Below are 144,179 nucleotides of genomic sequence, written 5' to 3' on the forward strand. Positions count from 1 at the left end.
TGTGGGGCCGTTCTCACACTGTGGGGCAGTTCTCACACTGTCGGGCCATTGTCACACTGTGGGGCCGTTCTCAACTGTGGGGCCGTTGTCACACTGTGGAGCAGTTCTCACACTGTTGGGCAAGCGAGAAGCAGTATAATTACATACATGCAAATTCATATACATAATATGACCCTTTTTAGGAATATATACAGGGGAGGTCAAAGGTAGGTTTACTGTTGTTCTTATGGGAAATAATATAATCACTAATAAATCATAATACAAGAATAAACTGTGTTTCACATACTGACAACTGGAAACCTACTTCTCCCACCCCTGTATATAGGTATACATAATTCATGTCTATAACACACATACACGTACACATGTGTATAGGTAACATTTTTCCTACAGAAATGGGGTCACAAATACATGTGTCTGGAATGCAGTCAGATTGTCAGTGGTTACCTTCAGAGGGGGCTAAGCTTGGGTTAGGAGTGAAGTGGTTTGACGGCTTATGTTTTTATTCAATATATGGTTGGAACTTCATGCATATTATTCTACTATAATGTCATAGTTTTAAGCAGAACACCTGGCTTTCCAGAAAGACAGTACTTCTCTCTTTAGCCTTCTCTTCACCCTCCACCATTGTAAACGCGGTTCCTGAAACTCCCTTCTGCACCCCCTGCCTTGCGGCTCTCCCGCTCCCTGAGTCCCCCCGAATCTGATGGACACTCTTGTTATGACCTGGTGTCATGGCCTGCCCCTCTTCTCACGGCCGTTTCCACCACACCCCGCTGTTGGCCTCCTCACCCAGCTTGACTCTGAGGTCGCCCGTTTCAGTGGCTCTCTCACCAGCCCCTGGGTTCTCTCATTCTGGGGTCCCCCTGTCCCCCTTGCTTTGTCAGCTCTGAACTGTCTGCTGTCCTGCTCCATTCCAGGCTACTAGAAGAGAGACATTAACTCCCCTGGCTAGGCCCTTGCAAACTCCTAATAGCCAGCCCAGCCAGGCCTTCACTGTGTCCAGCAGTGTTCTTATTCTTCTCGGATTGGCTTTTATTACACCACCCTCATATACCCCTCTCCCTTTCTCCCTGTTTATATTGTAGCCTTTGCCCGTGAACTGCCCCAGGTGCACACCTCCTTCCTCTGTCCTCTCAACGCTTTCACGCACCACGTTCTCCCGATGCCCCATCTTGTTTCCCAGGCAGGCTGTCTGTGTATGCCCCCCCCCCGCCATTCATCTCCGTTTTCCTTTCTCTGGACTCCTCTATATTAGCATTCTCTCGTGCATCTTTAGTCTCTTCCACCCTAGTTCATATGGGTGTGACCCGGAGCTCTAACCTGGGCTTAGTCCGCTTTAGTAGTTTCTTTTCTCCCAGTGACTGAGGAAACTGAAGGCATGCCTGGAGTCTGCCTGGACTCCCACCTGTCACGGTCAGCCCAGCCCTTTCCCCAGTAGTTGGAAGCTTTCCAGTGGACATCTCTCAGCTGAGTCCCCCTGTGGGGCTTGCTTAGGACTGAAGAGTGCGGTCCCCAAGTCTGCCCCACTCTGAGCCAGTCTGCCCTCAGTGACTGGTCATTACAGAGATGTAGCCAGTCCAGTGACTGGTTGTTACCTGATGCCCTTGCTCCCACACAGCTCTCAAGGGCGATTCCTGCTCTGCAGGAACCAGCTGAGGACTCTCCTGGGTCTGCATCCCGGCCCACCCCTGCCCCTGCCCACTCCTGTTCCCTCACTCCCCGCCCGAGTGGGTCCTGTGAGCACGTCCCACAAGCCTTCTGCTCGCAGATCTTTGTCTCAGAGTCTGCTTCTTGGGAATTGACCTGCTGCAGCAGGCTTTTCGAATTTCGGGAGAAATCTTGAATGCGGATGGGAAAGATCAATCAATATTCAGATTGATTTCATCTGCTGGAACATGGAGCCCAGTCTGAGAGGATAAAGCTCCTTGGATCAGTGTAAACTTTTGGATTATGTAGCTTAAAAGAAGTCAACTGTACAAATACAAGATGGGAGAGATTTTTGGCAGATGCTGATTTGAAAAAGAACTAACAGATTCCTTAATTTTCTAGTTCATTCATCCACTCACATAGGAGTACCCACTCTGCACCAGGCACTGTGCTGCATGGTCAGTGGGGGTGGGGCAGCAGAAACTTAAGGAGGAGGGCAGTAGACAAACACTTACGATGACAATCTGTGAAGTAAACAAACAGGGCAGAGTTAGGGAATTAAAGGTGTACCTCTCAGAAGAGGGGACATGGGAAATAAGACTGATGAGAAGAGATCGGCACTATTTTTGTGCGACAGACGCTTGGTGCAGTCAGAGGCAGCAAACTCAGAGGTTGTGCCCCGCCCCACCCCACGCTCACCTGAGGCCTCCAGATGTTGAAGGAATGTGGGGGGGCATTGCTGATGGCCACAGTGCTCAGAGTGTGGTTCAAGGACCAGTCCCAGGCAGCCCCAGCTGGCTCCTAGGACAGCCTCTCACTCCTAATCCTGGACCCAGCTTGGAGTCTGCATCTTGCTGGTTCCCAGGTGTATCGGTTTCCCACAGCTGCTGTAACAAACGACAAACTCACTGGCCAAAGACAACACCAACGTATTATTTTATAGTTCTGGGTGTTGGGAGTGTGAAGCGGTTCTCACTGGGCTAAGCTTAGGCAAGGCATTGGCAGGGCTGAGTGCCTTTGGAAAGTCCTAGGGCAGAATCTGCTCCTCCCTTTTTCTGACTTTTACAGGTTTCCTACATTCCTTGGCTCATGGTCCCCTCTTCCGTCTAAAGCCAAGATCACAGCAGCATCTTCAACCCCCTTTCTTAAACCCTGACCCCTGCTTCTAGCTTAGTCATTGCATCTTCTGACTCGACTCTCCTGCCTCCTGTTTGCAGGGCCCCTGAGATTATAGCAGGACAACCCCCAAATCTCCCCTTTTCAAATTGCTTCGTTACCTCATCTAAGTCCCTTTCACTGCAGTAAGTAACATGCTCACAGGTTCTGGGGACGAGGACATACTTGGGGGGCCACATTCTGCCCACCGCACCAGATCATGCGCACCCGAGTTACAGTTTGAAAAGCCCTAGCCTCAGCATTTAAATGGTTTCCTTTCCTATCCCCCCAGATGCTCATGTATTGTTGCAGCCTCGCAGGTTCCTGTACAATAATCTTGTTTTGCTCATTTGCTTGATCCCTGTACATATGTGGTTATGTGTGGTTTAAAATAATCCTGATTTTTAATATTACACACATGTTGCTTGAGGAAGGAGATGAGGGCTGGGGCCCTGTGTCTGTCTGGTTCCTGTCCTCCTGGATGTTTTACGTGGTGAAAGCTGTTGTATGTGCTGATGCAGGCTTGAATGTTCAAGAAAATCCACCTTTGCCAGTTTCTAGCAAATAGGACCTTAGGGAAGTCACCTGACTTCTCTCAGGCCACCCTTTCATCACCTACTAAACAGCAGGTCCACCCCCTATGTCATGGATATGGTGTGAGGACAGTGAGATGAAGGCTTTCATTTGTAGGGGACTCCTGTATAATTATGTCATTATTTCATTATTTGCTGAACCTTGGGGAAGGCAAGGGAACCTCTCAGATTCTTTTCCCTGAGATGAGCTGTCCCTGCATGTGCTGCCCCCTTGTGGTTAAAGTTCTTAATTACCTTTGGCATGGATCAGAAGATTAAGGTGTGCTGGGCATTTAGATCCCTCATCTCATCCCTGTGAAGGAAACCACTGGGACATTATTTGCAGAAATCTGTATGCATATTAGAGTCACCTGGAATGGATCTAAAAGCAAACCTCCCAGGATTCTGCCTCCAGAGGTTCTGACTCACTGGGGCCGAGTGCCATGTAGGCATCTAATGTTAATAAATCTCTCCAAGTGACTAAAATGTGAGCTATTTCCTGACTCAGCAAGCTGATACAAGCTTGGGATCTGTCACTAGAAGTACAGTAAGTGAACAAAGGGAGGGACAGTGCGTCAGTGCTGTGAACAAATTACAGAGCAGTAGCGGACGGCTGGAAGGAGATCTGGCACCCCACTTCCAGGCAGATTTGGACAAAATCTTCACAGCAGCAAGACCCAGTTGGTGTGGGGACCCGAAGCTACACTACAGAAGGAAGAGTTGCCCTGTGAAATTTATCAACAAAAACACTTAGAAAAGAAGAGAGACACAACATTTCTTTTTGCTTTAAACCAGTTTATTTGATCACACGACCTAATACTATAACAATGAAAATGGTTGAGCACCAGATTCTGTCTTTCTTGCTTAAGTAAACAGCTTGCAGATCCCATCTTCCAAAGGGTTACCCAGCTGAGAGTGAGGACAGAAATGCAGTGTGGGTGGTTTAGGTTGTGTGCCTTTGCCCGAGGTCACCTAAAGGGGTCTGTCTGGTTGTCTCTGAGGACACGTGGGTCTGGTTGTACTGCAGTGCACTTCCTTGTGGGCTTCCGCTTGGAACTGAGGCTGGGTCTCTGTAACAGTGACAGGCACATCTGTGTGCCCTTCCTCCTTGGAATCCTTCAAGCTCTAGAAGATTAGTGATTGAACGCGAGCGCACGCGCGCACACACACACACACACACACACACTTAAAAGATTCGTATAAGAGGAAAACAAACGCCTATAAACACTTTTAAATTGAAGCCTATATAATTTTATTCACCAATGTCACCCCAATAAACTCTAGAACTTTAAAGTATTTATAATACGTTAAATATTTAAAAATCTTCACAACCATTTTGTGAAGTAGAACTTTTTGTTATCTTCATTGAATAATAATAATGATAATAATAATAATTATTATTACTAATACTACTACTTACAAAGGGGGAAATTTGTGTAACAGTGCACAACTGAAAATGGCAGAAGCAGGATTTGAACTCTGGTCTGCTGATCACAAATCTATGCCCAGACTGACCACTGAGAGGTAGAAGCCAACCTCTCAGAGTGGTGGCAAGATTTCTGTTACCCTATTGGCCAATAACTAGCTTTGCTTATTCTTTTGCCTGGAGAAAAAGGAAGACAAACCCAGGACTGGGAGGTGCTAGGGTGGGAAAGGGTGTGTCCTTCGGTGTAATCCATCAGACATTCTAGCTGGAAAACTTGCCAAAACACAGAAGTACATAACATAACAGGACATCATGTCCCTTCCCCTTCCCCACCCCACTACCCTCCCTCACCTACAGGAGCTCGGGGTGTTGCCTGCTCTGCTCTCTGCTGATCCCTGGGCCCCGCCCAGTGCTGGCAGCCTGGAGAGGGCACTCGATGTGTGTGTGTGTGTGTGTGTGTGTGTGTGTGTGTGTAGGTCGGGGAGAATCGGGTTGCCACCATCAGGTTGATGGGATCCTTTTCCTCCACTGTCAAACTCACAGATGTGGTCCGGTTCTGTACAAAAATGCAACCATGCTGTATGGACTGTATGCAAGCTGCTTTAGGTTTTGCTTCATGACACATTTCAGACCCTCCCTGGACTCTCTACCTAGACCTGTTTCCTTCGTTTTCACTGCTGACTAAATATGCCATTGTGGCTCGACCCCTCCCACACTGCTGGGTGGTTCAGTTTCTGCCCTTTCTCACTGTTTGCAGCCCTGCTGCCTGCCCAGGCCTCCTGTTGCCCAGGAGAGAGGAAAGGCTGCTGAGGTGGGCTCCTCCTGCCTGTCCCTCTCACGGGGTCAGATGCCTGAAAACCTGAATCTCCCAGAAAGATAGGCTGGGCCGAGAGAAATTCCTTTCCCTGGGAGTGGTGGGCAGAGTCAGCCCTGGGCTTGCATCCTGCACTTGGGGTGCATGCACACCCTGCCCCCCACCCCCACCTCTCCCCAGGGACCTGACCTTTAGAACTCAAGCTGCTTCACGTTAGCATGGTTTGTGGAAGCACGCAGACCCGAGAGTCCTGGGGTCTGAGTTCTAATGCAGGCTTTTCCACAGAATCGCCTGAAAGTGTAGAACAAATGTTTTTATCTTCATGACCCTGTTTCTCTATCTTTAAAATGGGTTGGGGCAAGAGCAAGTCATAGAGGAGCAAACAGATCACTGTTTAAGGACACGTTCCCTCCTAACCTCTCAGGTGGAGGCTTTGGTTGCCTGCTCTTGACCCCGGGTTTGCTGTGGGACCAAGAGTGGGAAACTGATGTGTTGGAAAGAATAGTCAGCTCTTCCGGGTGAGGTCAGAGCCAGCGGTGTGGTGACCTTTTCCTGGTTCAGCAGGTCAGCAGCCCCACCCCCTTTCTGGAGCTGCTGGGCCAGTTCCTCTGCTGACCCTTGGTGAGGGCGTGGGTCCCTCCCTTGCCCAGGAAAGTCTGAGGAATGCCTGGCCCGTGGCCTGGTCACCCGCACCTTCTGCTGGCTGGTGGGGCCTCTGCCCCAGACACTGGCTGGATGTTCCTGACAGGGCATCAAGGACCATGGCCCTGGAATCACGCTGCCCTGCCTTGAACGCTGACTTCACCGTGTCAGCTGAGGGAGCTGGGCTGGGTCACCAGACTGAGTTTCCTTATCTTTTAAGTAAGTGGAAGAAGGTTAGATGTGGACTTTTCACATGAGCATATAATAAAAACTCAGTAAGTATTTATTATTATGGTTTTATTATTAATGTTTGATGAAAACTGGACAAATAATGAGTGAACCAGAAGTTAAGAGGCTCACATTTTTGCCCTTGGTTCCACCTAACGTCTTTCTCCATCTCATTCGGATGGAGTGACTGTTCCCTAGACTTGTCTCGGACGCCATCGTAGCATCTTTGATAATGGCTTTTTCTCAATCTGGGATGCCCTTCCCACTGCCTGCCAAAGTGCCATGTTTCAAGGCCCTAGTCACATGCCACCTCCTCCATGAAGATTTCTTTGCTTTTTCCTTTGGGATGCACTAACTTCCTCCTCATATTGCCAGTATTATCTCTGTATAATGATGCTTTCCAAGTTTATGTTTCCAGTAGGGGATGAACAGGTGACATGTTTCCTTATGTCTCATGGGGTCTGCATTTGTCTCCTAGAGATGCCCTTACTGGGTGGCTTAAGACAGCAGAACTTTATTATGTCATAATTCTGGAGGCTGGAACTCAAATATGAAGGTGTGTGTGCGTGGCCACACTCCCTATGACACCTAGGCAGGAGCCTTCCTTGCGTCTCCCCAGCCTCTGAGGGTTCGTAGGCAGTCTGGCTCACAGCCACCTCATTCCGGTCTCCTCTCCCTTCACTGTCAAATGAGCTTCTTCTGTGTGTCTGTATCTCTTCATAAGGTGTTTTTTTAAAAAAAAAATAAGGACATGTCATATTGGTTTAGGGGCCTGCCTGACTCCAGTATGAACTTATTTTAATGTAATTACATACAACTCTATTTTTAAATAGAGTCACATTCAGGGGCACTGGGTATTAAGTCTTCAATATATTATCTTGCGGGGGCACAATTCCACCCATAACATGGTGTTTTAGTTTTTCTTTTGAATTATAGTGCCCAAGAACGTATTTTATTTTTTCAAGAAGATTGTAAATTTTTCCAAGGAAAACAATCCAATTTTATACCTGAAGTGGGAAGCAGGCTGCTCTTGGGCCGAATCTGGCCGGCAGGCACATTTGTCTGCCCTGGAGTGTTGGCTCACCACAGTGCTTGGGAAGACATTCAGAGTTAGTTTGAAAATATGAATGTCTGGGTAATGATTTTGTCATTTTCCGTGACAAATCAGACTCTCTAGTCACATGCCAGGGTCCAGGGAATATTCCAGCATATTCCTCATTGCCTGAAGCCTAGCAGGGGCTTCTCTTTAGAATGGGCGGTGCCCTTGCACCACAGACATACGAGTATATTCTGTTGGTTCTGCTTCTCTGGAGAACCCGGACCAAGATACTCTTCATTGGAAAATACGTTCGATACCTAAGCTGCCATGACCACTCCCACTGACATCACCCCTGTTAGAGCGATCATCTCCTCTCTCCTGGACGTTACAGTTGCTGCACACCTGGAATCCCAGTTGTAGCCTATGGTCCAGGGAGCAGCCAGGGTGACCCTTTGAGACTCCAGGCCAGTCACGTGACCCCTCCATTTCATGTTCCCCATTGGCTCCCATCTGACTCAGAGTAAAAGCTGAAGTCCTATACAACCTGACCTCCTGCTGCTTTCTCTGACCTCATCTCTGTACTGTGTCCTGCCTCCTAGGTTCCAATCATACATGCTTTTCCTTTAACATGCCATGCATGTTCCAGCCTCAGGCTGTGCATGTGTGGCCTTCTTGGTAACCTTCATACCTTTGCCCCCTGATCGAGTGCCTCTGTCTGCCTCAGGGCCTTTGGACATGCTGCTGTCTCTGTATGAAAAGCTCTTTGATCTGCTCAACTCATCTGAGCTACCCAGAGCAGAACAGCACTAATTTCTTGTATCTCAGGAGAAGCAATGACTTTATCCAGAATGGACCATCCATTTCAGATTTGACAAAATATCTGTCTTAGTCCATTGCTCCAGGGTGTCATTTATGACAGATGACCTTCCATTGGTTGGTCTCTGTCATTTACAATTTCTGATCTCCATTACTGCGCCTGTATAACAATAGTGTGCAGGCAAGTAAAGGGGAAATGGCAAGTCTGAGATTTGCTGTCCTCTGCAAGTTAGACCATGGTTTCTCTTCTGTCTGATTGTCACGTACCTCCCTGAGTTTTAGGTGGTTGCTTTCTGAAGAAACCCTTGCCCTTTTATCTTGGGCCCAAGAAAACATCCTAATTCATACTTAGCCTATACTTTGGTGAGGAGAAAGGCATGGGACACCTTATGGGAAGTGGACACTTCAAACATCCTGCCTGGTGGCAGTGTGATAGGAGACCCTGTGCCTCCTGCACCCCCCGCCCCCGCCCCAGCCTAGTCCTCCCTCCGTGTGTTCGTGGCAAGAACCTGTAAGCAGAAAAGAACCTGTAACCTGCCACCGCTAGCGGGTCCTGAATCTGACAGTCCTACATGGTAGGGCCTGAGACGAGTTACACAGCCCTGCTCGTCAGCTTCCTCCCTTACAAGCAGGGACAACGATGCCAACCCCATGGGATTTAAGTGAGGTGTGTGCACTGAGTGCCTGCTCTGTAGGAGCTGGGAGTCAGGCTGAGTCAGTCTGCACCTGGAGCCAGACTTCAGACATGAGGTTGAGATGCTGTCCCCTGGGTTTGTGCTGGTGTATGAGGTGGACACTCTGGACCACTCCAGTGAGATTGACCCCCACGTCATCCTTCACATTGTCACCCCAGTCCTACTTCCAGAATTTGACTTCACCTGGCCACCTCCCTCCTTCAAGTGCTTGTGAGAGGGACCTCAAGTCCATCCCGCCAGTGGTCAGGACCCTGCTTTCTCTTGGTCTGCGTCTCCTCACTCTTTAGACCACTCACCACTGACCTTTGCTCTTGGCATTAAACAAACACTAAGGGATGAGTGATCCTTGCGTGTGGTTGTTAGATCACCCGTGCCCCTGTCCAACCTGGCTGGCGGTCAGCCCTATTTTCTCCGTTTCCTTTGGGCGATGTCAGGGGAGGTTTGCTGAGACTCAGCCACACTGAGTCAGTTGCATTGCCCTGCTCTGTTGACTTTCCAAAATGGAGAAGAGGTTGGTCTGTGTGACCAGTATTTTGTGCATACTTGTAGCCTTCACATACCTGGTCCTCCACCTTCTCACCTGTGAGATGCTAGCCTACATCAGGCGACTTCCCAGATTCCCTCTGACCAAGGCCTTGGGCGCCAGGGCTGGGGTGTGGCACCTTTCCCAGCAGGCTGTTGGCTCATTGATGCCGCTGGGGTGGAGGTGAAATGCCTTGCCCAAAGCTCCCACTTCAGTTTCACGAGGATAGCCAAGACCGGTGTTTGCAGAGAGCCTGGGTGGGGAATCCCTTTCCTGAGGCAGACAATTCAGTGCAGGCCAAGTCGGTCCAGGAGGGAGCAAGACCAGCAGCCTGGTTCCTGGGGTGCTCTCTGCCCTTCTCCTCCACCCTTGCCTCCCCCGCAGGAACCGAACTGTGTATCTCAGTCTTAGAATGCCAGGAATGTGCCACAGCCTGCTAGGCATGAAGCAATCTGTAGAGAGTCAGGGAGGAGCTCTGCTCCCAGGCAGAGGCCTGGCAGTGCGAGGGCGAGGGCGATGGGGCCTGAGGGACAGGCAGCCCCTCCCATCCTCCCTGGGCCTCCTGCTGCAGCCAGGATATCAAAGGCTGCATTGTGCACTGAGCCGGGGCCTTGGTCCCTCGTGTGCTGGGGTGGAGGCGGGAGGAGGAACACCGTGGGGAGGCTGTCCCCTCCCTGTGCTCTTCTGGCTGGTGTTCCCAGGGTCCTCGGCCCCAGGAGGATGGTGAACACATGGGTGGCTGCTTCTGCATCCCCAGGGAGCCGACTCTGTCCTGGGGCCCAGGTGAGTTTCCTGGGGGGGCCCGGCCTGTGTCTTGGCTGAGGTGGGTGGTCCAGTGAAGGCTTGGGGGTCTGCTGGGTTGGGGAAGCTGCTCTTCTAAAGAACGGGGAGATGGCTGTGCCTTCTGGCTCCCCACTCCCTCCCTCTGTCAGTACTTGCCATTCTGGCTTTGTGAAGAGAGTGCGAAGACTGGGAAGCCTCTACCTTTCCTGAAGAGAGAGGCTGTGAGCTGGCTCTGTGAGGAGCCAGTGCTGTTTTTGGCTGCCACTCTCAGGGTGTGACTAAGCCCTTCCTTCCTTTCTTCCCAAGATTCTCTAGGTCAGGAAAAGAGCTCAGGCTGTGAGTTCCTCTGGGGCCCATGGGTGGTCAGAAAATTGGCCTCCGTCCCTCAAACCCTACGTTCGTCAGGGTTGCTGTTACTGAAGAAAAACAGGCAGTTTCCTGCCTCCTGCCTATTACCGTGTGATGTATTGTTTCGGTATGTCAGGTTGAGACCACAGAGAGTTGTTGCTCTAAGACACTGTCAAGCCACTGAGACCCGACATTGGGTGACCAACCATCCTGGTTTGCCTGGGACGGGGGGTTTCCCTGGATGCAATCAAGGCTAAAATTGGGACAGTCCCAGGACACCAGGATGGTGGGTCACCCTAATGCAAGCTCCTTGCTTCTCTTCAGACCAGGACCAGGGTGAGGCCCTGTGGTCTCACAAATGTCGTTTATCAGGGTGAGTGGCGGCTTTGGGGGTGGGGGTGGTTGAATTGAGACCAGTGAGGAGCTAGAAGAGCATCATACCAAGGAGCCATTCCCAACCCAAGTTAGCACCGTGTCTGCCTGGAGCACTGCCGTGGTTCCTCAGAGGAGGAGCCCAGGAGAGCCCCTAGGCCAGGCTTTCCAGTCTCTGACAGAGGATTTCCCCTGGGAGTCTTGCCAGCTGGGCTCAGCAATGTCAAGGTGAATGGGAAGTAGCCATGTTCTGCTTCCTTTTCTTGAAGTTCTAGCCTAGGCCCTTGGCACCTCTAGCGGGGTGAAGCTCCCAGATTAAGGCCACCCCAGGCTGAGAAAGTATAAGCAAACCTGCAGATGAGGCTACCAAGGCAGGCATCATCACCGTTCATCACCTGGCCTTTACGGCCAGAATGCCTGGGTGTGATCTTGGTTCTTTGACTTGCATTGGGCAATTTGAAGTCAGACCTAACAAACCTCTCTGTGGTTCAGTGTTCTCATCTGTAGATCTTATGATATCATTGTGTCTTCCTCCTAGGGTTGTGGTGGGGATTAAGACTACACGTGCAACACTTAAAACAACCTGGTACACAGTTAATTAAGCACAATAAACATTAGCCACATTAATTACATTTCTATGGCCTTAGCACATCATGCTCTCTCCCCAGGCTTCCGTTTGCTCATCTATAAAATGAGGGGCGCACAAACTTGGCCTGTGCAAGTTTCTCGGGACCCCTCCTCCTGACCTTTAGCTTCAGATCTTGTCTTTCAACCAGAATTTCATGGAAGGGCATTATGTAGCTCAGACGAACAAACAAATATCGAATAAACATCCTCCAAGTTCTTCAATACTATCATTCAGTTATTTTATTGGTTTTCCTGACTTTGTTATTAATAATTGGTGGGCATCCTAGATTCACTTTTTCACCGAGAGTCAGCTTGCTATTTATTTCTGTTGAGGCTTTTCAATGACATCATTTCATATTGTCCCCCATCCTTGCCAGGGCCTCTTCCTAGGGCGGTTGATGGAAGTGTTGTAGGTCTGAGGCCAGTTGACATAAACATCACCTTCTAGGTGCTTTTATTTGTCCTAGAAAAATGGAACGAAATAGGAGACCATCTTGGAACGACTTCATAATCATGTGATGTTGGGCAAGTCTCTTATATTTTTTGAACCTGTTGAATGAGCATAAATGCAACAGGAGGCTGTGGCTAGAAGTAAAAGATAAAGATTTATTTGAGGGCCTTAGGGTTTCCAAACTAAAAACACAACTATGTGATACCCAGAGTGGTTGGAAGAAGAAAGAAAAGCTGAGGCTTCTTACAGTGAGGGTTATGTTCTGGAGAAGAATCAGGCCTGTGTTCTCAGCCTCTAGGTTGGTCTGCGATGGAAATCCTCTAGGTGCCCAGTGGCCTGGGTGACGGATGTCAGGTGGTCTGGCTGTGTGAACGTTCTCTCCTTAGTCCTTTAGGGGTGACTGGGGGGCTATCTAGAGGCTTGATGGATACCATGTATCGACACAAGACTGTAAAGATCAAAGGTTTAGGTTCCTGGGCTCATGAAAAGAAGAACAGGATTGCTTCCCCATACCTCAACCTACTTGATTTTAGTAGTTTAGCATCTTGACTCTTCATTGTATTTCTTCACTCTATTCTTCAGACCTCCGTTTTCCTGTCTATAAACTGCATCAAATGGTAGTATCTATTACTTGGAGCATTTGTGTGTCTTAAGTGGGATAATTCATCTCATGGATGGAGCACAGGGTCTGGCTTCAGACAGCCCCTCAGTGACTGTGGGCTGTGTTATCTGTAGCGAGTAAGGAGCGCCCGGCATTGCTTCTTCCTCGTGCATGGATGCTCCGGAGCAGGCTCTGTGCTGTGTTTCTTTGGCTGCCTCTGCCATTGTGTCTGCTTGAGTGGGAGTAAACGCCGAGGACCAGCAGTGCCCAGGGGAAAGGGAGCAGCAAAGGGGAAGGTTCTTGACAGAACTGAGCCCTGGACAGCCGCCCAACTGGTTTGCTGCTGTGTGACATGATGACTAGTGTTGGTCCTGATGGCCACAGGCATGCCACCTTCTCATGCCTGGATGCTGCCTGCAACATATGTTTCTTGTGATGTCCCTCATTTGCTCATATAAACCTCCTGATTGCACATGGTGAGAGGGTGAGTTTCTGGTCAATTGCCATCAATTCTGACTTCTGGGACCCTTCAGTGTTCTTGCCATTGTTTAGTAAACTACAGTTGCTCACTTAGGATTACAAAGCAAGCCATGTCCAAGTTTGTGGGTCCAAAACCTCCTAGCACTTTCCCCTTATCTTCAACACATTCTTGAAGGAGTTTGGCAGATATATATACCTTTAAACAGTGGATGTGAGAGAGATACATTTGCCTATATTGATTGTTAGTTTTTCTATCTTCCTTTTCAACGTTTGTGGTCAGTAGTGATCATCAGTATGATAATAGGAGACCAAAGGTGAATGCCGACAGAAGTAAATGATGCTTCACATTTGGACTTTAAAAAACTTGTGAGGCACTTTGAACATCCTGATGATAGAGAATATTAGAACAATAAGCCCACCATCTAGCTTTAGTAAGTTTTTACTTTATGCCATATTAGCTTCAGACCTTTTTAATCTTTCTCATACTTATTGAAAAAAAGAAACATTGCAGATACAATTAGGGTCCCCTTGTAGTTTTCCCAATCACATTCCCCTTTTTGCTCCCCAAAGCTAATCACTTTTATGAATTCAGCGGTTTTTTTGCTTTTTTACATTTTTGCATATTCATTGCAAAAAGCAATTTTGAAGATTTAAAAACTTGAGCAAAATTCTATCAGTATGCAACTCACTCCCCCTACTCACCATTATTATCTAAGCTACACCTATGTGGCCATAGCTCTAATCTGACCTTTGTGCCTATAAGGACTGGGGCTTACATCATAAAATTGCTGATTGTATGCTTGTCAGGTCAGAGGAGGAAGAAAAATATGTGAGTAGAGAAAAAAGTCATACAGGGAAATGTTTACTATTTAGTTTTTTCCTTAAAGTTGAGGGTGGGGGAGGAGAGACAGAGGAGGAATGGGAGTGGGTTCTCATTTGCAGCGAGTTTCTGTGAGTTACATGTTTCCCGGATCAGAGACTTTGGAGATCAGATTTTTGAGCTCAGGGTAATGTGGTAGAAACAGCAAGGTCTACCTACACCTGCACTCTGTGGCTGACTTTCTGTGTGACCTTGGATAAGTCACTATCACTCTCTGGGGCTCAGGCTCAGAAGCAGTAAAATCAGAGGTGAAACTGAGTGATCTCTTCTAACATTCATTTTCTGTAATTATTACCCAATTAAAATGGAGCAAAATGTTTGTATAGACACTTTCATTCAGAAAGTACGGAAATGGCAAACAAGCACATGAAAAAATGTGCAGCACCAGTAGTTATTAGGGAAATACACATTAAAACAGTGAAATAAAACTGCACCTATAGAGTAGCTAAAATGAAAAAGACCAGTGCTCGTCAGTATTGGTGAGGATGTGGAGCAACTGGAACTCTCATACGTAGCTAATGGGAGTGCAAAATGGTACAGCCACTTTGGAAAGAAGTTTGACAGCTTTTAAATAAATCTCAGGGTTTTCTGAATTAAGTCAGTAACCTTTTCTAACCAAAAATAATAACAAAGCAACTAGCTTCTAGAGAGTAATTTATTGACCCATACATGAAAAGTCCAGAGGTTATTTGCTTCAGGTGTAGCTTGATCAAGAAATCCATGATGTTATGAGGAAGTTATCTTTCCGGGGCTCTGTTTGTACTGGGTTGGCCTCAAGCTCAGGCAGGCGTCTCTCTGCAGCTGGGCCCCACAGCTCCAGGCTGTCATGTTCACAGCTTCAAGTCCAGGGGAAGAAATCCGCTCTTCTCTAAGAGTGCTGATGAGCATCCTATGACTACTTTTCATTGGTTTAATTTGGTTATAAGGCTGTGGCACAGCATAATGTGATTCACTTTTGCTTCAGTCATGTGACCACTTTTGCTGCCAGGGATGAATGGAGTCAGCCCCATCTGAACCACATAGCCTGGTTCACATAGGTCACATGGCTAAAGAAGATGCCGGGTTCCCATCCTGGACCAACTGGTTACAGACCCTTTGTTCCTAGACACTTCTTCACCTGCCTCTAGTGTGCCCATTGCAGAATGCTTGGAAAGTAGACAAAAGTATGGGAAAGTCATTCAAAATGACTCAGCAATTGCCACCATGGACCTTTTGGGTTATTTCCTTTTAGTCATTAAAAAAAATCATATATGTTTCCTAAAGTACTTTATTTCTACATGATAGTTTTTTTGTTGCCTTCAATAGTGCCTGGTTCTTTCTCAAAGCCCAGCTCAAGTCTTGAAATTCTTTCGTGTCTAACTATAATTCTGTGTGAAAAAGCTTGGTAAACTGTAAATCCTGTGCAACTATTAAGTGCACTTCCTGTCATAAAGGTCAATGTCATGTTCCAGACCCCTTACTGTTTCTCAAGGAGCTGGCTCCTGGCTCGTGCGTCCCAAGGCATCTGCTGCATTGGCTCTGTCTGTGCGTTCTCGGGGACCAGAGAAACGCCCCAAGTGCTCATTAAAAATGCACTTCTCCAGCCTCCAAGATATTCTGAGGTAGAGAAAGGTGGTGGGAATACTTTTACACTCATCCTGTCATTAAAATTTACCATTCATGAAGATCTGTGCATGAAACTAGATGTACGCAGTGTGTTGTGTTTTCACAAGAGGAGCATGTCCATCTGCACTGCTCTCTGGGGCGGTAACTCATTTATTCTCATTGCTGCATTGTATTTATTGTACGCAGACCTTTCACTTACCCATTGTAGTGTAGATGGACATTTGCATCATCACCAGTTTTTGTCTGTTATTGACACTGCTGCTCTGAATATTTCAGTAGATGCATTTTGGTGAACATATGTACGTGCTATTTTGGATGTATACCTAGGAGTGGAATTGCTGAATATTATGCATATGTATATATGGATATGTTCAGCTTGAACTGATACTGTCAACAATTTTCCAAAGTGAAAATTTTCAAAACTTATTCTCACACTTGCCATATATGGAGTTCGAGTGTCTGTGTATCCTTGCAAACACTTGGCTTTATCTGCCTTTTTCATTTAAGCTACGTAGTGGTGTTTCATTGTGACTGTAACTTTTACTTCCCTGATGAGCTTGAAAGAGTTTTTACGTATTCATTGGCCATGTAGATATTGTCTTTGATAAAATGCCTATTCAAGCCTGTTGCCCAATATTCTAGAAGGTTCCATACTCATTAAAGATCTGTTAATATTCTTTGTGTATTCTAGATTCGAGCTCTTTGATGAATGTACATATTGTCTATATTTACTTCTACTCTGTCACTTAACTTTCACTGTCTTAATTGTCTTTTGATTAACACAGTTTCTAATTTTAATGGATTGTAATTTATCCATTATTTATTTTATGAGTAGTGCTCTTTCCATCCTATTTAGGAAATCACTGGCTACTTCAAGTCATGCAGATATTCTGTATTTTTCTACAAGTTTTTTTGTACAGATATCTTTTAGAAAACCAGCATATTGTGTGAAAACTCTGTGATTTTCTGCTCTGCACCTCACACATCTTTATGAGCCGTGCACTCCTCCCTCTCCACCCCCTACAACCAGGGCCATCCTCCTGGACTTCCTTCTTCAGGGGGGACTCACCTCGTGGGTCCTCATCGTCCTCAGGCTGCCTGCTCATGCAGCCCTACAGCAGGCACGCACTCTCCGACCTAGCCAAGGCAGAGTGTGAATGAGTGGCCTGTCTGTGTGGGGACCGTGGTGGCCGGAGGGCAAGTGCTCAGCAGAGGAGTCCCGACCACCCAGCCTCAGCTGACGGCTGCCACATAGAGTGAGGGCTTCAGGCTGCAGATCTTCAGTCTCAAAGCGAAGCCAAGCATCCAAGTTACGCAAAACATCCTGATTTCTAAATGATGTCAGCCATTCATCCACACTTTAAAAGTTCACTGTGTGGGGAAAAGAAAAGAAAAAGAAAAAATGTTTGTGGGTTTTTTCTGCCTGTGGCTTCTGGCTTACCAGTTTCCAAACTTTGTCCTGGAGCAGGGAACCGGGCTGCCACTCCAAGTGCGGTCCTGGGACCACATTAGAAATGCAGCACCTCAGGCTTTCAGTTATGGAGGCAGAATCTGCATTTGATCAATATCCCCAGGTGATTCCCAGCACATTAAAGTTTGAGAACGGCCAGTGTAAGCACGTGGTTCTTCACACTAAGTCAAATTAGAAGCATTTGCGGAAATTTAAAAAATACCTGTGGCTGAGCTGCACAACAAACCTCATAAATCAGCATTCATAGAAATGAGGCTAGGCACTGGTATTTTCAAAAAGCATGTTGGCTGTTTCAAATAGGCAGCCAGTGTTGAGAAGCTCTCTTTTAGATCAGTTCCTCACTTAGGGATGGTAAAAGTGAAATCTCAAAATATGGACACATGAAATGTCTTGGCCAATGTCATTTAACTAGGTCAGGGAGAATCTGATTGTGCTGAACCTCCGATCTCATGATTCCCGAGGCAGTCAGTGTCTTTTTGCTACAGTTACTTTTGGTTGCTGAGGGCAGAGCTATGAAATGATCCCGTTCAACCAGAGATTATTACTGCCAGCTTTCCAGCTAAGCTGCTTAGCGTTCAGCACCAAACCCTACTGAGACTTGCGGAATGAAGAGCTGTGGGCTGGTGGGCCCTCTCTGCCTATTCAAGCCCAAATCCATCTCATTCTCCCTGTTCACCACACACAAAAAAAGTGCTGTCTCACCACGAAGAAGTGGAAGGTCCTCCACCTGGATCGCAAAGTCCTGCTTGTGTGGCAGAGAAGGCGGCATTGCCTCTGAGCCGCAAGGTGTGGATTTGGGCCCCGTACTCACCAGCAGTGACTGGATGGAGCATGGTCCTTCTGACACACATCAGGCTTGGGCTGCATCAATGGCAGCAAAGGTCTAGGAAGTGAACCTGGTGGGCCTGCTTGGCTTCGACCCACCACCATCTCACAAGTGAAGAAACGGGGAGGAACAAGTGAGGGGCTTGAACAGTGGTTGTCAGAGTGGCTGAGCCTCTTTCCAGGACCAGGGAACATTATACTCAGACCCCATGCTACATATAGTCCTTGAGCAGTGTCATGGTCAAAAGGACAGAGTGACAAAAAGTAATGTGTTAAGGACTTGAGTTCTCTTGTGTTTTGGGGACACTGTGAAGGAGGCCCACGTTCTGTAGCCATGCTTGTGGAACCTCCTTTAAGTTTTAAAAACACCTACTGCCTCATGCTGTGCCTCATGCTTTTTAGCTGCACTCTCTTCTCTTCTCAGCGCTCCGCCATCAAAACAGCCTCCTCCCTGACCCTAGATTTTGCCACAATCTTCTTTTTTTTCTACTTCTCATACCAATTCTACAGCTGCAAAGACAGGGGTGTTTTGGAGAGCTGGAGACAAGAGAGGCATCCCATACAGGATACTATTTAGTGGGCAGAAGGAAAGACAGTCTGGGGACAATCATACCTTCCAGGGCCGTTACAGCCTTGCCCCAGCCATCTGCCTGATGACACCTTCTCTCTTGTTCTGCTCCAGCACCTCTGTTCCCCACCCACTGACCCCGAGCCATGCTGCAGTCCCGTCTGTGCTGACCTTGTTGGCTCCACATGCATCAGGCCCCTTCAGCATCCTATGCCGGGGCACTCAGCTTGCCCCGGGGGTGGAAATTTGTTTTTATTTTAATAAAACAGGGATACCCCGACTGTTGCATGATCAAGACAGCATGTATGACAGTTTTTTTTGGATAACAGGTAATTACTAAATGATTATAACATGATGGGGATAGAGTTCTTCCATGCTGCCAGCCCTGGAGAAGAATTGTCACTGGACAAAAACTCGCAGTCTGTTTGTAACTTGCTTACATTCTCACAAATGGCCTTTCATTTGATCTCCTCCAGGTAAAGAAACTCCTTCCCAGGATCTAGCCTCATCGAGCGAGTTTAGATCTGCACCCAAAGACAAGGAAAAATGTTTCCCGCTACAGAACATGACTCCAGGTATCCAAACACCAAAGACAGGCCCTGTTTTTGAAAAAATGGTTTGCTTGTAGAATGCTGCAGTAAGCTCCTTGTTTGTTCCATCAGCAGGTTCCCTCCCTCTGATCCCTTTCAGGACCATTGACAAATGCATCTTTGTAGGCATGACCTTGACAATGCCATTCACTTGCTCGCAAATCTTCCAATACTCTCCATTGTCTACGAGCTTAAGTTAAACCTTTTCAGGTTTAACGCCCAAAGCTCTTCACAATCTGGCACATATCAGGAGCTCTACACATATTTGCTGTATTAACAAAAGCACATCACTGGTTAGAGTTTAAGGTGCTGCAGATCAGGAGTGATATTTTTGAATAATTATGTACTCTACATGGTATCCCGAAGAATTACTTGCACATAGCTGGTGCTCCAAAAAGTCTGATAAATAAATAAAGGTCTAGTTGAATAAATAGGTAGAAGTCACATTTGTACTCTATACAGTACCTAACAGTACCCTGTACAAAGTAGGCTCTCAATAAATATTTGTTCAAATAATAAATGAGTGAATAAAGTGTTGAACATGTGAGGTGGGGTTGGCTGAGCAGAAGGGCATCTGTGTGAATCTTTCAAAAGCAGGAAAAGATTTTGAAATTCTGAGAAAATTCTTATTCTCCATACAGGCCTCTCACAAGTTTCCCCTTAAGAGCCCTCAGTGAAGCTCGCGAGGGGCGGGTTGCCCTCAGAGAGAGCTGCACCAGAGTGAGCCTTGTACCGAAACTCTGAGGATAAGCCTGCAGAAGACTCAGTTTCTGTCGTATAGAAACTGGGACCACTGTTGAGGGCAAACCTTGTGCCCAGCAAGTGCTAAGTGACTCATATGTTCTTTCCATCTGCACGCGCTCATCTGTGGGAGATGGCACCACACTCCCCGTTTTGAAGGTGGCAGAGAGAGCCTCAGAGAGGGGGGTGACTTCCCCGCAGCCACAGTTAGTCTGTGATGAGAAAGGGATTCAAACCCCAGTGCTTGTTCATAACCGCGATGCTCCCGGCTCCTCCAAACATACACTTCTCTCCAGCAGATGAAATACAGATTTGTGAAAAAGGTTTACATTATGCATGCTTCAAAGAACATAAATCACATAAATTGATATTGTGTAAGTGTTATACTAGGTTCTTTCTTTTTCTAATTTCAAATTCTGCCAAACTGCTTGGCTGACAATAAGCAAAACCTTGCCCTTCATTTCTTTTTATTGTGTCAATCTGCTTCTCTGCCTGTCAGCTTGGGCCATCCCGTCAAAAGCTGAATCACCATCTGTTCTTTTGAGAGCACAGTGGAGTCAGCATTTTCCCTTATCTGTGCACGAAGACCAGTGAGCAAGGGGACAGGGGGAATATGTAGGTGAAACTTAATCCGCTGAAGCTGAGCTTGTTCGTCTTTCAGTGTTTTCTGCCACGAGGCTGTTTTAAGGAAGGTCATGGAGAGAGAAGGGGAGACTTGGCTCCCGCTGCCAACCTCTCCTTTATAAGAAAGATTTGAAGACAGAATCAGTCAGGTATATTATCATGAATAAAAACTGGTTTTCAGAAGGACTAAAAAAATAACAAAATGCCAAACTTGACTGGCCCCTCTGCGTGGTGTTGCAGAGGGCACTGTGGGTCCCACAGTGGGCCCAGAGGCTCTGCTCTGGAGTGTCAGCTCTCACTGGTTTAGGTCTCAAAAGCAGTTTGCTTATTTAAATCCATGTCTTTTGAGTTCCGTATCCAGGGATTCATGTGTATGTGTGGCAAGGAGATTTACATCGAAGGGGCTGTCATTCATCAGGGGCTATTGGAGAGAGATTCTAGGGGCAGTTTGGATCAGGTTTTGCAAGGACAGAAGAGACAAGTTTGGTGAAATCACCAAGTGAAGGTTAACCATGGGTGTGGCAAGATATGGGCAGGGAGAGCAGCAATTGCTGGGGTGAGGGGGGATTTGTGGGGGGCAACAGTGCATGCTTTATGTTGTTTAATGAACACAAAAATCTTTACATGCATAATCTCATTTAGTAAGCCTCTGAAAACCCCTGTGGGATAGGAACTCTCAAAGCCATTTGCTAATGAGAAAAGTCAAGCATAGAGAGGTAATTAACTGCTCAGGGGGTACAGCTGGCGAGAACAGAGCTAAGCCTTTAGCCCGGGTCTGTGTGACGCCTGCCCTGGACTTCCCCTCCTCCTTGAGACTGGTGTGCAGAGAGCCTACCAGGTGGAGAGTTGGAGCTGGACTACTGAGGATGGAGGGCTTGGAGGAGATTAGAACACAGGTCAGAGAGGAATGGAAGGGAGCAAACATCCAGCCGAAGTCCACACCAACGTCAGGTCAGTGGGCATGCCATACTGGAGCTGGTCTACAGCCACAGCATTTTCAGGCCTTCCGGGTTAAAGACAGGCCTTTCAAAAGTAGGGTCCAGGGCTGCCCTGTGGACCCAGGCCAGTGTGATAGGGGCCGTCTCTCAGGAATTCGCAAAGCCCCTGGCAAGTTGAGGTTAGAAGAGAGACTTCTGTGATTATCCAGTCCAACATCTTGGTTCATTGTGTTTGGTAATTCTATTTAACGTCTGAAGAAGACCAAGGGCAAAGTGCAATTGTGAGATACACTTCCTAAGTGCAATCAGTGTTTCCTGACAGTGCAATCCAAAGGCCTACCCCACCCTCCAGTGGCTCCATCACTGTCTCTTTACTCTGTTGCATTTTTCAACAGCACCTTCTTCCTCCAAAATTACTGTGTTCGGAACTGGTTATTTGCCAAGAATACAGACTACATGAGAATAGGGACCATGTCTGTTTCGTTTTCTGCTGCATCATAGCACTTAAAACAGCTCCTGTTCATTATATTGAATGAGTGAATGTGCATTTTGAAGAAATTAAAGATAGATGTTAATACATTGACCAATTACCCTGACAAATATTAATAAATGCATTATCAGAAAGAAGCAAGTTAGAGACAAACTGTATGTGTGTATGTATAATGCATAAGGTATAGAATATCTGTTATATATTACAATTTGATATGTAAATACATTTTCATGAATATGTAAACAGTTTGAAACTTACAAATTACCTACAAGAGGAAATACATGTCCTGGCTGGCTGTACAGCTAATGCTAAATGTGTTTAGTGGATGTTTAGTGACATTGTTAGCGCTATCATCTAGTGCCAGGCAGCGTGGGAATCAACCTTGCTCACAGCAGAAATAGCCAACCCAAGTATGCTGAGTCTTGGACTTCCAGAGCATATTTGGACTTGAGCATTTTTTCTGGGGGGAGACAGTTTAGAGGATTGTTAAATCATCCACAATCTCTGAGAAATGAGCACACCTGCTCAGGGTTTAGGTATGAGAAACACTGGTGCTTTTCTTTCTTCCCCTGCACTGCATTAACCTCACCCTTCCCCTGTCCCCTTGCAGACCTGATGCTCTCCTTCAGTGTGAAGAGCCGCTCCAGGAGGTGTGTAAATGGCCCCTTGCAGGAAGCGGCCAGGAGGCGGCTCTGGGCACTGGAGAATGAGGACCAGGAGGTGCGTGCACTGTTTAAGGTGAGCTCCGGTGGAGTGGTTTGGACTCCCAGCCTGTGTTTCTGTCTGCTGTAGGCTCCCCGGCGCCTCAGACAGTGCCAGGAACAAAGGAGGCCCTGGGAAAACATCTGACTGAGCAAATGAATGAAGGAAATGCACACATTCTCTGATCTGCCGGAGGCAGGAACTCAGAAGCAGGGGAGCCCCTGGAGTCTCAGAGTCAGGGAAACTTTTTCTCAAATCTGCCACCCTTAGTGGCGTGTCCTTCTGAAAGTTGACCTCTGTAGGATGGGAGTTATTATAATACTTATCTCATTATGTATATGCACTTAAATTTGGTGAATTTGAATTTTATTGTTTTTTATTGTGATAAATGTGTGTAAAACAGAAGTTTTCAAGTTTAACCACTTGAAGCGTACAATTCAGTGGCATCAAGTGCATTCACAGTGTTGTGTGACCATCACCCCTCTCCATTTTCAGAACTTTTTCACCATCTGGCACCAAATCTCTGTACCCACTAGACCATAACGCCCATCCATCCCCTTCCCTCAGCCACTGGTAACCACTAGCATACATTTTTTTAAATGTACCAAGCTTGCTGATCAAAAATTAATTACTATAAATATTAGAATGAGAGAATGAAACAGCAATTAGGTAAATAAGCCAGTTTCTGGTCTTTCATAGTGGGAAGATATTATCTTCAATTGGTAAACCAAAGAGGAAGAGTAGGATTGAACTGTTCACTGTTTAGGAGGTATTTCCCAGGAGAATGGAAGTGAAAGTTGGTTGAAGGTTGTTGCAGTAGAGGTGGGGGAAGGAGACTATCACTTTATATAACAAACTATTATGTTCTGGTTATTTTTACCATCTCCACACTCATTTGATACAAATTAAAAAGAGAGTGGGGAGGACTGGGGGTGTGGGCTGGGATGGGAGTAAAAGACAGAAAACTGTACTTGAACAACAACGCAAATAAAAAAAATAAAAATAAATTAAAAAATAAAAATAAAAAGAGAAACGAGCTCTGTTAGCCTGTCATGTAACTAAAACGACCTCTGCTTTGTGGGAAGGCATGTGTGGGGTGGTGTTGGCAGAGAGCTTGGCACCTGCTGGGGTGGTGGTGTATGGCCCACACATAGTAGGTCAGTTACAAGCAATGGAGTGTTTTTGGTTTTGTTTTGGAATTTCTAGAATTCAGGCACTTGGAGGCATTAGTTGCTAACTGGCATCATAGTGTCTTTTTTGTTTCTTTTCCTTTTAAAATATGGTACGCTCACCGGTTTGCGTGTCACCCGTGCTCAGGGGTCATGCTAACCTTCTCTGTATTGTCCCAGTGTCACTATCAGTGCTGCTGAAGGGGGCACAGAGTTGTCTTTCATTTGAGTCCCTTTTATCCTGGGCAAGGGCTGCATTCAGTTGAGGAGCTGGTCTGCTGGGCCAAGCCCCGGAGTCTGCTGGATCCAGCCAGGGCGCCACAGAGTCCTCTCGGGTGACCTTGGGCAGGTCGTTTAACCTGTCTCTGCTTGGGTCTCCTTGACTGCAAGATAGACACAATCCCATTTTCTATGAACTCTGAAACGCCATTTGATTATACAATGCACCATTAGCTTGTTTACCTCCAAGAAAGAAAATAAATGCTGCCAATTAACTGTGATGTCTTACTTCCTTATCTTTTGTTTCAGAAATTGTTAAAATGGTGAAAGTGCATTTTAGAATGGATTAAGTACTGTGATTGTGCTCTTTCCACAGGGTAATTATGAGAGTTAAATGAGGTGTTGCTCGTAAAACTCTTGGTGAAGGGCTCAATAAGTAAATTCTCTGTAAATCAATTTCTGCCTGGAAGGGCTTCCCTGAGTACTGGGACCTTCATCCTTCAGGAGCTGGGGCCTCCTGGGGCCTGGTGTGGCAACACCAGGACTCTCACTTTGCTGACCTGGGGGCTGGCTCCTCCTGCGGATCCTTGTGTCTTCTTTCCCCAGGTTTCTCCCAGATCAGGGCTGCAGGGGTTGATCTTTGATGGTGGGACCTGGCCTGGGGTGACAGGGACTTTCTGATTGTCCCTCATGACAGTCAACTCCAGGGGCTTGGGCAAGCAAGAGAGAAGGATTCTAGGGGAAAACCAGGTTTGGGCAGTGACTCAGGTCTGTTTTTTAAGGCATTGAAAAAGGGGGTGGGGGCTTGCAGGCCTCCTCTGGCTCTGCTTGTGGGCCTGTACATGGCACCGCCTTCAGAGGGCACTGGGGCTCCTGCATCACAGGACTGAAGCGTGCTATCCTTCCATTCCCAATGACACTTCTCGAAATCACAGTCCAGGATGTGTACAAAGGTTTGGGTGGAGGATGCTTATCACAGTGCTGTTTACGATGTTGAAAAAATTAAAACAACTCAAATGTCTAGCCCTAAGGAAATGTTAAGCATTAATTGTGTTAATGCAACAATGGCACATGTACCCATTCAAAATAATGTGGATTAGTCAATGACGTGGAAAATGGTTCACAAAATATTGTTTAGCAACAAAAGATGACAAAACAATTTGAGTGATGTGATGCTATTTATATTAATATAGTTACATAGATACTCATGGGTAGGAAAAAGGACTCAGTGAACCAATTTTATTTTTGTGTGCTTTTTCTGTTCGCCAGCTTTATAAAAATAATCATTATACATAGATTCACAATCAAAGTGACTTCCATGATTTATCTTCCACTCTCCCCCACAGAACTTATTTACACAGCAGGTACCATTCACTGCTTATCTATACCTGTTTTTTTTCTTTTGGTTACTACCATTGTTCCTTTTAGCAGAGTATATTTAGAGGCTATATCAGTACACAGAGAGTTTTTCCATTCTTTTTTATGGCTGCATGATATCATAATATTCCATTGTCTGGATGAACCGTAATTCATTTGAACTAGTCTCCTATGATGGGCATTTAGATTGTTTTTTTTGTGTGTGTCTTCGATGTGAAACTCAATGCCACAATCAAGAAATTCATACCGAGTGTTTGGTACCGATATGAGCTGGTTCACAGGGCACTGTCATGCCAGACTGACTCACTGTTCTCTTCGCTCAGGACCTCTCAGCCAGGCTGGTAGGCATCCAGTCCCAGAAGTCCCAGTTCCTCATCACCTTCAAGACCATGGAGGAAATCTGGAAGTTTTCCACCTACCTGAACTTAGGTACGACACAGACCAGGCAGGTGGACACATCAGCCAACTTGGAGGGTTTGGCATTAAGGAACTGGTCTGGCTCAGACGATTAAGAGGTAGAGCCCCAACATGGGCAGCTAACCACAAAGTGCCTGAAACTAACTCTAAAGCAGATATTGACTATGACTCTAAAATGCCATGTGTAACACTTCTTTGTATTCAGGGAGAGACTTCTTTATTAGAGAATCAATCAGCTGGCAAAGAGTTATTGGTCAAGACTAAAATTCAAAGTACCAAGTTAGATGTGAACTTGATGGTTTGAAAAAAAGAACCAGTCTTGAATAAGATCAAAGTAGCTACTTAAAATAGTGAAGTTCTATATTTCCATTTTCCTGAGAGAGAGAGAGCCAAAGCATGAGAGGGAGGAGTTATCTGCTAAAGGGACCTTGGTTGCAGGGTTTTCTGGAAGGTAAAGGAGGATTTGGGCGTACGGCATTGCATTGCTGAGGTGGAAGGTGGTTCCCCTACCTTCCCCGTGGAGGGTAACTTGTGACAGGGAAGTTACAAAGCAAGAGGAGGCCACTTAGTTGACACACATTGTACACATCCCAGAAGATGCTGGTCTCTGTGCGGACTGACACAGGAAGCAGCCTTGTGTAGGGACTCACATTCTCTATAGTCATGGTGATTTCCTTCTCTCTACACCACACATGTCCTTCTGCGACCATTAGAGACCCTCACTTTTCCAAGTGTGCTCCGTGTACCGGCAGTACCAGCATCACGTGGCAAGTGTTAGAAAGGTGGACTCCAGGCCCCACCCCAGACCTACTGACCCAGCAGCACCTGTATTTCACTAAGGTCCCCAGGTGACTTGTGCGAACACTAGAGAACGAGGCGCACCATTAAAGAAGATAGGCGAGGCCTGAGTCGGTATAACACAGAGTCAGAGTGTAAAGAGACGTACGTGCTTTGCCACTTTTGAAAAGAGGAAGTCTCAAGAGGAGCAAAATTTTAATATAAATTTTAATGCAAATTTTAATACAAATACAAACATTCCATTTACTGGCATGTTTAAAGTACTGTCCATAATTGTTAGAATTCTGCAATTTGTATAGTTCCTAGTCTGATTTTAACAAAGGAGAGCTTGCTGGTTATGGGTGAGGTGGAAGGTCAGAGCGGGGACATAGAAGTTAATCCCAGCTCCTCTGTGAGCCATGGAGAACCCCCACCCCTGCCGCTGCATCACCATGGGTACAGGAATTTGAGTCTCATGTCACATTAGTGGGGAGGCAGGAATGAACCAACATTGTCATCATGAAGATTCCTCCACAGATATGTTTGGAAAAGGTAGTGCAGTTTGCTTATTTCATTCTGCACCCATGGAGACCCATAAATATGTTGGACAAGGCAGAAAGCATTTAAAATGACTTGCATTTCCCCACAGATACTGACAAAAATCAATTCATTCTAGAAATTTCTAAGCTACCCCTCTCATGCTCTTCTAATTCCAGTTAAATGGGAACAAATTGGGGATCGAAGTTGGGGAGGGGACTTTAGGCAGGAACTTGCTCACCCTCCTCTGGCTGCTCAGGAACCTTGTCAACTTGACTTCTCAGGCTACGTGTCTGCTTGTCTGGAGCATCTTCTCTTTGACCACAAGTACTGGCTCAACTGCAGGTTGGTGGAGGATACAGAGATCCAAGTGTCAGTAGATGATAAACACCTGGAAACAATATACCTGGCACTCCTGACACAGGAAGGTGAGCATGGAGTAGGGGTGGGGATGAAGGTCTTATCTGGATACTTATCAGAGTCCCTGAAATAACCAGGCTACAAAAGAGGCAAAAATCATTCAAATGTGATAATATTCTCAAATGAACCCACCTGTTATATTATTCCAAATATCTCTCTCAGTTTCACGTTGACATCACAGGAACAGCTCTGCTGGCCAGTCTCACTGATTGTCTGAGGTTTGAATCAGTTGGGGAGTTTTCAGAAGGTGCTTTTGCCAGGGCTCACCCAGGCAGGTTAGATCTCCAGCAGTGGGGGACCAGGCTTTGGTATATAGTGAAAGTTGCTCAGGTAATTCCAATATGCACCCAAGATTGAGAATCACTTTTCTGAACATATTATATAATTTGATTGTAAAATAAAATTGCAAATCTTGCAAAACCTAAAAGATTTCATGAGACTGAGGAAAGGTATGTTAGAGAACCATATGAAACTCCCAGAAGATCTGTTCACCAGGAAAGACCTGACCAGTGACAAATGATGACGCCATCGACACTTAGAGAGTAAGATTTTCATTGAATCTTCTGCAAAATGATTCTGTTTGTGCCTGCATTACACAAACAATATAAGAAGGAAAGAATTTCTTAGTGTGTTACTATAAAATTTACTTGAAGAAATATTAATTCAAATCAATGTAACTCATTCTTTGTTGGTCCTAAGATTGAGCATGAGGTTGCAATTATAACTGAAGTTCTGTTAAAATATATTTTCATAGGTTTTTGTTTCATTCTTTTTCAAGGTGAAGTCCCAGATAAACCTAAGACTCACAAATTGCTCAGAAGTTTTGGTGTCTGTTTTGGTGTGAATTCCCTTAGTGGCTTCTTTCCTGGTACCAGTTTCCCAGGGTTCTCAAGGACTTCTTGTCATACCTCCCTGTCCCCAACCTTGACCAACTGTGTACTTTTCTCCCAGAAAGAAAAGTGTCTGGGCCACAGAGACGTTGCCTCGTGTGATAATCCCCTTCACTTCCTGCTACTCCTTGGGAGGGCTTTTCTCATTATCTGCAGGCCACTTCTTCTGCAGAGCCACGTGCCCTGTGGCTCAGCCGGCTGAGAAGGAAGGGGAGTGTCTGATACTCTGCAAGAACGAGTTAATCTCAGTGAAAACAGCCGAAGGCGAAGGCGAGTCTGAGTGGGAAGGCATGTCCTTGGTGACGGGTCAGCGGGGCCCGGTGCCAGTGTCAGCCCTGGAACCTCTGCCGCTCCCTTTCCACCAGTGAGTAGCCACCTGCCTCCCGGGAGAGGGGCCCAGAGCAGACCGAGGTCTGGGCTGCATGGAGCGGGCGTGCCCACACATCTGGGCATGCTTGGTGCCACGGAGGGGACAAAGTCGGGGTGGCTTTTTTCTTTTGTCATTGTTTTGTTTAGCAACCAAGATTTGCACAATTTGGTGAAACTGGAGACAACACTAAATTTCAGGTGGGCAGGGTACCTAAGCGGTAGTATACCACCTGGTCTCCAGTGTAGTGTTTTTCAGTGTAGGGATTGGGCACCGTGGGTATCATAGCCACCCAGGCCCTCAGACTCTTCTGGGGTTGGATCCAGGAACCTGCATTTTTCATAAGCTCCCCTTAAACATAAGGGGATGTTTTTCACACTAGAACGTGAGAATCCTTGCTGGAAGATATTTGAACTCATACATTGTGACAATAAACATTACCCAGCTGTGGGCTGTGTGTGGCTGTGGCAGAGAAGCGGACAGAAGGGAAAGGGATCCTTTGTTAGTGATTTAACTGACAGATTAATAGCAGAGGCAGCCGATAGGCCCCGCACGCTGGCCTCCTTTCCTTTCCCAGTGCCCGAGCCCAAGTAAGTTCTTAGTAAGCTCCTGCTGGCGTTACACTAAGTCAGCAACAGCATTTACCCTCATCACCACCATGGGTATTTTAATGGACCATTCTGCTCACTGCTCTGATTTTTCGAGACCCGCTTTTGCAAACCTTGTGCTTCCATTGACAGATGGTTCCTGAAGAATTATCCAGGAAGCTGTGGCCTATCCAGAAAGAGGGATTGGATGGGCTCCGATCAGATTGGTAAGGCTGAGCTGGAAATATGTGGTGTTGTTAGGGAGAAAACATTGCTCCGTCTCCGAATTTTGTCTGCATGTTTAGAGTTGGTGGATGTGAATTCCTGTCCACTCCAGCTACCGACTGGCTGTGGGGAAGCCAGTTTCTGTCTGTGCATGTGGGTTTCCTTGCCTGTGAAATGAGAGTCTGCACCCCAGGGCCACAGGGGAGATGCTTCAGGAGCAGGTAGCACGCACGTGCTCCAGGGCCTGGAAGCAGGATGCTAGGGAGTGGGAAGGACCACAGGGATTTAAAGACGTATGGGGGAAAGCAGGCTGCCTGGTCCAAACATTTTTCATTTCCCTTAGAGTTTTGTGAAATTAATCTTGAATTTGGGAAGAGTAAAAATGCCTGGCACATAGAGGGTATGTAGAAAATAATTTTTGAATAAATGAATGAAATACACACATATACACACATAATTAAAATATAGATGTATCTAGTGGATAACAAACTTCATAGGTGTCTAGAATATATATTCCTTTTATCTTTATCCCTAGAGTCCCCTGCTCCCACCACAAAGTAAAAATTTGTAAGTTCTAAGCCTGAATAACATTTAAGAAAAACAGGAATAGCAGGAACTATGGAAATTAAATCTAAACAACAATTCACCATAAACAAGATTTTTAACTCTCTGAGGCAGTAGAGCCTTGTGGTTAGAACACAGGGCTGTGACGTCTGTTCTGGCTCAAAGTCTGACTCCACAACTGAAAACCAGTGTGATCTTGGCCAGCTCCTGTGCCCTCTCTGCACTGCGATTCCTCATTAGTAAGCTGTGCGTAGAGCTGACTTCAAATGTCCCGAGGTCCGAACCAAACGACCGCTGCCGCTCTCTCAGTGCGGCGTCCCACACTGCAAGTGTTCACGCACTGTGTGTCCTGCTTGCCCACCGAGGAGTGGGAATTTCTGGTCTTAAAAACATGGTCCATGGAAATTTGACCAAAAATGTCAGGAAAAAAGCTAGTAGTTTTAGCAGAGGAGCTAAAGCAAATACGGAAACCAAGGCACATAGGACATCGTTAACTGAATCAGAGGAGAATCAGGAGAAAGAAGAGTCACCAACAGTGGCGATCCAGCCTTGCCACCGAGTTCCTCAGGCAAATCCTGCGCCTCCCTGTGCCTCCCGCTTTGTGCTCTCTAAGACGAGGATGCTGGTAGCTGGCTCTACCAACCCTGTGGGGTCTTGGGGAATCTGAGAAAACAGACAGAGGTGTGCTGTGCAAACTGGAGTGCACTGCTCATAAATATACTATGGCTAGATCTTAGCTGGGCAGTTTGTCAAGCTGGGCAATGACCACAGCGTGGAGACTTCAAGATCCCTCTGGGTCAGTGGTTTTCTGCTCATCGGTGCTATGAGGCTAACACTTATTGAAGGTTGGCTAGGCAGCGGTCACATGACTCTTCCTAATATTTGTAAGAGACAGGTACTCTTGTTATTCCTATTTTATAGTGGGGGAGACTGAGTGGCTGAAGGAGCTGGGAGGGAATGAAGAGATCCTGCAATGGACCTTGCTCCGCTCTGTGGGCCTGTGTCGGCCGTGAGGGAGTGTTCCCATGATGATGGAAGATCGGCCTCAGTGGGATGGCACAGGGGGCTTTCCAGTTTTCCAGGCACACTAACTGTATCTGGTTTTAAGGGAGATCCAGTATTCTGAGGTTATCTTTTCTACATGTGTTCAAACACCTTTTCTTTTATGAAATGATGGTGGGAGTGGTTGGTAGTTCCTTTTATTGAATGTCCTTGTTTGGCAAAATGAAAAGCTAATTCTTTGTCATTTTGTGTATTTCTTCTCTGGGGGGCAGAATTTACTGGTCCTTGGTATTCGACAGGGTGGGACCCCTGTCCGCTGTGAGAGCTAGTGGAAAGCTCCACTGTTTCTGCCTGGTTCAGGGGACCCGTGTGCTCTCCCCACAGGCAGTGGGAAATGTAAGGCCTGGAAGGGCTACGAGAGGGAAGAGCAGGATGAACTGAACTTCTGCCGGGGAGACAGCATCGAGATCATCGGCTTCGTCATACCTGGGCTTCAGTGGTTCATTGGAAGGTCGACGTGCTCTGGAGAAGTGGGCTTTGTCCCCACCGGGAACATAGATCCTGATTCTTATTCCCCAATGTGAGTATGGCAGAGAGACCTTTGGATTCGTCCTGGGCCTGGGCCACCTCCCTCAGGAGTCCCACCCTGTTCTGAATGGGTTTGTAAATGAACTTCAGGTTCCCTGGGAACACAGGGCCAGAGCAGCACATTCTGGCCAGCAAGGCCAACACGGCAGTGACAGGAAGGACAGGCAGGCTGAGTGATTGAGGAAGGGGTCGGTTTAAGTCCTTTGGACAGATGGCCACAGGGGCTATCCTCTGTGCAAGGAGAGGAGTGCCACCCTAGGACAAAGGCTGCTGCTGGGCACCTGGGAAGTGGGAAGTGTCCTCGTACCCTGCCACTCATCCTGTCTGATCAAGAGGCCCCACCAAAAGCCCCCACATGCAGGGGCCTATAGATTCAGCTTAGTCGGTGAGAGTCCCATGCATGTCTGGCAGCTGAAAACCTAATGCGTGCGGCAGTGCTGGCTAGGATGATTGAGTGCATCTTCTCCATCTGGAGTCCAGAGGGCCGCTTCTGGGGTGCAGATGGACAGCCTGCTCCATCACCGTGTCACAGAGGGACAGAGCCCATGAGCACTGCCCTGCTGTCCGGGCTGGGCTTCCTACACGGGGCTAGCAAATGGTAGGAAGCCTGGGCCCAGGAAGAATGAGAGGGAATGCAAATCTGGCTGCTAACACAGACACTTGAGACCTCCACACCAGAAAAATGTGGCCCATGGGTGTCAGGGTCTGAACACCGGGAATGGAAACCCTTCTCTTGTGGGAAAGAGCCAGTGAGGAGAGTGGACCAAGGGCAGAGCCCTCTTGAAGCCCTGCCTTTTGTAAGGAGAGTAGACAGAAGCTCATTTTCCCTACACAGGAATGGGGAACCCAAGGAACTCTAAACAAGAAAGATTACCCCCTGAGCTCCTGGAGGGGCATGGGGTACAATGGGAGTTTGTAAGGAAGAAAAGGGTATCAAGAGAACTTCTGCAAACAAAGTGACATTTGAGTTCAGTTCTGCGTGATGTAAGACGTTTCAACAGATGCACACAGGGAGAAGAGATGACAGGTGGGAAAGCAAGGGGATGTTGAGGAACAACTCGTGTCCTTTGGAAGGCAGGTCACTGGGAGGGCCCTGGTCTAGTACAGGTTTAAGAGGCCACGATGTACAAGACCAAAAGTGCCCATGCCGAGGCCCGTCTTTGACCTGGGGAGCCACTAAATGTGTCTGAGCAAGGACTGGACATGACTGGAACTTCTCTCTGAGAAGCTGACCTTGGCTTTGGGTGAGGCATACATGGGCAAAGGAGGACCTATAGCAGGAAACTAGTGAAAAGGCCCAGGCCAGTGGCACCTGGAGAGGAGAGGGGAGGGCACCACTCAGAACTGACTGTGTTCAACCTTGGAGGTCCCATCTTATCAGTCTGGGTGGGTCTGGGCAGTGATGGGTATGAAAGCTCTCTGAGGGGCAGTGTGCAGCCAGGGGGAGACTGCAGGGGGAGGTGAGGACCTAGGAGTGAGAGAGCTGGACTCAGCCCCTTGGGCCTGGAGCCCCAGAATCCTGCCATTAAATCCTGCCATTAAATCCTGCCATTAAATGCCATAATGAGTCCTGGAGAAAGGGAGAAAGAATACAGAAGATGGGGCCATGGTGGGGAAGAACCCTTTCCAGGGCAGAGGAATGCAGCCAAAGAGACCAAGGAGCCCATGAGAGGGTAGGACCAGCCACAGGGTAGTGGGGGGCACCCAACACTGTCAAAGGCCTTTGGGACTGGTCACCAGGAGGTCACTGGTCATGGCAGCACCATAGCTTAGTGATTAAGAGTTTCAGAGCCCACTTCCAGAAAGTCACCGATGGCCACGGGGGCACAGCCTGTGTCCCCCTCAGCTTCCTAGCTGCGACTGGGGGTGTGTTCATTTGTCTCTCTATGCCTCAGTGTCGTCATCTGCAAAATGCTCACCGTATTTATAGACTCCCATAGGACTGTCATGAGCTGAAATGAGCAAATACAAACAAAGCACTTAGGATTGCTGCCTGACAGTGTGTGTGCATGTGTGTGTGTGATAAATATGTGCTAGCTCTTACTATTGCTGTTACCAATGGTAACCTCTGAGAGACAGTTTAACAGGATGTGATGGGCAGATGTCAGGTTTCATAAATTGTGTTTGAACTTCACCTCATACCTTGCCCCAAATGACAATAATACGGTACCACTAAATTTATCCCATTTCAGCTGCTTAGTTGCAGGGGGTGCACTCTCACCCTGAAGAACATCAGACCCATACCGCAGGGGCGGCCTGAGACCTCCTTATTCCCACAGTACCGTCGCTTGTCCTGCGCCTGGTCAGCTGTGGGACCCGAGAGATTGCACACTCCGCAGGGAAGGCGGAAGGGAGCCAGGACACAGGGAAGGGTGGAAGAAGGAGAGGAGAGGGGAGTGGGCTCCGTGCATCCTCACAAAGCACTTTCTAGATTACAAACGTCCTGGGGCACAGAAGTTGGGAAAATCCCACAAACCCACAAACGTCCTGGACACAAGCAGCTGCCAGGGTTTGGAAATCCTGGGGATCCTTCCCGTGTGTTGTGCTGGTGGTTGGCCACTGGGTGTCATGCTTAGTTCATGTTTGGTCACAGGTTTCTGCAGCTGGTCCCGCATTTGCTGAAGTCTCCAGCCTTTTCCCACACATTCCCTCACAGTGTGGGATACTAGTCCTTAAAGTGTCTGTCTGTCTGTCTGTATGTGTATGTGTATGTGTTAGTTAGCTAAGTAATTAGGAACTAAATTGGCAGTGTATTGAAAGGGAAATTTTTCAGAAACTGTTTTCTTACTCATTTATTCCGTGTCTCTGGCACATGGGAAAGGGATCCTGCTTGTCCATGTGAGCAAATGTGTAGGTTCCACTTTTCTGGAGCACAGGTCCACCATCAGCTCCCTGGTTTCACAGCCACAGCAGCTGAAAAACCAGGCCGTATATCTCATGGCAGGCATTCTGTCCTTGCATCCAACCAGAGTGACTTCGGGGATCTCAGAGCTTTTGAGAATGACAGAACTCCACACTTGTCCTTTGAAAAATAGTCAGTGTGTGTGTGTGTGTGTGTGTGTGCGTGTGTTAAAGGAATAAATGTCTTTAGATGCAACTGAAGATGCCTCTCCCCCCTCCATTCTGATTCCTACCCCAGAGGTGAGTGCAATTTGGAGGTATTATATATGTTTCCAATCATTATTCTGATACATTTTAAAAATAAATACTTGTTCACAAACAAAAAATGTTCAGTTGTTACAGGTCTGTGTATTTAAAATTTTATATCACTTTTTTTTCTTCAGCTGGACTTTTTCTCAATTGACTTTATATATTTAGGATTTACTCCCATTGTTGTAGACATAGGTCTTTTTCATAGTGTTGCTTAAAAGGCATTTGTGTACTTAAATGCCTAAATTTAAAAATAAGCAAGATTAAAAAGTTAATGCACTCAAAACCAGAAAAAAGAATATAGATGAAAAGCTACTATTTCATTGCATGAAACATTGTTAGAAATATCTTTCTTGCATCCCCTCTTTTATTCTCTATACTGTTTAGCTGTGTCTTCTTTATGATTCCTTTTCTTGTGGCATCTGTTTTTGCTGATGAGACATTTGCTGCGAGTCTCATAGCCATTTCTTTGCAGGTAAGTAGCATTTTTCCAAATATGGATAAAAGTATGTATATCATGAGGTTGTTACAAAGAGTAAATGAAATAGTAAATTCAGGAATGCTTTGTAAAATTTAAGACTTGTACAGAAATTTGGAACTGTGCAATTCTTTTTATCTCAAGTGAGTTCAGTTGTAGGTTTCAATCAATTACATGCTCTTTGGAGTATGGACTCTGTTGTGGAGAGTCCGGGTGTCAGGCCAGGGAGGTGGGGTTCAGTACGTGCTGTGGAAGGAACCCTGGGCCAGAGGTCAGGACGCAGCTTCAGAGCAATTCTGCCAGCAGTCAGTGGTGTGACCTTGAACAGTTCATATCAGCTAGTGTTCTCATCACTGGCTTTCAAACAGCCTATGTCTGAGTTCTGGGGACAGGGGGTAGGTGCCTCATAAGTACTTGTGTATATTAAATGATATTATAGTATCTAACTGATAAAAATCCACCCCAAAATACTAGCTGTTATTAACTCTTGGGATTCCAAGATATTTTTTGTTCAAAAACAAATTTATAAGCAAAAGAGATCTTGAAAATTGTTTAGATGGATACTAGATCAAACACTTCCTAAGGCACCTCTAGTTTTCAAATTCTTTGAGTCTAAGGCAAATTTCTAGCGAGCAAGTTAGTTTTCACAGTTTATAAAACGGGTGAATATAAAGATTCTTATTTTTTGTAATTGTTTCTTCCAGGCTCCTGGTCCTCTTCCCACCCACTGCTCATCCTTAGCATTTATTTCTCTCTTGAAATGACACTGCTGTTCGTGTTATGGAGTCTGGTGTCAGGCAGCTGTGAAAGGTCCCCCATGACCACAGTCACACTTTCTTCATTGTGTCATTTGTCCCTAGCATTTTCTTGCAACAACCCAACAAAGAAACTTCTTTTAATGGTCCTTTTCCAACCCTTACATTTAGGGCAGCCAGTTCCTGTTTCTCCCATTAAAAATGGGCACCATGTGGTCTCGAAGAATATGTAGAAGTTGAGAGAAGGGGTGATGTTGTTCTTGGGAGAAGGAGTTTGAACAGGAGGGGTGTATTCACCGTGGCCTTGTCCGGCTCAGTAGCACACAGCTGTTTGCTGTGGCTGTGCCGCTGATAGCTCTCCTCCTTGGCGGTGTGAGCAAATACATCATTACACAAGGGAGGGACGGAGTCTGATTTCAGTTCCGGGTGCAGGGGCCGATGGCTTCTCTAGGTCTTTCCCTACCTTCTCGGGTAGAGGGAGAGAGGGCTGTGTCTGGAACCTTTAACTGACCCGTGTCACCATCTTTTGTCTCAATGCAGGAGCAAGAACTCCGCCTTTTTCAGCGAGGAGGAAAGATGCTCTCTGTGGGTCTTGGGAAGCGACAGGACGGCTGAGTATGCCAGCTACCTCCGCACGCTTGCTCACACCGACATCACGTCTGTCTACAGGCTTAGTGAGTGTTTGTCCTCAAGCCCCTTGGAAATCCCAGGCTCCTCAGGATGAAGAGTGTGTCTAACCAAGAATAGAATACCTTTTAAAAAATATTTTATTATTTATTTTTTAAAGAGAGGGGAAAGGAGGGAGAAAGAAAGGAAGAGAAGCACTGATGTGTGTGAAAAATATTGACCGGTTGCCTTTCTCACACCCCCAGCTGGGACCTGACCCACAACCTGACTGGCACTGGAACTGACAACCTTTCAGTTCACAGGCCGATGCTCAACCCACTGAGCCACACCAGCCAGGGCGGGAACAGAATATCCTTAAATTCTAATCCCACCCATGAATCTGGGTCTGTGGCCACTATTCACTGATGACCTGAGTTGACCATATTGGATTAGCAGCACTTGTACTTCAGATCTCAGCCAGTTCTGGGTTGGGTGGGGCTTGTTGCCTAGAAACTGAGAGGTACATTGGGGTCAACTCAACTATCACTTGGGAGGCCAGCCCTGCCCTCTTTGACCCTGGAGGAGAAAAGCTTCCTGAGCTGTGGCTGTGGTCCCTCCTTCTAGGACAGAAGTAGTCCATGTTCCCAGTGATGAGGGTGGGGGCACAGAATGTTGCAGGTGGGTCCTTCCCCCATCTGGGGAAGGACCCCAAGAGATGATCTCTCCTTCCATTTCACAGATCAGGAAACTGCGGCCCAAGTGAGTTAGTGCCTGAGCCTGGATAAGAACTGCCCACCCCCATTTTCTAGTCAGCACAGTCCCTGCTTCTCACGGTGACCCTGACACAAATGGCAGTGGACGGCTGGGCACATCAGACCTGGGTGGGTGAGGGGTCTTAGCGCCTGGCATGGTTCTAGCAGCGTCAGGATGACTGACTGAGTGGATGAATGGTGCTCCTTTCTCTTGCTTTGGGAAGGGCCCATCGCCCTATGTCAGGAAGCACATTCTCCCTGTGACAGCAGTTTGAGGAAGGGTTCTTGTTTCTCCTGTCTCTTCAGCAGCAGCACTGTTGTGTCCACTTTTTGTGTGGTGAGGTTAGTTGGGGCGCATTCCATGGTGCAGCCAGAGATTCTGCAGGAGGGAACCCTGGTCAGAACCTGGGAGCAGAGGTGGGGGCTGGCGACTTTCTCTAGCAAAAGGAGCATTTGAGGGGAGCCCCTGGAGTGGACATCCGTACCAGCCCCGGCAGATCACACTGAGACTGGGATCTGAAATTATGGGTGCTGGCTGGAGGGGAGTGGAGCCTTGAAATCCAGCACCACTCGGGCTGTATCGTGGGGCAGGGTGGGCCACACAGTTGGATCCAAGGTGTCTACCAGCTATCGACCCCGGTCCTGGGAGAGATCCAGGGGCAGGTTCCAGGCAGTCCAGTGCCTCTTATCTAAAGACCAGATGAATAGCTCAGCTGGCCACAGAGCCATGCCTGTGGCTGAGCCAGCCACCCCTGATGCCAGGGCTACTGGCAGAGGGAGTGGCCTCTGGGTGAGTCCCAGCTCCCCCAGGGCCTACCCCCTGGGGAAGGAGTGCCCTCTGCAATTCCTCCTGGGAGAGGACACCAATTGTAGCTCTGGACTCTGTGCTCTGGGTGTCTGCGCCTTCTCGGTCTCCTTCCATGGCTCCCGCTGCCAGCCCTTCTCCTGCCAGTTCCATTTCATTCTCTGTCTAGAGCTCCTGCAAGTACTGCCGACTCAGAATAGCTGAAACTGGGTTCAAGACTGCCCATTCACCTGCCTCATCCACTATGTTGCTTGTGAGAACAAAGCTGTGACTCTCACACTTCCTTGACTTCTTTCCTTTGTCACTCGTGTTTGGTCACCTGGTGCACATAGTGGGCACTAAATCAGGGCCTTTTGAGTGGTGGGTGACAGAGAGAAGAGGAGGATCTGGGACATGCGGGCAGGGGAGGCACTGCTGCGTGCTGCACAGCGCACAGTGCTTGGGGTTTTGTTCACGGCTCGGTCGTAAAGTTGCTGAGAGGTTTGGAGCTTCGAAGTGCATCGTCTTCCCTCCCCACACCTCTTGGCGTAGAGCTCATGCCTTCAGCTTTGTTTTCTGACTCTGGGTCTAGTTTCTATGTCAGTCCCCAGCGGCAAAGCAAGTGGGTTGAGTAAGATAATCCCCAGATTCCAGCAACTCTGAACGGACGATAAAGGGGACTATTCTCCCCAGTTTCTTAAAGACGGCTGATGGTCTGAAACGTTGATGGTGACCTAACACAGGTCTGTCCTTCATCTCTATCCAGGTGGCTTTGAATCCATTCAGGATCTGCCAAACAATCTAAGCGGTGAGTAGAGATCCTGCTGAACCTGACCTCCAGACCCTCAGGACAGCACCCTGTCCTCTTGCCAAGAGCCAGCCACTGCAGTTGCAGGTGCTTAGGGTGGCTCAACATTGCCTGTCCCTTACAGTGTTCCAGCCCGAAGGCTTCAGGGAGGCCCGGCCTGGTGTAGCCTGGGAGGAGCGTCGGGCCACAGGTTCCAGATGGTCCAGCAGTTCCGAGGACTCCAGCCTGGAAGAGGAGCTCCTCTCAGCTGCCTCTGACAGTTACCACCTGCCAGAACCAGATGACCTCGATGACCCGGAGCTGCTCATGGACCTGCACGCTGGTCAGGAGGAGGAGGAGGCTGAGAGCTTCATCCCCATATTGGCTTTCCTGGATCACGAAGGTTACGCCGACCACTTTAAAAGCCTCTATGACTCCTCCTTCTCTTTCCTCACGTCTTCCTTTTATGGCTACTCTGAGGAGGATGAGCTGGTGGTCTACCTGGAGGCCTCCAGGAAGTGGGCCAAGCAGAGCCACAGGACCTGGGCCCATGCCCGGCTCTGCTTCCTCCTGGGCCGGCTGAGTGTCAGGAAGGTCAAGCTCTCTCAGGCCAGGGTGTACTTTGAGGAGGCCATCCACATTCTCAATGGGGCGTTTGAGGACCTGCCCTTGGTGGCTGCTCTCTATATCAACTTGGCGGCCATCTATCTGAGGCAGAGGCTGAGGCATAAAGGCTCAGTCCTGCTGGAAAAGGCAGGTGCCTTGTTGGCCTGCCTGCCAGACCGTGAGTCCAGCGCCAAGAACGAGCTTGACGTGGTGGCCTACGTGCTGCGCCAGGGTATTGCATCAGAGAGCTGCCCCCTGGAGGCCAGAGCCTGCTTCCTGGCCATCCGGTTGCTCCTCAACCTCGGTCGGCACGAGGAGGTCCTGCCCTTTGCTGAACGGCTGCAGCTTCTCTCTGGACACCCTCCTGCCTCGGACACTGTGGCCGCTGTCCTGAGTTTCCTCTATGATAAGAAATATCTTCCACACCTTGCAGTAGCCTCTGTCCGGCGGCACAGTCTTCAGAGTGCCCAAGGGATGTCCCTCCCTATTTGGCAGGTCCACCTGGCCCTCCAGAATGCCAGCAAGCTCCTTGTTGTTCCCTCCTTGAGCTGGAATGAAGTTTCCACCCTGGCCTGTCCGGCCCTCAGGCAGGCACTGGCTGCCTGTGAAGAGCAGGCTGATTGGGGCACCCAGAGGGCCCTGTGTCTCATTATGTCCAAAGTGCACCTCCAACACAGGTCTCCTGATGGGGCCATCTACTACCTGAGCCAAGCCTTGGTGCTAGGGCAGCTGCTGGGTGAGCAGGAAGCCTTTGAGTCTTCTCTCTGCCTGGCATGGGCCTATCTATTGGCCAGCCGGGTGAAGAAGGCCTTGGACATCCTCTATCCACTCTTATACTCCCTGAAGGAGGCAGAGAGTGTTACCCAAATTGGGGTAGTTTATAACCTTCTGGGACTTGCACTTCAAGGTGAAGGCCTGGTGAACAGGGCAGCCAAAAACTATCTCCGGGCCTTGAACAGGGCTCGGGAGATGGGCAATGTGCGTAACCAGGCAGTGACTTTGGCCAATCTTGGCCACCTGTCCCTTAAGTCCTGGGCTCAGCAGCCAGCCAGAGACTACATCTTTCAAGCTGTCCGACTCTATTGTAAACTCCAGGCCAGTGTGGAGACAGACATGGAACTAGTACAGGTGTTCCTCTGGGTGGCCCAGGTCCTGGTATACGGACGCCAGCTGGCCACAGGCCGCCTTTGGTATGAAATGGCACTGCTCTTCGGCTTGAGGCACCGACACCTAAAGAGTGAGTATGCCCCCTGCTGGGGGCTCAGAGAAAACTGTTAGAGCACGGCTTCGTCCTTGTCCTCTCTCAGGTCGTCTCATTCATGTCCCTGCTTTGTGTTCAGGTCAGCTTCAGGTCACCAAATCCCTCTGCCATTTCTACAGCTCTGTGTCCCCAAACCCTGAGGCATGCATCACCTACCACGAGCACTGGCTGACACTGGCGCAGCAACTCAGGGACCGGGAGATGGAGGGGCAGCTGCTGGCGTCCCTTGGGCAGCTCTATCGGAACCTGAACACGGCCAGGTGAGTCTGGGCCTAGGGACAGTCCCAGAAACATCTTTCCTTTCCTAAGCAGAAACAATATTCTTTCCCTCAGGAAGTCAGGCCCAAATGCCCGTGCTGTGTGTATGGCATCAAGGAGGCGAGCATGGGCTTTGCAGCTACCACACAGTGCCAGCCCAGGGCCATCCATCACTTACTAGCCGTGTGGCTTTGGACAAGTTATTCACTTTTTCTGTGCCTTGGTTTCTTCCTCAGTCAAAGGAGAAAAATGATGGCATCTATCTTATAGTATTTTTGTGAAGAATAAAAGTTAATGCACATGGAACACTTGGAACAGTGCCTGATACAAAGAAATGGCTCGGAAATGTTGCCTGTGTTACCATTAGTTGTGTGTTTCCGTAAGAGCCCATCACATGACCATGACTGAGGATGCATAATTCAGAAAGGTGGTGGCTATTCCCAGGATGGTGGGAAATATCTTCCTTATCTGGAGATAATCGGTATCAGAGAAGGAACACTTAAAGTAGATAAATTCGCTGAAAGCGGGGGTGTAAAACTTCATGGTAAAGAAGTTGGACCTTACCTTTAACATGAAACTGGAAATTATAAAACTAAGTTTATGTCACTTCTTAGTTAAGAATATTTAGGTTGTAACTGCAACTATGCAGTAAGTCTTGGGATAAACAAAAGAAATACTGGCTTTTAGCTCGAGTTGAGTACAATGAAACATCCTTTGTCTTGTGATTGACTTCTCAATAATCTCTTTAAAAAGGTTCATTTTTGCAGAAATACACCAAAACCTAACTGTTTTACCCCAAGACCTCTTTTAACCCATTAGTGTTTAAATTATTCTCAAAGTGCCTTGTCGTCTCCTGTGATTTTTCCCTTCCCTGTCCCCTTGCTGGCCTCATCTGCTCATTTGCCAATGGCGTGTGGCCTGCTGCTCCTCTGTCTAACAAGCCTTTAATGCATTCTATTAAATTCTCCATGGCTTCCAAGATGGCCAACTTTGTTTTGCAACAGATTAGCATTGTAGCATTGAATTCATCATTATGAATGAATTCTGAAATAGAGCGAAGATAATGACTAGTGTTGATCAGAGAGAGGTGGTTGAGGAGAAGCTAATTAAATTATAATTTTGCTTTTCTAGGCAACATAGTAATCTGGTGACCCTAGACACCCCGACAATCGGATTAGGAACAATCAGATAATGATCTCTCTCTCTCTCTCTCTCTCTCTCTGTCCTCCTTTCCCTCACCCCTTTCCTTTCTTATGAGAATCAGGTACCCTTCAAATCTCCCACCATCTATGCCTCAGTCCCAGGAAGGGAGTTTTTGACCCTTGCTGCACGTGAGGAGACAGGGGGCCTAACCCCAGCTCTGCCCTTGCTTTTGTCTGAGCACCCCAGCAGCTAGGATAAGTTAGGAGCAGATCCAGAAGTCGGGCTTGAGTTGACCGTACAGATGAAGCAGTCCTGGACAAACACCCCAAGGAAGGGCATTCTAACTGAGTGAGCTCTGAGTCGGGTTAAATAAAAACAAGCCCTGTGAGGGGGGCTCTCAGGGAACTTCTGGGCGTGTCAGGTATTGACAGTTCACTGTGGATGGACTGCTAGGGAATTCCAAAGTCACTGCGCCCCTTCCAGTGGCTGCTAGGCCGCTGGTTTTCCAGCTTCTGTGGCTGCGAAGTGTTTGGTTCTTAAGGCTGCCACAGAGCTGTGGAGAGGAGATGCCTATAGTCTAGAGCAAGTGAAAAAGCAACAAAACTCAGTCTTTGACAGGATTCAGCTGTCTTCTTGAACACACTCTCCTCAAACAGTTGCAAGCCTTTGGTTAACTTTGGAAGTTCTGAGAAAACTGACTGTGACCATTTGTGCCAGTGTTCTCATTGGTTTTTATGCAGGAGTGGATTTTTGGAGGTCTTCACTCCACAGTTCTGGAAATTGATCCAGATTAGACATTTTAATCCTAACGTTCTATAATCTAAGATCTGAGACTTTTACTTGTATAATCGGAAGGAAATGAACATTCACTTCTTCTTTACCGTCAATATGAGTGAGACTGAGAGGAAGATCATGAAGTAGGTGGCAGATGCGTGGCCACTCTCCCTTTATAGAATGCCCAGGTGACCAAGGAGAACGTGTGATAAGGTCATATTTATTTAGCATGTGTAAATCGTCCACTTCTATGAGCACTCAAGGAAAAAAGAGGACAAAACCAGTTAACAGATATAGAAAAACAGGTGTTCCCAGGCACCCAGGTGATTACCACAAGTTAGGGCTAAGCTTCCTGGTGGCTGAGGTGAAGGGGAAAGCCATGTATAATGTCACTGTCTGATAAAGGAACATAAGCAAATGCATCTGTTGGAGCGAAGTTTTCCTTGGCACTGATTTTTAGGAGGCATTTTTTAAGTGGGTTTTGATGTAATGGACACATTTCTCCCACTGAACTTCTCCTAAGGCACTTCCATTCTCCCAAAGCCACAGCAGGCAAAGGTAGGATGCATCACAGGTGATGGCAGGCTTCTGCAAGCCTAGGTTTGGAGGGACAGGAAGGAACTGAGGGTCCGGGGAGACTTCATGAAGCTGGTAGCATTTGAGGATGCCCTTGAAGGATAAGCAAGATTTTTGTGAGTGAAGTGAAAGAATGGAATTTTGGGTGGGAGGAGTAGCAGTAGCAATGGAAACGTGGGGAAGGTGGGGTCACGTTTGAAAGACATTGTGCATGTTTAAAAGGCAGAGTTTGATGTTCCCCTGGATGTGGGTGCAAAGGGAGAGAGGATTCCAGCTTGTTCCCTAGGCAGGGATGTGGAGCTTGGGGATGGGGCGGGATTCACAGTGGGGCTCCAGATCTTCCCAGTGAGCACCCACTGGGGAAGTGGTTGTCACAAGAGTAATGGCAGGCATTCAGTGCAATGCACTGTTTGCCAAGCAATGTGTGATCTCAGGATACCCACACGAGGTAGGAAGAGTTACAGCAATGGAGAGCTGAAGAAGCCTGACTCGCAAATGTGAGGATTCTGACTGGGCCAGTCTGAGGTGGTTTGGGGAGGCTGTGTTTTAATAAGCTCCTTAGGTAGTGCTGGATCAGGTGGGCTGTGAATCGAGCTTTGAGGAATGTGGGTCTTATGGGACAAGTCCTGGGTTGGGACTCAGGAGAAGGGGTTCTAGCTTTGAGTCTTCCCCTAATGTGCTATGCAACCTTGTACAGTCACTTCCCATCTCTGGGTCAGTTTCCTCTATAAAATCAAGGGCTTGGACTAAGTCCACAAGTCTCAACCCAAGCTCTACAATGGACTCACTCTTGGAGAGCTGAGATGGAATGCTGGTGCCCAGGCCACACTCCCTGAATGTCCCAGTTTAGCATGGCATGTCAGCACACTGAGGTGAGTTTGCCTGTGTATGTAGGTTTAACAGACTTCCAGGTTATTCCAGTTGCTCCTAGATGATGCCCAGTGCTCCCTCTTGTCCTAGGATTTTCAGTCTGTACAGTACTACATCACCTATGCCTTCTTTCTTCTTCAATCCCTGTCATGGGGGAAGACTATCCTACAAAAGGCATTTTTTTCCAGATTATTAAAGGGCTCTCTGTTGAGCACCAACCTTTTAAAACTCTCACTCTTCTTTGATCCTTCTTCTTACAACATCAAAATGGTTTTGCTGATTGAAATTCCTCGCTGTGGTCATTCATTTGTGCCTTTATTCAATCAATAGGCATTTGGCACCTACTGTGTGTAAGGTGCTTATGAAAAAAGTGTTATAGTGCAGCAGAAGGGTGGACGGATGGACAGTGAGATGGTAATGATAATGGCTACTAACATTTAAATATTCACCAGGTGCTTACTCTGTGGTAGGCACTGTTCTAAGCACTCTAGTTTCATTATTACATTTAATCCTACGCCAATCCTCCGAGGCAGGGACAATTATATCCTCATAATACAGATGTGGAAACTGAGTCACAGAGAAGTCCTGTACTTTCTCAAGGTCATGTTGCTGTCTGAGGCAGAGCCAAGGTTCAGATCACATCTGGACCTCCCTGTGTGACCTGAAACAATGTTGTCCCCTCTCAGAGCCTCAGTGTCCTCCTGTGGTAAGGGACTCGGAGGCCACTTTGAACCCTCATGCCTTATGAGTCCGTGTCTACCCCTTAGGTCCCTCAGGAGGTCCCTCACCTGCATCAAAGAGAGCCTGCGTATCTTCATCGACCTAGGGGAGGAAGACAAGGCTGCCGAGGCCTGGCTCCGGGCTGGGCGACTCCACTACCTCATGCAGGAAGATGAGCTGGTGGAGCTGTACTTGCAGGTAGGCCTCCTGCAGGGCTCACCTGCTGACCTGGGCCATTTGGGGAGGCAGCTGTACCCTCCGAAGTGACCATCTGGAGCTGGAAAGAGGTGATGTCCTCTCCTTGGAGGGCAGGTCAATGCTGGGTTGCTCCCTGGACACAAGACGAAAATTAAGGCAGTCTGGCGGGCTGCAGACAGGTGGCGAAGGGCCAGTGTCCAAGTCCACACACATAGGTACGCTCCCCAAGAACGTGCTGGGAGCGTACCTGTGCTCCTCACCTGTCCTGTCAAGTATGTCTATCCTTCCAAAGCTTGACACATAGTTCAACTTGAGGGTTTGGCTGCAATTTGAGGCAAAATTGTTGTGTGGGGGGTGTTAACAGTATTGTTCCCAAAACTGTGTAACCTTGGACTTGTTAGCTGAGCTCTCTAGACCTCTAATAAGGATCAGGTATATCACTTGTGTAGCAAATGCAAATGTATAGTAAGCACTTACTAAGTGCTGGGGACTTAGTAAATGCTCAACAAATGCTATTTCATTATCATCACTATTATCTGCAAATACTGACGTTATGATGGTATATACGATTTGTTTCATCAAAAATGCGCTTATTATCTTTTTTCCTTCCCATTTCATATTGTCTTCCTTTTCCCTCCCCCTTATTCCATTACTTAAACTTGCATGAACTCACTTGCACAGGGACTGAATGGTAACACTGATTGAATGCTTATTATGCACAGGAAACTTTAGTGAACACATCACATGCATGATGTAGTTTAGTCCTCATTACAAACACAGCAGGAGTTCCTACTGAAATTCCCATTTTACAGATGAGGCTCATTGAGGCTGAGTAACTTGCCCAAGGTGATACAGCAGTAAGTGGTGAAAATGACCCACTGGCAGCGTGATTTAAGCTTTCACTCTCACACTATGCTGCCAAGGCTTTGTGGTGCTGGCAGGAGTTTCAAAGAGCCGATAATTCCATCTTGCCGCTCATTGTCCAGGACATGGAGGCTATTTGGGTTGTACAAGGCTTGGCGGCAGAGCCTCCTGACTCTGGGACTGCCTCTCACCACAGCTCTCTGTGCAGCTGCACACGCAGTAACAGTAACTGTGGCAGTTCACTGGCCAGAAATGGCCTCAGGCCCACCCCACCCCAGACTACCATCCAACGTGAAGTTCTGCAGGTCATTCCCACAAAAGTGAACCGTTTTCTGTCTGAGGCTGTGGGATGCCCCGCAGCTGTGCTACTGTTGCTGTCGTGTGCTCTTCACTCTGCAACTTCCTCACCACGTTTCATTTCGATGCAGTATGAAATAGCTCACTGGGGAGAAAAGTCATGGGGGCCAGGAGAAGGGTATCGGGCTGGAAGACACCAGTGTTTGTTTGCCACTCATGGCCAATGTGAACGTGGAGAGGTTTTGTGATATTCCTGGGCCTCGGTCCTTCCATCTGGAAAGTGCAGGTGTCGGTGAAATCAACGTTTTCCGAAGTTCAGCGGTTCAGATGTTGAGTTCACGGTTTTGCCATATCCGTGTGCCACTTATATCACTATTTACTTATTTTTCTTTGACTTAGCTTCAAGCCACCTTAGCTTTTTTACACTAAGTAATACTATCTGAAATCACAGGTTGATGTATTACTAATCTTTTTTCTTAAAACACATTAAAATAATTACTTGTTTATTAAAACATAAAATGTTTGCACTGCTGAAAATTATTCTATCATTGTACTCTGTTATACAACGATAGGAACATGCTGGACTAGGGACTCTCAAAGGCTTCCAACCAGCTCTGTGAGTGTGGGGACAGTTTGGGATTCTAGGGCTTTAGCAGAGGGCTAGACTAGGTGTCTAAACTAGACATAGGGTCTCATGTCTGCCAGGCCTATGTGCCTTTGAGGGCCTTTTCTCGCTTTGACAGTCGTCTCTGTCCCACCCAGGCAGCCATCCAGAAGGCCCTGAGGTTGGAGGAGCCCGCCCTGGCTCTCAAGCTCTACGAGGAAGCTGGTGACGTGTTCTTCAATGGGACCCGCCACAGGCAGCGTGCGGTGGAGTATTACCGGGTAAGTCCCAGGCCTCGCAGTGTGCCCCACCAGGCCCTGCAGGACACAGATATGGGCGGGGCCACATGGATTTCAGCCTGGACCCTCCTTCCCCTCTTTTGCTGGTAATTCTTTTTCTTCCATTTGTCAATGTAAGAAACATCCACGCCTGGAGAGAATTTTTATTAGTTTAGGGTGCCAAACTGATGACAATTCCTAAGAAGCAAATCTCAACATATTGACAAAATGCTCCAGAGAATGACAGTGTTGCAGCTTATTTTATATGTTAGAATCAGAGGAGGAGATGCAAGGAGGGTTACCTGAAGTCCATTGGTGGTAGATTAAAGGGATGAGAGAAAGCAAAGCAAGGAAATCTTTGGGATTGAATAAAAGGTAAAACAGAGAGACACATTTCTTTTACATTGGTGGGCACAGGATAGTTAACAGTAAATATTTACAGCATGTGGAGATGGTGTGAGGGGGAACAAGATGGTCCTGTGGCCTCCTGGTTTGTGGGTGCACTCTGAGGGGTCTGGAAATGGGAATTACTCTAACATTTCAAAGGCCTGTCATTTTAGATGCAGAAAGGCACTGGACAGGCTTACTTAAGGTGAAGACTGATCTTTGCCAAGGAAGCCACAGGCCTAGGATGTTCCTACCTGCCACGACCCACTTTTGGTGAGGAATTTTTATGCTGAGACCATCCTATGTGGTCGCTTTCAGTCTCTGAGTATGTAGGACCCACCACGCAGGCCTCCCCTGAGCTCACAGGTTAGCAAGTGGATCCTTTCTCGTCCCAGACCAACAAACCTTCTCTCTCTTCAATCTGTCAGGCTCCCAAAGAAGGAGCTGATACACTCTGTCATTCTCAGGCTTGATAACTTACTCTTCCCAGGAGGACAAACTATAATAACTACATCTCTTGGGTGCATGGTTTGCAGCACACTTCTGTGCCTACCAGAATGCGCCCATGAGTCCCTGGTAGCCTGGGGGGAGAGGACTGGTCTTGCATGAACACTCCTGTTTACTGTATTTTTATTAAGTGTAACACCAGCTCATCAGACCCCGAGTTCACCAGTATTACTACAAAGGATGAGGCAGGATAATACAAGGGGGGTGATTTAAAAAATAATATTAATTAAGTAAATGTCTAGATGTTAAACAGATATGTCAAAAATCATAATTTTTATCACAGACTGAGGTTGGAAACATTATCTGATCCTAAAATCTTACTTATTCAGATATTCATTCATTTGCTTGTTCAATCGATTATTCAGTCGTCAAACATTTATCAGTCACCTACTATGTGCCAGGTGCTGGACAGGAGACACATCTGTGACTGTTGAGGTGCTTGTTGTCATACACATTTTTACAGGCTCAGAGAGGTGAAGTGACCTGCCTAATGTTCTATTTACTGGGCACTCTGGTACGGCGACACGCGTGTATGCTCTGGAGATGAGCACTATGGGTGCTGAGGGAGCACATGGGTGGGAGGCAAATGCCTATCCTGCGCTCAGTTTCCCAAACTCAGGAGGTCCGATGTCCGCCAGTGCTCCCACCTCTGAGATGTGGGCAGAGAAGCCAAGAGGAAGGACCAAGAGAGGGAGCTGAGAAAACCTGTGTGTGGAAACATGGCGGGTTCCCGGGTTTTAGTCCCTGCCATCCACCAACCTGCCAGCAGAGTGCGAGCCTCATAGAGCAGTGGTTTCCGGCTGTTTCTTCTCATGGCGTAAACTAATGCCTAAAATTCTGCAGCACATACAAATATGATGTATTTTTTGCCAATTGACAAAAAATAGGTATAATTTTGATTCATTCACACTGGACAGCTATTGTTGTGTTGGCTGTTGTCATTTTTTCAATTTGACAATCTAAGAGAAAAGAGGCTGGTGCACCTGACTAAAAAGTCAGGTGCTGCATGTTTTAAAAATTCTTGCAGTGCACCAATTGAAAATAGAAACCACTCTCCTAGAGTATGGTATATCCTGGAAGTTCTTCAGAGTTTAAGATTCCTGTGCCTCTCTTCTCAGGCTGGGGCTGTTCCTTTAGCAAGGAGGATGAAGGCGGTGAGAACTGAGCTCCGGATTTTTAACAAGCTGACGGAGCTGCAGATCAGTCTGGAAGGCTACGACAGGGCTTTGGAATCTGCCACCCTGGCAGCTAGACTCAGCACAGTCACAGGTAGGTGGTCCCCCCTGAGTTGAAGGGGCCAATACTCCCCAAGGAGACAGAACAAGGCAGCCCCAGCACAGGCTCTGGACACCGACGGCAAGGGTTTGAATTCTAGGTCCAACCGCAGGGAGACCTTAATTAAGCAAGCTCCTTAAGTCTTGAGTTTGTCTTTGGCAAATGAGGGTTAAAACTAGTACCCATCACATGCAGCTGTTATGAAGACCACTGCGAATCCATGTAAAGCTATAGCACAGTGCTGGGCACATAGTGCATCCTCGATAACTGTTACCTGTGCTGCTCTAGTTCCTATGTTGCTGTTGGTGTTCCATGAGGACAGGGCAAGTGGTATTTCATTCCATGCACAGGCAACACCCTGTTACAAAAAGACTATGCCCTAAATTTTTAATTGGTTGATTGTTAGTCAAATGCATATTTTCCCCATGGAACTGAAATGTCAATGAAGGTCAGATTATTAACTAACTGAGTATGTAGCCAAAATAGTTTGCATTTACCACAAAAGCTAGTGGAAAACAATGCAAGTCATTAAAACAGAAAGAAGGCAGGATAGAAAACAATACAAACCCCCTCATTTTGAAAGTTGATGCTTGAAGGAAAGCAGGTTCGATTAGAGGAGCCGTGATTGGATGTGGAGGCAAACAGGGTCTCCCGTGACGGTTCTGAAGGGGGCTCTGGGCACACTCAGCAGCCTGAGATGTGGGTGCTACTGGACTTTATTGTGTGTAATTGCACTTCAGAGCTCTCTACCTGTCTTTTTCTTTACTGCAAAAACCCTCTGAGCGACTGTCTGCTGCACTCAAAGGAGACCTTACCCCTCCCCGCCCGTGGCAGCAGCTCCCCACGCAGCTGCCTCTGGGAGCAGGCTTTATCCTTCCCTGGACAGAGCGGAACACTCAGTGGAGGCTGTTTCCCCCTTTTCATGAACTTTTCTGTCACCGAATTTGACCAATATCAGAGACTTTTCTCTCCTTTGGAGTTTCTATTTTAATTTGGGCTTTTGGCCCTTTGAAGCTTTAAAGTGAGGTTTTTAGATTGTATCAAACAGCCACCTTGCAAATATTAAAAAACAAAACAAAACATTGGAAGCCATTGTGCTCTTTAAAAGTCCACTTCGTATTAAAGCAGTTGCGACCACCCACCAAGACCCCAAACCACGGGACCTGGATTCGAGAGAATGACAGGTCTGTGGTTTGGGTCTCGGAAACTCATCTGAGCCCCAGGCTGGTGAAGGAGCCACTGCTGGGGCGGCCCCAGGGCTCTCTGCCCAGGGAGCTTTTTGTGCAGGAGACATTTGTTATGTGGAGTTATTTCATTGTAAAGAATTCTGAGTTATTCCATCAAGTTGGTCGTGTCACCATGTCCCATCACAGGAATTTAGAAATAATTATTTCCCAGAATCTTGAGTTAAAGTGACACCTGTAAAGAGGAGAAATTTTTCCTCAGGACTCAGCCCAGAAAATCTTGCCCAGCACACGCTCAGGGAACTCTGTGCTTTCTTTTGCAGCACCAAGCCCGGGGTGCACTCTTGCTTTTGTTCGTGGGGCTGTTTAAGACAGTAACCCTCAGCTGAGCAGGGACCTCTTCCGCTTTGTTCCTTCTGTCCCAAGCACAACCTCTGACACCTCCAAAGAATTGCAAAGGATGAACAAGGGGACGAATGAGGTGAGGGGGTGGCTGCTGGGTGTTACTTTCCATCTTCCAATTCCTAGGAGACCAGAAGCAGGAGCTGGTGGCCTTTCACCGTCTGGCCACAGTGTACTATTCCCTGCAAATGTATGAGATGGCTGAGGACTGCTACCTGAGGACGCTCTCCCTCTGCCCAGCCTGGCTGCAGAGTCCCAAGGAAGCTCTGTACTATGCAAAGGTGTATGACCGCCTGGGCCGACTCACCTTCCACCAGCTGAAGGTAAGAGCCAGGCTTTTAAGGTCATGTGAGAGCTGCCATTCAACTATGCTCGTCCCTGACCCTGATCCTTCAGGAGAGACCCGAGATAACCCAGATGGGGAGTGACAGGGCAGGGAGTGACTCCACTGGGGACCCAATGGCTCTTTCTACTCAGCCTCTTTGGAAACCTCAAAGATGTCTTTCATTTCCGAGAACAGAACCTAGTCCCCCTATCTCCTTGCTCTGCTCTGACTTCTGCAACTGCTTTATCTATCAGGAGCAAGTGTCCTGCTTGAGAGCATCTCATTGACCTGTGAAAATATACAGTAGGAGACCCAGATCAAAAGAACTATAAGCTCCAAAATTAAAATCAAAATTAATGCTGAACCATTACAAGTAAATGCTTAAATGTTATAGACAAACTAGTCAAGTTACATAAAACTATATTTTAGGAGAAATCTGTGTTTTTGAAGTGATGGGGCATGGGGTCTGTGAATGTCCATACGCCTAGGTTCTCAGAAGGTCTTCGTCCTGACTGTCCTGTTTTCTCGGCTGGGACTGAACCCAGAACTCATTTTCCCAGCCAATTCTAGGCAAAACTATGTTTTGACTGAAACTCAAAGTTTCAGGTGACCTGAAACTCCCTGCTACAATCCTCAACTCTTGTCCCCAGACGTTGGCTCCCCTTGGCCAGAGCCCCCTGTCTGCTTCAGCATAAGCCTTAATCTCTTAATGCTGGGGCTTCCGAGTTGCACGCCTGTGTTTGGCCCTCAGGGGATCCTCAGACAACTCTGCTGTGTATTTCTTATTCACCAGACATTGTTTCTGGCCTGAATTAATTACTGAGTTACGGGGGTTAATGGGAACCAGACATCCCTTTCTGAGTCTCACCCAAAGCAGCCTCTGTTCCCCTCCCTACCATGTGGGGAGGGACAACTGGTGTGAAAGACTCCCCTGCCATCTTGCTGCTTAGTCAGATGGTTCAGGAACAAAGTGTGTGACCGACTGTGTGAACCAAAGGCTCCAGGGGTTGCTAGGGGAAGGACTCACTTAAACTAGCTTATGCGGAAAAAAAAAAGGAAGAAAAAAAGAAAGAAAGATAAGGCAGTCTGTTGGCTTAAACAAGGGGAAAGTTCAGGAGTAAATTCAGTTTCCAGTAGCTCTGGATGCTGGTACTCAGATGCCATTTCTCCACCTCTCTCTGCATCTCTCAGCTCTGTTGTCTCTACTACACTGTGGTTCTTGGTCTCCTTCCCCTCCCACTATTGGCAGGCTCTAGCCCGTATGTAAGAAGGTAAGGGATCAGTTTCTCTGTTAGGTCACACTGCAAGGCCCCAGGGTAGGACTGGTATAGGTCAGCTTGAATCATTTATGTGTACCCGAAGCACTGTGCCCAGGGGTGTGCTGCTTTGCGGTTTGCTGGCTCTGGGTAAGGTGCCACCCCTGTGCCTAGGCAGGAGGGTACTAGGGTTAGCAAAGTCCCAGGCTGCAGTGGAGTAGGGAAGGGGCTCCCCCTGCACCCCCAACCAGGAGATGGGATGGGACGGGTCAGGCACACAATGGCTAGGGCTCCCAGCACTGCCTCCCAGCCTGTCCTGGAAATGTTGCTAATGCTGTCTTTTCTTTGTCCCCATGCCATGGGGATAGGATGCCCATGATGCCACTGAGTACTTCTGGCTGGCCCTGGCAGCAGCAGTCCTGTTGGGTGACAAGGAGCTGCAGGACACCATTAGAAGCAGCCTGGACAGCATCTGCCAGAGCCCCCTGTGGCTCAGCAGCCCCTGTGGGCGTTCCTCGGAGAGGGCACGGTGGCTGAGTGGCGGGGGCCTGGCCCTCTGAGGAGCACTGTCCCACCTTTGACCACTTGCCATAGCCAGAAGTTGCCTCCCTGCCTTAGGCTCCTGGGCACTAATTGGAGGGTCCGAGTCCTCGCCTGGCCCAGCCCTCTCATTTTACAACGGGAAGACCATAGTCCCAAGGGAGAGGGGCTCCCTGGGCTGGCCACACAAGCAGCAGATGACGGGGCCAGGATTAGGAACTTTACCAGTAGACAGTGCCTATTCCTCACAGGTGGCCTCGGAAATATACTTTCTTGACACACAATTCTCCTAGATAAAATGAAAAACTGTGCCCCTGGGAAAACTAGCTCCTTCCCCAGGGAAATCAGGAACTGCCCAGGGGAGAAGGCAAACTGAATGGACTTGATTTCTTCACTGACTTTGCTCAGGGAAAGACCCCTCCCCAGCTGGTGGAGACATGGGAACTGTCACGGCGAATCCACCACCCTCAGCCCAGAAGACGCAGCCTCCAAATGGCCCTGGAAGGCACAGGGCATGAGGTCTAACATGGATGCTCTGTGTCCATTCTGCCCAAGGAACCCCACCTAAGGCTTCCCAAGGGCCAGGGCATAAAAACCGAGCACTAAGAAAGCTATGCGGTAAAGTACATGTAAATTATGTATACTATTAAATATCGCCCATTTACATTTACACAGACATTTGTCTCCTTTATAACATGGGGAGATGGAATGGGAGACCCGAAGAGTGAGTCTTGTAATGGTTTCCAGGTAGCTCCTTTTCAAACCATTTCTGTTGGTTATCCGTCACTGCATAGCACACGTCATGGCTGGAAATTTATTATCTCACAGCTTCTGGAGGAAGGCAGGAACCCAGGGTGACTTAGCCAGGTCCTCTGGCTCAGGAAGGCTCACAAGCTAGGATCAAAGTGTCAGCCATAGCTGCAGCCTCCTCAGGCTCAGCTAGGGAAGACTCCACTTCCAAACTCACTCACTGCACACTGGCAGGAGTTGGTGCCTGGCTTGCCACTGGCCTGAGTCTGCCCAAGTTTCCTGCTTCATCAGAATGAGCGAGTGAGAAGAGCAAGAAGAGGAAGTCAGGGGCTTCTCATAACCTTATCTCAGAAGTGACATCCAATTAGTTTTGCCTATTCTACTCATCATAAATGAGTCACTCTGTCCAGCCCACACAAAAAGGGTATGAATACCAGGAGGTGGGGACAATTAGGGGGTTGTTCAGAAGCTGCCTACCCCAGTAATTCATATTCACTGGGTCCGGGAGACACCCTTGGCACCTGTGTTTTTAACAAGCCCCTCGATGCCCCTGAGGCAGGTGCTGCACCCTTCCTCTGCCATAGGGCTCATCACCTCCAGCCCGGCAGTTTCGCTTTTACTGTCATACCCTCTGACCTTGATTTCTAGCTTCTCCGGCCAACCAGATGGTTGGTGGTGTGTCGGGATGGGAAGCAGGTGGTGAACTGAGTCCACGTTGCATCTTTTAGTCACCAAGCCTGTCTACATGTCAGTACGTCTCATTTTCTCTGAGGGGCTTGGTTGGGTGTCAACACACTCTCTACAGAATACTCTTCTCCAGGAAGGAACTGAAGTGAGCTGGCTAATCACTACCATGTAAAATGGATGTGGTTTTGCTCCCACCACAAACCAGTAAATCCCGAGCAGGGAGGGATGTGGTGGGGTCTCACCTTTTAGGCAGAGCCCTTTCAGCAACCTTCCTGGGAGCTGATAAGGGGCACATGCACTGCAGAAACGGTATGCGTCTTACATTTGAAGGTTTGCTTGGCCTGTGAGCAGTGCCACAACCCGTTCTCCATGTGACTCCAATGACAGACCCTCTCCCTTTGCCACTGACCTATTACTCTCCTGGACAGATGCCAATTTCTGTCACTCTGATGGATGTGGTTCCCATTACTACACTGGGCTTTGGGTACTGGCTGGCGGGGGGTGAGTATGGAGAGGTGTTACCGTACTCAATGTTATTTAACATTGTGTTTTAATGTCGCACCAAGGTTTTTCTTTTCTCCAGCAGACACCTTACCATTGGCTCACACCGAGCTTATGATCAATCGAAACATCTCCCATGAGCTTCTGTTTGACCAGTTCTGTCTCAATTGCCACATATAATTTACATATGCACATACTTATATATTTGTGTGAAGAGCATTACATCTACCCATGTTACATTTCATTGGGAATTTTGGTTAACATTTTCTGATTCTGTGCACTTAGGTTCTTCTGTAATTATGGTGAATCTGCCTCTAACCAGGTCAGTTGTGAAAACGTTAAGCACACTTGCAAAGACAAGGGTAGAGCTTTGATTTGTTTTGGTTTTTTAATGAGGAAAACACTGTACTGTATCATTGTGAGGACTATATCCTATAAGCAAAGTGCTCCACTGAAATAGTTTTAACTGTTTAAAATTCCATTTTAAAAATAGGGGTATCTATTCCCCTTGAAAACTTGTTGAAGTGTTTTTTTTGCGACGCACAGAGTGTGAAGCAGCGTCTGGCTCTGGTCTCTGCGGAAGCAGGTTTCACCACACACTCCCAGTAGCCCGAGATGATCCAGTTAAGCTTGTGTGGCCCTCCTGCCTCCTGGCTGCTGGTATCGAACTCAAACAAAGAACGAGGAAGGAATCGTTACATTGTGGAAAATCCTATAATATATTTTCTCAGCTTCCAGGTACATTACTTCCCTATTTAACATTGTTAATGGCCTGAAACCCAATATTGCCTTGATCTTTTTCTTACTTGCTTTTCCATTATTTCAAGATGTGTTTATGGTGTGTGTGTGTGTGTGTGCGTGTGCGTGTGCGCGCGTGTGTGTGTGTGTGTGTCGTAAGGCGGTGGGGAGTTTCAGAATGGGGAGAGAAACAGATCATCAGCGAGTAGGAAAACCTGGATTTGGGCCTTGAATATGACACTAAATTGCAGTGTGACCTCATGTAAGTTACTTAGCCTCTCTGAACCTCAGATCTCTGATCTCCAGTATGAAAAGTGTGCTCCCCTCAGCCGTCTCCTGTGGCAAAGATATTTCCATAGTGTTTGGGTGGGAAAAGAGATTTGGATCTGGGAGACGAAATCATTTACCCTATGGCCCAGTTTTGTTCTCTTCTTTTCACAGGAAGGTAAACTAAGAAATAGAAACATAATTTTCTCCCAGTCTCATGGGTAGTTGGTGACGAAGCCAGCAGACCAGCATCTCCTCATACAAGGACTCGGCTGCACTGGTGACAGGTTCTCTCATGCACACTGGGTATCACAGTTGCACACGTGTCCGTGGATGCACACGCTTCTCACCACACACGCCACCTGAATAGCCATTTACTGACCTTCTTCTAAATTGATTTACTTCCTTTACTCATGTCAATTAATTTTATAAAAGATGACTGGTCTAGGTAGCAGAAGATCTTGCACTGCTACCCATAAAAAGGATTTCGTAAACAAAAACAAATACAGTGAAGGCAAAACAAGTCAGTAAACTCCAGCTAGATGCTGTTGCTCAGGGCAAGTGGCCAGTCAAGGCTTGATCTGGTAGTATTGAAAATAAAAAGACCAGCAAGTGGCAGGGAGTGTTGCAGACAGACTAACATTGTCCTCCTTGCGCAACCTGAGAAGTGGAGTAAGCTGTGCGAAGGACTAACCTCCCCACCTGGGAGTCAGGGCTGTTCAGTGCAGTGTCTGGGCACGCACGTCCCACTTGAGGAAGTGGGGACTCACTTGTGTGAGAGGGAAGGGGCACATTATGTAATATGAATATGACTCAGGTGAGAGGCACTGTGATGGGAGCTGATGACTGAGTGTGACGGGAGCTTGGGGAAGGGATTTTGACTCAGGCATGGGAGTGAGGACATCAGGGAGGGCTTCCTGGAAAAAGTGACGTCTGCGCTGAGTCCTGAGAAAGAGATGTACAATTCTAACCGTAGGCCAGGGGGTGTGGCGTTGACAGGGCATGTATCAAGCAAAGGTCCGGAGGGTAGAGAGGGCCTGGCCTTTTCTGGGAACAGCTGCAAGTCTAGGAGGCAGGGAGGGGAGGTAGAGGAGAGGCTGGAGAGGAGAGCAGGAGACAGACCCTGTGGAGCCCAGTCTTCACCCTGAGTGGGAAGGGGAGTCACTGAACGGTTATAAGCGAGAGACAGAGTGGTCAGATTAGCACTTTTGAAGGATGATTCTGGAAGCAGCTTGAGAAGGGGTTGCGGAGCAGCAGGAGGGAACAGCCTGTTAGGGCCTGGCCACTGCGACCACGGGCTGCAGCCTTCACTTGAACCTCACCAGCTTCCCCACTACAGTCCCCTGTGATCCGGGGTTCCAGGGCACCACCCCGCATATAGCTGTCATGTTTCCCTAGTCGTCTCTGGTCTGTGATAGCTTCTCAGCCTTTCCTTGATGCTCATGACCTTGACCATATTGACCTCAACCATGTTGACCTCCTTCCCTTTTGATGATTGCACCCATTGAAATGTGTGCACAAGGGGAAGAGAGAAAAGAGCAATTTGGGGGGTGGGCCCTGTTCTCACCCAGGCAGCGGTTCTGGGTGGGCGGTGGGCATGCCTATGTCAGAATCTGTCTTAGTGTCTGTGTGACCATCAGCAAATTAAGTTCTTTGAGCCTATCGTTGTTAGAATTATATCCGATGTCACATGTAAAAAGTACTGAGCACACGCGGTGCTTGCCGTGTTGTGTAAGCACTAGATGACCTGGCAGATTTGCTCACCTCTTCACTTCATCGTCGAGGAAATGCCGAAGCGCCTGCCTGTCTCTGAGACTGGCCCTCCCCGTAGGGGAGCGTAAAGGCTGACTCAGGACACAAAACAAATGAGGCTATTTCTAAGGGAGTTTTTCTAATGGCTTATGTCCTAAAAATGCCTACTATAATCCTCTCATCAGTTTATTTATTTTAAAGTTCAGATTTAGAGTCTTTTTCAAACTCGACTTTACTCATCACTTAACAGTTCAGTCCCATTTTGTTTGTTTATTGGTGTAAGCCTTGGAGTTAGGTGCAGCCCAACCTAGCATGACAGCCAGGAATAATGTCCCTGTCCTCTGGGACACTGGGTCTGAAGCCAGCCTCCCCCTCTTCTCTACTGAGAGACCTGGTCAGGTTGCTGTAGCCCCATATCCTTGATTTTAACTCTGCTTGGAGTTTCGCTTGAGACCTCATGTGTGGGTGACTAGTGATGAACACTCAGTCCCTGGTAGCTGTCATCACGAAGTAGGATTAAGCAGGCTCTTAGTGAGCGAATCCTGTTCTGGGCCCCACATTTTATGAAGGGGTGTGTGTTAGGGGCACTGTTTGCTCTGGACCCTTACCTCTCCGTGAGACCTTCTGGGTGGAACAGCCTATGGCTCCAGTGTGTACTTCTCTGGTCCCCAGTCCATTGGTTATTTCAGACCTTGGGGGCATTGCAGGATGGAGACCGCTGGCAGTCCTGCCCCTGAGAACATGCAGCTGGCGCACATTCCTCTAAGGGGTGTTGTCTCCCCTGAGAAGCAGAGACAGGTGGCTGCGTAGGGGCTGGGGCGGCTCTGCCCAGCTGGGACGTGGGTCGAGGCTGAGGCGGGACCAGGATAACAAGTGTGGCTGCACCTCAGTCATGGCGATGCCCTGCTCGGTTTCCCAGGAGAGGCTGTGGGAGGCGGGTGGGAGGGCAGGATGCTGTGTCCTAAAATTAGGTTAAAGGTGAGGTCGCCAGCTCCCACTTTAGAGCTGCCTTTAATTCATTGTTGGGGCATCAAGGTAGCTTAAGGGGTGAGTCCTCTCCAAGTGAGCTTCCAGACAGGGTAGGGGAGGATGTTCGGGGTCACGTGGGCAATGAGAGGGAGGTCTTTGCTAATCTGTGCTGTCCAATCTCTGTGAGAAATCAAGAATAGTTCCAGTAGGGGGCAGTAATGTCTCTCCTAAACAGTGTATTGATACTAAAGAAAATATTGAATAGTTCTGGATCAGCCTCCAGCCGTGGCTTTCAAACCCTTTTTCCCCACTGTGACACAGTAAGATATGCTTTTACATTGTATCCTAGTACGCACATCACCAGTAGTTCCTACAATACAAAGTGTACTATGATACATTCTATTCCATTCTGATTTTTCTTACCTTCTACTCTCATTTAAAATGTCTGGCCAATGACATTTTAGATTCACTAAGCTGCAGTTAGAGAGGCACTGACCTTTGTTCCTAAAATAAAAATTACAGTTGACATTGTTGCATCAATATTCTGCACCAGGCCCTGTGGGAAATCTTTCCGAGGACTCTCTCAGGTAACCCAATGATATTTTGAAGAAGATAATATTGTTTTTATCTCCACTGAAGTTTAAAGAATGGAGATGACTCGTTTAAGTCCACCATTAGTAAGTGCTCAAGGTGAGATTTGAACTTAGGTCTCCCTGATGTTGCAACTAGAGCTCTAACTCGTGTATTGTGAGTCTTTGTCAGCTGCACGTCTCTAGGACAGATGCTATTACTAACGTGATCGTAACAGAAGCAAGATTCAAAATTGTTTCAGCAGCCTGGAATATTGGGTTGAAATCAGCACTGTGATTCTAGTGGGTTAAAGAATGACTTACTCCAGAATGGAATTGGAGAGACCTGATATTTCTAGGAGGACTTAAGAGAAACATGAGGGTTACATTGACCAGTCAGGTATCCGAGTCTATAAAAAAATGATAAACCATCTTTTCCAAATGGAAAAATGAAAGGAGGAACAGAATGTTTATATGATGTCATAGTGGTGGTAGGTCAAAGCAAATTATAAATTAGATTTTGAAGATTCCAGGTGTGGAGTAGGGTAAGGGAATTTGCAAGAGACCCAGAGGCAATAACAGAAAACTATGGATGCCTAATTAAGAGAGGGGCCAGGTAGAGCCCCGAGTCTCCCTCATCCTGGTCATGTGGCTCGAAGGGCAGCGGTCAAAAGGGGGTCACAGACCTGAGAGGATTACCCACTTCTGATATCGCGGGAAAGCTGGTAGGGACACTGTCACCCTCCAGATGTGTCTGCTGAACCAAATAGCCTGGGAGAAGCCCATGCTCATGTCGAGATGCCTTAAAACATTCTTATGCATAAATACTGTAAGAAACAGTGTTTTACTTCTAGTATTTAGGAATGCATGCATATTGTCTTAATTTTTCATTTTATTTTTATTTGAGATTATAAATTTTTACCACTTCCTATGGAAAAGTTTTTTAAAATAGGTTCTCTCTTCTGTGTTTGATTCTAGCAGTTTAGGCCTAGAGTACGTATTTAAGCAGGATGTAAATGAGTCTTGGCTACTTTACCTTTCTGGCATGGGCCAAATATTGTGTGTGAAGGAGATATTTTTGTTCTTGAACTTTCTTGTAAATTGAGAACCTTTGATGTTTGTTCATCTGGGGATATATTAGACATCTGCTTCACAGAGATGCTCCGCGGAGTGTCCCGGCTTCCTCGTGCTTGTACCAGACAGCACCGGCGTTGGCTACATTTGCTTTCCTCCCACGGGGGAGTGGCCGTGGTCCAGGGCGAAATAACAGCTGCATGGTAATCCCGGTGACCAAACAGCCACCTATTCATGAAATAAACAAAACAGACTTTTGTCTGTCACAGCACATGCAGCTTTGGGACTCTAGTGGGTGGATGGAAGGATAGCTAAGCAGAGGGGTGACCTGTAGGGTTTGTATTTTTGGTGGTTTGAAAGTCCTAGGGGATTATGGAGACTGATATTATGACCCCCTTCCAAATCCTGTGACATTCTTTTATTTTCTTTAGTTATATAAAGACTGTCTGTCTTTCTTTCTCCTTGTGCTTATAGATCCCTCTTAGGGCACTTATCACAGTTCATAATTGTACTGTCTGCGTGTGTTTTTTTAGTAAGGTAATCCCTGTCCGCCACCTAGGTTGGAAACTCCATGAGAGCAGGGGCCTCATCTGGGCCACTTCTGTATTTCCAGAGTCGAGCCCAGAATCTGACACATGGTAGGATCTCAATAAAGATTTGGTGAATGGGTTAATTTAAAAAATGAATGGCTAAAACTGTGGATTCAGCTTGTGACCCCTTTTATCACTTATGAGAGGGAGAAAGGACTAAAACCCTACTCTACCTGCTTTTTGCTCATGAGTGATTGGAAAATTGGGTGATAGGCTACTCACACTCACAGCAGCTGCTCAGTTATGGTCTATTAAGAATAATAAGCATGATTTTCATTTGTTTCGATTGAGTTGCCATAGATGCGCTGGGTGCTTCCTAATTTTCAAAGAGGTAGCGGTTGCGAGCAGTTGTGAACAGCTGTGACTCGGTGTTTTACCCAGTGCCTGCCTTGCACTGGGCATTGTGCTGAGTAATCCACATGACTTGACCCTTCAAATGTCCCTACACAGAAGGTGTTATTATCCCCACTTTCTCGATGAAGGGACCAAGGTTCAAGGTAATTGAAACACTTGCAGAGATTCAAAACCAGGTCTATCTGACCTGAAAATCACTGCTTTTAATAACTATGCAATTCTGCTTTCATACTTTCTCTTTTAGAATTTAGTATCTTAAGAAGAAGAAATAGTTCCCTTGGTAATATTTGATGGTTCCCCTTTGTCTTAAGGGTTGGATGGGGGGATGACCAGGAAACCTAAGGGTAGGAACCTTGGTTTACACAAGCATTATTCCACCAAATGTCACAGGAAATCCCTTCAGTGTGGGAGGCTCTGTGGAATAGAGAGCACCCGGGAACAGGTGACACCTTCAGGGTATTTCTGGGCCTAAGTGGGAAGAGTGTTGCTTCAGAATCCCGATGCTCCTTCCATGGGAAATTATAATTGGCGATGTGGTGAGATGCAGGACAAAAGACTGTGTGTCTGCTTTTGAGCATCTGTTGGCTGCTTGGAGGACACTAGATACCTACAGGAAGAGCTCTAGGAGAGAAAGTCTGAGTCATGGGCAAGCTCTTGTGGACAGAGGAGGCAGAGAGCCATCCATCCACCCATCTATCTATCTAGCCATCCATCCATCCACCTATCTATCCATCCATCCATCCACCCATCTATCCAGCCCTCATTCATCCACCCACCCATACATCTAACCAATATTCAGCACCTCTATATGTGAGTCTTACCCACCAGTGAGCCAGGTAGTTACAGTCCCTGACCTCATGGAGCCTGTGGGCTCCCGTGTGGACCAGGGTCCTCTGATGAACTTTTCCACTGTTCTCACCATCACAGCTGAGCTTTAGCCCTTACACTTCAGACACCGCACCACATGTGTGCTCCCATTATATCACTGTGACTCCTCTTGACAGTCTCTCCCTGCCCAGGAAGTGATTGCGCATTACAGTTATCCATATAGCACACATGAGGAAACAAGTTCAGAGAGGTTAAGGGATTAACCCTCAATCAAAGTCTCACAGGTAGAAAGGGCAGAGACAGGCTGCCAATATAGGCCTCATTCATATTGCCAAGTGTTGCCCAAAACTGGAAGTAGACTTTTGCTAAGTCTCCTGGAACTTCAGCTGGATTGGTCTTGTTGACCTGAACATCCCACCCAGGACTTAACGGCTCCACTGCTTATCAAATGTGGGACCGCAGACAAGCTTCTGTTTTTTTAAAATTCTCATCTGAGGATATTTTCACTGATTTTAGAGAGAGAGGAAGGGAGAGGGAAAGGCCAATCGGTTGCCTCTGGCACGTGCTTCGACCGAGGACCTAATGAGAAAACCAAGTACGTGCCCTGACCAGGGATCGAATCCACAACCTTTTGGTGTATGGGGCAGCACTCCAACCAACCGAGCCCCTGGCCAGGGCATGACCTCAGAGAAGTTTTTTTTCCCCCCAAAGATTTTATTTATTTTTCTTTACAGGGGAAGGGAAGAAAAGAGGGAGAGAAACATCAATGTATGATTGCCTCTTGTGCGCCCCCTGCTGGGTACTGGCCTGCAACCCAGGCATGTGCCCTGACTGGGAATCGAACCGGGATCCTCTGGTTCATGGCCCACGCTCAATCCACTGAACTATACCAGCCAAGACCTCAGAGAAGTTTTTAAGCTCTCGGCGCTTTACTGTCCTTATTGTTAAACTGAGGGTGATGGTAGTGTTGAATACTCACTCATGGGGTTGCTGTGAAGGTGAATGAGTTAATATATGTAAAGTGCTTAGTTAGACTAGTGCCTGGCATGTGGTATCCTAGTGACAGCTCTGACTGATGCTCCTCAATGGACAGACATTTCAGCAGAGTACTTGTTTTGGTGAGGAAGATAATCAATTCAGCCTGGAATGTGTGGAGCAAATATGCAGAGTTTGCATCCAATTGTGTGGAAAACCACTTTTATGTCCACATTGCCCACTTGACCTTATAGGCCAGGAGGTCAGAGATCGTCTGGGTCACCACTGCGCTCACAGCACGGGAACAGTGCCTGATCCAATGAAGGTGCTCAGTGTTGATTTATTGGTTAAAAGGACAAACAAAACATGAATGGACTGTAGGCGCGATTTAGGGTGCAATTGATACATGGATAAACTAATGAAATAAATAAATATGTCCCCTGTTGGACAACAGCAGGACCCAACACAGAGAGGTACCTGAGCAAGGGTGGGCGGGCTTCCTGCAAAGACTCAGTGGGATGTGCGGCCTGCAGGGAGAAGGGGGGTTGTTCTCTTCCCAGTTCTAACATGAGCTGTCATTCCCTGGCTCTGGGATGACCCAGGCCAGACCTTTACAGCATCCCTAAGTTCTCTCTACAAACTACGTGGTCAACCCCTGTAAAAAAAAGGATCTTTCTTCCTGTTCTTTGACTTCAAACTGGGGTCCAAGGCCTTAGGCTGGTGTGAAAATAAATAAAGTTCCTGAGCAGACAAAGGCCGTTCTGAAGCCAGCCCTCATTATAAACACTGGCCTTCCTGCCCTCTGGCCTGCAGCCCTGGGCGCTTCTCCGGGCCCATCATGACCTCGAGTGGCCTGAAGTCCTGGTGGCTACCGCAGGGCCTGGTGGTCTTGTAGGAAGAGATGAGGTGGCTCCTGAGGGAAGTCAGAGGTAAGTGTCAACCTCTTTAGATTCTCTGAAAAAGAAAATGTGTGCATGTCTATGCCCCCGGTAGGACTGCTTGAGCACATGCCTCCTCAAGTTCATCATTGATTTTACTTTTATAAAGGGTGTGCAGCCCACAATTTACAAATGACAATAAAGTAAAAGTATTTTGATTGTAAATTTTCTATAGCTAATCGATTTTCAGACAAGGCACTCATTGATTTATGTGGAACTCTTGTGTGTAGAGCCAACTCTGGTTACAACTGGGTAACAAGCATAGTTTTGACATGAATACTGGTTGACTTTTTTCATGACCAAGTACATGAAAGTGAAACAAAAAAGAAATTAGAAAACCACTCCTTTGTCACTGGCGTGAGTGGCTCTTCTGTCGAACCCAACAGAACTGCCTGTTTTGTGCTCATCACAATGCACCAGCTACGGGCTCGACACTGTGGGAAGCAGCATCGGCATCATTAGCATCGCTTCCAAGTCTGTACGATCAGCAAGGCCATAAATGAAGCCTTCATTTAGAACATTGACAAATTTCTGTGTTATGAATACTGTCGCCTTGGTGGATTTCAAGCTACTAAGGCGAGGTCACCGAATAAGGGGCCGAGGAAAATGTGCGCACCTTTATACAGTAATTCTGTCCCCCAGATGTGAACAACCTCAGGAACACAGGCACCAGCAATATCTACTAAACGAATTAGAAAGTGATGAGTTTTGAGTATTTATTACCTCTTTTTAATGTGATGTATTTAATTGTAAGTTTATGTTCTTTATATAATTTAACTTTTAATAATGACCATGTTTAACAACCAGCTCACAAAATTCCTGAAATTTACCAGTTGGCTCTCAGCAGTGGGTTCGAGCCAGCTCCAGCACCACTGACCCCAGCCCGGTCAAAGGAGAGGCGGTCGAGAGAGTGAGTGGGCATGCGGCCCACAGGGCTGGTGGATGAGCCAACGGAAGGCAAAGAGGTGAGAGACCCCTCTTGTCCAGGAATTAAGGAGCCTTCTCCAGAAACTGCCCGGCTGGTCAGTGCACTTTGCAGAAGCGGTGACTGTCTGCTTGGCCACCTCATCAGAGCATGGCCTGGAGAGGACCGCAGCCTCCACAGAGGGCAGTAAAGCCATTGCTGCTCTCTTGCTGTTTCCCTTTTTATTTTATCAAAATCGTTTTTGTAGAGGTGAATTCTTCTGCATGTGAATTTTTACAAAAGAAGGCTGGTTCTGCCAGAGTGAATTTTCTGTTGTGGCTCTATTTCTACTAAGACCAATTTTCCTGACTCACATTTGGTTGACCTCAACTTTGTTCAGACAATTGGATTCCTCTATCAATGTTTAGTCAGTAACACATTTTGCTTTGTGCGGTACAGCTGGTGTCAGTTTTATTTTGGACTAGTTATTTTAACCCAGAGAGTGAGATACAGGTGCCCGACTGCCTGAAGCATTTGTGGCAGCCAAGTGCAGGTAAGAGGCAGACAGGACCAGATCTGAGTGAAACACCGTGAGCTGAGTTTTCATCTACAATGGATGAGCAGATGGCAGATCAATGGTCATTATCAATGATAAGAACTGTAGAGAAAAGGAAGGATGCAGAGGCCCCGGGTTAAACTTGAAGATATACTTGAAGCATGAGGATTTCCTAAACCGTGCCCCCAGCCTGTGAGCCACACAGGTAATCCTGCTGCAGCATCTCAACCCTGGAAGGCCCCCAGTGTGTGATGGAGGGGACTGAGTTTGATCAGTGAGATGTAGCCGAAGGCCTCTGGGCTCTGGGTCAGCTGCTCTGAACCCAGCTCTGTTAGTCCTTGCTGGGTGTGCTTGGGCAAATCCATTTCCCCAGTCCTAAGTTTCAGTTTTCCCAGTTGTCAAAAGGTGGATTGGTCTCTGAAAGTTCATAGATCCCCTTTGAAAATCTGAAGAAATCTATGAAATCTACCTTCAGAATTTTGCACACACTCACATTTTGCATGTAACTTCAGAGTTCATGGACCCTTTAATTCCCACACAAGGATGATGAGTGACAAATACCAACATAGGTGGTGTACCAGGGTTAAGGTGCTGGTGTTTAGGTAGGTGATATCTATCTCTACATCTCCACATATCTGCCTCTGTCTGTCTCTATCTGTACCTCTATCTCTATCTCTATCTACATCTAATCTATCTCCATCTCTATCTCTATCTACATCTAATCTATATCTAATCTCTATCTCTACCTCTACCTCTACCTATATCTATATTTATATCTATATCTATATCTATATCTATACCATCATCTGCTAAGTGATTCCTGAGAGCTGACACACACATTCTTTATAAATAAGAATGGAGAAATCCAGAAAAGAAGGATCTGGAACCCTTAGTAGACATAACTACTTCATTAACATTTTCATTAATATGAAACATTTTCATTAATATTTCATTTCATATTAATGAAAATGTTAACTACTACAGAAAGAAGAAAAGTCACTGGGAGAGACCCTTCTGAGTTAATCACTTTCTTTTTATTTTAAATATATTTTATTGATTATGCTATTACAGTTGTCCAAATTTTTTTCTTCCCACACCCTGTACTCCCCTACCATCAGCATTCCCATCCCACTCTTAGTTCAAGTTCATGGGTTGTACATGTAAGTTCTTTGGCTTCTCCATTTCCCATACTATTTTTAACATCTCCCTGTCTGTATCTTTTTCTGTACCTACCATTTATGCTTCTTATTTCCTGTACTTTTTCCCCCTATTCTCCCCATTCCCTCTCCCCTCCTGATAAACCTCCATGTGATCTCCATTTCTGTGAATCTATTCCTGTTCTCGCTGTTTGCTTAGTTTGTTTTTGTATTTTTTAGGTTCAGTTGTTGATAGTTGTGAATTTGTTGTCATTTTACAGTTCATATTTTTATCTTCTTTGTCTTAGATAAATCTCTTTAACATTTCATATAATAAGGGCTTGGTAATGATGAATTCCTTTAACCTGACCTTATCTGGAAAGCACTTTATCTGCCTTTCCATTCTAAATGATAGCTTTGCTGGATAGAGCAATCTTGGAGGTAGGCCTTTACCTTTCATGACTTTGAATACTTCTTTCCAGCCCCTTCTTGCCTGCAAGGTGTCTTTGGAGAAATCAGCTGATAGTCTTATGGGAACTCCTTCATAGGTAACAGTCTCTTTTTCTCTTGATGCTTTTAAGATTCTCTTCATATCTTTAAACTTGGGTAATGTAATTATGATGTGCCTTGGTGTATGCTGCCTTGAGTCCAAGTTCTTTGGGAGTCCCTGAGCTTCCTGGACTTCCTGGTAGTCTATTTTCTTTGCCAGTTTAGGGAAGTTTTTCTTCATTGCGTTTTCAATTTCTTTCTCTTCCTCTTCTTTTTCTGGCACTCCTATGATTCAGATGTTGGAACTGTTAAAGTTGTCTCAGAGGTTCCTAAGCCTCTTCTTGTTGTTTTTTTTTTTTAAATTTTTATTTATTCCTTCTGTTCTAGTTGAATGTTTATTTATTCCTTCTGCTCCAAACCATTGATTTGAGTCCCAGGTTCCTTCTTTTCATTGTTGGTTCCCTGTACATTTTTTATTTCGCTATTCATAGCTTTCACTTTTCCCCCCTATTTTGCAAGCATACTCAACCATTTCTATGAACATCCTGATTACTAGTGTTTGTTTTCTTTTTCTTTTTATTAAAATTTAATTCTTGTTCATGATTACTAGTGTTTGAATTCTGCATCTGATAGGATGGATAGCTCTTCATCACTTAGTTGTATTTTTTCTGGAGCTTTGATCTGTTCTTTCATTTGGGCCATATTTCTTTGTCTTGGCACACCTGATATGTAGTAAGGGGCAGAGCCTTTGGTATTTGCCAGGGTGGGGCAACCCATATCACTCTATTGTGGCACTCAGTGTGGGGGAAGGTTCTGAGTAGGAACAGTGCTGCTTGCTTAGCTCTCAGCAGGCTTTCAGTGACTTCCCTGGATGACCACAGGAAAACTGGGCCCTTCTGGTGCTGATTCCTGGGTGGGTAGGTTTGTGTATGTTCTAGGACCCTATGGATCTCTCCAACAAACTTCCCTGTGAGGCTGGGAGTCTTTCCCACTGCCTCAACCTGAACAGTTTTTTCAATTAGAGGTTTTGAGGCTCTATTTTCCTGCATGGGAACCCTTGGTTGCATGGTCTATTTCACTCCCCAGTTGTTCCTCTGGGTTTATCTGCATGCAAATGTAGGATGTCCTGCTCTGCCACCCACCACCTTGTTGTATGTCCTCTCCATCCCAGCTGCCTGTCTCCATCCCTCCTACTTGTCTGGATGAATGTTTCTTCTTTAACTCCTTGGCTGTCGGACTTCCATACAGCTTGATTTTCTGGCAGTTCTTGTTATTTTTTTGTTTTTAAATGTGTTGTCCTTCTTTTGGTTGTGCAAGGAGGCAAAGTGTATCTACCTATGCCTCCACCATGGCTGGTGACTTAATCACTTTCTTATTGGACCAGGGTAGAAGCCCTTTGGAGAAACTTCTGAATTCTACCACCACTGGGGAACACAGGGGAACCCTGCAAAGACAGGGGTTAGCTTTGCTGCTGAAGGAACTGTGGATTTTAGAACTGGTGGGATGGCTTGAGCTGCCATTCTCCAAAAAGGAGAGCATGCGGCAGGTGTGCACTATCATAAATAACAGCTACTACTATTCACTGCACTTTTGGTATACCAGGCACTGGGTTAAGCCCTTGCCTGCTGTTTGATTTCATGCTTATAACAACCTCAGGGTAGGTCCTATGAATACCTCCATTTTACAGATGGGGAAACCGGGGCCTGGAGCCATCCAATACTTTGCTTAAGATCTCATGAATTGTGAATAACAAAGGCAGTATTGGGACTCAGCCAGTCTGACTCCAGGATCCATGCTCTTCACTCCCAGGCTATCCTTATCCCTGTTGCTCCTGATCTGGCTTCCAAAGCAGTCTTGTCTCCAAGTAAACCTGTCACATTCAAGTCTCCACCTTCCAACCAGCAGACAGCATGTTGTTGTTGTTGTTGTTGTGTGTTGTGTGTGTGTGTGTGTGTGTACATGTGTCTGCACAAGGGCTGACCCACTTGTGAGAGGAAGTGTGGACCTTACAGATGGGGAAACCAAGGCACAGAGAGTCACATATTTACATTTCCAAAGGGAAACTGTTGGTCATCTTAATGAATTTATTTTACTGATAATCAATGATGGATATATTTTAAATGGCCAGTGTCCTAAGGGGTCAGCAGGACTGCAGGTGTAACTAGAGACAGGAGTCAGTCAGAGGAAAGGAGCAAACAGAGCCACCTACCCCTCCCCTGAGCATTCTGCCGTAAAGTCTCATTTCAAGGCTGTCTCAGGTTCCCTGGGGTGGTTTGTTCCTGAGAGGTGCAGAGAAAGCTGGTTTGAAGGAGGCACAGACTGAGTGAGAGAAAAGTTTGTTTGGAAATGGCACAGAGAGGAAAAGTAGCCCATGTCCAATCCAACACACACACATTCCCACATACCAACACAATGAACCCATTCTTTTTTATTCTCACTTGAGGACATTTTATTTTTCATTGCTTTTAGAGAGAGAGGAAGGGAGTGAGGATGGAAAAGAGAGAAATGTTTATGTGCAAGAGGAGCATTGATTGATGCCCCTATATGTGCCTGGACCTGGGATTGATCTTGCAACCTAGGTACGTGCCCTGACTGGGAATTGAATTCACAACCTTTCAGTGATGGGGTGATACTCCAACCAACTGAGCCACATTGCCCAGGGCCCATTTTTTCTGTGATATGTGCCATCTTTCCCCAGTGTGCATGGATTGACCCATGGCAATGGTTCCTAAATATCCTTAGTGCTTCCTAACTCTTCCACTGTAGCCTATTCCAGCTGCTTCTGATTGTTGAACCTCTTGGTTCTCTGCGACAGCCTGTTGGGCCCCTGCCTAAAGCCCCATGATGGAGTAATCCCCAGCATCCATGCACTGGAGGAGGGCACAAAATCTCAACAGACAGGGAAACCACCAGGGTGATCTGGACAATACAGAATCATGCCAACGGCTGTACTGATATCAACACACAGCACTTTGCCATCCCCCAAGCCTGGATGAAGTCTTTCCCCCAGGATGATCCCCAAGTGTACACAGTCCCATTGGCCAAGCTCTAGATCCTGCCTCATGACTCAATGACCCAGGCATGATTTCTGGACACGCGGGAATTCAGAGACCTTCCCAGCTGGGTCTCCGCTGCCAAAGAGGCCTGTCTAGGGGCAGCTCTCAGCTCTGGGCACCGAGCATCTGTGAGGCATTAACACATGAAAAAGGCCACATCCCTGTTTTGAGCCATGGTTCTTTCAACTGTCAAATGGGGATAATAAATATCTATATCACAAGGTTGTTGTAAAATTAAGGGCTCAGCCCAGTACCTGGAATATAGGAGATACTAAGTCAGTCACGGCTGCGTTGGAGCCTGCGACTGCATCCACAGGCAGCCTGGAAAAACAGGCTTCTTCATAAGGCGACTTCAGTGACTCCAAAAGGAACCTAGAGAAGTTCAAGAAAAATCTTAGGAAACAACAACCGCAGCAAATTCTTCCACAGCCCAAGACATTGTTTTGTGTGTGCTGTGTATGTGGTTAGGGTTATTTTTATTCCCTTACATTTTGGCTCAGTGGGGCACAATAGAACAGATAAACCAGCACCCCAAATCCAAAGATGAAAGCAAAGCGAGACTCCCTGAAAATTAGTAATGGAGATTATATTTTTTGAACTGTAAGAGGGAACATGTGATCTGTGCTCTTCTTTGGTACAGGGGGCAGCTTGCAAGATGTGGCTTGGATGACAAACTGTAATTTCTAAAAGATGTCTGTGATTTATGGGACAGATTACAGTGATCTCCTTTTGTCTGTGGAGGATACGTTCCGAAACCCCAGTGGATTCCTGAGACTGCAGATAGTAACAAACACTATGTACAGTTGTCTCTTGGTATCAGCAGGGGATTGGTTCCAGAGCCCCTGACAGATACTGAAATCAGCAGGTGCCAAGTACCTTATATGGGTTGGTGTAGTATTTGCATGTAACCTACGCACACCCTCCCATATACTTTAAATCATCTCTAGGTTACTTACAATACCTAATGCTAAGTAAATGCCATGTAAAGAGTCATTGTTAACTGTATTGTTTAAGGAATAATGACAAGACAAGAAATCTGTACGTGTTCCTAGGCCTAACTACATAGTACATGTCAGCAACAATGTAACATTTTTTTCTAATATTTTTAATCCATGAATGTGGAACTGCCATATGAAGGCAGTATAGTATGTTTTTGCTTCTACATACCTAACTATGATAAAGTTTAATTTATTGACTAGGCACAGAAAGAGAGTAGCAACAATGACACAATAAAATGGAACAATTATAGCATTATGCTGTTATAAAAGTAATGGGAACATGATCTCCCTCTTTTGTACTGTATGTGCAGCATGGAGACACTGGTTGAAGGGATGATTCGTGTCCCTGGTGGGACGGAATGGGACATTGTAAGATTTTGTCATGTTACTCAGAATGGCACATAATTTAAAACTCATGAATTGTTTATTTCCGGAATTTTATTTAACAATTTCTGGTTGCTGTTGACTACGGGGAACTGAAACTGCAAAAAATGAAACTGCAGAGAAGAGGGCACTGCTGTACTTGAAATCAGGATAGCTATGAAAAATATGGTAACTGGAGCTACAAACCCATAGTCACTGACCTGTATTTGGAGCCAAGTTTGTAAAACTAATTTTAAAACATGTTTTAAGAAACTCGACCATACTGTTTTACATCCAGTGCAAACCCTTACAAATTCAATAGGAAAAATATCCTAACTTCAGAATTTAATTTTGAGGTGTTTGAAACAAAATCCAGCTACTTGTGAACCTTTGCTAGCAAAGGAATCCAAGGGCTCATCTGGGCTGGGCATCCAAGATGGCACCTTGAGGCTGGCAGCTGATGCTGGCTGTTAGCTGGGAGGTCAGCTGGGAGGTCAGCTGGGGCTGTGGTCAGCTGCAGTGCCAAGACATGGCTTCTTCTTTGTGTGGCATGGGCTTCTTACAGCATGGTGGCTGGGACCCAAGGGTAAGCATTCCAAGAACTAGATTCCAGGAGATTAAAGTGGAAGCTGCAAGACTTCTTATGACCTCACTTCAGAAGTCACACAGTGTCACCCTGCCGCAATCTGTTGGTCACACAGGTCTATCCTATATCTGGTGTGGGAGAGGACTCCTCGGGAGCATGAATATTGGGGTGGGTGGTTCACTGGGGGTCATCTTTGAAGCCTAGAAACCAAGTGGGCTTTATGAGAGCAGATAGCACTTCCATCTAGGGTCGTATTTTTGAAAATTATTTTCATTTCCATGGAAAAAGGAAAAAGATGCTTTGTTCTCCATTTTCATAAAATCCAGTTGGTTTTCTTGAACCTTCTAACAAGTAACTCCTAGCATGCACAGGTTTCTTGGTTGAGTAAGGCTGAAAGGAATCAGCCCTACTCAGAGATGAGAGGGCTTTATCTCTCAGAGATGCAGAAAGGGTATGAGGCAAGTCCCCAGGTGGGCATGCATGGCTGAGGCCTTGCTTGTAGGCATCTGCAGTAGTGGACAGGAGCTCCCCTTTGGGTGCACTCAGTATAAAAACTTACTCTAGTTCACACAGTGGAGATTTTAGATAAGAAAACCATGATCTGAAGAACCCCCTCAGTTGTTGGTTGAGGGCTAGACTGAGGACGTGACTTGGCAAGCTTCACATGCTAGTTGAGTACGTGGGAGTGACCAGAATGTTGTTCATCTAAGTCTTAGCCTCATGATTCTCCCTCTGTCACTCCACCTCCTTTGCTGTAAGGCTGCCCTTTGTTTCTGTAGTGGTTCCTGACATCCAGTTGGTTCAGTGCTCATATAGTGAGGTGCTGAGCAAAGAACCATGAATGAGCCTGAGACCACGGATGTGAAGGCCACACAGGTCTGTACTGGGATGGAGCCGAGAGCTAGGCGTCCAGTCTGATCTCTCCCAGAAGAAGTCATGGTGAGCTTTCAATTTTGGTAGATAATCCCATGTTAATTTATGCACTCAGCAAATAACTATTAGTTTCCTTCAATGAACAAAACTCCTAAAGTCCCTGACCTCTCACAATTTACAATCCAGTGAGAAGATTCCTGAACATTCCCAACCATGGCAAGCACAAACAATCTTCATTCAGAACAAAGATGGTTGGCAATTATGTATTTTTTCCTCCATGTAGACAAATTACAGTGATTCAAATTAAATTTAAATGTAATTTGGAGGCATTTACTTCACATGTTTCTTCTAAAAAGGGAGACTAATAAGGTGATAATAGAATGGATGTAAAATAAAGAATTTTACATTGGAGAATTAAGTATAATAAATTCTAACGAAAGAAACTAGTTACTGCATTAATTCTTCATTTTCAAAAAATCATTTAATAAACAATAGCTCCCTGGCATTAAACTGGAATCTTTGAAAACCCCGCCTCTCCTCCAAATTCTTGATATGACCTCATCTTATTGCATTGTTAAATAATCTCAACCCTTTTGGGTGTAACTGATTTAACAAGTTAATGCTTGGTGCTGTTTAGACACCGTGTGCTTTAGAAGAGCAAGACAGAGCAGGACCAGCGATTACGGCATGGGAATGGGATGCAGGCACCTCAGGTCTGGGTGCCAGAGCCATTCCTGCTCTTTGGTTTGGCACATGCCACATACCAGTCATCCAAATGCATGGCTAAACAATGTGTCAAAAGAGAAGAGATCTGTCATTTAGTCAAAACTGATGTAAGCATGAATAATTTGATGAAAGTCTATCTTTCTAATCATCATTCAACAAACATTTATTGAAGACTTAGGATGGGCAGGCAATGTGCTATGTTATGGCTAATAGAGGTCCATAGTCCGGCAGAGCTTGGCTTCCACTGGGGCAGAGACACACACAAAATGAGTGGAGGTGGGAATTAGGCACATGTGGTAGGGAGTGATTGGGGGTCACTTTCAGCCAGATGATTTCTGCATCTCTTGGGGGACTGGCCTTTAACAGTTTGGCTGTATCTGACCATGGCTCCTACCAGCCCATAGAAGAGGGATGTTCAGGGTAATGAGTACATGGCACCAGGTCAAAAGTTCTGGATTCTACAGCCAGCTTTGCAATTAGTCACTTTGCATGGCCTTGGCCTTTCTGAGCCCCCATTTCCTGTCATTAAGAGCTAGGACTTGGAGTGTCTTTTAGTTCTAACATTTAATAATCATGTGATCCATGCTATTAGGTTTAAAGAGCACTGGGGCTTGATAAGGTTGCCCACAGAAATTTAATCTCATTAGTCATGTTGGGATTCTTATTAACACAATGTGTTATTGTTTCATGATTCCAGAGCTCTTCTCCATACATGGTTCTCTTCATCCTCACAAAATCTTGTAGAGATGAAGGTACTGAGGATTAAAGTAACTAAGCAACATACCCAGTTTCACATGGGTGTATTGGCTAGGACTGGCTCAGAATACCTCACTCAAATGACAAGAGTTCCTTCCTTTTAAAAGCTGACTGGTAGGCAGTCCCGAGAGGGAAGCTCATAGCAATACAGGCTCACCTAAAGAAGATAGAAACATTTCAAACAAACTAACCTGACGCCTCCAAGAGCTTGAGGAACAACAAAAAAGACAGCCCAGAGTAAGTAGAAGAAAGGAAATAACCAAGATCAGAACAGAACTAAATGACATAGAGACTAAAAGCACAATTCTAAGGATCAGTGAATCTAGGAGTTGGTTTTTTGAAAAGATAAACAAAATAGACAAACCTTTAAGTAGGCTCATCAAGAAAAGAAGAGAGAGGACACAAATAAACACAATCAGAAATGAAAGAGGAGAGATTACAACTGATACCACAGAAATAGAAGGGATTGTAAGAAATTACTATGCAGAACTGTATGCCAAGAAATTTGAAAACCTAGGTGAAATGGACAAATTTCTAGAAAAATATAATCTTCCAAAACTCAATGAAAAAGAAGCAGAAAACCTGAACAGGCCAATAACAGTAGATGAAATTGAAGATGCAATAAAAAAACTTCCATCACACAAAAGCCCTGGACCAGATGGTTTTACAGGAGAATTCTACAAAGCTTTTAAGGAAGAGCTAACCCCTATCCTTCACAGACTATTCCAAAAAATCCAAAAGGAAGGAAAACTCCCCAACTCTTGTTATGAAGCCAGCATCATCCTAATTCCAAAGCCAGATGGAGACACAACAAAGAAAGAAAACTTCAGGCCAATATCACTGATGAATATAGATGCTAAAATCCTCAATAAAATATTGGCAAATTGCATCCAACAATACGTCAAAAAGATCATACACCATGACCTAGTGGGATTCATCCCAGGGATGCAAGGATGGTTCAATATTCGTAAATCAGTAAATGTAATACATCACATAAACAAAAGCAAAGACAAAAACCACATGAGCATATCAATAGATGCGGAAAAAGCTTTTGATAAGGTACAACACCCATTTATGATAAAGGTACTCAGCAAAGTGGGAATAGAGGGAACATTCCTCAATATAATAAAGGCCATATATGAAAGACCTACAGCCAACATCATACTCAATGGGCAAAAACTAAAATCGTTTCCACTAAGATCAGGAACAAGACAAGGATGCCCACTTTCACCACTTCTATTCAACATAGTATTAGAAGTTGTAGCCACAGCGATCAGACAAGAAAAGGAAATAAAAGGCATCCAAATCGGAAAGGAGGAAACAAAACTGGCATTGTTTGCAGATGACATGATAGTGTACATGGAAAACCCTATAGCCTCTACCAAAAAACTGCTGGAACTAATAAATGAATTTGGCATAACAGCGGGATACAAAGTCAATATCCAGAAATCAAAGGCATTTTTGTATACCAACAATGAAGCAGCAGAAGCAGAAATCAAGAAAAAAATCCCATTCGATATAGCAAAAACAAAAATAAAATATCTGGGAATAAACCTAACCAAGGAGGTAAAAGACCTGTATGCAGAAAACTACACAACACTGAAGAAAGAAATCAAGGAAGACACAAACAAATGGAAACATATACCGTGTTCATGGATTGGAAGAATTAACATCATCAAAATGCCCATACTACCCAAAGCAATTTACAGATTTAATGCAATACCTATTAAAGTACCAATGGCATATTTCACAGACATAGAACAAACACTTCAAAAATTTATATAGAACCATAAAAGACTGCGAATAGCAGCCGCAATTTTGAGAAAGAAGAACAAAGTAGGAGGGATCACAATACCTGATATCAAACTGTATTACAAGGCCACTGTAATCAAAACAGCCTGGTACTGGCACAAAAACAGGCACATAGACCAATGGAAGAGAACAGAGAACCCAGAAATAAACCCAACTCTCTACAGTCAATTAATATTCGACAAAGGGGGCAATAACATAAAATGGAGTAACAATAGCCTCTTCAACAAATGGTGTTGGGAGAACTGAACAGCTACATGCAAAAAAATGAAACTTGAGCACCAACTTACACCATACACCAAAATAAATTCAAGGTGGATAAAAGACTTAAATATAAGCTGTGAAACCATTAAAGCCCTAGAGGAGAACATTGGCAGGAAAATCTCAGATATTCCATGCAGCAATATTTTTACTGATATGTCCCCTAGAGCAAGGGACATACAGGAAAGAATAAACAAATGGGATCTCATCAAAATAAAAAGCTTCTGCATGGCTAGGGAAAACAGTATCAAGATAAAACGAGAAGCAACAGCTTGGGAAAACACATTTGCCAATGATACCTCAGAGAATGGTTTGATCTCCAAAATATACAAAGAACTCACTCGACTCCACTCAGAGAAGATGAGCAACCCAATTAAAAAATGGGCAAATGACTTGAACAGACACTTCTCCAAGGAGGACATACAGAGGACCCAGAGACACATGAAAAGATGTTCAATATCGCTAGCTATCAGAGAGATGCAAATTAAAACCACAATGAGATACCACTTTACACCAGTCAGAATGGCTATCATAAACAAAGAACCAAACAACAAGTGCTGGAGAGGTTGTGGGGAAAAGGGGACCCTAGTTCACTGTTGGTGGGATTGCAGACTGGTACAACCACTATGGAAAACAGTATGGAACTTTCTAAGAAAACTAAAAATGAACGTGCTCTTTGACCCAGCAATTTCACTATTAGGAGTATATCCTAAGAACCCTGAAACACCAATCCAAAAGAACCTATGAACCCCAATGTTCATAGCAGCACAATTTACAATAGCCAAGAGTTGGAAGTAACCTAGATGCCCATCGGTAAATGACTGGATCAAAAATTTATGGTACATTTACACAATGGAATTCTATGCAGCACAAAGAAAGAAGGAGCTCCTACCTTTTGCAACATCATGGATGGAACTGGAGAGCATTATGCTGAGTGAAATAAGCCAGGCGGTGAAAGACAAATACCATATGATCTCACCTTTAACAGGAATCTACACAACAAAACAAACAAGCAAGCAAAATTTGACCAATGACACTCAAATACGGAACAGGCTGACAGGGTCCAGAGGGAAGAGGGGAGAGAATCATAGGGGAAAAGGGGAGGGACTCACATGAATAAGTATAAAGGACAATTATTAAGGTGGGGGGTGGAAATGGGAGGGAGGTGGGGAGCACTGGGCGGGGGGCAGGGCTGGGAATATAAAACAGAAAACTGTACTTGAATTAGAATTAAATTTAAAAAATCTGACCGGTATTCTGCTGTGTGTATAACCTCACAGTTTTGTTGTTGGTGGACACTTCAGTTGTTTCTACCTCTTGGCTATTGTGAATAAGGCCACAGTGAACCCACAGAAAAATCTACCATTTGCAACAACAGGGGAGGACATGATGCTAAGTGAAATAAACAAGACACAGGGACACGAGTACTGCGTGTTGTCACTTACATGTGGAACCTAAAAAATGTCAAACCTTTAAAAGCAGAGAGAATAGTGGTTGCCAGCAGCAGTTGAGGGTGTAGGAATGAGGAAATGTTGATCAAAGGGTGTGTGAAGTTTTAGACGTAAAGGATGAATAAGTTCTGGGGATCCCACATGCAGTGTGGCAACAGTTAACAACACCACACTGTATACTTGAAATTTGCTAAGAGAATAAATCTTAATTATTTTGCTGTATGTTAATTATACCTTCATGAGAGTGAAACATCTGCCTCAAAAGAGTCATAATATCTATTGTGTGTTTTGATTTTAAAATGTTTTGAGTGAATAGCTTTCTGTCAAAAAGACACCCTATTCTTATGCACTATTTTCTGAGAATGTCAAATGGATCAAAATTAATAATAGTTCCATCAAGAAGAATTTCCGTTAATCAGATCAGCCTGCCCAAGACAGGGAACCATGATAATCAATGAGTAACCTTTCATGGTCCTGTCCCAAGGACTCACTTTCTCTTCTCTGTTTTATAAGCTTTTAAAATGCTACCTCTATAATAATCCATTATGACTTTCACATCCTCCCTCATTCTGACCACATATGGATGAAGGCCATATATGGAAGTGAGTGGAACGCAAAGCATGCAGGATCCCACAGGAAGTAGATATTTCCTTCAGAGTAGAAGTTGTTTGAGGGCACATATCAGGAATAAATTGACTTACAGCATCAAGCATGGCTCTTTGAGGGCAGGAATACCCACAAAACCTCTAAGAAAATGTGGATATTTACCTTTCAGGGACTCATACTGACAAATTCCTTTCCACAGCCCAACCTGACAGACCCAGCCTTTGGAAAAAGTGTAAAACATTGCCCAGTCAAGATGAGGCAGAGGACTGAGTCAGGGGCTGCATCTTAGTCAAAGGAACACACCAATTCACGGATCTTCTCCTTTTCTCTTAGCACCCTGGCACACCTTCCTCATGAGTCATGAGCCCAGGGCAGGGCCCCAGGACTCTTCCCCATACGTTGTGGTTCTCAGGCAGTCGCCCACACTCCTCTGCAGCTGGCGTGTGTTTCCAGGTCCTTCGGACTGTGAAAAAGAGAAAGTGACATAGAAACTGGCTTAAAGAACAATAAAAAACTAAAGAATGTGTTGATTCATGTGACTTAAGAACCAGGCCAGTTTCAAGAGCTGGTTGACAGTCCCTCTAAGGTGTCGCCGTCTCCTGCCTCTGCCTCCCTCTGCTCCTGAGCCTCACGTGGTTTGTGTGGTGACCAGCAGTTCCTTATCTTACATTCCTCCTCCCCCAGGTTTGTTCACGATGGCAAAGGGAGCATTTTATCTCCCAATGCTTTGCGCCAAAGCCTGAGGCCTGACGATCATAGCAACAGGGTAGACTTCTGTTGGTGGGCCAGCCTGGGACACCTGGGAGTCCTGGACCGAGGGCTGCAGCACGTGGACTGGGAATGCTGGGGAGGACGGGAAACTCCCCGAATAGGGAGGCAAACTCCCCGAAATAGGTGACGTTGACTGCAGTGTGATGAGACTGGAGTCTCTTACCTCATCTGAAGTCTGGTTACTCAGAGTGGTTGAACTCACAGGTACAGGAAAGTAGGGGGTAGGGAGCTACATTTGCTTTCTTATAACATCCAGTTGGGTAAATTGAGTCCACGGTTTCAGCCTGTATTTGAGTTTGTTTCGTGGTGCTCCTTGCTCTCTGCCTCTTGTGGGCCATATGCCACTCAGGACCTGGCCTGTCTCCTCCACCACTGTATCCCAGGTGATGGTCATCTTCATGGCCTAAGTCACCCTCTTTAGCAGGGACAAGGTGGGAGCTTCTCATAAAAAACTCTTACCAAAAAAGGTAAGTGGCGATTAAAAAAAAAAGAAACAAATGAAGGAAATTAAAACAAAATACAGTACTCAAAATGCCTTAACAGGGCATAGTGTATAGAGCATGTGGCTGCATTTACATGAAGTACAGCCTTGCCCTAGATCAGATTCCAAGGGTCAGAGCAATAAGGGACCTTTGAAAGTAGTTCGCCCTCATTATCGCAGGGGAGGGAACGACTTCCCCAGAGTTCACATCAGCCTCAGTGCTACTGCCCACACACCAGTGGGCCCAGCTCCGACACCTCGCTCTGTTGCAGATGCCAGGCTCTGGCTGCTCCAACCTTCAAGAATGGTGCGTATGGCCCACACATGGTAAAATAGGTCATTGTTATTTAAAAATTTCTTTAGCAATTTTTATGACCAGTTGATGCATTCTCGTGGTTCCTGAATCAAAAATTAAACAAGGAACGACATAAAAGCCTTCTTTTTTCTTCCCTGCCCCCATTTCCGACTTTTTATTAGCTTCTGGTTTATTCTCCCAGGAACATTTTGTGCATAAACAAACAACTCAGTGACGCACCCACTCCCCATTAAAAAATTATAGCACACAATACACTCTCTTTTGCACTTGCTCCCCTCTCCTCCACTGGAGTACTTACTTTGGAAAACTCCCCACATAGGTATGTAATGTGCATCCTGATGTATCTTTACAGCAATTTTGATGATTTCCAACATTTTGCTTTATAAACAACACTGCAACAAATAACTTTATACACATGTCATTTCATGTGCTTGTGATCACGATAAATTCCACGAAAAGGAAACAGCAGAATCTCAAGTGTAGGTATGTATTTGTTGTCTCAGTGGTTGTCTCTGCATACATGGTAGACCCTCGTTGTACCTGAGAGCACCTCTTTCTTGGGCCCTCACGGCCTGTTATTGAGTGGTCTGTCTTCATGTGTTCAATAGCAGTGAGATGGTACCTCATTGTTTTTCAATTCAAACCACAGAAGTGGGGACATTAATAACTGAATCTGCCTTCTCCATTTCTCCTGAATCCCATTTCCAGAATAATTCCCATTACTGCTCTGATGATAGCGATCTCGTTAGGTGTATTTGCACCTTTTCTTCACTCAAAAGACATCAGTGATGTTGGCAACCTACAGATCTGCCTCATTTATTCATACAGCAGATATTGCCTGAGTACTTCTCAGATGTAGGCCTTGGAGATGAAGCCATAAATAAGACAGGCACATTCCCTGTCTGGAGAGGCTTGTATTCCAGTTGGGAAAACTATTGTTGAAGAGAATTTAAGTGCCCTGTTGAATAATACAGGGTGATGTGGTAGAGTGTCTGAGGTGGGGACAGGATGACCTGCTCTTCCCCCACCTCACCAAGATTGTTAAGAGCAAACAGTACTCTCACACACTCAGTATGAATAGTAGCAATTTGTCTACAGCCATACCACCCTGAACGTGCCCAATCTCCTCTGAATAGTAGCAATTTTTTTATTTATTAGTCTTGGCCTGAATTGACCTGTTGCCTTGGTGTTATATAGACAGAACTATCAGATCACCGTTAACACTGGTCCAGATGCTCTTGAGCTAGAGACAGAAAAAGCCACTGTGGGTGCCCTGTGAGCCAGTTCTAAAAGCCCAAGCATCTGTCTAATTCCCATTGACACAAGCCAGGACTTGGTTAAGAGAATCTCCTGTCCTCCTTTCCACCAAACTCAGTAACCACACCTTTAGAAAGCCTTCTCTGGATTTGGGGTCTAGATCGGTTACATCACAGGTGCTCAGAGGACCAGGTCAAGGGAGCTGTGTTTCTGCTTCCTCCCCTCTGAGTCTGTGACTTTGCGCCAGCCTTAATCTCACTTAGTCTGGAGACCTAAAGACTCCAGACAGACAGCTTGAGTCAAAGCATGCTGCAGTTCTGACCCTGACCTTAGCTGTGGGTCATGGTTCCCCTTTCGGAAGCCAACCAGACCCCCAGCTTTAGTTCTGATATGAGTCTCATCCCTTTGTATTTAGGTCCCAGTTTCTCCCAGGTGGAGCCCTTGCTTAGCCTCTCCTATCTCATCTCTCCCTGAGGCCTTGGTCCTCTTACCTGGTCTTAGACCTCCCAGAAAATTCTCTGGCCATTGCCAGCTACCAGGTATACCGTTCCACATCCCCAAGGCCTGGGGAGTGCTTGTCTCCGCCTTACATTGCTGAACATTTTGTCAGGTTGCTCCTTCTTTGGCTAGCACTCCTCACTGCATTTCCTCAAGTGTCCTCCCCTCGCTTCCTCTGCCCCCACCCTGGAGGCTGCTTCCTTCTCCCACCCTGGCCCATGCCAGGGCCAGAGAAAGGCTGGACCAGGGAAGTGGCTTCCAACCAGCTTTTTCTTTGGCAGTGGAACTTATTTTACACATGAACTTTCAAGTGGAATCCCTAAGTAGAAAACAGAACAACAAAAAAAGAGGCTTACTTAAGCTACTTCAATTTTCCTTAAGAGAAACACATCATTGTTTGCTGAATTCAGGAAGCACTAAAGAATCCCAGAATTCCTCAAAATTTAGTTTGAAATTCGGGACTATGTGATCTAGTTGGTCCCTTCTATTTTCTTTGCAGCCCAGAAGATTCAGTGGCTTGCTAAGGTCACACAGGGAGACTGGCAACATCCAGTCTTCAGAAGGTGTTGCCCCAGTAGAATGGGAAATCTACCCTCCCAGGTACAGACTTCACTGCTGGGGTCTGTCACTCCTGTACCCTCAGTGTATCGTGGGTGGCTAGGCACCTTGTGGGCCTTGGTCAATAGTGGCAGATGAATGAACGAGTCTTGTGGAGGAGCTTTTTGGGCACAGTCTCCCTGCCCTTAGCTCTGGCAGTAGAGCTGAGAATAAGGCTGACCAACGTGGCTCCTTCTCTTACGGACCTTAGATGTAAATAAGGACTTGGACCTGAAACAGTGATTACAGGAAGTTAATGAAATAATTACAACTATCTGGCCATTTACAGACAAGAGGACAGGAGCTCGGCAAGCCTCAGAGCTGCCCATTGGAAGGAGGGTCAAGGCTCAGGCCCACCTGGTTTCTCCTAATGCCTGTCTTGCTTCAGAGAGCTGGGCTCTGTCACCTTGGCTAAGGGTGTGGCTGGGGAATGCCTGAAGGAAGGCAGTGACCTCAGTTTCTAAGAGCCAGGATCCTGTCAGGCTCTGTCACATCAACAGTGAAACTGTCTCTGCCTGTGTCCTGGCCCAGGCAGGGGTCGGCCAGGTAGTGAGTCTCTGCCCATCAGCTATGTACTATGTTCTCTGAGCTCCTCCCCCAGCCCCTGATCCTCATACTGTTCATTTCTGCCCAAGATGTTCTTATTGCCCGGGATGGCCACTTCTGCCTTTCATTCCCTATCAAAGTCCTTTCCACCCGTCAAGGTGAAATTTAAATGCTGCCTCCTTCAGGGAGTTGACCCTGATTACCACCTCCACTTCCTTATCCAGGAAGAAGTGATGGCTCTTTCTTCTGGCCTCATGTAGTGTTAAGTCTCTCCCTCCCTTGTTGCAAAAATAGGAGCAAATTTTGAGTTTCTTGGGGTGTATTCAATCATTCATCCATTCATTCTACAACTATTATTGAGCACCTACTTGCAGGTTGATAAGAGCTAATAAAAATAAAAGCATGAGAGAGAGTTTTGGGGTGGGGTGCGTGTGCAACAGGTCAGTCAGGGACAGCTGCTGAGGAGGTGAAATCTGAGCTGAGGTATGAATGACAGGACAAACCAGCTATGGGGAGAGCTGGAGGAAGGTCATGCCAGGTCACAAGGAGGGCTGGTGCCAAGACCCTGAGGCAATCAAAAAAGCTTGGTGTGCTTGAGAAACAAGAAAAAGACTGGAGTGAAAATGAGTATGTGTGTGTGTGTGCGTGCACGTGCATGGGGGAGGGGGCATGGATAAAAAGGAGTCGGGGAAGTGGCGGGACCCAGGCCAGAGCTGGCTTGTGGGCCATGGTGAGCCTTGGTGAGTTTCCTAGATGTAGGAAGGCACTGGACAGTGTCAAGCAGGGGAGAGGTGAGAACTGACTGATGCCCATTCATTCATTCATTCATTCATTTAGTGATGACTGTGCCTCTGTCACACAGAACTAGATGCTGAGATCACGGGAGGACTGGAGACGCCACCCACCCTCTAGATGTGTTCGTGGGGTAGAAGTGCCTCCTCAACAGTCGTTCCATGCACCAGGTCTGCTCTTCCTCTTTGCTGACTCAGGCAGCTGATCTGGCAGGCTTTTCTTGCCCCTGTCATGGAGAGCGAGCTCCATGAACCCCTACTGTGTTCCTGGGAGCGTTTTAGAAATGCAGACTCCAGGGACCCACCCCAGACCCATGGAATCGGAATGTGTATCCTTAGTCGCTTTGTGTTCCCATGAAAGTTGGAGAAGGACTGGCCTGGCAGAAATCAGGGTGTGGAATACCAGACTTACTAACCAAACAGAGAAGACAGGCATGAGTCAGATGCCAGCTATACAATTAATAGCTAAGGCTAATAACCTCTTGCATGTCAAAACTTTGAGGTATATGCACATCACCGAGGAGTCCTGTTGAAATGCAAATTCTGATTCAGGGAGTTTGGAGCCAGACCCCAAGGTCTGTGTTACCAACATGCTTCAGGGTGATGTTGCCACTGCTGGCCCGAGGAGTACAGGGCCTTGTGCGACGCTCACCGTGTCAGCTCACTTGATTTTCATAATCACCCCATTGTGAGATGTTTGTTTGCATTACACAGATCGGGGAACGCAATTTATAGAGCTTAAACTGGAGCTGTGGAACCTCAGCTTGTCCTTCTTGCCTGCGGATGGAGGCTGAAGATATTCCTGCCTGCACCAGAGGAATTCTTGGAAGAGTAAATGAAACAAAACATGTCATGTGCTCAGCATAATGCTTGGCACACAGCAGGGGCTCAGTATCTGGAAGCTTTTAAACGTGTTCTGGAACTTGAGTCCAGCTTTTCTGACTCCAAAGTGGGGGTTCTTTCCACTGGTTGTTGGGGGGGAGGAGGGCAGCAGAGCCTTGAGCCAAGCTGGAGAGGCTGGCAGGGCCAGACCACACTGCCTCTCTGCACCCCCCACAGGCTTTCACAGTAACTCTGTGAAGTCCTTTCCATGCTTAGGTACAACTGGGGCGTTGGAGACTGGGCTTTGTCACGTTTGCAGTCCCAGAACAGTGCCTGGGCCAATCTGGGGCAGGGAAGGAGAGTGTGGGAACAGAGTCTCAGTGAGGCAGCCCATCTCAGGTGGTCTCTGATGAATCAGCACCCTCAGTGCGTGGTTCCCCAACTAATTCTGGTAGGAACTGGGCCTTCACCCCAGTTTGAAAATGGCTTTGGAAGAAGCCCTGCCTCTGGTTGAGAGAAACACAATAAATCACCATCTTTCCCAGGTGGAGGCAGTGCTGGATGGGAGATGTTCTGGAAAGGAACATGCGTGGTTGATCAAGACCTAATACATTTCAAAATAGAATTTGGAACTAAGTACAAATGACCTAAGAGGAAGAACAGAGGCGTGGCCTCCCCAGGAAATCAAACAGGCAGGCACACAATGAGCACTGGCAGTGAGGGGACCTGAAGGCTGAGCATGATCACTGGAACGCAGTCAGACCCAGCCAGGATGTGTGCACCCAGCAGCGAGGGCCTGAGTCACCCTGAATGAAACATTAGCCACGCTCAGCCGTGTCTGCCTAGTCAAACCGTTTGCTCAAATCCTGTTCTATTTCAGGAAACGCCAGCTGCCTCATAGGAAGTCCTGCAACTTTCCGCACTAGGACTGAGAGCCGCTTCTCTCTACTCTGGGTGCTCAGTAGGCACCTGGGGGGCTCTGGGGTTGTTGTGCTGCTCCCATAAGGAGGCTTCCTTCGTCCCTCAGGCAGAGGAAAGCTGAACTCAAGACTGGGCACCTTAAGTCACGGATTTCAGTCCCTCAGAGGAGTCTTAATATATTCCAGCTTCAAAGCAAAGAGGAAAATGTGGCCAGGCCTCATGACTGCCATATCCCCCTTTCCTGACCTCCTGTCCTGGGAGAGGAGCTTGGAAAGCCCAGCCTCCCCTTCCTGGTGATGCAGAAGGGTGCGGGATGTACCTCCTTGCAAGCTGGAGGCTTCCGTGTGCTCCGCCATCCCGTGACTTCCCCAGGTCCGCTGCTGAAAACTGCTCTTGGAGGTGGATCGGGGGCAGGCAACTTGCAGGGGACCTTCTCAGTGCAGAGAGGATTTTTTGCTCCTGTCTCTCCAAGGCCTGATTTAAACCATTATTATGGTCACTGTGTGGTGAAGGCTGCTGAGGCCAGAAGGCCCACACCTGAGGGTTTTATAGGACGAAGAGTCTTCACCAGGCAGGGCTGCGGGTTTCCCACCTGAATTTCTTATCGTAGCAGGCTGTCTAAGGATCCTATTTAAACTCTTGGGCCCTGGCTGGTGTGGCTCAGTGAACTGAGTGTTGGCCTATTAACTGAGAGGTCACTGGTTCAATTCTCAGTGAGGGCACATGCCTGGGTTGTGGACCAGGCACCCAACTGGGGGTGTGAGAGAGGCAACCAGTTGATGTTTCTCTCATACATTGATGTATCTCTTCTTCTTTCTCCCTTTTCCTCCTCTCTTTAAAAAAAATGAACAAGTAAAATCTTTTTAAAAACCTCTCAGATGTTCAGAAGTCTCTATAAACTTTCTGGGTTTATGTGGGATCTCAGTAGATATTTCTATTATAAGAACTTCTATAACACATGGCAAATGAGTGGTTGGTGAAAAGAAGAAAAAATTAAACATTTCTAAACATGCTAATGAGAGGGATTGCCACGTCTGCCAGTTTGAAATGGATTTTGGTTTCTTCTCATCCCAAATAAAGTGGCTCAGGAAAGATCTTCAATCATGGTGGTGAGCAAATACAAGTGTGGCAATCTGCAGTCCCCCGTTCACAGGACAGATGTTGGGGCTTGGGATGGGCTCTGCCATTGGCTTTCTGTGTCACCTTGGGCAAGTGGCTACCTATCTCTGGGCCCCAGCTTTCTCTGGAAATGAGAGGGCTACATTAGACCGTGTTTTTTCTTTAATCCCGTGACTCAGTATCACAGCACTAACAACAATGAAATCACATCGTGGAAAACTGTGCACAATATAATCCTTCTGAATAGGGAAGGCGAACGTCTCAGAACAGCACTAACTCACCTTCACTGCCTTCAATCACCCCCAATCTTACTTTTTCACAAAGCGAGAGCAGACTTCTGGCTCAGTCCTCCTTAAACTGTGGGCGTCCTCCTTCGTGAGAACGTAATACTATTGTTTTGTTGTCATTTTAATGATTTTTAAAATTACCTTTTTTATGATGAGTCATCCTGGTTTGCCATGCACAGCAGCGATATGCAACCTGTGCAACCCAGCGATGCAGTGTTTCCTCTTAAAATGAATGTGTTTCTGTGGATGAGAACATTTCAAGACGTGTACGAAGATGGCGTTGGCAGGTGGCACAAACTACGAGAAGGGTGCCTGCGGTTTGGAAAACCCCGGGCTGGCTGACCCCTGCGTGCTCTCCAGCTCTGGGGGTGTGGCTGGAAGCCCTAGAACTCACCCTGCTGGTCTCCATGGCCTTAAATGTGAGCTCTGTGTGTGTGGCAGCTGTGGGTGGCTTTTGGCCACTGAATCTGAAACGTCCGCTTAGCACATGGTGAATGGTTGAAAAACAAACGTGTGGCTTAGGAGGAACATATGGAGTTGTGGCATCTTTTTCGGTTTGGGAGCGAAAGGGGAGGGAACCCCTGCATTTCAGACCCAGTGGAGCAGGGAGCAGGCACAGATGGGCAGACACACACACACACTCAAGCACACTATGTTCTGCTTGGTAACTCAATTCGAATTTTTGTGATAACATTAAAATTTGCTGAGCATATATATATATACTCAGCAAATTTTAATGTTATCACAAAAATTCGAATATATATATATATATATATATATATATATATATATATATATAATAAGGCTCTTGACATGTTAGATACTTCCTGGAACAAAGCAAAGTTTAGTGAACGAATGAATGAATACATTTACCTTCTACTTTCAGTTTTCCTTGTTTCCAAATTTCATTGGCTCTCTGCTTGGAGTAGTTTTAAATTGACTGGCTGTTTGGTTCAAATTCTATTTCAAAAAAGTTTTGGCGCGGGCTGCAGACCTGGGTGTTTGCTGGGTTGGAGTTTGGGCAAGCCACCAAGCTGCTTTGGCCGGGTGACAGTTTAAACACAGCCAAACAGCTGGTCCCGCCGGGAGAGTCACTGGTAGGCAAATTCCACAGAAACAACATCCTGGGCCCTGCAGGGGCATCAGAGGGGCTGGGTGGTGCCCTCGCGTCCAGGGGAGACCACTGGATGCAGGGGAGTCATTGCTGACCCTTACGCACTTCTACCTCCTGTTTTCTTCTTGGCTAGTAGCTGTTGTTGGCTCTGACTTCCAGCAGCCACCTGGAACTGCTTCCTCCAGACCAGAGTGAGCGGAGAAGAGAGACAGGGACGGGCCGCCCTCCTCAGTCTGCCTCCTGTCTCTGGTGGAGACTTGCCTTTCCACGGGGAAGCTCGGGGGGTCTGAGACCCCTGAACCCCTTCTAGACCGCCTTTTCAGACCTTCCAGACCCGCCCTTGAGCCCATTGCAGCCCCTTGTTTTCACTGGTTGGTCTTTCCTGAGGGCGGGAGCATCACAGGGAAGGAAAATGGAAGCGGAGCTGTGGCAGTGTGCTGACAAACTTCCTAGTCGCTCAAGCAGCACCAATAGTTATTACAAAAAGAATAAAGTGCCAGGCTCTGCAGGCTGCTCTGGTGATGGACTGGAACAATGTGGAGAAAGCATCCCAACCATACCCTGCTCCCCAGTGGCACTCCGTAAATAATAGCTAGGACTGTTACTTAACTCTCCAAGGGGCTCCTAGGGCCACCTCAGAGGGAGAAAGCTAGAGGTGGCCAAAATGAAGATGTGCGTTACTGACTTACGGTCCTGCTATTCCCATCACACATCAAAACAGAAGTGGAGGTGAGCTCAGAGACAGCGCTCAGGTTCTGCACCCATCAGCCCAGACAATGGCCTTCAGGGCAGGGTGGCTTTGACTAGCCAGACAACTACAGAATGACATTGCATTTACCCTTCTCTTTCTGTGTAACTGATTTACAGTTCAAATACGCCTCCAATTAAGCCAACGTGCTTCAGACAGCAGGGTTTTACAGCGCCCTTTAATAGGGCAGTAGTTGGGAGCAGAGAAGCAGGTGGGCGTTCCCAATCTGGCAAAAGCTTTTAGAGTTTTGAGGTCTGGCATGAGCAACCAAGGAGTCTGCTGCTTACTTAGAATATTAAGGAGGAGATACCGTCTGTAAGCCTGTCTTCTGCTAAGAGTTTCTGTTTCTCCTCTCCTGACCTAACAGTGTGTCGCAGCTAAGCTGCCAGAGCCCCAAACTTTACTCAGACTGATTGGAGGAGATGGGACAGCTGATAGGACATTATCAGAATAATGAGGAGAACAGAATCCATATGACAGTTTCTGTCTGGGCCATCTGGTTATTGTTGGACTCCAATGACACGAGATGTACTTGTGGTCAGTAAATCTGCTGAAGGTTCCCAGCCAAATGGCCTCTACATTCAAGGTAGCTTAGGACCACGATTCCGGAGGTGCAGAGACCTCACCTAGAGGTAATTATTGGACAGGCACACCATGGAGGGGGTCCTGCGGAGCCTGAGTTACAATGGAAGGCGCTGTTTGTTATGCAGGGCTTTCCGTGTGCCAGGCAGCATGCTTAGCTCTTTATGTGGGCCATCTCTGCCAGTCTTTGGAGCACACAGCGGTACATGCTCATAGATGTCTCTTGTCGCTGGTCCCAGGCAGCAGTCCTGCTTCCCTAGGGCCCTCGATTTCCTTCTGGGAGTTCTTCCCCTCTCAGCATTCATGGTCTTGGTGTGATGGGAAATCAGATACCTTCCTCTCTTACTACAGTGCTTGAAACTTTCTCCAAATCACCCTGGTGAGGCAAAGTAAAGTTCAACAGGAATTTCTCTCTTCCAGGGCTTGGAGTCCTGCACTTATCACCAGAGAGCAGAAATCCTCAGGGCTTGTTGATCACAGCTCCAGTTCAGGGCCTGGTTGCCAGGTAACTTCTGCTGTCTGCTCAGAGTTCATCCTTAACCTTCTCTTCCCTTCCCTTTTGTGAGTTGCCCCACTTCTTCCAGTAAATTTCCTTTTAGCCAGAGCCCTCGAGGCTTTATGCAACATCGAAACCTCTCTGTTTCTTCCTAGGCTCGAGATTCTAAGAGGCTTTGCTTCCGAGAGTCCAAGAATGTCTGATTCTAAAATGATCTGATTAATTCCAGCTCTGTTCTTTCAGAGCCGGTCAGGGTTCACACCTGCAAATCCAGACAGTGTGAGCTATGGGCTGAGTCAGCAGCAGGGTGTGTGAGGGCTTTCCGCCTTGAGTTCAGCCAACAGACGCATCCCTTTACTTACGCTGCTTTTCTCCGCGGGCTCCACATTGGAAGGCCTGCCCACCCAGTCCCTTTGCTAGTCCATGGATCTGGGGTTTACTGTCCCCTAGATGTGCAGACCCTGCAGGAGAAAGCTGAAACTGGGCGACAAGAGCTTTTGCCCTGCAGATAATCCCCTGGGGTGGTCTATCCATGAAGCAGCAGTGAGCAGGGCCTCACGGCAGCTTCAAGAAATGCTTTGCCATCTCCTTGCAGTGTGGATTAGAAATGCTCTCCCTGCCCCATGAATTGCCACTAGGCAGGTAGAAACAGATATTTATATTTAGTGGCTGAGAAGTTGTTCTCATTTCCTTGATATTATTCTCCATTCAACAAAGCAGATCATTTGAATTGTGTGGACAAATGTTTCCCATATGAAACTCAGTAAAGCTATTTTTATTTTGAACAAAAACTTAGTCCAGTTGCTCTTTGCCAAATAATATCTCTTCCCTCAAGCCAACCTGTTGGCTTCTTCATGTAGGAGCTTTGATCTGGGGATAGTGGCTAGCACAGGAGTTTTTCAACTTTTTTTAAACAGTGGAATAATTTTTTTCCATTGCATTTTAATGTGGGACTATAATATACAAAACAGATAGATGGGGCTGCTCTGTTGAAGTCACCCCTGCCAGTGGCATCCCTCTCCACCGTCCTCCCTGGGTCCCCAAGGCAGCGCTGAGGAAGCGCAGGCAGTGAGGAAGGATCAGAAAACTGCTGGCCCAGCAGCTCATTTTGACTGAATCTGATTCAGTGGACACGGGGCTGAACAATGTCTGAGCTGTAATGCTTACTCTGTTTTTCTCTCTCTCTCTGTTTTGCCTCATCTCCCCACCCACCCACCCCAATCCTGATAAGATATGGCTAAAGGGATGGAGAGGGTGGTTTACCGAGGGATGAGCAAAGGCAAGTCAGTGTATCCTCAAAAGGTCAGGTTGCAGGCAGCAGATGGAAGAAGATGGAGAGCTCAGCTGGGCAAGAGAGTTGCTCCCAGCAAAGTACTCAGGATGCCTCAGATTTGTAGGAACTGGTGGGAAGAGCAAAGAAGTCACTGAATAGGTGAGCAGCTGGAAGACAGCCAAGGATAGGGTGCCACATGCTGAGCTGTCTGTGGCCCTGGGCATCAAGGTGGTGTCCAGGCTCCCTCAGAGGAGTTGCGGGCACAGTGGGGAGGGCCTTTTGTACCAGTAGGAAAGCTGGTCGAGTCCTTTGGCTATGTGTCCATCCTGCTTGCCATGGGACCAGGGGTTTCGACCTCCCTCTACAGAATACACTCATGGTAGCAGCCTCTGAGGTAGTGTTTGGGACTGTTGGGGCCCGAAACCCATCCAGGTGTTGTGTATGTAGTTTGATGGGTTGCACAGGCCTTTTGTACCCATGACCAGGGCTCCTCCAAGGGATGTCGGGAGAGTGTGTATGAGGAAGCTTCCACAGTGCTGGATGTCACAGAACACTGCTGATGCCACCACCATGTAGAGAAAGGACATTTATGAGGGTGGAAAGGAACTATGGAACAGACAGGCTAATGGCTGCATTCACTATATCTGGCCTCCCACAGGTACCTGGGCTCTGGGCAGGACAGGGATGCATCCCCAATAGGTCAGACTGGCTTTGTGTTAAGTTTCCTGGATCATGTCACTCAGATATGTCATGTGTACTTGGTTGTCATGGCACGTTGCTCAGAAAGGATGATCTTGCAGGCCAAAGGTCACAAACTGGCTGCCCGAAAGCTGTGCTAGCCTCAGATGAGTTTTGTTGGGTCTGTATTGGGTTTAGACTGGTTGTAACATTTAAAAATTGGAAACTATCTGCTTTTCTGGTTTTCTCGATAAAAATGAAAGGATATGACAACATCGGTTTTTGCAACTGCCCAGTTCTATGAGTCATCTGTTCACAGCATTGCCACAGACTCAGCCCAGCCTGCTGTCTGTCTCTGCATACCTGCATGGCCCCGTGTGCACTTGAGTTTGACACCTTTGGTATAGGCTGTTGTCTTACATAACTTGCCATGCGGAATAGAGGTTGGCAAACTGTGGCCTGTGGGCCAAATCTGTTCCTTTCCTGTTTGTATAAATAAAGTTTTTTTGGCACACAGCCACTCTCATTTGTTGTCATATGGTCCACGGCTGCTTCCGCATTGCTCAGAGAGCAGTGGTTGCTAGAGAGGTCCATCCCCAGACATTCACTATCTGGACTTCTATAGGAAAGGTTAGCTGATCCCTGATGTAGACCATGGTCAGAGGGCTAACTTTTTACTACAAAATGGCCCATGCAAGTGTATTCTAAATAAAAGTTTTTCCCCTGAGAGGACTTCTACATTATTTTCTTTCTCTAGAGACTTTATTTATAACATACCAAACTGAGAAGGGAAGTTGGTGACTAACTGTTCCCTGGGTCTGGGTTATTATGAGGTTGTAAAATGTCAGTTCTAGCGGCTAAGTCTATTGGGCAGTTGGCTTCTTTTTGTTTCCCCCTTGTCTGCCTTGTCTGTGGGGAAACACCTAGAATTACTGGTATGCTACTTTTCTGCAGACTGTACCTCTAACCCACAGGGACTAGAATTGCTGTTGTCATTGTCATTTATGAAAAGGATGCCTTATGTATGTGTAGTGGATGTGGCTAATTCTCCCACAGTATTCCTGTAATTTTTCTCACATTTTCTTCTCAAGACTATCCTATAAAGCAGGTTGGCTGCCTACTGAACAGCTCTTCTTCCCATCTTTCTTGTTGTGAGCCCCAGCTCTAATAATGATTGAAAATGCTAGAATCTTGCTTTTCTATCCTTCTATAATGGCTGGGGTGATCACATGGTCTTATTCTGGCTACTGAAACATAAGGGAAGTCTTCTAAGAGGTATCTAGTAAATATTTCCTTCCATTATAAGAAAGCAATATGCTTAAAAGAGATTCCTGTGTCCCTTTCTTTTTGTTTCTGTGTGTGGCTTTGTGAGGATATGATGATTGGAGCTGTTGCAGCAATCTTGAGACATGAGGCAAGGCATCCATGATATACAGAGGTTATTGGGAGAAGGGTTGAGAAAATCCTGAGGTCCTGGCCACAGCCATGAGCCTGGAACCATTGCCCTTCAGATGATTCTAGTTATGGGAGTTGCTAATTACACTTTCTCATTAAAGCCACTTTGGGTCAGGTATTCTGTTATTTTATAGCCCAAAGCATCTTAATTCAAATATGATTTTTAATAGGTAACAAAAATGTATACAGTGTTTACTATGTATTAGGCATTGTTCTGAATGCTTTCCAAAGAATAACTCATTTAGTCTTCATAATGACACTAGAAAATAGATATTATTATCCCAATTTTACAGGGGTAAAAAGTGACATTCAATAAATGAGAAAACCTCATGAATTCATGTTGCACACCTGGTAAGAGGCAGAGCTAGGATTTAACCCTGGGCAGAGGGCCATGGGCTCAGTCCCTGTACTGTGCTCCCTCTCTAGAAGAGAGGGAATGGCTTGCTGCATGTCACACAACACACGTTATCTCACCCCATGTAGTGCCACCTGGAGCCTGGGATGGGCACTGGAACAGTCTGCCCACGGTCCGTCCATCTCCCCACCAGGCAGTGCGCTCCCTATCACTCCATCTTCACTCTCCTTGAGCTGGTCAAAGTCCTGCATCTTAGCGGGGGCTCAGTCCTAGGACTGGATTTCAAGCCTCTCCCCTGCTCACCTGCTGCTCTTCCTTCTTCCCTCCTGGCTGCCTGCATTAAACCATCACCGGCCTGGATGAGCTCAGGAGGAGGGGAAGGCGGCTCTAGTATGCCATACACTGTGTCTTGCTGAGGGACATGGCATAGTGGTCACAAGTCTGAGGTCTGAAGTCTGGCAGAGTTAAACTTAATTATGGCTCTGCAACTTCTAGCTGCGTTATCATGGGAAAACGCCTTCCCTTCTCTGAGCCTCATCATCCTCTTCTATACAATGGAGTAATATTGACCTACACCATGGGGTAATTTTGCGTATAAACTGATAGACATATAAAATGCTTAACAAAGTACTCATCACCAAGTGGGTACTCATAAATCACTTCATAAATGGCAAATACTGTTATTAGTGAGGAGGCTTTTTTATTCTTATGGTGTCTTCTTCTGTGTGAGGCTGTCTGTGGGCTACACTGTCTTGAGGACCCTCTATTCTGTATGAAATGGACCTGAAACCCTGGGTGTAAGGGAGGGGACTCTGGTGACAGAGGAGCCAGGAGAGCGGGATGCCAATCCAGCTTTTCAATCTCAGCAGCTCCTTTTCTCTGTCTGGGCTCCTGCTTTCCCACCCATCAATTGCATGTGTTGGCTGAGATAACCCGAGCTTCCCCAGCTTGGACAGGCCATGCAGCGGGAGCTACCCAACACACAGGCCTCCATTCTCTCTGGGGCTCAGCACAGCCCAGGAGCAGTGACCATCCTTGAGGGCTCTGATGCAGTTTCTTCCTTAATTGACCAGAGCCACCCATGGGTTTCTATCCTATCAGACACCAGCCTGCCTGGCATGAGGCACACGGTCAATAATTCTGAGCTGCATAAATGAATAAATTCCACAGAGTGAGTGCCCCTGTGAACCTGGGAGGCTGGGCAGGTTTGGTTTCTTGTAGTATAAATATTTAGAATATGACCTTGATTATACTGTTTGGCAAGGAGAATCACTTACTCCTGGTTATGGCCTTGGAACTAAGCAAACTGTGAGCCAAAACCAGAATAAATTACACTGAACTGCTAGCCTCAGCGCCAAAGGGAGACGGAATTTCCATTGACCCATGAGCCAGGTCTGGGTTTTTAAAAAGAATTTTACAAACATTCCAATTTCTAGCAAACCTGTTAAACCACATGTATCCTTGCATTTACTTCTAAAGCCCTGAACTGAAACAAAAGTAGACTCCAAATAATCCTTGTTTATAATATTGCACAATATATGCAAATGATAATGTTAGCTAACAATTGCGGGGCACTTTGTGCTGAGTGCGTTATCTCATTTGTGCCTCAGCCACACCTATGAAGTTGGTACTATTTTTATTCCTGTCTTACAAGTGAGGGAGGTTTGACAGCTAAGTAGTTTTTGCCAGAGTTACTTGAACATTAGGAGGCTACTGGGTTCCTCAGCATCAATGACAGCTACTGTGTACCGAGCCCGCTTACGGGGCAGTCTCCTTAGGGACAAGCACCTTGCATGTATGGACTCGACTAATCCCTGTGACAGTACTGTGTGGAAGGTGCTGTTATGCACTCTCTTTTGGAGATGAGGAAACAGCTTCTGAGAGATGATGTCACCTTCCCACAGCATTGGGTAATAGAGCCCAGCTGTCCCCATAGAATGACAGAGCTCTGGAAACCCTCAAGGGCCACAAAGGCTGGGGGACTTTGCCAAGGTCACACACGGACTCTGAACTGAGACAGGGCTTCACTGAAGACCTTTTCTATTCACTGCTTGGAGGGGGTGCCATAGGGCTGGTCCACCATGTCCTTTGCCCTAGTGACAGGAAAGAGAGCTTCGTGGGTTATAGTACAGGCTTGGGAATCACAGACTCCAGCTCCAAAACTGACTTGCCAGGTGACCTTGAAAGACACTTCTCCCTGAGTCTCTGTTTCCTCTTCTGCAAAATGGGATGCTAAGCATCGCTGCCTCCTGTGGTATCTGGAGGAAAGAATGAGAGAGCACACTTTAAGTGCCTGGCACAATTAACACAGAGTAGCTGTTACTGTTATTGAAATGATCCACCAGCTGAAAGAGGCCTGAGAACCATGCTCATTGCTCTGTGCAGAGAAGCCATGAGGTCTGCTTCACAGTGATGACTTGTGGGAAGGACACCCAGAGGCTAAAGAATGTCAGACTCTACAAGAGTCACACATGCACTTGGGACACACATATGCACCTGTACACATGGTCACAACACACTAGTGCACACAGATGTACACACATGTGCATGCACATGCAACATATGAGGCATATACCCACTCTCACATGTTTGCACACACCCACAGGTATATGCTCACATACCCACATTGCATATGCACACTCCCTCCCCTTCTTTGCCTCTCCCAACCCCTGCTTGTCCTTCAGCTCTCATCCCAAAAGTCACAGCCTCAGGGCAGCAGCTCTGACCTTCCACGTGACTCTAGGTCACTGAGGCTGAGCTCTCCTGGCACCTTGTACTTTTCCTCCTCTGCTTACCTCTCATTTGTCATTGAATAATCATGTCATAAGTTGCTTGATTCTGAACTTCCTGCTATAATGTTAGCTCTGCAGAGGGCAGGGACAGAGCCTGACTATTCTCTACAGACCCAGAGCACCTAATGTGGCCTGGCACATAGTAGGCCTTTGATAGACTCATGCCCGATTGACCAGAACCAGCAGGCCTGCTTTTCATGAATGTTGGGGAATAAGCTGATTCAGAGTGGGTTTACTTTGCACAAGACTTTTGGCCATGGGGTCTGTGATGGTTTGGAGGCTCACCCTGAGAGATCCAAGCCTCAGAATGCTGTGGAAGTTGGCAGAAAACTCTTGCCAGGAAAACAAGTATTGGTGGTGGATTGAATGTATAATAAGTCTGACACGCAGACAGCCCCTTATTGCTTCTTGCCCTGCTTTCCCCCGGGAGGCTAGAGGACACCAGCAGCTGTCACAAGTAATAAGGTTGACGAGTCATTTCTGGGACTAGAATGGAACTGTTTTCCTTTTCTCAGTCCAGATAATGGCAGTAAGCAAGCTCCTGTAGACATAAAGAGGACAGAGGATGATAGATTGTTGGAAATGAGGACCTCAGTGCAGGGCGGTGGAAAGCAGGTGATTCAGGTTAGAGTCCAGACAGTCCCCAACTTACGATGGTTTCACTCAACAATTTTTTGACTTCCCCAAAATGTGAAAGCAATATGCATTCAGTAGAAATCATACTTTGAATTTTGAAGTCTGATCTTTTCCTGGGCTAGTGGTATGCAGCATGATTCTCTCCCATGATGCTGGGCAGACTTTGCAGTCAGGGGAGTAAACAACCGATTCTCTACAGTGTACTGTGTTGCCAGCACTTTTTGCACATTGTGTTATGTTTGTGCAACCCATCGTGTCTACAGAACACCCAGCTGTGCCTCCTGCTTCTGGTGAGAACAGTAAGATGGCGATTACAGATGTTTCTTGACTTATGATGGAGTTATGTTTCCATAATTTGCGTTCTGAACACATTTAAGGTGGGCTAGGCTAAGCTATGGGATATGGTAGGTTAGGTGTAGTAAGTGCACTTAGACTTTATCATGGGTTGCTGCAAATTTAACTCTACTGTAAGCTGAGAAGCAACTGTGACTTGTTTTCCTTCATTTATTTATTTAAGGAGCAGTGCTGGGCCCCTCCTAGCTGCTGGCTCTGGGGATACAGGAGAAATGAGATCTCTGTAGTCCATGACCTCTGAGTGCTCAGGTCTGCTGGAGAGATGGACAAGAACATGGGCCATCACGGTGCAGAGTGGTCAGTCTTCCATAGGCATGTGCAGAAGGGAAGCTCTTGGAAGGGTTTGGGGGCATGTGGATGGCTTCTGGAGAGAAGGCATCTAAGCTAAGTCCTGGAGAGTGAGTGGCAGTTGGGTAGGCTAGGAGAAGAAGACAGAGGGACCTGTTGTGGGCAGGCCCCAAGGGAAGAGTGGGCCACCAAGAGACATGGCAGAAATTCGGCACGGTAGCAGCTGTGGGTCCAGATGCAGTAGCATGGGGGGCAGGGTCCAGGGGGGTGCATGGCTTGTCCATGTGACCCCCAAAGCTTCTGCCCCCAGGGTGACGGTAGATGGATCCCAGGACTGAAGTACTCAGTCTGAGAGAGGACCAGTCCCTCATGGACCTGGAACTTTGTCTGTGGCTGGGTGGGGGCAGCAGTGGGCAGGCTACTGCATCTCAGGGACAGTGGGCTCCTCCAGACCAGAGTGTACTGGCTGAGGGAGAAGGAGCCGTGTCTCTCACGGCTTTGTGGCCCATCATCCTCTGGGACTGTGCTCTTTCCTGTCAAGTGCACAGGGAGGCCTCGGTGACCTTTCACATACTTCCTGAGCTCTCCTTGGGCAGGGAGGGCGGGCTATGTGCTGCCCTCTCCCCCACAGGCCACTCTATGCTTCTGCCTCATGTCAGTCCCCACAGCCCTGTCTGTCCTGCGGTGTCCCCCCTGGCCAACGGCCTCATTGCCTCTGCCACTACCCAGAAGCTGTCACTACAAACAGCTCATGTCCCATTTCTGGGCCTCGGTTCCCACATTAATGGGAAATTGATGGGGGTGATAATATCACGTACTTCTCCAGTCTCTCCTTGTGCCCTTCTCCATGCTAGGCACCTGGACTTCTCTCTTCTCTCAGCCCTAATTAAGTTTAACTCTTCAAGCTCAGGGAGCTCTTTCTTGCCTACAGGTCTTTGCCTCCTCCTTTCCGCCCTCACTCTCCTCACTTCTGCCTGGCGAATTCATCCTTTCCTTTCATACCCAAGCTTAAGCACGGACAGAGGCCTTCCTAAAGTGGGTCCGTATTCTCTAGTAACACTCTGTACACTTCACCCAGTGTTGTGTGATCACTGACCACCCCAGCCCCTGTAAGACACGCTGCAGGGGCAGGTGATGCAGCTGACATGCTCACTGCTCTGTCTTCTCACCTGGCACTGTCCTGGGCACGTATCAGGCACTGAGTGATTAGTTGTTGAATGGCTAAATATCTAACGGACTTCACGCACTTCATATGTGAGTTATTAATCACACTCAAGCCGGGCCTATAAACTAAAGCTCAGTTTTACAAATATCACGCACATATCCTGGGCACTAGAGGGCGATGCGAAACTATAAAGCTGGGTGGCCTCAGGACCCCCTGGCCCCTTTTGGAGAAGTGGAAGTCTAATGTCGTGTCACTTTTATTCTCAGCATCCCCTAGAGTCATCAATTAAAATTTAAAAATATATAGACCGCTATGAGTGGGGAGGCTTGCCAGAGCCTGTTTGGTCCAACCTTGGACCCTGACCTGGGCGAGTCTCCTCTGGCTTCGCCGGCTCCACAGCACGGACTTGTTCCCAGCCTTTGGGCGACCCCTTCTTCTCAATATTCGTGTTTTCTATTATGTGAGGCAGATCATTGTCACTTCTGCCTGTCCATCCATCCGGTAAACATTTACTGACTTTCTACTATGTGCTGGGCACTGGGGGAGGTGCTAGAACAGCCCCTGTCTCCCGGGGTCGACTGTGTTCTGTGTGATTGCCCACTGTGCTCTGTGTGAAGGAGAAAGGTGGGATCTGAAGACAGGATAGAACAAGACCCTCCTTCTTTCTCCAGCTCGCTCTCTGAAGACGGGTCCTTTGGCACAAACCCGGGGGCTGAGCAACCACGGGCGAGCGGAGGGATCCGAAGACCAGGCCTCTGCCCCCGTGCCCCTGTGGGCTGCCAGGTGTTGTTCCGCAGGTGTTTTCTGCTTCCTGTGTTCTGTTCTCCCATCCACCTAATTGGAGAAACTCTCAGAACCTGAGTATTGACTAGGAAGGGCTCGTATGTTAGATATCTGGGGTATTCTGTGCAGGTTTCGCAGTCACAGGAAGCGGGGATCCAACTTCCTGTGAAGTGGGTGGAGAGGGGCATCTGCCCTGATGGCGTTCCACTTGGCAGTGGTCAGGCACCGAACCTCGGGGCTTTGGAAGCCCTGGGACAGGAGGATGGCTGCCTCAAAACCTAGCACCTACCTCCTCCCGAGTGGCTCAGCCTGCCTGCTTCCAAGCACCCTGAGCTGGTCAAGGATACAGATCCCTGGGGCACACCCACGAATATGGTGGGATTGGAAGAAGGACCTCAAAACTGCGTAAACCTGAGCCCTCTGGGTCCTTCTGATGCACATTAAGGTTTGAAAATTATTACCCTTGACCTTGCTATAGAAAGGACTTATGAATCAGGCTTCCGAGTGGCCTTGATTTATATTCTATTATGTATATTCCAAAAACGTTGTGGCGAAACTCTATTTTTGTGGATCAAATTGTATCCTCAGTGCATATAAGGCTAAAGAATCAACCATTTAGGATGTGAATTTTCACTCTATTGGAGTTCTTTCGTATGTGTTAATTTTCCTAAGTGGCAGTCACGCCTATTTATGTTTCACAGACTAATTTTATTAGTTAATTAGAAACACCTGAATTCAACTTTGTGGCAGATTGGCAGTCTTAATTTCTAGAAGGTGGGGGTGGTGGATGGTGGGGAAGATTTTTGGCAGGAGGCACAAAGAATTAAAATTCAAAGTCTAGAGTTAAGCTCTTCCAGGTTAAAGCATTCCTTTATTGTCAGATTTACAATCACTACCCACCTGGGGCAGGTGAGCCCTGACTCAGTGTTCCCTGAATGCAGCTAAGAACCTGATGCCTTGAGTTGGCTGAGGAGGTGGCAGTCCCATGGCTTCTTCCGGGACAGCCATCCGTGGTGGGTAGGGAACACTCCGATCCCCTCATTTGGGACTGAAAAGGGGCCCAGGCTGAGATATCTCACATCATGCAAACGTCTTAGCTCTTGACAAGGAATATTTTGATCAGAGCCCTTATCTCCTTGGCCTGTTGCTCTCCTCCTTGGCTTGTTGCTCTCCTCCTTGGCTTGTCCATCATTCTCTCCTTTGTGGGGGCAGTTGGAGTAGGTACTAGGCTTCCACGGGCAGCAGTCCTCAGAGTTGCTATAATGGAGCTGTCAAATATCCCAGGCTGGTCAGACTTCCCTGGGGGGAGATAGGCAGATGGTGAGGGGCAACACAGTGTACATAAACCCTAAGGCTGCTCACGCTGGTGGCTAATCAGCAGCCTAGGCTGTTGGACCACAAAGGACAATGGATTGGATTTGGGGGCCAAAGACCTCCCCCTATGATTTGCGTTGATGCAGAGAGAGAGCATGGCATCTGGGGGAGCTGGGAAGATGAAATAAAAATAGCATGAACAGAAGATTAGCCTTAGGAAGCCAGGTCCTATGAAAGGGAGGAGAGAAGAAAAAGTGGGTTCAAATGCTAGACAGAGGCATTGATTTTAATCATAATCCCTCACATAGGTTGGTTGACACATTCACTTCATGGATATTTTGTATGTGTACATGAGGGTTGTCCACAGACTCTCTTTGGATCCCCGCCACTGCAGTAAGACAAGCTGGTGGCTTCCATATCACCAATGAGGAGACAGGGCCCAAAGACAGCTACGTGGTGGCATGGCCCAGAGAAAGCCTGAGTCTCCCAACTCTGAGCTCGGTGCCGCTCTGTTAGTAAGTTTCCTAAGGTTAGCCTCATTCAAATGACACTTTATGCAGGGAACAATTGTGTCATAAAGATGAGGCCAACCCAGGCTTTTGGATGCTCTCTCCTGAGGTGTCACCTTGGAACTCTGTTTGGAGGCTACCAGGTTTCCTGGTGTTTGTGGCATAGGTCACCCAGAGCCACCATCCCCCTTTGAAGGGGTGCTGACTCGCTGCGACATGATGATGATGAAGGCTGTGCTCAGGGTTGTTTAATCTGGTGATATATGCAGGGTAGATCAGAAAGGAAAAGATAGGAAGGGGGACGATGTCATGAGCGTAGGTTCATGATGTAGTCTCTCTTATAAGTCAGCCGGGCAACTGCTCGACTAGCTGCCTGCTGAGTAGCTAGGCACCAAGGAATAAACAAGTGTCACACCCAAACTATGCTATTCACCCAGATTTTATTGAGTGCAGGGCCACTCAGAATAGACCATCAACATACATTAATATCCTACTCACACTCTAACAATCTAAGAGAACAATAACACACACAGCGATCAGCAGGGGATGATGAACCCAAGTCCCAGAGTCTCGGTCTGCAGGTCCAGGAGACAGCGGTGGGCAAAGGAGTTGTCAGAGTCCTGCAAAGAAGGGTCTCTAGAGCCAGGTGGACAGCAGGACAGCCGAAGTGCTCAGTCCAGCAGGGCAGAGCCTCTGGTGGCCGATGCCAAGGGAGATCAGCGAGGCATGGAGCAGCACTCTGGTGTGTGGAGCTCAGCTGTCTCAGCAGTGGTCTGGCACCTGCCTCAGTTATACCTTGAAAGTGGTGCACTCCACCCTTCTGGGTCTTTTCAGTAAGTGTCTTGGCACCCCTGCCACCAAGTGGGGAGTGTGCCCAGGAGCCTATGGGTGGTACATGGCTGTTGTGCTTGACATCCCTGTTGGCAAGTGTGAAGTTTCCCCAGGAGCCTATCTATGGGTGGTCCCACTCTGTAGACATGACTGTTCGAATCGCATGGGGGGTCTTAGGAGTGTCTCCTTGCCAGGTGGGTCTGTTCTTACCATGTGGGCAGACATCTTAAGTGTGACTTAGGTAGTTCCCTCTTGAGCCAACATGTCATGGCTGACTGACAGCCATTTTGGTTGACGTGAGTGACTCTACTTTGTTTTATATACTTTATGCTGTCTTGATGGGACCAATGCCATTTTGTTGGTCCTGCTCTCCACAGACAACTCAAAAGGAAGTTGACAGTTGCAAAAGAGATGTCATGGGTAGCAGTGTCTTACCAGGAATCATACTTAATTGGTCGTGGGACAAGCAACAGAGCCTATGGGGGAGTGAGTGGTCAGCTTGGGCCTGGAGGAGTAGTGACTATGACACCTGGCTCAGGAACTCTGCCCCCTGTGGGCAGGAGCATGAACCCTGGAGTCAGGCAGACTCAAGTTCTGGTCTCTGCCACTTTGTAGATGACTGAACCTTAATTTTTTCATCTGAAAAGTGGGAATGATAATGATTGTGAAGATGAAATGAAATCATGCTTGAAAAGCATGGAACACAATAGTAACCACTAAATGAATATCAGCTCTGGCCATCGTGATTCTATTGAGTAACATGAATGGAGGGAATTATATTGAAAAAAGTGACCATGCCCATGTCTCTCCCAATGACGGATTTTTCCTTGATTTCAACTCTCTGGGCTCCTATCTTGCCTTCCTCACCCAGATTCCCTGTAACAGTTTCTTTTTCAAGATTCCACTCAGTGAAGATAAACTAACCTCATTCTGAGGATAAAGAAACTGAGTCTTGGAGACGTGAAGTGACAGTGTTAATAAGGTGACAAGGCTGACACACAGAGCAGTGTCAGTGTCATTGCAAGACCCCAGTCACGCAACCCCATGGGCTCAGCCACTGCCTCTGAGCAGGGAACACTGAGTGTCTGATCGCCACAGAGAGGCTCCGTTAGCGCCACCACAGGGGCGAGCAGAGGGAACCAGCCTCACCCTAGGACCCCCAGAGGTCTAAGGCCTGGAGTGTGGGAAACTGATTTTGTACTGCCTTTTCTTCTTTTTTCCTTTTTAATAGAAAGAGAAAACTGAAGCTCAGAAATATTGAATGACTTGCTCTATGTCACAGAACGAGTTGGTGATCAAGTTTAGTCATATGAAAATGTATTTTATTTCCCCTAAATCCTAAGATAGCAGGAAAAGTGATACATCAGGTTGGAGTTCCAGGCAACATTTGACACATGATTCTCAGTGCTGCTGGTGGCCAGCTTCTCTGATTAGAATCTTGCTGTTTCCCCTGGTTTTCCTCAAGGCAATTTCTCTTTCTAGTCTTCATCTCTCTCCCAGACGCTCTGCTGTGGTGAGAAGGCTTGGCTTCCTTCAGAAGGAAGGTTTGCGACTGAGTCATTTGGCTCTCCTGGTGCCTGAATCCTTAGGTTAAGTCCTGACTATGAGCTGGGCTTACCTGGTGATGGGAGGGACAGACCCTGGATTTCAAGTCCAGACAGGGTTGGAGCTGGCCTATACTTTGGTGTGTGGCCACAAGTTTAACCCCTTCTTCCTGGGCTGCTGACTGACCTCATGGGGTTGTTAGTAAGAGAAAATGAGATCAAGCAGTCAGGGCTGAGATGACTCTGCTGTCGAATGGCCGTTAGGGCCCTGTCAGGAGCTACAAGGCATGTGAGTGGTGACCATGGACCACACTGGCCAACCCCAGAGTGCTACCCATGGCTGACCCTGCCCTGACGTGGAGCCATGCCCAGCTCACATTTACTCAATGGATGCCCATCTCTTTCTGAGAATGAAGAACTGCTGCCCATAAAATAATAGCACATACAGGATTTTACATTGATTTTTGCAACAATCCCCAGTGATTATTATCATTACTATTTTGGTGAGGAGGCAACTAAAGCTGGGACCCATGAAAGAGATCTGCCCCCCAGTCACCCGGCTGGTAGGTGAGTAGTGCCCTTGGGACCAGTGAGGTGCACAGAATGTCAGGCTCCTAGACAGGGGCGCCTCCCCTGTCACCACCTGCACTGAGCTTCGGGAGTGGCAAAGGGAGGACCCTGACTGGCAGGGGTTTTCTCCATTCATCCCTGTACTTGTCATGGAGGTGTGAGAAGCCCTCGTTTTATGGATGGGAGAAGAGGATGGGCAGAACTAGGGTTAATCGCTAGTTAATTTCTAACCAAATTAGGAAAATAAGCTCTTTTATACAAGTAGAGATGATTTTGGCAATTATAGGCTGTCTTCTTCACTAGGAGCTGAATTTCTGAAATAATTCAAGCAGTTTTTGTTCTTTCCTCTAATATAGACCTTCCCAGCTTTCAGCTGCTTATCCAATTATTGTCATTATTCTGTCTCTGTAGTAGCCAGACTTCTCCAGAGAAACAGAACCAATGGGATGTGATATATATAGAGAGTGTGTATGGAGAAAAAGAGACAGAGAGTTATTTTAAGAAATTGGCCCATGTGATTATGCCGGTTGCCAATTCCAAAATCTGCAGGGCAGGCCGGCAGGATAAAGATCCAGGTCAGAGTTGACACTGCAGCCTGAGCCCCAAGGCCATCTGGAGGCAGAACTCCCTCTCCCTTAGGGGAGGTCAGTCTTGTTCTATTCAGGCCTGCAACTGATTGCCTGAGGCCCACCCACTGTGGAGGGTAATCTGCTTTCCTCAGTCTCCTGAAACACATGTAAACCTAATCTGCAAATTAGCCTTCACAGCAATATCCAGATGTGTCTAAGCAACTACCTGGGTACTGTGGCCTAGCCAAGGTGTTATGTGTAACATTAACTGGCACAGTATAGAAACATGCAATATGTAAAATAATACAGCTCATATTCACTGTTTCTTATGGGCCAGGCAACGTAAGGTCCTTGAATTATTTCTAATGCTGATTATAGTGCAGTATTTGACACATAGATAGAAATACACAGTAGTTTCAAATTTAGAAGACAATTTAGAGTAGAGGTAATGAAGGAGGGTTTTGGCATCAGGCAGGCCAGAGTTCAAGTTCTAATGCTGCCAATATCTGACTTGGGCAAATTACTTAATCTTTCCAAGTCTCTTTCCTCATCTGTAAAACAGAATTAGAAACAGTACTTAGCTCATCAGCATAGCAGGAGCTTCATAACTATCTACTGACAACATGAATACTGAAGGAACCTCCAGGACTGTTATGAGACCTAAAGGAGACAATTTACCTGAAGCCCCTCACACAGTCCCTGGCACATAGTGAGAATATGATGAATTTAGCTGCTTTAACCCATGACTATTTTTTCCTCTTGCACCTGCACACACAGAGTCATAGCTGGCAGCTATGGGGAACCATCTAACAAGACCTGGTAAGATGTGGCTTCCAGGAAGATCTTGCCTCTCAAGGACAAGACAAGACAGAAATGTCTTGCCTGACCCAGAGGCTGGCTTCTCTTACTTCCTTGGCATCCTCCTCTGGCAGCCAGTCCCCTGCTGGTCCTAGAGTTCCTTTCTCAAACTCCGGCCACAACTGGCCTTGGCAGGAAATGTTCTCTAAGGAACCAGGTAATATGGTCTAGGGCTGGGTGGGCTCCCCATGTCTCTGTCAGTGCAGCCTGCCCCTTGTTTGCAGCCCTGCCATCACCCCCGTCACACAGAGCTTGGCTGCCTGCCTCTCGATGAACAGCAGCTGTCCCCTCCTCATGGGGGCTCAGACCTCCCCGCAACACTCTGCCCATTGGACTGGTCATTCTCATTTATTCTAAAGCAAATTGAACTATTTACCTTTGGTATATCAGGACATCAGGATTATCACCAACCAGCATTTTGTGAATTAATTCATCCTCAATAAAATATGGTCAGATACTAAAGGATGGACTCAAGCTCTGACACCTACCAGATGTGTGACCTTGGTCAAGTTTCTTAAGCTCTCTTATGCCTCAGTTTCTTCATCTACAAAATGGAGATGTTATTAAAATCTACTCAAAAGGCTTATTATGACATTTGAATGAGTTAATGTATGTAAAGCATGTCAATAAAAACCTGGTACCTAGTAAGTGCTCAATAAATAATGGCTATTACTATTATTATCATTACTACCACTACTTCTTCCTCTATATTATGCCAAGGACTCTACTGGGCACCGGGGAAACAGCAGTGAACACAACACAGTCTGTTTCTGCCTTTGTGACTTTTATAAACTTGTGAACAAGCAGAAAAGTGATTAACAGGTTAAAATTTAAACCCCCCACAGATGTAATGGTAAACTGTGATGAGTGTTCTGAAGGCGTCCAATAGGATGCTTTGACAGAGACACACATGGTGGGTTGGGGAATGACTCAGAGGGACAGGTCATCAGTCACTGAGCTGCTAATTTTAGGCTGATCTCTGAAGGATGAGAAGGGGAAGGAAGGAATGGAGGGAGGGGAGAAGGGAGGAAGGATAAGAATAAGGAAGAGCACATGTGAGAACCTTGAAGCAGAAAGAGCGTGGCTTGTTCACGAGAATGGCCAGGGTGGAAAGAAGGGATTGGTAGCAGCCAACCCTTATAAGGCTCTCACTGGACATCAGATGCTCTTCTCGACACTTTGTGTCCATCTGCTGCTCCAGGCCCTGTGCCTGCCCTTGGAGGAGGCATTATCCCTGCCCAGATTGGCCCTGTCATGACCATTCACACATCTCCCTTAGCTTCTTGCTACCATAACACGAAGCACAACCTCTTAGCTTGATATCTGAGATGCTTCCAGATAGAGTTCCAACACAATTTTCCAGTTTCACTTCCTTTTTTCAATTTGCTGTTCACCTCAAAAGCAATTTTTATTTATGTAACCTATGAATATTGTTTCCTCATGAAAACCTCAAACAATACAGGTAAATTTAAAGTTCTTTTTTTTTAATCATGCCCCCTTCTCCATCTGAATCTCAGATGTTTCCTTGGAGGTAATACTACAATAAGTTTGCTATGAATCCTTCCATACATCTCTAGAATCTATCATTTATGGCTACATCTGAAGAATGTATATAAAACTATAGGAAATAGATAGAATCATTTTGTGTTTATTTGATAAACACACATCTTAGTGGTTACCGGAGGAGAAGGGGGTTGGGGGTAGGCCAAATGGGTGGATGGAGTCAATGGTATGAAGGATGGTAACTAGACTGATGGTGATCATTCTGTAATGTCTACAGATGTCAAATTAGAATGCTATACACCTGAAACCTATGTAAAAGAATACAAAATATTGAATAGAAATAAAAATAATCACACATCACTTCCTCTACAATCTACAGGTCAGAAATGTCATGAGGCTCCTCCCTGCTCAAGGGAGTGGGTGTGGTGGGGGTGGGCTGTGGGGCTACTATTGCCCCAGGTGCCTGGAAAGAGATGAGGGCTGAAAAGGGTGAGCCCTACAAGTTTCTACCACAGACAGTGATAAAAAAAAATGTCCTTTAAAAATAAATTTATTGAAGGAAAAAGTGGAGTCATTGAAAGAAAAAATGAACACAAAGAACGGTGTAGACAGCATATACTAATGGCAAAAGTAGAGAAGGTGGAATGAGAACGGACCTTCCAGCCTGAAAGATCTGCCACCCTGTGCTGAAACGGAACTGTCAGATTTGGTGACAAAGGCTAGATTGCATCTTCCTGTAGAGCTCTCTGAGCCTGCTGCTACCAGGGGCCCCCATCCGAGTTTCCAGGAGGTCCCTCCTGGAGAGATGCTGGCCCCATGTCCCCTTCCGTTTCTGCCTAGACACCTCAGTTACCCATTCTTCTTCCTGAAGTCCCCCCTTCCCAGTTGTCCACATTAAGACCTCCCCATCTCCCCCAAATGCCTGGAGACCTTGGCCTCAGGTAATGGCCTCTTGCTTGTCACCAGCAGCCTCCACACCTGGCTGACTCCTTCCCACTCAACTCTCCCACAGCTCCAGAAAATACGATATGAAACCATGCCCTGGACTGAAGAGTCCCCTGTGTTGTTTTGGCAGGGCTCTGTTTCAAGAAGTTTGGGAATGTGGCCAGAATCTGGAGCAGCTGTGGGGGGATGGGGGAGAGAAAGACAGAGAGAGAGAGACAAGGAGAATGGGGAGGTAAATCCCTGTTTCTCCCTCTCTATACTTCATATTGCTTCTCATTCATCATATGTTTAAATAAATGGTGACTTTGGACCTATGTCTGTCAAACAGCCCACACAGGGTAGCTCTGCAGGGACTGGTGGTGTGAGGATCAGTGGATGGGTGTTCTATTCCTCTGTTGCCTCCAGACCCGCTGAGCTGCCATCAGTCTGAGCAGGGGCTGCTGGAGGGGGTGGGGCTCTGCTTGCTGGGGTTAGGGGGATCAGGGAGGGCAATGGGTGGGGGTAGATAGGTGAGAGCTGAGACTCTGGCCCTGGGCTGGTTCCCTGTTATGTTCCAGTGATAAGCACTTCTGCCACTTATTCCTATGCTCCTTCCCCTGCTTCATTAAAAGCTATTTATGAGTACAGAGCTGCAGCTCAGAGGGTGTCAGGGGCAGAATAGCCTCAGAAATCACTTGCAGCCCAACCCCTCCACAAACAGGTACATGATACTTTTGCCACTATTGCTGCTGCTGCTGTAATGCAGCACCACAAACTTAGTGTCTTATACAACATCACAAATTTATCATCTTACAGCTCCATAGCTTAGAAGTCCAACATGGGCCTCGCTGGACTAAAATCAAGATGCCAGCTCACCTGCATTTCTTTCTAGAGGCTGGTCTGCATTCCTTGGCTTGTGGCCCCCTTTTCCATCTTCCAAGTTAGCAAAGTAGGTTGAGGGATGCAAAGTAGGTTAGCAAAGTAGGTTGTGGGGGCGACTTTCCTTGCAAGTCCTGTGTGCCACGGATGATAGTAAACATGACTGAGACATGATCTGCTTGGGGAGGAGAGGTGGCCAGTTTCCCAGAAGAAAAAGGCCTTGAGCAGTGGCCAGTCTCTAAGGGGAAAAAGGCCTTGAGCCCCTTCCTCCAAGGGCTTTTATTGGGTTGTAATACACAGGAATACAGGGTGGCAGGGATCAAACAGTAGATGACATTTCAAAGAAATCTGAGGGCTTAGTCTGAGTCAGAGTCTGTCAGGAACAGAGTTTTAGAGTTTCTTGCTCAAACCCTTAACATATTAATGAAAGCACTCTTAGCAGAGTAGATTTCACAGGTTTTTCAGGAATTCTTTGGGATGCCAGATTGCTGCCTCCCCCCCACATGCTCTAGCAAGGCAAGGAGCTGCACCCCTCCCCATCAGGTATTCAGGCTTAAGGGGACTAGAGCCAGGAAGCACTTCTCCCAGAGAACATGGGGACTTGGGATATCTCAAAGCCAGGGGGTGAGAGTCCATTGCTCTTTGTTGCAGCCCCCAGAGTCCTTCCATCATGGCCTCCCACATGATCAAGTCTGGCTTAGGTTGCCCTTCCTCTGAGGGGTCTTACCTGTCAAGGACTTCCAACCATGCTTTGGGAGCAGGGAGGAAACTGAGGCAGCGTTTGCTACCAGAGACAAATGCTTTGTCTCTTGGGGCCATGCTTTGTCCCCTGGGGCTTGAATTCCAGAGGTCACTGATTCCTTAGCCACAGGGGGTAGAGTTAAAATTCTTAGAACCAGGCAGAGTGGTCCACAACAGTTGAGTCCTTCTCATGTGGCATCAGTCTGACCTCCTCACCTCGCTTTTCCACTTTTAAGGAGAACAAGACCACTTAACGAGATGCAACCCACTCACCCCAGATTGGCATGGAAATCTAAAGACAATTGCCTCTTGGTCTGCTGGCCAAGCCACAAAGCCTGTACAGAGGTGAGATTGGATGTGCCCAAGTGAAATCAGGAACTTCAAAGCAGCCAGATGGAAAAAAGAAAATTCCCTTCAATTGTTTTGGGGAGAAGAAGACCAAGGACAATATTATCTTTCATCAGCCACTCCCTGTGGGTGAATGAGCTTTCCACAGAGTACGGTGTTCTCTTAGTGGGGCAAGGGGGAAGCTGCCTCATCTTCACTAAAAAGCCTACTGATAATCAGCTATCACTACAGTGAGAACTGGGACCACTGGAGATCAAATCAAAGCCATACTCAGGGCCATGGCATTGAAGACTCTGTCCTGTCTCTGTGTGTGGGACTTTAGATTTATGCTCTAAGAGCTTCTCCAGTTTAGTAAGGAATCCTGGTTTCTGTGCTGTGCGCTGGGAACATACACAAGATTATGAGCCAGTTCCTATTTCCAAGGGGTCACGCTCTTAACCTCCATGGACAGGGCTAAGACAATTCAGTGTAATGGGACAGGGCTCTGAGCCCAGTAGAGAAGAGAGAAAAAGCTAGTGGGTGTCAGAATTCAATGCCAATTTCTAACTGGGGAAAAAAATGAGACACAGAAGAAAAAGATGGGAAGAAGGTCACGGCTCAGCTGAGAGTCCTGGCATTGCAGGTTGGGAGGGGACTTTGGGGAGAGTTTCCCAGATATTAAAAGAACAGCTTAAGATGACCAGAATCCATCTCTCTCCTCTTTTAGCAAAGATGGGCAATATAACATTTATCCCCTCCTAGTCCTTGGGGACTTTAGCTCTCTTATAGTTCTCCCAAATAAGGGCGGACAGCTCCACAAATGCATGTGCAAGTCCTAGAAGTACCCTAAAGTCAAACACCAGGCCTCTCCTTCTGGTGAATTTTGGCCAGGCAGCCACTGCCTCCCGCCCTAGACCTGTGTCCACCTCTGCCAGCAGAGCCTTTCGGGAGCCAGTGTGGGAGCAAACTCCCATGACTCATGGCTGGGGAAGCAGTCAGGGGGAAGGGAGGCAGGGCATCTGAGGTCAAGGGAAGGGAAAGAGGGGAAGAAAGAAAGTTTGAATGAAAGGGAAGAGGGAAAAGGGTTAGAATAGGGAAGAAGGGAGCAAGATAGGGGAGGAGGGAGGAAGACAATACGGGAAATGGTAACAATAATCAATACTTTCTGAGTATTGACAGTTTTCTTCAATTGTATGAAGCCCTTAAAATTTAATCACCTTTAATCCTGAAAACAACCCTATGGGGTAGTTTCTTCTTTCAGGTTCCTTTAATGAACAAAGAAAAATCCAAGTCATGGAGATCTTAACCTATCTTAGATTATCCTATTTTATCCATTCTTATCTTAAGGATAGGATAAGATTAATTTATCCTATCTTTTGGACTAACAGGTGGGAAGTGGTGGATTCAGATGTGAAGAAAGGGGCGAAAGGGCTGGTGGGGTGATTGGGATGGAGGAGGTGAGGACAGTGGGAAGGACATGGGTGAGGTCCTCCCAGGGTGTGGGGACAGACAGGAGGGACCTGGAAGCTGGAAGCTGGAAGCTGGCCCGTAGTGGTTGTCTGTAAGCAGAGGCGAGAACCTTGCCTGCTCTCCTGGGGTCTAGGATCAGCCTAGGAGGCTGTTGGCCTGGGTAGGCTTCCATGACAGGTCATACTGGAGATTACCAGGTGACACGAGAGTCCAAGAGAAATGCAATGGCATCATTGCATATGGACTTTCCTTCTTAATGCTAAATATACAGGAGCCACAAAAATAATCTCATTTCATCATGCTTGGGGGCAAGGAAAACATAAAAACAAAGAAAGGAAATTATTGACATAAATACAAATGGCTTCTCTACGTGTCAACATCTTCAGGCTTTTACATGTTGTGTCAAGCACTATTCCTGTTTTGTGATAAAAAGCATTTGGAGAGAGGAAGTTCAATTAGTAAAAATCTAGGATCCAAACTCAGGTCTATTCCAGATCTTGAGCTCTTTCCCGTGCACCATATTCAGAGTCATGCTCAGGTTCTCTTAAATGCAATTAATTTTTTTCAAATGAACTTCCCAGAATGAAAAGTTCTGTGGAACAAGACCCTGACCTATTTGTTGCTCACGAAGAGATTAATGCTGGGTCAGTTTAAAATCATAGTGCCTAAGTCATTTGTCCCTTGATAATTGTTCATAGAAGAGCTTATTTGGAACAAGCAAACAAACGAATAAAATTGGTTCCCCCCAAAGTAGAGAGTGTCCCTGTCCTCCTAGGAGCAAGTTAATAGACGCAAACAGGAATGTTCTTGGAAAACCCTTGGATACATAGTTTGGTACATACTGTTCCCATTTGCCCCACCTCACCTGAGGCTACACCCTTGTCCCTCTCTTGAATGGAACTTGCTGAAGTCTTATCTTGTTCTCTGCACTCTGGTTGCCTTCCCTTCCCCCATGGCATTGCCCCCACCCTCATGTCCTGTGTTCCTTCCTTTCTATGCAATTCCTGTAGTCCTTCCTATCCATACCCCTTAGAAAGCAAGCTCCATGGGGGTAGAAACAAGTTTTTCTTTATTATTGCTGCTTCTCGGCAGGCTGCCTGGTTCATAGTAGTTGTACAATAAATATTTGTTGGATGAACGTCTGCCTGGGTCACCAGCCACTAAACACAGACTGGCTGGCATCATTAATGTGAGTTCTTTCTTCCCATTGCTTGTCTCTTCTATTTATATTCCTAGCACTAACCCTGGCACACAGAATGGGAGCTCTGTAAATGCTTGTCAAAGGAGTCAAGGAGTGAAAGAAATATTGAAATAATCTCTTATAATACACAGCTTCCCATAGAAACAGAATTTTCCATCTTGTGAAGTTACATCATATCTCTTCTTACTTCCATGAAACCAGCAGTGGTGGGGTAGTGGGTGGGGGAATAATGTACAGTCCCCATACACAGGCACATTTGTCTGGTGCATCTCATGATCATGGATTCCAACAGACACGGTAAAAATCAAGTGGCAGTAGTAATAATTCTGATGCCTAACCATCACTGAGCACTTACTGTAGTCCAAGCACAGAGTCCAAGGGCTCTGTGAATTCATTTAATTCCCACCACCAACCTTGTGAGAAGAACTAATCATTGTCCCCATTCAAAAGGAGCGAAAACTGAGGCACAAACAGTTATGTAAGTAGGGTTTTATGATGCCTTTGGGTGTGAGCCAGGGCTTCTCAGCTGCCCTGGGGGTGAGGGAAAGGAGTAAGACTATGTGACATCCAGGAAGTCTATTTGGCAAGAAGAGCCTGAAAAAAAAATAATATAGATATATTCTCCCACTTATATCCAGAGCAATTATTTTGTTAAATATTTTATATATTGGGCTTCTGCAAAAGATTTGTTAGAGTAATATAGTTTTATCTAGCTAGAAAAATGCTCATACATTTTAAAAAATACACGTTTTAATGTAATGAATAAGAAGACCAAGATTTTGGGGATATGAAATTGCCATTGTGATTAGTGGCCAGGCCAAGGCTAAAGATCTCAGCTCCAAAGAGTCCCAAGATCTCTTTCCTACCGTGTTACTCAATGCTAAGTGTCTCCAAAATGACACTTGCATTTGGTAGATGCATTGACCAAGACTTCTTTGCCCAGAACTTTTGTTTCCAGAGGTATGTCCTGGGCAAGACTGAGTAAACCAAAGTAAATTATGAGGTAAATTGAGAAATATTTATCTCGCAGGGTTGCTAGAGAGGAAAACAGGAAGGACAGAGCAAGACAAAGCAGGAAGTGGAAAGAAAACTCGGGGAATGGGGTGAAGACTAGGGTGTGTGTGGAGGTGGTGGAGGCGGGATCTGCCCACACAGGCTGGCTTCTTTCTGGCCCTGGAATAGAAATGACAATGGCAATAACAGTAACATTATTTTTTGAATGCTTAATGTGGGACATGATCACAAAGTTAAATGCTTTATATTCATCATCACCTTTAATACTGAGGCCAGTCAACTCCATTTCCCTGAGAAGGAAAGAGAAGCTTACAGAGCTGGGAAGCAGCTGAAACTCCACTGAGGCCCAGGTGCCAACAAAGCACATGCTCTGAACTGCTCAGCGATGTTGGGACTTCAAAGGCCCATGATCACGGGACCAGGCGGCCTTCCTGCAGCATCTCTTCAGAATAGGTTTGGCTTAGCCCTAGAGTCCCTAACCCCAACTCAGAGGCACCGTGGAGGACTTGCATTAGACCTACCTTTACAGCCAGCGGAACTGGTGGTCTAGGGTGATTCAACCACCTGCTTCTCAGATGCTGGGAGATTCTTTGACCTGAGGACCAGGAGAAAATGCTTACTCTAGGGTGGCCCGGGGTGGGGGGTGGGGATCATTTCAGTCAGTAACCAAGCAGGAAACAATGGTCAATAGTAATCCCTGCATTTGTGTAGCTCTTTGACGTTTTCAAAGTACTTCCCCTCTGTGTGTTTGCAAGGTCATTAGCCCAGATGTCAGAACCTCTATTTGACAGAGATAAAAGCTCGGATCAGAGGAAGGAAACACTTGTGGAAGGTTCCACACATCTCAGAAGTGGCTGACCCTGGATTCAACCCCTGTCTTCTTGGGTCATTTCGTCTATGCAACGCACTAGGACACTGAAGGAACTAGAAAGGATTAGAAACCTGAGGGTGGGAGAGAAGCCCCATGGAGGGGTCCAGAGCTGACCAGAAATCCAGGCCACCAGCTCTGCAGAGGGCACAGTGCTGGCTGGCCCTGCTTCTCCCAGGCTGGGTGGGGGCCCAGAGGAGCTGTGCCCAGAGGTATTTTTGTCTTGTTGCTTTCACCCAGGCAGCTCCACTTGCCATGATTTATGATGATTTGGGTTTGTTTTGTAAACAGAACCCAAACTAGGGAGGGAGTTACATTCCCAGGGTCTTCTTTCATGGAGGGGATTGATCTAAAATTATCTTGCTAGTACTACACTGTAGGAGTTCTGAAGTTGTTGGGCCTAGAACAGGAGCAGGGTGAGAGGCCTCAGAAGTGACCCAGCTTAACTGCCTCATTTTATAGTTGGTGAAACTGAGGGAATCAGTGGTCTGCGATGTGCAACCAGCCAGGCCCACCGCCCGGGCTAGAACACCTCCGTACTCTCCAGACCCACATCATGGAAGAACTGTAGCTCTGGGGAGAGACTGTGACGCAGCAGATACAGTTGGTGGCTTCATAAAACTTAGGCCCTATCACAGGAGATCGATTTTAAATGAATAATTAGAAGTGTGCAGTGAAGGATTAGAGGTACTTTCAGGGTTTAGAATAACAGGTGCAACCTGGACGAGGGTTGAGTGATGGCTGACTCAAGGGCCTGAAGTCTCGAGGGAGAAGGAGAGCTGGCCCATGGAGCAGTAGGAGACAGCTTGTCTGGGCAGAGGAGCTAGCATGTACTGGAGACAAGCAAGAGAACAGGTTTAAGACCAAAAACTGGCCAGTGCAGAGGCATGGGGGCAGGAGGTGGGACTGGGGTTTCAGCCAAGAGCTTCAAGCAGAGGAACGGGGAAGAGATGAGGTTTGGGTTGCTCTGGAAGTCAGGCCTCTCCACTGCATTGGAGGGAATGAGCTGGGGACTGCTTGATGCGGAGACTGGCTCATACCCTGTGCAAAGTGGCCTCCCTGCCTCAGCATCCTCCATCAGCCTATTCATAGCTGGGACAGGGGATTCCAGCTGTGATTTCTTTTAGGGAAGGTGTTAAGAACAAAGCTGGGCATAGGACACATGCTCTATAAAACCCTTGTGACCTAAATCGGGGCAAAAGCCAGACAAAATGCTGTCCTTGCTGGTGTGTGAGGGACAGAGTGGAACAGGCAAGGCCTGGAGGAAATGAATGGATGGAGTAGGGATGCCAAGGAGCTGGGTACAACCTGGTGGACTTTGGTGGCTGACTTGGCTGAGGTCTCTTGACTCAGACGGGGGCAAAGCTGTGTTTGCCAACCTGCAGCCAGAGAAAGAGGTGAGTGTCTTCAAGTGTCTGAATGCAGGGAGCTCCAGCACTGTGAAAACTCTGCCCTACACAGTTTCTGCATGCCAAGCAGGAACATCAGAATGTGGAATTTTCCAGCCCTGATTTCTCACACTGCTTCCTTTTACACAGAGAGGTACACAGTTCACAAGGCTGTTTAATGTGCTCTTACTTTTTCCAGTCTCTTTGTCTTCCTACCCACCTCCCTGACTGTCTGTCTTTCCCTTTTTGCCTTCAAAGGAAGGATGTTGCAGTTAGAAGAGTAGGTGCACAAGAAGCTCACTCATTTGTTCAGTGTTCATCTAGCAGCTTCTGTGGCCAGGCCCTGGGCTTGGCACTGGGGTCATAATGCCGATCCCTAAAACACCCTTTTCAAGTCCTGATCAGGGATCCATGTCCCTGTGTCCCAAGTGCACCATGTGGGACAAATGGCTCTTCGCCAGAAGGGTCTGGAAAATGGCCCCTGATCTGGAGCTGGATCTAGATACTGTCTAAGCAACACTGTGAAGAACGCAATCTCCATTCTTTATCATATTTTCCTCTTGCAGTTTCCTTGTTCAGTTCCATTCAAACAATCAGTCACATTGTGCCTGTTCTCATGTGGCAGGACCTGAGCAGGTTCTACACCAGACACCCAGGTAAACTGTGGGGCCTTGGCCAATCTGATAAAGCTGGCAGGACAGTGACTGAGACAGTGATGGGGCAAGACCTGCCCCAAGAGGAATGTCTGCAGGAGCCAGTCTCTGGTTTGGTGGTAGAAGACTCAGTGCTTCTCCTAATTTCTAAAGGCTGTCATAGAAAAGGGGGTCACATGTCATTTGGGGGTCCCCAGGAGGCAGAACCAGGGCCCATGGTAGAAATCACCATCAGGCATATTTGGGCTCATTAATAGGAATGGAACTTTCTATTATCTTCTGGTATCCAGCAATAGACCAGACTATCCGATAAGCAGAGCAAGCTCCAGCTCTGGCAATGCTCAGGCAAGGCTGCACAAACACCCACAGGGGGGCTGTAAAGGGAATTCCTGCTTTGGGTGGGAGGTTTAATGGGGTGACCTTTAGGTTTCCAAGGAGCTGGGAGTTGCAAGGTGTCTCAGTTTTCATAGTCAGGGTCAGACCACCTTCCTTTGGATGCTTGCCAGCTTCCTCCCTCCCAGGAATCACCCTGTAGCTTCATTTCTTCCTGAACCCAGCTCTGAAACCTTCCCACCACCTTGGCAACCTACCAACCCTGGGCCCAACACGTCAGGCTGCTGGGGCACGCGCAATACAGTTTCCAGTCTATGTTCTCACTGGAAATTCAATTTTGTTATGGCGTCATTTAAAAATCTTCCCTCTCTAGGTATATGTGTTTTCTTTCTTAGATATCTCTTTCACATGCACTTCATATCATTAGCATCTGTTATTATACTCTTAAAGTTGGTATTTGGAAAAATCCATCAGTGGTAGAGTCAGGATTCAAATCCCAGCACCCCTCACTATAATATTGTCCCAGTCAAACCCCTTAACCTCTGCACGAGATTCATATCTTAATATCTGTAAAACAAGGTAATAATAACATCTAGCTCACAGCAATGCTGTAAGACTAAATAGTAACATGCAAAGAACTTAGAACAAAATTCAACTGAATAAATGTGAAGATCTAATGGCTTTATTGAATGATTCCTGACACGGCAGCATTCCACAGAGCAGCTATAAGGGCGCTCCAAGGGCCTGTCTGGAATGACAGGTTTTGTAGATGGGAGGGTGGGGCATGGGGGTTATTAACCGAAAAAAAAAAGGATTCTTTTTAGGCCTGGTCCCCTTCTTTTGGGGGGGAAGGCAGGGGTTTTATCCTATCTGTTATATCACCAGTACTGATCAGAAGATTCCAGACTGATAGATTTAAAATGCACTCCTGGAAAAGGCTGAATCTGCAATCAAATTAGTTAATTAGGTTAATAAGTTTTGGATTGGGACCTGGCTTAGACAAAGTGACTCCATTTTGACCTGTTGTTTCTTTATTTTCTGTCCTTTCTTTTCTTTCTTTCTTTTTTAACAGTTCACAATGCTTCATTTACTTTTTATGTATTAATTTTAGAACTACTTCTTGCACCCTTTAGGAATCAGAATCAATCAGTATTGAAAAGGTTGTAGAAGTTTCCTAATTCAACTCAGCTTTTTACTGCTAAGGAAAATTGAGCCTCAGAGGGATGGAGCTACGTGCTTATCTAGTAACAGAGCCAGGAAGAGGATCCAGAGGCGTCTGTGTTCTTGACTGATATCCTTTCACGCATCATAATTTTGTTAATGAGAATTAATTAAGGGTTACCACAATTTTCTGGTACGTTGCTTTAAAAAATAACAAATCACAAACATGTAATTAAATAAATAAACATCAAAACCCTTTCCATAAAATTTCCTATTTAAATAATTGGAAAGTGGAAAATGGGATTGTACACACACAAAAAAGGCCGCCTGCTAAACCTGACAAGCTCAGGGGACGCCAGCATGCCTACAGACTCAGGGACCAAAAGTGACCACATAAGACAGTCTGAACATAAAAACTCCTCACTAAAAGTGGCTCATGGCAGGGAGTCACGTCCTAGGCTCATGGTTTCCCTGGCAAAGGTCAATCTTCACTATAAGTGAGTCTGTTTTTAGTCTTCTTATATCTGAGATAACACACCTCTGAAATATTAGAGTCATCTTTTACAGACCCCTCAGGGCACAGCAGCAGGCACCGGACTGCTGACAATAGAGCTCCTTGTTGTCATCTGGTTTTTCCCACAGAACCACCAGCAGGAGCTGTGAATGTTTACTGTCCAGTATCACTGATGTAGAAGAAGATTGTGTGGCTTGATTTTGCCTTTCTATCCAGTCCCAGAGTGTCCCTGCTTTGCTTCCTCCTTCCTGCTTAATCTACTACCAATAGATCTCAGGTTATCCTCCTTGGGTCTCCTCCTTAATTTTACTGCATAAAATAAGTGGGAAAACTGCTGTTTTTCAGAGCAATCTGTCGATATTTTGCTTCCCAGGACTTATTAGTTTGGCTCAAATAAATTCATAAAAATTCTCTGCAGATTTGGATATACCTTATGTTAACAGGATTTTTATGCTATTCTCTGTTTCTGTGTTTCAGAGGGTGTCAGACACTGGCTTCAGGGGCCCAGCAGCCTTGCACAGCCCCCCAGGCCTCTGAGAAGCAAAGGCCAGCCTGAGATACTCTCACATGAATGCCTTTTCTTAACAGTCCCCCTAGATTACTTCTCGGAATACCACTTCTAGGGCCGGGGCTCCCAGCGCGTGCTGTTGGAAATATGTGTGGATGTGCTACTAAACTTCTTTCACGGGCATGCAACACTTCTTGCTTTAGCTGCCTAGAACACAACACTCTTTATTGTAATGATGCCTGGGGGGAGAACTTTGAACCAGGCGAATGGCATGACGTCTTGTAGAGTGGGGTCAACTGGCTGCAAAGAGGCGTGGGGTGATGCTAAGGCATTTCAAGGAAGACTTTTCTGGAATAGGTGGGGCTTGGTTTGGGGAATGTATAAGAAAGCATTACCAGGCCAAGTTCAAGTCCACCTTCAGCTCAGGACTGAGGGTCACTGAGTGAACCATGCAGTTCTGACTGTCCCACGGAGAGACCGTGTTAAAACCAGACCTGCCCACACACATTGCCCATATTGCTGATTTTGAGTGTGCTGCCCCAAATTCCAGAATTTGAAAGTGTACTATGAACAAAAAAGCCTAAGAGCCACTGTCCTAAGCATGCCATGGAACACAGTGTTCCCTGGTGACATAATTATGTGCAATACGGAGTTGGACAAAGCTCAACCTGATCCCTTACTGTAGGATTTCTCAGTGCCTTTGATGCACTAATGAAATATGGCAACTTCCCAGAACAGGTTAGAATGTTGCCTTTAGTCATCTTTTTTGGTCACAGAGAAAAATCTTCTCAAGAACATATGTGGGGGCTAGTGTTTCTGGGGATACATGTTGGCAGGTCATCTTCCAGGAGGACTTCACCTTTCTCTCTGTCTGAGCAATGTTTAAAGGGTATTTATACAAAGGGTTAATTCAAAGATGGATCTCTTCATCGTCCCTGGTACCCAACCCAGAAACTCACCCGGACACCTCACTCTACTTAAGACACTTTCTGAATGTATTTGAGAAGATTCAAAGGATCACTCACTCCCCTGGGGTGGAGATGGGGCTGCTTCTCAGAGCAAAAAGGAAAGCTGGTACCTCATCTACTCTACTTTAGGTTTAGAGCCTCTTTTGGGGACTTGCCTCCTTAGCTAGATACTCTTGTAAACCTCGTTTGCTAGTATGGTTGTTTTCAAAGTGTAGCTGCCAGCCTGCCCTGCACAGGATGTACAGTGTGTTGGAACTAATTTATTTCTCCCCAGCTCACTGTGCACTTCAAAGAGCCTTCGTGTTTTGGCCTGAACGCTATAGCCTGGAGCTAAACCCTTGGCCAGCATGTCGTTCGCCTGAGCAAGCTTGGAATGTCTCTCCAGTTTTCTGGACTAATGTTTTCACATCAGGAAATGAGGCAGTAAGACTAGGTGAAACAAACACTCACACACATTCGGTGAATCTACCCCCAGCTGGATGCCCTGGTTTGGCAATGCAACATAGCATGGTTTTGGGGTTTGTTTGTTTGTTGTTTTTTTTTGGTGGAAATATGCCAGTGAATTATAATACAGCATGCTGTCTGCAAGGAGTGCCCCAGAGACAGGGAAGAGGGAGGGATGAATTCTGTCTGGATGATCTTTATGATTCTTTCCGATGCTGGTGTTTTTACGTATTGTACCTACTGGGTCTTTTCCTCTTGTTCTAGTTGGCCCAGAGGCTTCTGATTCTCAAAGCAGCTGTTGGGGGCTAGATGCCTGTCAGCTGCTCTCTCTCACTAAACTTGATCTGGTACAGATTTTGACTTAGCACAGCCCAGCAGGTCTATCCTGCCCCACTCCTCCAAGTGGGAGTGGACACTCCTGACCACGCGTCTACCTTAGACATGGAGCAGAAACTGTGAGCCTGTCACTCACCCCCAGAGCCTCCAAGTATGAGAGAATGAGGATGGGTCCCTGCATGGACGCTTCAGGATTCTAGAGGAAGTGACTGCCATTCCTCACCCATTCTCCCAAACCCTCCTGGTGGGCAGCAGGAAGGGCACCCATTTTGCTGTGGCACCCACCCCCTTTGCCTCCTGAGATTTAGAGACTCAGGAGGTCTGAATCTCATGCCTCCCTCCCTGGCCTTCTTTTTCTTCTCCTCCTCTTTTCCTTCCTCTCCTTTCACACTCCAAGGGCTGTTTGCTGAGGATGATTTCAGAAATAATGCAATTATTAATACTAATGAGTTGCTAGTCATAGTCTCAGACAGAGAAATCAGGACACATGGTTTGCTAATCCCCAGCTGACCCAGGGTGAAAGGGAAACCTTTGGCTCTGAGAGCCTTCAGGCACTACTAGAATACTCTAGAAAGCCGTGACCATTCTCCCTCCCTTAACAACAACAACAACAAAAAATCCTATTCCACTAGGGACAAAATACCCGGAAGCAGCATTGTTAGTAGCTGTAGCCACAGGCCACCCACCCTCTGCCCTTCCTCACCTTCACATCCCCAGGGAGGCTAGAGAAAACAAAGAGTGGGGGCCCAGAGAGCGAGGGTGGGCTGGCACCAGGAAGCCGGGAAACCTGGAATGTGGAGTTCAGGAATGGGAGGGCCACCTGGCTCTCCCAGCTGGGGGCTTCTTAGCAGGGAGAGATGAGGAGGAGGAGCTCCTTGCTTACCCTCTGAGTACCCTCAGAAATTGGGTCCTTTAGTCTCCAGCCTCCAACCTGAGCTCACGCTGCCCTACTCCATCCGACCTCTGTCGCTTCACTGCTGAGTCTGAGGCCGTCTGACACATGGAGGAGGAGCCAAGATTCAATCTCGGGACTCTTGTACTGTATAACCCATGAACTATCACATCGCTGTACTGTATAACCCATGAACTATCACATCACTGTACTGTATAACCCATGAACTATCACATCGCTGTGCCTTGGGCTCTGGGACTCACGGGACCTCTTGCATGCACCTGCTATGGCACCTATCAGACGTAATCGTGGCATTTATCATAGGTCTGTGTCCTTCCAGTACACTTGGGGCAGACCCTGGGTCTCTTCTTTCTGTGTGTCCCATGTCAAGTACAGAACCTGTCAGGTCACAGGTGCTGACATGGATTTAAATGAATGAATCCTGTGTTCACTAAATGAAGAATCCTAGCCCTCCTGGAACCAGGTCAGAGTCAAACTTCAGCCCTTGATAACACATGTTGAGCTTGAAGTCTGCATCCTGCTAATTGATGAAAAGAAAGTGCCCTCTTCCCAGGGCTCTAATTAACTAAATTATAAGAAGTTCTTTTGATTGACAGGCCATAGCACATAATGATTTTAAGAAATAGGCTCTGAAGTAAGACGACCTATGTTCTGATTCCAGCTCTGCCACTTATTAGGCAAGTTCTTCAACTTCCATAATCCTCAGTTACCCAACCAGTAAAATGGAGCAAATGACAGTTACTTGCTAATTGGATTATCATGAGGATTAAATGAGGAGATTCATGTGAAATGCATGGTGCAGTGCCTGTACTCAGAAGGACACCATGAGTGTTAGTGGCACTGTGGGCATTTGGACCCATATTAGCCTCTCAAAGTGAAATAGATCAAGCATGCATTTCCCTGACCATTCCCCCAAATTTTGAATAGGCTGATGTTTTTTCTTAGCTTTCAATTTCCACAAAAATTCTCTTTCTTGACCTTACGCACAAAAGAGACATTTATTGAGCGCTTTGTGTTTACCAGACTCCTGCCTGGTTGATCCCCCACCTGTGGGGGAGTCTGTAGTACAGATGTAAGCATTGTCCAGCTTAGCAGCCCAGGGGAGGGTCAAACGCCCCTGCTTTTTCTATTTGAGAACTTTATTCAGTTCTTTAGAAGAGACATCTGTTTTTCTTTTCACACTATTTTCTCATGAAAATCTCAAGGTTTTGTACCTTGATGTACCAAGGTAATTTCTAGACTGATTCATACAGGTGCCTGTGCTGTCTTTGTTCTTTGAGACAAAAAAAAAAAAAATCTTCCTGTATCAGCAGCTCCTGAAAATGACCTCAGGACCACTGTTTGTTTTGTGGCTCTGTACACTGATCCTACCCACATCCAAGCATTAATTGTTTGGGGGGGTTCATTGCTTTGCTTGTGTTTTGTTTTGTCTTTCCAAGTACTGTATTTGGGAAGGACCCAACCCTTGATAACAGAAACCAAAACAAATGAAGAAGAGTGTTCCCCAACCCCAAGCTCAAATCCCAACAACAGCGAATGACTCAGTATAAGCTTTCTAGACTTAATCTGCAGATCATTCAATTCTGGAACCATATGTTCTCAGAAAGCCATGCCTACTGTTTAGTTCTCTGAAAAGGAGAAAATTCTTTAGTAATGCCACTCTTCTCTGAAATTTGGGATTGTCTTTCCTTGCATCTAACTTACATGCCTCCTATTGCAAACTAAGATGTCCCTTCTCCAGGTGATACATCTGTTCAGGAAATCTAGCTTCAGGGATATAGGGAGACAGACATGAAGGAGGAAAGGCTGGCTTCTCTGGTAAGTGTCTGTAGTAGGTGTGGCTTCATGTTATGCAAACACCTGGCTTCATGCCCTCAGATACCTGGCTGCCTTCCTCACTGCCAAGTGCTCCTAGCAGCTTATTTGCTCGGGACCTGCGGGGTGTGTCCTTGCTTCTTGCTGCCCTGGCACCCTGGCTGCGTTCTTTGTCAGATACTCTGCCATCTGAACTGCTCAGGCAACTGTGATCAGGTCAAAGAAGGCTGCGGGCCAAATAGCCAAAACTCTCACCTTGAGCTCATGGTGTAACCCTGGGCAAGCCCTTTCTCTCTGGGACTCAATTTCTCCAACTGAGACATAAAGAATTTCTTCTGAGCATTTCTGAGCTGCCATTCCAGAATCCGTTGCCCAGCCAGGCCCATGACCTAGTTGTGAAGGACAGTGAGAACAGAGCCGTTGTTTGGAATTCATGGGTGGGGTGGGTGGGGCACCTCCTAATGATGAAGTGGCTAGGAATTGGAGCGACCTGTTTGTCCAAACCTCTGGTTCGGCTAAAGGAGGCCCACCACTCCTTTGGCGTTGCTGCAAGGACATATGAAATGCACTTATCAGAGACCATCAGGCTCATAAACCTGACATTTCACCATCCAACACCATTCAAGCACCAAAAAAGATAAAAATTGCACAAGAGGTGGAGCCCACGTGATGACCGAGCAAATCCTGTCTCAACTCTTTCTCTTAGGAGTTCCTGACGGAGGATATACCCTGCTCTACCATTTCAAAAGACTTCTTAATACACTTTTCTCCCTGAGTGATTTTGTCCTCAAGGGGAACCATGTGGGAGGGCCCTTGGGGATTTTGAAAGCTTAGTGCCGAACGAGTTCTGTGCCCTAATGATTTTGAAAACCAGCCATGTAATTAGGGGCTTGGTGGTTGGAGTCGGGAACTGGGAGTCAGGAGGCCGGGGTTCCAGCCCTGGCTTTGCCACTACCTGGCTGTGTGGTCTGGAGCAAGTTGCTTCTTCTGTCTGGGCCTCAGTGTTCTCATGACGTACCTCTCTATGGTCTCTTCCTGCTGTGGCACACGACAGCTCTCAGCCCCAAAGACAGAAATGTTCCATCTTGGGTGTAGAATGGCGCTGGGTCCACCCCAATTGCTTTCTAGCCCATTTCTTCTCTGGTGTAGAGACGTTCCTGCAGTTGGAGGTTTAACCCCCTTCCCAAGCTCCTCCTCTTGGAAGGTATCTAGGAAAGCAAGTGAGCGGTATGGGAGTTTCAGGTGTGGAAGGAGCACCTCCAACTGTTGTGATAATGTCTCTTCTTCTGGTTGTCTGGTGGGAGGTGCATGGCAAGTTGGGCTTCATAAAGGTTAGGAGCCCCAGCTTCAGACTTTGCCTGTCTTCTTTCATGCCCCAACCTTGACAACTGCTTCAGTTCGTTATTCAGCAAATTTTAAATAGTGCCTATTTTTGCCAGGCACTGTGCTAAACTTAGATATCTTCCATACATGGTTGTTTTTAATCCCTCGAGGCCCCGCCAAACAAGGGCTAACTTTATCCCCACTTTGCAGGTGAGAAAACTGATGGTACTTACCCATGGTCGCTCAGCTAGAAAGTGGCAAACCTGGTCTACCGACTCCAAAACCTGGCTCTTGGCCCCTATAATGTGCTATTACCCAAACTTTATTTTATTGAACCCTCATTTAAATCCTTGTTTGCTTTATTTCAAAGCTTCCATGTCAGTGCTTCAGAAGAGTCAGGGCCACTTCATGGATTAATAATTGTCTCCATTTTTGAAGGAGAATGGAGTTGGCAGACATGAGACGGTGGGGCGGGAAAAGGCCTGCAGTGTGTCCAACTCCAACGACTCAGCTTCGAGAACTTCCTGCATCAGTATGTCTGATCCACTTTGAACCTTGCCAGCCTTGCTTTCCTTGCAAGGATATCTTAAGAATCAGTTGAGAGCATGGCTATGACAGGACTGAATAAATTAAAAAGTGATGAGAACAGCCTCACCATTATTGTGGTCCTACTGATCTGTGTCACTCACCAAACTGACCCAGAAGCAGCACATTGCCTTCAAGAGTCTTCAGATGTGCCATCTAATGGTGTGAACCTGGTGGTCCCATGATGAGGTGGTAGGAGTCGGTTTTTGCTCCCAAACACCCTTCCTGCCTGACTCATTCAGAAATGCCACGTTCTGGGATGTGTGGCATTCTGACAGTTGGCACTGTGTCATGTGGTCGACCTAGAAAGGATGGAATGCGGCATTCCTCAACAGATTCAGGCATGAGAAGAGAGAAAAAGAAAACGCAACTTTTATAAACAGACAGCCTGGGGTTTAGGAGAGGTGCACTTCTTTGGGAAGTCTGTGGAGGGGTAGCTACCCGTCCATCCCCAGGTCTGGTGGTCCCTCAGGGAGAGTGTATTGTCGTCCAGCTGCAGAACCCGGCACCCTGGGGCCTCACACTCTTGGACACTGATTCCAGTCAGGTTGGGTAGGGGAATAGCTCACCTGCTTAAGTGCTCGGCCCTACAGGGACTGAGAGGAGATGATACCCAAAGGGGCCATCTGCAGTCCCCTTCGTCACTGAGTTTTTCCCTTTGTGCATTAATCTCTCTCCTTTCACCCATCTGTGTGGTAAGAAAGGCCCTGGGAAAGGATTTCATTCCTCTTGAGATTCTGTGTATAGGTGGGGACCCAAAGGGAAGAGAGAAGCAGACCCACGGGTCTAGGCTTAGGGCAAGGACATTTCTTTACTTAGAGGACAGAGGCTCCCAGAGGTCAAGTCAGAGGAGTTCTGGAGACATTGCCTGCCTCTGTAGGGCAGAGGGACTACAGGGTACACCGTGGCTCTTGCAGAGATCTCTTCACTTTGGCCCCTCTCCTATCATGGGGACAGGAGTGTGGAGCCGGCCACGTCCCTGACGTCTAACACTACCAGTTGCATGGCTGCTGGATGGTCCCCTGCTGAGGGTGGCATCGGGTAAGTAGCTATAGTCATGGAAGTGAAGAAGGCGACGGGCCAGAGGATGCTGACAGCAATGGCCGTGGAGGAAAGGCTTGCAGAGTGAGTGGGAGACCTGGGCTGCAGGCCCAGCGCCCTCTCTGGGACTACTTTATGAAAGAGGGTTAGGCAATAATTTCAAAAGTCCCTTCCAACTAGGCTGACCAACCATCCCAGTTTGCCCAGGACTGTCCTGGTTGTACTACTGAACATTTCACATCCAGGAATTCCAGCTTCCAACTAAAATCTCTGCAACTTGATTGTTCTTGTGACTTTCCTCTGAGCTGCCAAAGCCTCCTCTCTGGATTCGAAAATCACTGGGGTAGATCCTTCTCTTAAAAGCATGTGGGCAGAGGTGATACTCAAAGCACGTAACACCCTTGGTGGCAAGGCATCCACCCAGCAGACTACACTGGGTCAGAAGGTGCAGGCTGTTCTGGCCAGCTGCTCCTGTGCCCAGAGGTGGGTAACCCCACACCAAAACCAAGCTTCCATCTCCAGGGCTGTGATAATTCCACCTCACTTTGTAGTCTCACCAGTGACTTCAGGACCTGCAGATTTGAAGGATTAATGAATGACCCAGCTTCTCTTTCGATTCCTGTTCTCCCACAAAAGGTGGTAACTTCCCAGTTCACCAGTCTGATCCAGCTCAGTCCAGCTTCTAGTGTACAGCCTTTTAAAGGTGAGAGTGCTGTGGGCATTGTTGACTAAACCCAGAGAAGTTCTACCCTGCTGGGAGACCAGTTGTTTTTTCATTCAGAGAGGAGCCCTCATAGCATTTGGGATTGAGGAAGCTGGAGGTTTTGAATAATGGCTACCATTTCTGTAGCAGAGGGAGTGTATCATGTGACCTCTGGCTCTCATTCACTCCACACCTATCGAGCCCATCACATGGGGCCTCCATTAGGCTCAGTGCTAAAGGGCAGTGAAAAAGGAGTTGAGTACAACCCCTAAGGTGACGCTATAGAGTGGTGGGCAGACCACCAGAGAAGCAGCTGCCCTGAGGTGTGCTCCTGTGCTCTGATCCCTTTGAGTGCCAGGGCAGCCCACCGGAGGGGAATTTACTCTGCAGGGGAAGGCATCTGTGCCAGGCCTGGAAGAGGAGGAGGAGCTACAGGTGATTACTAGTGGGAGGAAGGCGACGGGCCAGGCACAGAAAATGGCACCCATTTTGATGCCTGAGCTTTGCCCCACCCCCTCTGGCATTGTGGGTGGTGCTGTGGGTGACAGTGGGTCAAGGATTGCTGGGCCAGAGACCAAAGTGGGCAGAGCCAGCCCTTGGAACACCATGGGCCCAGGCTGCCCAGGCACACCCAGGAGTCCATATCCTGTTCCCCAGAGCAAACGGGGATCCCAGACACCAGCTTCCTCCCATTTCTTCTCGTTCCTCAGAATACCCTCCTCCTCTGTCTCAAAGCACCCGCTCTGACCCTGTCTTCACTGCCCCCTGCCCCAGGTTCCTCCCCAGTCTGCTACCAGTCACTGTGCATCCCTTCCTAGTCCTCTGGTCTCCACTCTCTTTTCCAGTTCTGCAGCTGCCATAACATTTCAAATCCCAGTCATCTCCCACTTGTTTGGGGGCAATAGTCGCCTTGTGCATCCCATGGTTCAGGCTGCTCTGTCCCTCATGACCTGTGTGCACTGCCCAGAGGGATCTTTCCACAACAGTGCTTGGTTCACCTCATGTCACTTTTCTGAAACCTTCATGAGTACATTTCTTCAGACCTCACCATCCACTGTGTGCAAACAAGGCCACATCCATCGTCTTTGGCTCCTGCCTCTCTGCTCACACGAGACCTCAGTCTCTCCCCAAGCAGTTCTGGAAGCCCTCGGGGCAGTGTCCAGCATCTATCTGCACCAGCCCCTGCATGTTTGCTAGGTCTGCGACCAGGCCAGCACACACACAGGGGAGGTGTTTAGAGACTTTCATAGTGACCTGGCATACTGTGACCTCTAGAATATGTAATTTTTTAAATTTTAATAAAGCAAACGGACAACAGCAACAACAAAAACAGCTAGTCTTTCACCACAGATAATTTGAGAAGTGCTGGCCCAGGGTGTCTGTTTAGTCCACAAATAAGTCTGGCCCCTCCTGTCACCCACTGACAGCTCTGGAGTTGATTTTCCAATCGATCGATCAGTCAATAAGTCTATCAATCAGTCATTCAACCAATCAATCAAGGACTCAAATCAACTGATTTGATTTTTCAGATCGGTCCCGATAACTTCCCTTTCCAGTGTGCTCTTGGAAGAAGCAGCTTGTTTTAGGAAAAGTACCTGCTGTTCCGGACGTCTGTGCTTTGAACACTCAACTGGGATCCCTGTTTCAAATCAGCACTCGTCTTCTTTCTCTAAAGCACTTTTCCTGTTTAGCTTGGTGATGAAACAAACAAACAAGCCCTGTAAAATCAACGTTATTTAAATGTGAGTTCCACATAATAAAGTGTGCTTGTTTTTAGCATACATTTTGATGAATTTTGACAATGAATACACTTGTTAGACCACTGCCCTAATTAAGGTGTGAAACAGTTCCATCTAGGAAGGTGCCCTGTGCTCCTTCGCTGTTCCTCCCCACTTCCACTGGCACCCACAGCAGAACTGGCCTGCTTCCTCTCACTATGGGTTGTTTGGCTTCTTCTAGAATATCATACAAAGAGGATCATCCAGAATGTGTCCTTTGGTGTCTGGCTACTTTCCCTCACCATAACATTTGGGGGTTTATCTCTGATGTTGTATGTAATGCAGGCCAATCCTTTTACTTGCCGAGAAGCACGGCATTGTATGTACCACAGCCTGATGAACCCCTCTGCGATGGACGTCTTGGCTCTCCCTGTGTTTTACCACTTAGATGAAGTTGTCTGAATATTCACGTACCAGTTTTGGGGGTTTTTGTTTTGTTTTGTTTTGCTTTGTTTTTGCAAATGTTTTTATTTCCCTTGGGCAAATATGTAGTCCTTAAATTGTTGGGTTTAATGGTGAAGATCATGTTTATGAGAAACTGACAGTAATCCACAGGCCTTGTCTCTCTCAATGAGCTTTATGTGCTTTCTAACTGAACCCCAGTTCCAGGTGCTCTGGAGAATGTTCCTTGTGCCCAGCTCTGGGAACTCACTAACTCAAATTTCAGGTGGAGTTCGTAACGCAAATGATGTTATGGGCTGTTGTGAGTTGTTTTGCAAGTAACCTATGGTAAAAAAATTAAAAGTATTGATATTTGTAAAAAATTTGCCTTAAAATATGTATATGCGGAATGTATATGGGCACACCAGTCATATTTTGGAGCATGTCATTCCCTACAATTTTTAAAGGCCATACCTGCAGAAAGAAACCCTCTAGAGACCTTTGGAGAACCTTGTCAAGCATTTTCCCATCACTCGCAGGAAGCTTTGATTGTGTTTTCATGAAAGCCACATGACTCTGGGTCTTACTTTCCCCTCATAGGATTTAGAAAATTGATCAATTAGTGATAACTTTCTAGGCAAGTGTTTGGGGGACACCAACCAGATCTCAGACTCCCTGTGGGGTCCATCTCTGGTTTAGAAGTGGAACTGGGGATCAGTCAGGAGCTGTGAGCAGGGTGTGACCTTGCAGTAGAGCAACAAGGTTTCAGCTGCACCATGAGCCTTTCTTTGCATTAACCTCATGATATATGAGTAAAAGTGAGTGACTCATGTGCCTACCGAGATGTGAATGTCTGATCTGACCTATGAGAAATGTTTCTTGGCTACTATCTGCATGAAGCATTGACCACACTGGACATAGCAAGATAAGCAGAACAAGAACACCGACAACAGCAAACCAAACCACAAAAAAAAGATTGCCCACATCTACCAAGGAAAGCCCCACACAACTTTGAGAAGACGTATTCTACCAGAAAAACAGAGTCAAGGAGAACCTAGTGATACCACTGCCCAGAAGACAACAATGAGGTCAAGCTGAAGAGGTGCCCACCCAAGGCCACATGACTGAGACTGTGGCTGAGCAGGGTTCAGTGTCTGGAACTCCTGATGATTAAGCTGTGTCCCTTTAATTTGCCCCATCTGTCTCAGTAAAGGATATTTTTAGATTGTACTTATTCAATAAAGGACTATGTTCCTCTGACCCTGTCTTATAAGCCTGGAAGCCAAATGTTTTATAAGACACATAAATTAAATTGTTGATTCTATGTGCCTCTTAATTGGTTCCACAGGACCATTTGGAGGCTCAGCTCAGATGGGTGAAAGCCCCATCAAACAACTGGGAAGTGCACTGAAGTGGAAAACAAGACCCCTATCACAGTCCCCGTTCCCCTGGGCTTGATTTTGGGGGTAGTCAGGGACCACTCTCAAAGCTGTCATAGAATTCGGAAATGTTTGATCCCGAGGCCAATTGGAGAATACCCCCATGTCACATGTGGGGAAACTGAGGCACAGAGAGGGACGGGGATACCAACAGGGTTGCATCATAGATGATAGTAGTTCCCTGCAGAGGCAGATGTAGACTCGGCCTTGTGTTTTCCGGAAGAGTGTACTTCCATCTACCAATTCACACACAGGCTGCTTAAAGGTCTAGCTTTCAGATGGGCAGCTTATTCTAAACTTGTTTTGGCCACAGTGGGACCTAGCCAAGAAAAAATGGCACAAGGGAGGAGGAATGGGGAGGATGTGCTGTGATTGGAGTCACTGGCTATGCCTTTTAGACATGAGGCCTCTCTTTGGGAAGGAAGTATACATGAGCCCAGAGGACTAAAGCCCTTTTACCTGAGATTTGGCTTCAGGCCTGTCTCCTCCCCAGGTCTCACCCCTTTTGATGAAGAGTGAAGTTTGCATTTTCTCAGAATGTTCTTGTAAGTTACCAGCAAGTCTCAGGCTGGCTGCAGACAGCAGACTCACAGTGAGGCTGGCAGCCAGCACCGTGGGACAGGGCTCCGGGTCTCTCTCATCCTTGCTGCCAGGAGTGCCTAGCTGACATTGGTGTCCCCAAGCACAGGAGGACAGAAAGGAAAGCTGGAAGGGCCATTTGGGGACTAGCCCAGTACTCTTCTTTTACAGACAGAGAAATAAGCCCAATAAAGGGAAGTGACTTTCCTGTCACCAGTAGTCCCAGAGTTGATGACAGATCTAGGTGTTGTGCTGGGCCTTGGACTCAGAACCCTGTGCTCAAATCAAGAAATAACACATAAGTGCCTCCTGTGTGATAGGAATGGGGCCAGGGCCTTCACCATTCATTCACAGTTATTAAGCCCCTAGAATGCACCAGGCAGTATCAGCTTCTAAGCCTCCAATGAACAGCACAGGCAATGAATGGCTTCTACCTCTGCATGGCCTCAGATAGACAAGCAACTGGGCAGGTGCAATCCAGGGTGAGACCTGTTATTGTAGCAAAGGTTAGAAGGACATTAAGAGCATTCTGGATGCAAGATCACATGTGTAAAGCCAGTGAAGATCTGAAGGAAATTTGGTGTGGCTGTAATGCAGAGTGTAAGAGTAGACAGGGATGAGGACCAAGAGGCAGGCAGGATCAGATCACAAACAACTATGTGAACAGCAGGTTTTGACTCTTGATGACAGAACCCTGGGGGAGGCACTGGAAGGTGGAGTCTCAGGGAAAGAAGAATGAGCTGCCATAAACTGTGGGGCTGCCCGGCCCCCAAGGGACTGAAGGCCAGGGCATCTGACTGTTCATTGAGAAGGTTATAAAGGGGATTTGGCTGGTGGGTTTAAAGGACCTAGATGAGCTCCTTGCAGGGCAGCAATATCAGCCATAGGTGGAAATGAGCCCTTGAGCCTCTACTCTCCCTCAGTGGCCTTAATTCATGTCCATGAAATCCCAGGGTTGTTTGGACATTTGTTTGAGAATCACAGCTCAAGTGAAGCTGAAGGTCTCCTCACCAGCGCTCCAAAGTCGTATTTGGAGAGTAGAGGAGAAAGCTGGGATTTAGAGCACCTTATGAAACTGGGACAAATCCCCCCCCACCCCATTCCATAGACTGGAGTGGATGGATACCCCAGCTAGAGCTGAGACATGGAGGGAATGTCACAGAGCAGTGAGTATCTCTTCTGTCATTGATTTATTTATAGATTTCAATTCCATGGTGAAATTCTCCAGTATGTTGTCTACTTTCTTGAGCATATTAATCACAGTTATTGGAAAATCTGTCTGATAATTTTGATATTTGCACCACTGTGAATTGGTTTCTAGTGTCCTTTTTCTCCTGGGTTTGTTTCTTGGTATGCAAAGTGTATTCAGTGCATGGAATGTTGCCAATGCACGTGTTATTCCGCCAGGTGGTTAGCTGCATTCAATACAGTTGGGGGTTCAGCCAAGTCCAGGCTGCATTTCAGCCCCTGTTAGGTTTGCTGGCCCTCTCCCTCACCTCTTCCCCTAGGACAGGGCCTCCAGGGGTTCTGAGTGAGACCCTGAGGTGGTTTATCAGGACCTTGTCTGTCCTGCCTCCTACTGGACATCAATTTTTTTCCCCAGCACAGTGAGATTGCTAAAATCTCTGCTGAGCTTTTCAAACACCTTTACCTTGGCCTTTTAGCCTCTTGCTCTGATAGCTTGAGACTCAGCAAATGCCCAAATTGTAACACAGAAGAGGCTTGTCTGCTCTCTAGAATCTTGGTCCCTCAAGTCCTAGTACTCTGTTTGATGACTTCAGTGTCGGGGCCTAAAGACGGTGAATGCAATCCATGAAGAAAATCGCACCAGGAGGGCTTGGCTGAGGCAGCCCCAAACAGGATACTGCAGCCAAGCCAGGTAGCCCCCACCCTTGTGGGCATCCCTTGATCACGAGTACTAACTACCAATCAAGATGCTGATCACGCGCCCACCCACCAACCGTCGCCATGAGCATGCAGTGAGCATGCACAGGACAACCTATCAGGACCACCTCCCCTTTTCCCCTGCCCCCTATATAACAGCCCCGCCTAAAATAAAATTTGCAGCTTGATCAGAATCCTTTGTCTTGCTGCCTTTCTTCGCACCTCTTGTTCCCATCCCTATTCATCCGTTTCAGGTAGACCCCAGTTGACTGTTCCGCGGGATGGAACACTTCAGACAGATTAATTTTCTATCTTGCATTTTACCAAGTTGTCTAGTTGTTCTTGTGGATGCTGCAAGCTTTGTATCATAAAGAGAAGCAGAGCCATGGACCATTAAATCCTCAAGTTCAGGTGCAGCTGCTCCAGCTGGAAGGTTGCCATGGTTTTTAGGCAGCCTGCAGAGTAGCTTTGCCATTGGGCTTTGTTGGCTGCTGGGTCCCCGGAGCTTTGCTGCATCACCCTTTCTCAATTTTCTTCATCCTCTTACCCTGTCCTGAAGCTCAGATTCCCAGTGGTGGGCAGTCAGGGGAGAGGGAGAAGATAGGAAGCTGCCAGTAGCTTCTTTAGGGAGCAGTGTGATGTCCCATGTGGAGCATTGGGATATGTGTGGGACGTTTTTTCTTTTGTTGCCACAATGATTGGAAAAGCCTACTATGGCCAGGGATGCTCGGAACAGTCCTGCCCAAAGTGATTTTTTTTTCTTTTTTTGCCCCAAGTATTGTTTTCCCATTAAGAAAAGATAAGCCCCTTTTACTCACACTCAGGATTCCACCCACTCCTCTCTTTTCTAAGGAATTTTTTCCAAAATCATCCCCTCTCTCTTCATACCTTCATGTTCTGTCCTCAATGAGATCAATCCTACGAACATAAAAACAAGCTTGAACCCTGACTGGTGTAACTCAATGGATTGAGCGCGGGCCTGCGAACCACACGATCGCGGTTCGATTCCCAGTCAGGGCACATGCCTGGGTTGCAGGCCAGTTCCCGGCAGGGGACACACCAGAGGCAACCATACATTGATATTTCTCTCCCTCTCTCCTTCCCTTCTCCTCTAAAGATAAATAAATAAAATCTTAAAAAAAAAACAAGCTCGAGGGTCTCCAGTTAAAAGCAATACAAGTCAGACACCAGAATTTTCTTCATTTTTCATCCTCTTCTAGCTAACCACCTAAATTCTCCACTCCCTTCTACAGAAAATCTTGGTCCGTGTTCACTCTGGGACTTGTTGCAATCACAGCCTGGGCTCACTGGAAGACAAAACACTTCCTAATTCTATTCCAGGCAGCAGGATGAGGTGTCCTCCTCGCCGAGTTTCTTGGCTGGCCGTAACCGGGGCACCAGAAATAAATCAGGCTGCACTTGAATGCCTGGGAAAAGGCTGCTGCAGCCCTAGCCAGACCACGTGCCTCCAGGAGAAGAGGGAAAGAGAAGAGTAAACCTGATCTCAGCTCAGCTGTTCCAGGACATTATGCACCTGGCACTCCAGCAGCGTCCGTGTCAGGTCCGAACCTGGCGGGATCCTCCACACATGCCAGTAGATAGACACAAAGCTTGAGTTTCCTTTTTAATTCTGTCACAGAGTGACCTTGGCCAAGTCATTGTGTCATCATTCCTGAGGACTCTGGGGTTTGCTGACCTCCTCTCTCCCTGCTAAGAATTTCCTGGGTGGAGTGGAGTGGTGTCACATGCCAACAGGCAGTGGTGGGATGGGAAAGCTGGTAACGCTGTGTGAGACACAGATACTGGGGGGAAGGTGAGGCTTGCCTGGTGGTCCCCTTGAGGGACTGGGACCCCGAGGCGGGGGAGTCTTGAGATATGAAGTGAAGAAGGATATTATCAGTGGCCAGAAGGTGAAGAGCGATGCCCGGGACCAGTGTCGGGGCTGCTGGAAGCAGTTTGTCAGAGCCACTGCCAGAGCTCTGGGGGTGGTTTTGCTGCCTTCTTTGGGAGATCCTTCACCTGCCCAGCCTTCTCCCAGTTGTTGCGTTAAGTAAACAGTGTGGTGAGGTTGTACCATGAGAAGGCAAGGCACTCTGGTTTACTGCGCTTTTTATTTGAGGCTTGCTCCAAACACGGATGCACTCATGGCTAATGATTTTGGGTGCCTTCCCATGACGGGGTGGTGGCAGGGTTGTGGTGGTGAAGGATTATGCTGTTTATAAGAATGGCTTCCCATTGGTAGTGTGAGGTGTACAACATCCTTCAGAAATGCAGTATCCCGTATGCATCATGTTTCATTTGCCTCTGGCTGGGGGTGCCATTGTATGGCTTAGACTAACATTAAAACCACTTGTCACTGAACTGAGATGACACTGTTGTGCAGCCTTCCTAATAAATACCAAAGTCTGTGTTGGAATCCAGAACTGACCTTCAGCTCCACCCTCCTTATTCCAGGAGCCCCTTCAGTTGGGACTGAATCCTGGCTCTGCCACTGTGACCCTGGGCTTGCTTTCTCACTTTCTTTTCCTCATTTGTCAACCGAGGATTATAGTGCCCATCTCATAGAGTTATTATGAGTATTAAATGAAGTAATGCATGAAAATGCTTAACACAGGGCCTGGCACAGAACAAGCACTCAGTACATGCTGACTGCTGCTACTACCATGACTGATAATTGGGAAGGAGGAATAGGAAAACCAGGGAGATGAGAACTGAGCACAGGCTCGTGACCCAGCCAGGGATTTGTCGCCACACTGTAAAATATGCTCCCTGCCCCTTGACTGGCAGACAGCACCGCCTTCCTCGCACAAGTGCTGGGGTGTGGAGCTGTGCTCCCTGCCACAATGTTTCCAAACTTTTTGGAACATGTGCTCTGTCAGTGAAATAATTTTAAATACCCTTACATTATATGTGTATTTCCTTATTTGTAAATTGCATACATGCACCAAGGTATTATCAAGTACATTATAAAACATTAAAAGTAAAACTTTAAAAAACCTGAATAAAAAATACCAAAAAAAAAGCTCTAGTATTCCCCCCACATCTTATTTTTAGACTTCTGTGCTGGTCTGTGGGTGGGTCTGGGGGCTTGAGAGAGGTCACTATCAGTCCAGCTTCTTGTCGCCAGGATTAAATGAAATAGCCTTTATAGAGCAATTATAAGATTTTTAGTTATGTTTGTCACTATAGTTGGTTAACTCATGTGTGCACAGAAACAGGAAGAAGAAGGTCTCCTGTAGGTTATAGTTCAGTGATAATGATAGAGTTCCAATTTGAAAGGTCGAGCCATCAAAACCTTGCAGGGAGTGTACCACGCACCAAATGCCATGAAAAGAATTTAGGATGGAGATGAATAAGACATAACCCCAGCATCTGGACTTTTAACAGGTGAATACATACAGCCCTGTGTGACATACACAGTGAAAGAAGTGTAACACCAGAAGGAGAAGACAGAGCAGGGACTCTCAGGGGAGGCTTCCCGGAAGTGATGGCCAGGGGATGGTTTTAAGAGTGTTGAATAGATGGAAGAAGGGTGCTTGGGCTAACGATGAGGTGTGGAGCAGCCTTCTCATCCAGCCCCCTACATGGTCTCTGGCACGTTCGACAAGGCGGATGTGATTGGACCGTGGGAGGAGCAAGGAAGCCAAAGAAGGTATTGGACAGCTGGTCAAGTGCCAGGTCTCATGGCCTTGTACCCCTTAATGGACTTTGGAATGAAATCCAAGACAGGCCAGAAGAACCCTTCGGATGGCCCTGTGCATGGAGACTAGTAGGCATGAACCTGGGAGGTTAGGGACTCCTGGGACTCCAGGGGAGAGGGGAGAGGGGCTGACTGCAGGAGGGACAGTGGGGCTGAAGAAGATGCCAGGAAACTGGAATTTCAGAATTCCATCTTGGAATTGGCATGGCCCTCTTGGCTTCTCCAGTTTATTGATTCCACAGGAAGCTGAGAGGAGCGCCTTACTCCTGAGGGGCAGTGAGATTGGAGTAGAGAGCTTCTAAGCTCCAAATCTGAAGACTTCAACATCTCAGACTTTTTCCAGGCAAAAGTTTCCTAAATTCACTGAAACAAATCCTAAAAAGCAGTCTCCAGTTCCAGCAGGAATCCTAGCCATTCAGACCACTGAGCCTGCTGCTCTCAACTAAGCACAAAGGTCTGACTCCTACATGGTGATGTTTTATTGAGTTAGTTTTGCTCATCTGCAATAGGCAACAGCCCAAAGCCCACTGCCGTGACAGGCCGCCATGTTCCCTTATCTCTCCACTTGATTTCTTTTTTTTTTTTTTATTCTTACTGATCCTCAGGCCACCTTTTACTCTCTTCTGACCATCACTATTACCCAGCCAGTTTCTCGTTAATGTTTCCAATCAATCCAGCCCACATCCTGGTTCATGAAGCAGCACTGACAGCTTTAATGTTCTATTTTGACCATGTTGGAAGGAAGCAGGGGGAGAGCTGGTGGGACAGTGTTTACAAAGTCTGCAGTAGTGTGCACAGTACTGTCCTGGGCTTTCACCTTCACTCACCACTCACTCACCGACTCACTCAGGGCAACTTCCAGTCCTGCAGCTCCATTTATGGTAAGTCACTTAGACAAGTAGATCATTTAAAAATATTTTTATATTATACTTTTCCTATTATGTTTGTTTAGATATACAAATACCACTGGGTTATAATTGCCTGAAGTACTCAGTACAGTAACATGCTGCACAGCCTTGGAGCCCAGGAGCAACAAGCTATACCACGTAGTCGAATTGTGTAGTAGTCTGCACCATTTAGTTTTGCAAAAGGGCGTGCTATAATGTTCACACAGGGACAGCACCATTGCTTAATGAGTCATTTCTCAGAACATACCCCCCCTGGTTAAGCAATGCATGACTGTACTCCAAACTCTGGTATCTTGAAAACAATAACAATCATTTGTTTATATCAAGAATTTACCATTTGGGCAGGGCTCAGCAGGGAAGGCTCATCTTTTCTCCTTGCAACATCAGCTGAAGTGGCTTGATGAGGTGATGGAGAATCTACTTCCAAGATGGCTCACGCCTACAGTTGGTAAGTTAGTGCTGGCTCTCGGCCGCAAGCTCACCTGGGGCTAAGGTTGAGAGACCTCAGCTCCTGCCCATGTGGCTTGTCCTTGTGGGTTTCTCCAGGATCTGCTTGGGATTCCTCACAACATGGGGGCTGGGTTCCAAAAGGCAGGAAGTAGAAGCTGCTACTTCTTGAGACCTGAGCCCAGAATCTGATCCGGCATCACAAAACCTAGATTTAAGGTGAGTGACCTAGAGCTCCTTTCAATAGAAAGAGTATGAAAGAATTTGCAGGTCAAGTTGTAAAGTGTCACATCCTAATTATAAAAATCCATAAAGCAAACTGAAGTCTTTCCGTGATTTAGTCCTTGTTAACCAATCCACTATCTTATGTCATGATAATATTGCTCTGTGCACAATAACCTGCTTTTGGTCCCTCCAGTGTACTGTGTTCTCACTCACCTTCAGGGCTATTGCACCTGCTATTTGCACCCACCTGGAATGCTAGCCCTGTCTTTACCCCAACTCCTAGCTTCAGATCTCAGCATAAAATTCTCTCCCAACCCTCGTCTAGGTTAAGCTCCACTGTTTTAAACTCTCATTCAATTCCTGGGTCACTTGGTGCATCTTAAGTATGTTTGGAAAAAAGAAGTGATTAAATAAATGAGAAAAACAACCACTGTTTCTTTATTCTGAAATGCCTTTCCTGCCTCCCTGTGTTCATGAGTCACCTTGGCTCCACCCAATGTCTAGTCTCTGCAAGGCCATTAACTCCTTCTCTTGCAGCATTTCAACTCTTCTGATAATTCCTCCAGGAAGGTGATAGTGTTCTCTAAAATTCACTCAGGATAAACACACAGCTGTCAGGACCCGCTGGCTCCATAGCTTGAATGGAAAGGCTGTGTGCTTGTTTTCAGGGAGCCTTTGTTGAATGGTCACCGTGTTCCCATCATCATTGTCCCTCTCTATTTTGAAGCTCCTGGAAGGCAGGCACAGTATCTCTCTGGCTCACTTTTCTCTATATTCTGAAAACAGGAAACAGATGGCTTGAGGACCAGAAGGGTGAAGTTGAATTTTAACAGGGAGAGGGTATACAGAGTGAGCAAAGACTGAGAGGAGCGGGTGTTCTCTCTGCTGTCTGGTGGGCTGGACTTGGCTCTTATCATGCCATAGTCTAGGATCAGTTTCTGTCAGGGACGGAGACAGATCTTATGATGGAAAACATGCTAGACAGTAAGCCAGAGTCTTGGTTTACTACCACCAGGACCTGTCACTTAACCTCCCTGAGAATTGTCCCCTTACTTTGAGGATGCTTAAACAAGAGGGTAACTAGTAGCTATTCCAGCTGTAGTGATTCTGACAGCAATTAGTTCCTCCAGCTCTGTAGGCAGACAGATCAGGGTTCAAGTTCAGGTTTGCCCTTTTGCTCTGTGTGACCTAGGATAAGTTACTTTACCTTTTTGGGTCTCACTTTTGTCATCTGTAATCTGGAAATAATAGTTCTTTCATAATAGTGCTGTTTGAGAATTTAAATGATAAACTATTCAAAGTATTTAGTTTTTGAAGCACCTAATTAATCATTTAAACAAACAAACAGTTATTGAGAACCTCTTACAGAAGGGTGCAACGCAGTGAAGTGATTATAATCTTGACTCTGGAGTCAGGTAATATATGAATTTAAATACTGGTTTTTATCATTTACTAGCTGTGTGACCTTGGGCAGGTCACTTATCCTCTTTCAACTTTAATGTTCTCATGTCTATAATGAGGAATGGGTTCTCATCTCTTATTGTGATTGTTACTGTATAAGATAATATATTGTATATAAAATGTTCATGTGCCTAGTATGTCATATATGCTTAATAAATAAAAGCTGTCTGTTTGAAATTATTGTTGCAAATAATCACTCTCTGTCAGGGAAGAACCTACAGTTCAGTTTGGCTGCATGCAGGAAAGCACGCAGAGGTTGATGGGAGATGTGTAGCAAACAGAGGCTAGGATCATGGGTGGTGGTTTTTGAATAGCCAGAAGAAGTCTTTGAACTTTAGTCCACTGGTAATGACAAGCCCACTGAAGAAGTTCAGGGTTTCAAAAAGACTAATTTCAATGTAGAACATAGAGGACATCAAAGAGAAGATATACTAGAAATGGAGAGACTTATTATTCATTTACTCATTCATTCAATCGCTCATTTTTTCATTCACTCTGTCAATCACCTAACAATTCTTGAGCTCTTATATGCAAGGCACTAGTTGGTGAGGATGCAGAGAAGGACAGAAAATTAATAATACTTAAAGTATAATAAATGCTAGAGTAGAGAAGCTGCTAACTCGGATTTTTAGAGGGACCCAAACATTCCTCCAGAAAGAAGTAGTATTTACTGCATCTTACCATGCATAATGCACACTTTTCCACCAAATTTCTGAGGGAAAAATAAGGATGCACACTGTACATGGGTGGTACTAATTTTGTATTTATATAAATGTTTTTGATTCTTTTATTTATACTTATGCATTAAAAGTGTAACTATAGAAAGGAATAACAATATCCATATGCAAAATAACACCTTGAAATATGATAATAAATTTTGTTTCTAAATATAAATAAATAAAATAATTGAATTAAAGAATTAAAACATTTGTTTTTTTCCTGAAAGTTTGGGTCTAAAATGTAGGTGCACATTATACACAGCAGAATACAGGTAAATGGAAACCTAAGGTATAAAGGAGAAGAGTATTCTAGGGAGAAGTATCAAGTGCAAAGGATGCATAGGCTGGGGAGCACTGTGTGAATGGAGGACTTGAAAAACATTGAACCTCCAAGAAAAAGATGAGAATCAGAACATGGTTGATGATCATAGTGATAGACGAGAAGTCATTAATGAGTGTGTCATTGTGGAAGTCAAAGCTAGAGAATTTGATGACAAACTGAGCATGTGGGAGACTTCAGAGGAGTCAAGGTGATTTTAATGTGACATCTCTTCCCCTGTGAGTGACCCTTACTTTAGTTTGCCTATTACTTCTCAAGAGCATGTACAGGTTTTTGCTGTGTCAACTTGATTTAGTTGGGAACTTCATATGGTTCCCTTTATGGTTCCAGGCTAGAGGTGAACAAAATAGGAACTTGTACAAAGTTTTGAAAGCAGAAGTAAAACAGTAGCCACGATTACTCTCCAAAGGTCATTGTGGTCAGATGAGGAGACAAGCACAGAGCTACCTGGTAGGTTTCAGCTCATCCCGCTCTTCCCCATCAAATCTAGCAGCCCTGGGCCTGCCACCTCGTCCCTGGACCCCCAGAGGCAGCAGCCTCAGAGAGGTAATGGTATCCCACAGATCTCGTCATGCACTATCCCTTTGTGAGCGCACTTTGGCAGCTGCAGGTGCTTCACATTTCAGATTCACTGTGACTAACTCCTTCTCCGATCTTTCAAATAGGCCTTCAAGACTTTTACTTCCCCAGCTTCTCCCAGAATTGTACTAGGTCTAATTTTTATAATTTTCTTATTCCATAATCCTCACAATGAATCTACCCCAAACTGAACCTTAACTGACACAAGGCCCAGCCAAGGAGGGACTGATATGGGTGTTTATTCCCTTTAAAGAGAGACATAGATTACTGTCTCATCTAGTCCAGAATCAAATAAAGATATTTGTTTGAGACTCTATTTTTCTCTCTTAACTCTGTAGACCAAAACATAAGAAATCATAAACCAGATGACTAAGCAATAACATAAGACAGGGGGTGGGTTGGGGAGGAAGAATGTTCCAAGAAGAGGGAACAAGATGTGCAAAATATCCAGAGGTCACGATGCCTTTGTGTCTGCCTTGGGGTTGTTGTGAACAGTAAATTCGATAATGAGCATGAAGGCACTCAGTAAATGGTATAAAGATAGGCATGTGCAGATATGGAATCAAATCGGAAGGACCATCTATAAGAAAGACTTTGCATTCTGCTCTTCAGCTCTCCTCTCGGTTCTTCAGTTGAACCTCCATGCTCCAGCCATCAGACAGCTAGAATTTCAAAGAACACAATTATGTGGTTAGTGCCAGCGGGGCCTAGAGTATTTGGCTCAGGGAAAACCATTGTCTGCTCCTGAGCCAGTAGGAAAAAGGAACTGAGAGTACCTAAGGACCAGTTTGTTCCCCTTTCATGCCAGAACTTTTCTGAAATGAAAGTATCCTGGCAACCTCAGAATTACTTCACCTTTCCTGTTCTTGACCCTCTCAATGTAGTTGTTCTTCTCTTTTCCTGGGACAACCCAGGGAGTAACACTCCTGAAGAATCTTGACTCCAACACTTAACTTGCTGTGTGAATGTGAGCAAGTTACTTTAACTCTCTACGTCTCAGTTTCTGAATCTGCAAAATGGGGATAATGACTTATAGGCTTGTTATGAGGATTAAATGAGCTTCATGGTCAAGTCTTTAAAACAATGCATAGCTTATAATGAGGGATCAGTAAATGTTAGTTGATATTATGATGATAAAATAAGAATTTTATTATTACTATTATTAAACATAAACCATACACCATAAGTCTAAAGATCACTATAGTCTTGTTAGTATACAAATCAAATATTGTGTTATTCTTCATAATCTTTATTTCTGGGACTTTATTCTTAGAAAAATCAAGTGACTCAGAAGTTCAATGGTTCCTGACGAGTAGGAGCATTTTTTACCAATTGTATGTAGTACATGTAAGGAGAAATTGGTCTAGTTCATCATTCAAGTCATGATAAACATCGAGTGGAAGAAACAAGTATTTAGCCTGGGTTCTCCACCAGCTACCACCCCGCCTTTCTCCTTGCCTTTAAAGCCATGTAATGTATCCCCATGGGCTCTCTCCACTTCTTCACCTTCTACTCACTTGCTGATCAGCTACCCTCCTCTTTCCCCACTTCCTCCTCCTCCCCTCCTTTTTCTTCCCCTCCTCCTCCTTTCATTTACATTTTTAAGTAGGAAAAGATAAAAGTTTTTGAAAAATATGTTTTTTATATATTGTGGATAATTAAAGGAGAAAAATAACGAATAAAGAAAAGGAGGGAGAGTAAGAAAATGAAGTAAAACTATAAAAGGAAAGAAAAAAAGGAAGGAAATGAGAAAAGACTAAACAAACAAACAAGCAAAAAACTCTGGTGAAGCAAAATACAAATTTGGGACCAT

General features: G+C 46.6%; 1 protein-coding gene, 1 long non-coding RNA gene and 1 other non-coding gene across 4 annotated transcripts in view; 2 read left to right on the forward strand and 1 right to left on the reverse strand.

Annotated features, from left to right (window-relative positions):
- Positions 1–10,139: 10,139 nt before the first annotated feature.
- SH3TC2 (SH3 domain and tetratricopeptide repeats 2) lies at positions 10,140–54,102 on the forward strand. 2 transcript variants are annotated; one of them, XM_037044965.1, is made up of 17 exons: positions 10,140–10,343; positions 19,048–19,146; positions 22,565–22,692; positions 25,745–25,850; positions 27,437–27,580; positions 28,598–28,826; positions 29,570–29,643; positions 31,592–31,787; positions 36,719–36,852; positions 39,087–39,128; positions 39,253–40,950; positions 41,054–41,234; positions 45,363–45,513; positions 47,437–47,559; positions 49,569–49,719; positions 51,438–51,634; positions 53,261–54,102. In XM_037044965.1, exons 1-17 carry the CDS (start codon positions 10,292–10,294, stop codon positions 53,450–53,452), a joined length of 3,897 nt encoding a protein of 1,298 aa, XP_036900860.1. In that variant the 5' UTR covers positions 10,140–10,291; the 3' UTR covers positions 53,453–54,102. The 2 variants fall into 2 exon arrangements, with proteins under 2 accessions (XP_036900860.1, XP_036900861.1); XM_037044966.1 differs by having other exon boundaries at positions 28,619–28,826.
- LOC118986236 (U6 spliceosomal RNA) lies at positions 23,930–24,035 on the reverse strand. The gene has a single exon (XR_005066335.1). It is a non-coding gene; the product is annotated as a U6 spliceosomal RNA (small nuclear RNA).
- Positions 54,103–142,227: 88,125 nt separating the features above from the next.
- The window catches only part of LOC118986215 (uncharacterized), a 5,462-nt gene continuing 3,510 nt past the window's right edge, over positions 142,228–144,179 (forward strand). Inside the window, exon 1 of the long non-coding RNA XR_005066323.1 lies at positions 142,228–142,333. This is a non-coding gene — a long non-coding RNA (uncharacterized LOC118986215). The remainder of the gene's footprint in view (positions 142,334–144,179) is intronic.

Source organism: Sturnira hondurensis, unplaced genomic scaffold (assembly GCF_014824575.4).
Source record: "Sturnira hondurensis isolate 20B ecotype Veracruz unplaced genomic scaffold, ASM1482457v3 Scaffold0004152, whole genome shotgun sequence".
Classification (NCBI taxonomy): domain Eukaryota; kingdom Metazoa; phylum Chordata; class Mammalia; order Chiroptera; family Phyllostomidae; genus Sturnira; species Sturnira hondurensis.

Excerpts from the sequence above, each read along its gene's own strand:
- SH3TC2 (XM_037044965.1), top strand. The coding sequence starts at position 10,292 with ATGGGTGGCTGCTTCTGCATCCCCAGGGAGCCGACTCTGTCCTGGGGC. Across the intron at positions 19,147-22,564 it reads GCTACAGAACATGACTCCAG|ACCTGATGCTCTCCTTCAGT; the intron begins GTATCCAAACAC and ends GTCCCCTTGCAG. Across the intron at positions 25,851-27,436 it reads TTCCACCTACCTGAACTTAG|GCTACGTGTCTGCTTGTCTG; the intron begins GTACGACACAGA and ends TTGACTTCTCAG.